Raw genomic sequence first — 140,016 nt, 5'->3', positions numbered from 1 at the left:
CGCTGCGCCACCACACCCCAGAACGTCGCTGCAGGATAGCTCCGTCCCCAGAGGAGACCCTGAGCCCAAGCCCTCCCTGCCCATGGCTCCCCCGGCCTGGCCCCTCGCAGCCCCTAAGCTGCTTTCTCTTTCTGCTCCTGCACGTGTTCTGGAGGTTTCTGGAAGTGGAATCCCTCAACAGGTGCCTTGGAGTCTGCCCACCTCTTTTCAATGGGCACTCGTTTGGTTTTTTTCTCTGTTGGACATAGAGTTGCCCTTATTTGATGTTGAAACGCCCAACGGATTACAGAGGAGATGTCATCCTAGGGACCCCTTTAGGAACTCTGGGCACAATCTTGGGGCCAAGGCCCCGATGTCCGTGGTGGGACACCCAAGTCGGTCCCCAGACAGGACACGGCTGTTTCCTCCCGTGGCCCACACAGAAACCAGGGAAATACAGAGAGCTGGAAGGCACGCTGCAGAGGGCAGACGCATCGCTCCCAACCCAAGGCCAGAGAAAGGTTTCCCATGGGTCTGCTCCAGTCCATGCTCCGAGTCACTGGGTCCCACAGGGACAGAGACAGGGACAGAGACTAAACACGTGCAAGCTCGAGGGGGAGGATGGGCACACGGGGAGTATGTGTCAGGAGATGCAGGAGCTCCCGGGAAAGGACTCGGGCAAAGGAAACCCTGGGGAGGCAGGGCTGGTCACCCTCAGACTGGCAGGTGTCTGGTCTGGGGACCAGCAGCCCTGGGGAGAACGTGAGGAAGCAGAGGTCCAATGCAGGTGTCCTGGAGAGAAGGGAGACAGGCACCCCCGTCTGGGACCACAGTGAGCGGCACCCGTCCCAGGCCACAGGTGCACCGTTCACCTAGCAGGGCTCAGCCTGGGACTCACCCCCAGAAACTCTGGCTCGGTCATTCACAGACGTGTTTTCAGGAGCAGCCGGCACAGCGGTGGTGGAGACAGCAGGGGCTGGAACCGTGTTCATGCCCAAGGAGATGGATGGGATCCTCCTCCCAGTCCTCATGACAGAATGTCCCGTGGCTACTTTCTCCGTGTCGTCTGGGGCACAGGATCGCGGCAGCCCCTCCTGAGACCCCACGCCTGCCATCCTGCTCCTGGGGACATTCAGAGTTGTTGGAGGAGGAGGTGGAGAGGATCCAGGACGACAGAGGGCCAAGGAGAAGGAAGGTCAGCACAGGGAGGACAGATGGGCCTGCCCCGAGCCACCACTCAGGGCCGAATCCTCACCTGAACCAAAACCCCAATACTAAACCTTACCCAAACCCGAACCCGAACCCGAACCCGAACGCTAACCCGAACCCGAACCCGAACCCGAACCCCTAACCAATAACACTAACACCGAATCTGAAGGCGAACCGGAAGCCCAACCCTAACCCTAATCCTAACCCTAACACTAACCCCTAACCCTGACCCTGACCGTTACCCAGAGCCGAACCCCAACCCGGACCCTAACACTGACCCTGACCCTAACCCTCACAACCCTGACCCTAAACCCTAAACCTGACCCTAACCCTAACCCCGACCCTGACCCTAGCCCTGACCCTGACCCTGACCCTAACGATAGCCCTGACGCTGACCCTGACCCTAATCCTAACCCTATCCCTCTAGCCCTAACCCTTACCTTCTAAACCTAACCCTAACCCTCACCCTAACCCTCTAACGCTCACCCTAACCTTCTAACCCTAACCCTAACCCTAACCCTAACTCTAACTGTGACCCTCACCCTAACCCAAACCCTAACCTTCCCTGTCCTCCTTCCCACCCAATGACTCAAGCCAGGGCTAAATCCAAGGACAGGCTGGACCTCTGTCCCCAGGAACAACCAGGAAGACCAAGCAGAGGGAGAGAGGAGAAGTGGAAGGGGCCCACTGACCTCCCTGCCACCGATGTCTCCAAGGCCTCTGGCTCAACCCCGCATTTCGCGGGACCCTGGGAGGGATTCTGAATTCCAGGCCAGCTGGGTGGGGAGTACTCGGTGACCTTTGCATCCCTAGATGTCCAACCCGCCTGGCCTTGCACCCTGAGCCTTGCTCCCCGGGATACGCATGGCTCTGGTGCCCAGCAGACTTCGGGGCCACAGAGCACTTGGCAGAGGTGAGGGAACAGGGGGGACCAGTCAGGGACAGCGCCATGGGTCGCGTACACATCCACCGCAAGGCTGGGTCACGGTCCAGGTGCAGTGTGCAGGTCTCCTGGGCACACCTGGCCCTCTCGGAATGGAGGTCTGTGTGCCTGGGGCACCTTTCCTCCACCTCCACCTCCCCCTGGAGGAACGGCCAGATTCAAGCATTTCCATGTCCAAGCCTCAGGAACAGTTGGGAACCTGGGGTCAAGAGAGGCAGGGACTGGCCCAGGACGAAAGACGGGTACAGAGTCCAAGGAGCAGCGCTTCCCTCCAGTCCTAGGCAAGCCCCGACCCTCCCATGAGGTCTGCTTTGAGGGTGAGAGCCTCTCAGATCCTTGGGGAGAGCTACCCACCCCGTCCCGTGTGGGGACATGACCTCGAGCATCCCCAGACAGGGAGAGGCGTATGTGCTTGGGCGTGCGCACGTACACACACACACACACACACACACACACACACACACACACCACTCTGCCCAAGTAGGGGTCAGAGGGGGAGACACCCTGGGAAAATGGTGGGTAACAAGGTGGAAAAGAAGAAAGAGGTTGGAGACAGCTGGGCCGTGGGGTCAGGGGCGTCAGGACTCCTGGCAAGGACCGAGATCCTTAGCATGGGGAGAGGAGACAGGAAGGGCTGATGGTCAAGGGGTCCTCAAGGGGCCCAGGGGCTTTGCCAGGGCACTGGGTGAGGACAGGGTCTGGGGCCTGGTGTCCTTCACCACCCCGGACTCCTGGAAGTAGGAAGAGGTAACCCCCCCCCCCCCACCCAGTGTGGACAGGGCTACACCGCCAAAGGCCTCCCCTTACTCTTCCATCAATGGGGCCATAGACACGGGCTGTCCCTGGGCTCCCACAGGCTTGTCGAAGAGCCTGTTGGCCTTGAATCTCTCTCCCTGATCCACTGTGCTCCCAGTCTTGGGAACATGCTTTGGACTCCCTCGAGGTCCTTCTGAGCAGAGGACAGCCTGCAGGCTTGGGGGGCTGACATCGTGGGCTTGCAGAATGTGGCAGAGCCCTAGAGCCCTGGTCTGGGGACCAAGGTCGGGACCCTCCTTGTTGCAGCCTCAGGGGCCCCATGTGCCAGAGGTTCCAGAGTCAGTGCTCTGCTCAGGGGGACAAGGCCTTAGCAAGGAACCAAGCACCGGCCCAGGGGAGGGAAACAGGGACAAGGGAGGTTTCTGAGGTTTCTCCCATCACCCCTGGAGCCCACAGATCCTGCTCCTGTGAGACACACAAAACCAGAGACAGAGACAGAGACAAAGACAGAGACAGACACCGAACACAGGGGAGAGGGAACCAGGAGAAGTCACAGACTTTCCTCCATCAGCTGGGAAATGACCGCCAAACACTTTGTCCCCTTCTCAGTCCCAGGGGCCGTCCACCCTGGGAGGACGGATTCGGGATTGCCCGGGAACCACGGTGGGGGCTGTCCGGCACATGGGCGCAGACGAGGCCCTTGGACCTCAACCTAATGGGAGCCCCTGGAAGTCTGTGTCACCACGGTCAGACTCCATGCACTGCCACCTTGCCACGGCTGATGGGACCCAGGCAGAGGAGGGTGGCCTTGCCTGGATCCCAGAGCAGATCCAGGCCCCTCTGGGCTGTGCTCCATGCCCCCGCCCAGCCCCTGGCTCGCCCGTGCATCGCCAAGGGTGTGCACGAGCCTCCCGGGAGAGCGGGTATGGAACGTATGGAGAGGTCCCACCCCTGATGGCATCCCCAGAAGTAGAAGCCAGAACACCCCCAGTGTGCACACGGGGAGACTGGGGAGGCCCTGGGAGCCACAGGGTGCGTCCGCGGTCCCAGTCCTGGGCAGGAGCCGGAGCAGGAACCCGGTCTGAACCCAGCTCTGGGCCCTCACAGCGGGGACCACAGCTGCACCCAGGCCTCCCAGGGGCCGTGGGTAGGCCATGTGGGGAGTCACTGTAGAGACAGGGCATGGGGTGGGGGTGAGCCTGGAGCAGCTGGGGGAGGGGCGCCCTCAGGGAGCTCGGGGGTGAGGAGGAAGTCGGGTAAGGAGCCCCCAGGCAGCGGTGACCTCACTTCCCTGACGACACAGCCCAACGGAATTGGAACCCACGTATCCAGGCACCCACGTTCCAGAGACGACCCCCTGCCCAGCTCATTTCTGCGGAGATCCCGACAGAAGACAGAAGCGACATGTTCCTCTGTTGCATACCCAAGTCCAGAGCAGGCGGGCAGAGGAGAGCTCGCCCGCCAAGCACTTCCCCTCACTGCGGAGGGCCTGGCAGGGCTCCCCGACGCCTCTGGCCCTTTGGCAAGAAGAATCGAAAGGTGACCCCGGGAGGCTCCGAGTCAGACAGCCCCACACCTTCCGATCGACCCGTGTCGCCCCAGGCCTCCTCCCCGTGTGTGTGTGTCCGTGTCTGTGTGTGTGTGTGTGTGTGTGTGTGTGTGTGTGTGTGTGTGTGAAGAGAGCTCATCGGGGGTGGAGACGCCCCGAGCAGGAGCAGGCTGATGAGGGGTCAGATGCCTGGTGGGCAGGTCATGTTCACACCCCAGGTTCAGGCTGGCTACGTGGGATGGGGTGTGGGGGCTGCGCCCTTCTGCCCGGGGTTTATCCTGACACCCTGCAGGGACGGGTCCCTGACCCAGGTGCGGGGCTGTGCACGTGCAGGTCTGCGTGTGATCCGGGAGAAGCCGGGGGACTGGGCAGGAGGACGGTGGGTATGGCCGGGCAGGGCTCTGAGGCCTCTTGCACACTCCCCGTCTCTGCCTTGGCAGGCCACGGATGAAATAGGAAGGAGGCGGGAAGGCACGCACTCCTCCCTGACCCTGGAGTCCCCGGTCCTGGGAAGGCCTCCGGTCCCTCCCAGACCACGGTGCCCGCTACTCCATTGGACTGCGGTCCTGGACACGGAGCCCACGGAGGCCAAGGCCGAGGGTGAGAAGGCTGGGATGGGGTGCCTGTGGCTGTGTGGGGAGGGGTCGGTGCTGGGCCCCACAGGGAGAAGCCCCCACAGGCTGGCGTGGGGCCGGGAGCCACGACCTGCCTCGGAGCACCCAGGGGGCGGCCTGCCGTCGGGGAGACGTCCCGGGGAGGGTTCCTTCGTGGCTGCGGCTTCTCCGGGAGACCCTGGGCTGCGCTCGGTCTCCGCCAAGCCGCAAGGAGAGGCAGGCCCGCGGGTGACCTTCTCTCCTCTCACAGCTACTCTGGCGGAGGAGCTAGACCCACTCCCAACTTCAGCAGCTCCGGAGGGGGCCATGGTGACGGGAGAGACTTGGGCGGGAGACCGGGAGCCGACAGGGGACCGGCCGCCTGCCCACGGAGGTGCTGATGCCGTGCAGGGAGAGCCGGCTCCTGCTCCTGCCCCCAGCCCCGCTCCTGCCGCTCCCCCTGCCCCTGCCCCTGCCAGAGCTACCCCCACGTCCCCTGCCCCTGCCTGTGCTCCTGTTCTGGCCCCTGACCCAGATCCTCCCTTGGTCCCACCGCTTCCCCGGGCCCTCAAGGGGCCCCTGTTCCTGCCCCAGACCCAGCTCCTGCCCTTGACCCTGCACCAGTCATCACCACTGCCCTTGTCCCAGCTCGTGCTCCTGCCCCTGCCCCTGCCCCTTCATCTGCCCCTGCCCCTGCCCCTGCCCCTGCCCATGCACCTGCCCCAGACCCAGCTCCTGCCCTTGACCCTGCACCAGTCATCACCACTGCCCTTGTCCCAGCCCATGCTCCTGCCCCTGCCCCTGTCCCTTCTCCTTTCCCTGCCAGGGCCACTGCCCCTGCACCTGCCCAAGACCCAGGTCCCACCCCTATTCCCGCCCCAGACCCAGCCCTTAGCCCTTCTTCCTGCTCCTTTCCCTGCCCTTGCCTGGGCTCCTGTTCCTGTCTCTGACCCAGCTCCTGCTCTGGATCCTGCGCTGGCCACGACTGCTGACCCTGCCCCCGCCCCGATCCCAGCCCCTGCCCCGACACCTGCTCCTGCGGGGCTCCCAGACCCGCATCCAGAGCCCACAACTCTGCGGGGAGATCTCCCCGTAAAATTACCCTCCGTTCCGTCCCCTGACCCCGACATCCCCGCAGAATGTTTCCTCCCCTCCCCCTGTGTTCTTCCTCTCCTGTATGGAGTCACCGTCCTAGTCGCCGTCCATCTCCTCTATGCTCTGTATTATTTATTTTAAATAAAAGTACCTGTTTTCCCTTGAACACGTCATGAGCATGAAGTGCATTCCCGACGCTGCGCCACCACACCCCAGAACGTCGCTGCAGGATAGCTCCGTCCCCACAGGAGACCCTGAGCCCAAGCCCTCCCTGCCCATGGCTCCCCCGGCCTGGCCCCTCGCAGCCCCTAAGCTGCTTTCTCTTTCTGCTCCTGCACGTGTTCTGGAGGTTTCTGGAAGTGGAATCCCTCAACAGGTGCCTTGGAGTCTGCCCACCTCTTTTCAATGGGCACTCGTTTGGTTTTTTTCTCTGTTGGACATAGAGTTGCCCTTATTTGATGTTGAAACGCCCAACGGATTACAGAGGAGATGTCATCCTAGGGACCCCTTTAGGAACTCTGGGCACAATCTTGGGGCCAAGGCCCCGATGTCCGTGGTGGGACACCCAAGTCGGTCCCCAGACAGGACACGGCTGTTTCCTCCCGTGGCCCACACAGAAACCAGGGAAATGCAGAAAGCTGGAAGGCACGCTGCAGAGGGCAGACGCATCGCTCCCAACCCAAGGCCAGAGAAAGGTTTCCCATGGGTCTGCTCCAGTCCATGCTCTGAGTCACTGGGTCCCACAGGGACAGAGACTAAACACGTGCAAGTTCGAGGGGGAGGCTGGGCACACGGGGAGTATGTGTCAGGAGATGCAGGAGCTCCCGGGGAAGGACTCGGGCAAAGGAAACCCTGGGGAGGCAGGGCTGGTCACCCTCAGACTGGCAGGTGTCTGGTCTGGGGACCAGCAGCCCTGGGGAGAACGTGAGGAAGCAGAGGTCCAATGCAGGTGTCCTGGAGAGAAGGGTGACAGGCACCCCCGTCTGGGACCACAGTGAGCGGCACCCGTCCCAGGCCACAGGTGCACCATTCACCTAGCAGGGCTCAGCCTGGGACTCACCCCCAGAAACTCTGGCTCGGTCATTCACAGACGTGTTTTCAGGAGCAGCCGGCACAGCGGTGGTGGAGACAGCAGGGGCTGGAACCGTGTTCATGCACAAGGAGATGGATGGGATCGTCCTCCCAGTCCTCATGACAGAATGTCCCGTGGCTACTTTCTCCGTGTCGTCTGGGGCACAGGATCGCGGCAGCCCCTCCTGAGACCCCACGCCTGCCATCCTGCTCCTGGGGACATTCAGAGTTGTTGGAGGAGGAGGTGGAGAGGATCCAGGACGACAGAGGGCCAAGGAGAAGGAAGGTCAGCACAGGGAGGACAGATGGGCCTGCCCCGAGCCACCACTCAGGGCCGAATCCTCACCTGAACCAAAACCCCAATACTAAACCTTACCCAAACCCGAACCCGAACCCGAACCCGAACGTTAACCCGAACCCGAACCCCTAACCAATAACACTAACACCGAATCTGAAGGCGAACCGGAAGCCCAACCCTAACCCTAATCCTAACCCTAACACTAACCCCTAACCCTGACCCTGACCGTTACCCAGAGCCGAACCCCAACCCGGACCCTAACACTGACCCTGACCCTAACCCTCACAACCCTGACCCTAAACCCTAAACCTGACCCTAACCCTAACCCCGACCCTGACCCTAGCCCTGACCCTGACCCTGACCCTAACGATAGCCCTGACGCTGACCCTGACCCTAATCCTAACCCTATCCCTCTAGCCCTAACCCTTACCTTCTAAACCTAACCCTAACCCTCACCCTAACCCTCTAACGCTCACCCTAACCTTCTAACCCTAACCCTAACCCTAACCCTAACTCTAACTGTGACCCTCACCCTAACCCAAACCCTAACCTTCCCTGTCCTCCTTCCCACCCAATGACTCAAGCCAGGGCTAAATCCAAGGACAGGCTGGACCTCTGTCCCCAGGAACAACCAGGAAGACCAAGCAGAGGGAGAGAGGAGAAGTGGAAGGGGCCCACTGACCTCCCTGCCACCGATGTCTCCAAGGCCTCTGGCTCAACCCCGCATTTCGCGGGACCCTGGGAGGGATTCTGAATTCCAGGCCAGCTGGGTGGGGAGTACTCGGTGACCTTTGCATCCCTAAATGTCCAACCCGCCTGGCCTTGCACCCTGAGCCTTGCTCCCCGGGATACGCATGGCTCTGGTGCCCAGCAGACTTCGGGGCCACAGAGCACTTGGCAGAGGTGAGGGAACAGGGGGGACCAGACAGGGACAGCGCCATGGGTCGCGTACACATCCACCGCAAGGCTGGGTCACGGTCCAGGTGCAGTGTGCAGGTCTCCTGGGCACACCTGGCCCTCTCGGAATGGAGGTCTGTGTGCCTGGGGCACCTTTCCTCCACCTCCACCTCCCCCTGGAGGAACGGCCAGATTCAAGCATTTCCATGTCCAAGCCTCAGGAACAGTTGGGAACCTGGGGTCAAGAGAGGCAGGGACTGGCCCAGGAAGAAAGACGGGTACAGAGTCCAAGGAGCAGCGCTTCCCTCCAATCCTAGGCAAGCCCCGACCCTCCCATGAGGTCTGCTTTGAGGGTGAGAGCCTCTCAGATCCTTGGGGAGAGCTACCCACCCCGTCCCATGTGGGGACGTGACCTCGGGCCTCCCCAGACAGGGAGAGGCGTATGTGCTTGGGCGTGCGCACGTACACACACACACACACACACACACACACACACACACCACTCTGCCCAGCGAGGGGTCAGAGGGGGAGACACCCTGGGAAAATGGTGGGTAACAAGGTGGAAAAGAAGAAAGAGGTTGGAGACAGCTGGGCCGTGGGGTCAGGGGCGTCAGGACTCCTGGCAAGGACCGAGATCCTTAGCATGGGGAGGGGAGACAGGAAGGGCTGATGGTCAAGGGGTCCTCAAGGGGCCCAGGGGCTTTGCCAGGGCACTGGGTGAGGACAGGGTCTGGGGCCTGGTGTCCTTCACCACCCCGGACTCCTGGAAGTAGGAAGAGGTAACCCCCCCCCCACCCAGTGTGGACAGGGCTACACCGCCAAAGGCCTCCCCTTACTCTTCCATCAATGGGGCCATAGACACGGGCTGTCCCTAGGCTCCCACAGGCTTGTCGAAGAGCCTGTTGGCCTTGAATCTCTCTCCCTGATCCACTGTGCTCCCAGTCTTGGGAACATGCTTTGGACTCCCTCGAGGTCCTTCTGAGCAGAGGACAGCCTGCAGGCTTGGGGGGCTGACATCGTGGGCTTGCAGAATGTGGCAGAGCCCTAGAGCCCTGGTCTGGGGACCAAGGTCGGGACCCTCCTTGTTGCAGCCTCAGGGGCCCCATGTGCCAGAGGTTCCAGAGTCAGTGCTCTGCTCAGGGGGACAAGGCCTTAGCAAGGAAGCAAGCACTGGCCCAGGGGAGGGAAACAGGGACAAGGGAGGTTTCTGAGGTTTCTCCCATCACCCCTGGAGCCCACAGATCCTGCTCCTGTGAGACACACAAAACCAGAGACAGAGACAGAGACAAAGACAGAGACAGACACCGAACACAGGGGAGAGGGAACCAGGAGAAGTCACAGACTTTCCTCCATCAGCTGGGAAATGACCGCCAAACACTTTGTCCCCTTCTCAGTCCCAGGGGCCGTCCACCCTGGGAGGACGGATTCGGGATTGCCCGGGAACCACGGTGGGGGCTGTCCGGCACATGGGCGCAGACGAGGCCCTTGGACCTCAACCTAATGGGAGCCCCTGGAAGACTGTGTCACCACGGTCAGACTCCATGCACTGCCACCTTGCCACGGCTGATGGGACCCAGGCAGAGGAGGGTGGCCTTGCCTGGATCCCAGAGCAGATCCAGGCCCCTCTGGGCTGTGCTCCATGCCCCCGCCCAGCCCCTGGCTCGCCCGTGCATCGCCAAGGGTGTGCACGAGCCTCCAGAGAGAGCGGGTACGGAACGTATGGAGAGGTCCCACCCCTGATGGCATCCCCAGAAGTGGAAGCCAGAACACCCCCAGTGTGCACACAGGGAGACTGGGGAGGCCCTGGGAGCCACAGGGTGCGTCCGCGGTCCCAGTCCTGGGCAGGAGCCGGAGCAGGAACCCGGTCTGAACCCAGCTCTGGGCCCTCACAGCGGGGACCACAGCTGCACCCAGGCCTCCCAGGGGCCGTGGGTAGGCCATGTGGGGAGTCACTGTAGAGACAGGGCATGGGGTGGGGGTGAGCCTGGAGCAGCTGGGGGAGGGGCGCCCTCAGGGAGCTCGGGGGTGAGGAGGAAGTCGGGTAAGGAGCCCCCAGGCAGCGGTGACCTCACTTCCCTGACGACACAGCCCAACGGAATTGGAACCCACGTATCCAGGCACCCACGTTCCAGAGACGACCCCCTGCCCAGCTCATTTCTGCGGAGATCCCGACAGAAGACAGAAGCGACATGTTCCTCTGTTGCATACCCAAGTCCAGAGCAGGCGGGCAGAGGAGAGCTCGCCCGCCAAGCACTTCCCCTCACTGCGGAGGGCCTGGCAGGGCTCCCCGACGCCTCTGGCCCTTTGGCAAGAAGAATCGAAAGGTGACCCCGGGAGGCTCCGAGTCAGACAGCCCCACACCTTCCGATCGACCCGTGTCGCCCCAGGCCTCCTCCCCGTGTGTGTGTGTCCGTGTCTGTGTGTGTGTGTGTGTGTGTGTGTGTGTGTGTGTGTGTGTGTGTGTGTGAAGAGAGCTCATCGGGGGTGGAGACGCCCCGAGCAGGAGCAGGCTGATGAGGGGTCAGATGCCTGGTGGGCAGGTCATGTTCACACCCCAGGTTCAGGCTGGCTACGTGGGATGGGGTGTGGGGGCTGCGCCCTTCTGCCCGGGGTTTATCCTGACACCCTGCAGGGACGGGTCCCTGACCCAGGTGCGGGGCTGTGCACGTGCAGGTCTGCGTGTGATCCGGGAGAAGCCGGGGGACTGGGCAGGAGGACGGTGGGTACGGCCGGGCAGGGCTCTGAGGCCTCTTGCACACTCCCCGTCTCTGCCTTGGCAGGCCACGGATGAAATAGGAAGGAGGCGGGAAGGCACGCACTCCTCCCTGACCCTGGAGTCCCCGGTCCTGGGAAGGCCTCCGGTCCCTCCCAGACCACGGTGCCCGCTACTCCATTGGACTGCGGTCCTGGACACGGAGCCCACGGAGGCCAAGGCCGAGGGTGAGAAGGCTGGGATGGGGTGCCTGTGGCTGTGTGGGGAGGGGTCGGTGCTGGGCCCCACAGGGAGAAGCCCCCACAGGCTGGCGTGGGGCCGGGAGCCACGACCTGCCTCGGAGCACCCAGGGGGCGGCCTGCCGTCGGGGAGACGTCCCGGGGAGGGTTCCTTCGTGGCTGCGGCTTCTCCGGGAGACCCTGGGCTGCGCTCGGTCTCCGCCAAGCCGCAAGGAGAGGCAGGCCCGCGGGTGACCTTCTCTCCTCTCACAGCTACTCTGGCGGAGGAGCTAGACCCACTCCCAACTTCAGCAGCTCCGGAGGGGGCCATGGTGACGGGAGAGACTTGGGCGGGAGACCGGGAGCCGACAGGGGACCGGCCGCCTGCCCACGGAGGTGCTGATGCCGTGCAGGGAGAGCCGGCTCCTGCTCCTGCCCCCAGCCCCGCTCCTGCCGCTCCCCCTGCCCCTGCCCCTGCCAGAGCTACCCCCACGTCCCCTGCCCCTGCCTGTGCTCCTGTTCTGGCCCCTGACCCAGATCCTCCCTTGGTCCCACCGCTTCCCCGGGCCCTCAAGGGGCCCCTGTTCCTGCCCCAGACCCAGCTCCTGCCCTTGACCCTGCACCAGTCATCACCACTGCCCTTGTCCCAGCTCGTGCTCCTGCCCCTGCCCCTGCCCCTTCATCTGCCCCTGCCCCTGCCCCTGCCCCTGCCCATGCACCTGCCCCAGACCCAGCTCCTGCCCTTGACCCTGCACCAGTCATCACCACTGCCCTTGTCCCAGCCCATGCTCCTGCCCCTGCCCCTGTCCCTTCTCCTTTCCCTGCCAGGGCCACTGCCCCTGCACCTGCCCAAGACCCAGGTCCCACCCCTATTCCCGCCCCAGACCCAGCCCTTAGCCCTTCTTCCTGCTCCTTTCCCTGCCCTTGCCTGGGCTCCTGTTCCTGTCTCTGACCCAGCTCCTGCTCTGGATCCTGCGCTGGCCACGACTGCTGACCCTGCCCCCGCCCCGATCCCAGCCCCTGCCCCGACACCTGCTCCTGCGGGGCTCCCAGACCCGCATCCAGAGCCCACAACTCTGCGGGGAGATCTCCCCGTAAAATTACCCTCCGTTCCGTCCCCTGACCCCGACATCCCCGCAGAATGTTTCCTCCCCTCCCCCTGTGTTCTTCCTCTCCTGTATGGAGTCACCGTCCTAGTCGCCGTCCATCTCCTCTATGCTCTGTATTATTTATTTTAAATAAAAGTACCTGTTTTCCCTTGAACACGTCATGAGCATGAAGTGCATTCCCGACGCTGCGCCACCACACCCCAGAACGTCGCTGCAGGATAGCTCCGTCCCCAGAGGAGACCCTGAGCCCAAGCCCTCCCTGCCCATGGCTCCCCCGGCCTGGCCCCTCGCAGCCCCTAAGCTGCTTTCTCTTTCTGCTCCTGCACGTGTTCTGGAGGTTTCTGGAAGTGGAATCCCTCAACAGGTGCCTTGGAGTCTGCCCACCTCTTTTCAATGGGCACTCGTTTGGTTTTTTTCTCTGTTGGACATAGAGTTGCCCTTATTTGATGTTGAAACGCCCAACGGATTACAGAGGAGATGTCATCCTAGGGACCCCTTTAGGAACTCTGGGCACAATCTTGGGGCCAAGGCCCCGATGTCCGTGGTGGGACACCCAAGTCGGTCCCCAGACAGGACACGGCTGTTTCCTCCCGTGGCCCACACAGAAACCAGGGAAATACAGAGAGCTGGAAGGCACGCTGCAGAGGGCAGACGCATCGCTCCCAACCCAAGGCCAGAGAAAGGTTTCCCATGGGTCTGCTCCAGTCCATGCTCCGAGTCACTGGGTCCCACAGGGACAGAGACAGGGACAGAGACTAAACACGTGCAAGCTCGAGGGGGAGGATGGGCACACGGGGAGTATGTGTCAGGAGATGCAGGAGCTCCCGGGAAAGGACTCGGGCAAAGGAAACCCTGGGGAGGCAGGGCTGGTCACCCTCAGACTGGCAGGTGTCTGGTCTGGGGACCAGCAGCCCTGGGGAGAACGTGAGGAAGCAGAGGTCCAATGCAGGTGTCCTGGAGAGAAGGGAGACAGGCACCCCCGTCTGGGACCACAGTGAGCGGCACCCGTCCCAGGCCACAGGTGCACCGTTCACCTAGCAGGGCTCAGCCTGGGACTCACCCCCAGAAACTCTGGCTCGGTCATTCACAGACGTGTTTTCAGGAGCAGCCGGCACAGCGGTGGTGGAGACAGCAGGGGCTGGAACCGTGTTCATGCCCAAGGAGATGGATGGGATCCTCCTCCCAGTCCTCATGACAGAATGTCCCGTGGCTACTTTCTCCGTGTCGTCTGGGGCACAGGATCGCGGCAGCCCCTCCTGAGACCCCACGCCTGCCATCCTGCTCCTGGGGACATTCAGAGTTGTTGGAGGAGGAGGTGGAGAGGATCCAGGACGACAGAGGGCCAAGGAGAAGGAAGGTCAGCACAGGGAGGACAGATGGGCCTGCCCCGAGCCACCACTCAGGGCCGAATCCTCACCTGAACCAAAACCCCAATACTAAACCTTACCCAAACCCGAACCCGAACCCGAACCCGAACGCTAACCCGAACCCGAACCCGAACCCGAACCCCTAACCAATAACACTAACACCGAATCTGAAGGCGAACCGGAAGCCCAACCCTAACCCTAATCCTAACCCTAACACTAACCCCTAACCCTGACCCTGACCGTTACCCAGAGCCGAACCCCAACCCGGACCCTAACACTGACCCTGACCCTAACCCTCACAACCCTGACCCTAAACCCTAAACCTGACCCTAACCCTAACCCCGACCCTGACTCTAGCCCTGACCCTGACCCTGACCCTAACGATAGCCCTGACGCTGACCCTGACCCTAATCCTAACCCTATCCCTCTAGCCCTAACCCTTACCTTCTAAACCTAACCCTAACCCTCACCCTAACCCTCTAACGCTCACCCTAACCTTCTAACCCTAACCCTAACCCTAACCCTAACTCTAACTGTGACCCTCACCCTAACCCAAACCCTAACCTTCCCTGTCCTCCTTCCCACCCAATGACTCAAGCCAGGGCTAAATCCAAGGACAGGCTGGACCTCTGTCCCCAGGAACAACCAGGAAGACCAAGCAGAGGGAGAGAGGAGAAGTGGAAGGGGCCCACTGACCTCCCTGCCACCGATGTCTCCAAGGCCTCTGGCTCAACCCCGCATTTCGCGGGACCCTGGGAGGGATTCTGAATTCCAGGCCAGCTGGGTGGGGAGTACTCGGTGACCTTTGCATCCCTAGATGTCCAACCCGCCTGGCCTTGCACCCTGAGCCTTGCTCCCCGGGATACGCATGGCTCTGGTGCCCAGCAGACTTCGGGGCCACAGAGCACTTGGCAGAGGTGAGGGAACAGGGGGGACCAGTCAGGGACAGCGCCATGGGTCGCGTACACATCCACCGCAAGGCTGGGTCACGGTCCAGGTGCAGTGTGCAGGTCTCCTGGGCACACCTGGCCCTCTCGGAATGGAGGTCTGTGTGCCTGGGGCACCTTTCCTCCACCTCCACCTCCCCCTGGAGGAACGGCCAGATTCAAGCATTTCCATGTCCAAGCCTCAGGAACAGTTGGGAACCTGGGGTCAAGAGAGGCAGGGACTGGCCCAGGACGAAAGACGGGTACAGAGTCCAAGGAGCAGCGCTTCCCTCCAGTCCTAGGCAAGCCCCGACCCTCCCATGAGGTCTGCTTTGAGGGTGAGAGCCTCTCAGATCCTTGGGGAGAGCTACCCACCCCGTCCCGTGTGGGGACATGACCTCGAGCATCCCCAGACAGGGAGAGGCGTATGTGCTTGGGCGTGCGCACGTACACACACACACACACACACACACACACACACACACACACCACTCTGCCCAAGTAGGGGTCAGAGGGGGAGACACCCTGGGAAAATGGTGGGTAACAAGGTGGAAAAGAAGAAAGAGGTTGGAGACAGCTGGGCCGTGGGGTCAGGGGCGTCAGGACTCCTGGCAAGGACCGAGATCCTTAGCATGGGGAGAGGAGACAGGAAGGGCTGATGGTCAAGGGGTCCTCAAGGGGCCCAGGGGCTTTGCCAGGGCACTGGGTGAGGACAGGGTCTGGGGCCTGGTGTCCTTCACCACCCCGGACTCCTGGAAGTAGGAAGAGGTAACCCCCCCCCCCCACCCAGTGTGGACAGGGCTACACCGCCAAAGGCCTCCCCTTACTCTTCCATCAATGGGGCCATAGACACGGGCTGTCCCTGGGCTCCCACAGGCTTGTCGAAGAGCCTGTTGGCCTTGAATCTCTCTCCCTGATCCACTGTGCTCCCAGTCTTGGGAACATGCTTTGGACTCCCTCGAGGTCCTTCTGAGCAGAGGACAGCCTGCAGGCTTGGGGGGCTGACATCGTGGGCTTGCAGAATGTGGCAGAGCCCTAGAGCCCTGGTCTGGGGACCAAGGTCGGGACCCTCCTTGTTGCAGCCTCAGGGGCCCCATGTGCCAGAGGTTCCAGAGTCAGTGCTCTGCTCAGGGGGACAAGGCCTTAGCAAGGAACCAAGCACCGGCCCAGGGGAGGGAAACAGGGACAAGGGAGGTTTCTGAGGTTTCTCCCATCACCCCTGGAGCCCACAGATCCTGCTCCTGTGAGACACACAAAACCAGAGACAGAGACAGAGACAAAGACAGAGACAGACACCGAACACAGGGGAGAGGGAACCAGGAGAAGTCACAGACTTTCCTCCATCAGCTGGGAAATGACCGCCAAACACTTTGTCCCCTTCTCAGTCCCAGGGGCCGTCCACCCTGGGAGGACGGATTCGGGATTGCCCGGGAACCACGGTGGGGGCTGTCCGGCACATGGGCGCAGACGAGGCCCTTGGACCTCAACCTAATGGGAGCCCCTGGAAGTCTGTGTCACCACGGTCAGACTCCATGCACTGCCACCTTGCCACGGCTGATGGGACCCAGGCAGAGGAGGGTGGCCTTGCCTGGATCCCAGAGCAGATCCAGGCCCCTCTGGGCTGTGCTCCATGCCCCCGCCCAGCCCCTGGCTCGCCCGTGCATCGCCAAGGGTGTGCACGAGCCTCCCGGGAGAGCGGGTATGGAACGTATGGAGAGGTCCCACCCCTGATGGCATCCCCAGAAGTAGAAGCCAGAACACCCCCAGTGTGCACACGGGGAGACTGGGGAGGCCCTGGGAGCCACAGGGTGCGTCCGCGGTCCCAGTCCTGGGCAGGAGCCGGAGCAGGAACCCGGTCTGAACCCAGCTCTGGGCCCTCACAGCGGGGACCACAGCTGCACCCAGGCCTCCCAGGGGCCGTGGGTAGGCCATGTGGGGAGTCACTGTAGAGACAGGGCATGGGGTGGGGGTGAGCCTGGAGCAGCTGGGGGAGGGGCGCCCTCAGGGAGCTCGGGGGTGAGGAGGAAGTCGGGTAAGGAGCCCCCAGGCAGCGGTGACCTCACTTCCCTGACGACACAGCCCAACGGAATTGGAACCCACGTATCCAGGCACCCACGTTCCAGAGACGACCCCCTGCCCAGCTCATTTCTGCGGAGATCCCGACAGAAGACAGAAGCGACATGTTCCTCTGTTGCATACCCAAGTCCAGAGCAGGCGGGCAGAGGAGAGCTCGCCCGCCAAGCACTTCCCCTCACTGCGGAGGGCCTGGCAGGGCTCCCCGACGCCTCTGGCCCTTTGGCAAGAAGAATCGAAAGGTGACCCCGGGAGGCTCCGAGTCAGACAGCCCCACACCTTCCGATCGACCCGTGTCGCCCCAGGCCTCCTCCCCGTGTGTGTGTGTCCGTGTCTGTGTGTGTGTGTGTGTGTGTGTGTGTGTGTGTGTGTGTGTGTGAAGAGAGCTCATCGGGGGTGGAGACGCCCCGAGCAGGAGCAGGCTGATGAGGGGTCAGATGCCTGGTGGGCAGGTCATGTTCACACCCCAGGTTCAGGCTGGCTACGTGGGATGGGGTGTGGGGGCTGCGCCCTTCTGCCCGGGGTTTATCCTGACACCCTGCAGGGACGGGTCCCTGACCCAGGTGCGGGGCTGTGCACGTGCAGGTCTGCGTGTGATCCGGGAGAAGCCGGGGGACTGGGCAGGAGGACGGTGGGTATGGCCGGGCAGGGCTCTGAGGCCTCTTGCACACTCCCCGTCTCTGCCTTGGCAGGCCACGGATGAAATAGGAAGGAGGCGGGAAGGCACGCACTCCTCCCTGACCCTGGAGTCCCCGGTCCTGGGAAGGCCTCCGGTCCCTCCCAGACCACGGTGCCCGCTACTCCATTGGACTGCGGTCCTGGACACGGAGCCCACGGAGGCCAAGGCCGAGGGTGAGAAGGCTGGGATGGGGTGCCTGTGGCTGTGTGGGGAGGGGTCGGTGCTGGGCCCCACAGGGAGAAGCCCCCACAGGCTGGCGTGGGGCCGGGAGCCACGACCTGCCTCGGAGCACCCAGGGGGCGGCCTGCCGTCGGGGAGACGTCCCGGGGAGGGTTCCTTCGTGGCTGCGGCTTCTCCGGGAGACCCTGGGCTGCGCTCGGTCTCCGCCAAGCCGCAAGGAGAGGCAGGCCCGCGGGTGACCTTCTCTCCTCTCACAGCTACTCTGGCGGAGGAGCTAGACCCACTCCCAACTTCAGCAGCTCCGGAGGGGGCCATGGTGACGGGAGAGACTTGGGCGGGAGACCGGGAGCCGACAGGGGACCGGCCGCCTGCCCACGGAGGTGCTGATGCCGTGCAGGGAGAGCCGGCTCCTGCTCCTGCCCCCAGCCCCGCTCCTGCCGCTCCCCCTGCCCCTGCCCCTGCCAGAGCTACCCCCACGTCCCCTGCCCCTGCCTGTGCTCCTGTTCTGGCCCCTGACCCAGATCCTCCCTTGGTCCCACCGCTTCCCCGGGCCCTCAAGGGGCCCCTGTTCCTGCCCCAGACCCAGCTCCTGCCCTTGACCCTGCACCAGTCATCACCACTGCCCTTGTCCCAGCTCGTGCTCCTGCCCCTGCCCCTGCCCCTTCATCTGCCCCTGCCCCTGCCCCTGCCCCTGCCCATGCACCTGCCCCAGACCCAGCTCCTGCCCTTGACCCTGCACCAGTCATCACCACTGCCCTTGTCCCAGCCCATGCTCCTGCCCCTGCCCCTGTCCCTTCTCCTTTCCCTGCCAGGGCCACTGCCCCTGCACCTGCCCAAGACCCAGGTCCCACCCCTATTCCCGCCCCAGACCCAGCCCTTAGCCCTTCTTCCTGCTCCTTTCCCTGCCCTTGCCTGGGCTCCTGTTCCTGTCTCTGACCCAGCTCCTGCTCTGGATCCTGCGCTGGCCACGACTGCTGACCCTGCCCCCGCCCCGATCCCAGCCCCTGCCCCGACACCTGCTCCTGCGGGGCTCCCAGACCCGCATCCAGAGCCCACAACTCTGCGGGGAGATCTCCCCGTAAAATTACCCTCCGTTCCGTCCCCTGACCCCGACATCCCCGCAGAATGTTTCCTCCCCTCCCCCTGTGTTCTTCCTCTCCTGTATGGAGTCACCGTCCTAGTCGCCGTCCATCTCCTCTATGCTCTGTATTATTTATTTTAAATAAAAGTACCTGTTTTCCCTTGAACACGTCATGAGCATGAAGTGCATTCCCGACGCTGCGCCACCACACCCCAGAACGTCGCTGCAGGATAGCTCCGTCCCCACAGGAGACCCTGAGCCCAAGCCCTCCCTGCCCATGGCTCCCCCGGCCTGGCCCCTCGCAGCCCCTAAGCTGCTTTCTCTTTCTGCTCCTGCACGTGTTCTGGAGGTTTCTGGAAGTGGAATCCCTCAACAGGTGCCTTGGAGTCTGCCCACCTCTTTTCAATGGGCACTCGTTTGGTTTTTTTCTCTGTTGGACATAGAGTTGCCCTTATTTGATGTTGAAACGCCCAACGGATTACAGAGGAGATGTCATCCTAGGGACCCCTTTAGGAACTCTGGGCACAATCTTGGGGCCAAGGCCCCGATGTCCGTGGTGGGACACCCAAGTCGGTCCCCAGACAGGACACGGCTGTTTCCTCCCGTGGCCCACACAGAAACCAGGGAAATGCAGAAAGCTGGAAGGCACGCTGCAGAGGGCAGACGCATCGCTCCCAACCCAAGGCCAGAGAAAGGTTTCCCATGGGTCTGCTCCAGTCCATGCTCTGAGTCACTGGGTCCCACAGGGACAGAGACTAAACACGTGCAAGTTCGAGGGGGAGGCTGGGCACACGGGGAGTATGTGTCAGGAGATGCAGGAGCTCCCGGGGAAGGACTCGGGCAAAGGAAACCCTGGGGAGGCAGGGCTGGTCACCCTCAGACTGGCAGGTGTCTGGTCTGGGGACCAGCAGCCCTGGGGAGAACGTGAGGAAGCAGAGGTCCAATGCAGGTGTCCTGGAGAGAAGGGTGACAGGCACCCCCGTCTGGGACCACAGTGAGCGGCACCCGTCCCAGGCCACAGGTGCACCATTCACCTAGCAGGGCTCAGCCTGGGACTCACCCCCAGAAACTCTGGCTCGGTCATTCACAGACGTGTTTTCAGGAGCAGCCGGCACAGCGGTGGTGGAGACAGCAGGGGCTGGAACCGTGTTCATGCACAAGGAGATGGATGGGATCGTCCTCCCAGTCCTCATGACAGAATGTCCCGTGGCTACTTTCTCCGTGTCGTCTGGGGCACAGGATCGCGGCAGCCCCTCCTGAGACCCCACGCCTGCCATCCTGCTCCTGGGGACATTCAGAGTTGTTGGAGGAGGAGGTGGAGAGGATCCAGGACGACAGAGGGCCAAGGAGAAGGAAGGTCAGCACAGGGAGGACAGATGGGCCTGCCCCGAGCCACCACTCAGGGCCGAATCCTCACCTGAACCAAAACCCCAATACTAAACCTTACCCAAACCCGAACCCGAACCCGAACCCGAACGTTAACCCGAACCCGAACCCCTAACCAATAACACTAACACCGAATCTGAAGGCGAACCGGAAGCCCAACCCTAACCCTAATCCTAACCCTAACACTAACCCCTAACCCTGACCCTGACCGTTACCCAGAGCCGAACCCCAACCCGGACCCTAACACTGACCCTGACCCTAACCCTCACAACCCTGACCCTAAACCCTAAACCTGACCCTAACCCTAACCCCGACCCTGACCCTAGCCCTGACCCTGACCCTGACCCTAACGATAGCCCTGACGCTGACCCTGACCCTAATCCTAACCCTATCCCTCTAGCCCTAACCCTTACCTTCTAAACCTAACCCTAACCCTCACCCTAACCCTCTAACGCTCACCCTAACCTTCTAACCCTAACCCTAACCCTAACCCTAACTCTAACTGTGACCCTCACCCTAACCCAAACCCTAACCTTCCCTGTCCTCCTTCCCACCCAATGACTCAAGCCAGGGCTAAATCCAAGGACAGGCTGGACCTCTGTCCCCAGGAACAACCAGGAAGACCAAGCAGAGGGAGAGAGGAGAAGTGGAAGGGGCCCACTGACCTCCCTGCCACCGATGTCTCCAAGGCCTCTGGCTCAACCCCGCATTTCGCGGGACCCTGGGAGGGATTCTGAATTCCAGGCCAGCTGGGTGGGGAGTACTCGGTGACCTTTGCATCCCTAAATGTCCAACCCGCCTGGCCTTGCACCCTGAGCCTTGCTCCCCGGGATACGCATGGCTCTGGTGCCCAGCAGACTTCGGGGCCACAGAGCACTTGGCAGAGGTGAGGGAACAGGGGGGACCAGACAGGGACAGCGCCATGGGTCGCGTACACATCCACCGCAAGGCTGGGTCACGGTCCAGGTGCAGTGTGCAGGTCTCCTGGGCACACCTGGCCCTCTCGGAATGGAGGTCTGTGTGCCTGGGGCACCTTTCCTCCACCTCCACCTCCCCCTGGAGGAACGGCCAGATTCAAGCATTTCCATGTCCAAGCCTCAGGAACAGTTGGGAACCTGGGGTCAAGAGAGGCAGGGACTGGCCCAGGAAGAAAGACGGGTACAGAGTCCAAGGAGCAGCGCTTCCCTCCAATCCTAGGCAAGCCCCGACCCTCCCATGAGGTCTGCTTTGAGGGTGAGAGCCTCTCAGATCCTTGGGGAGAGCTACCCACCCCGTCCCATGTGGGGACGTGACCTCGGGCCTCCCCAGACAGGGAGAGGCGTATGTGCTTGGGCGTGCGCACGTACACACACACACACACACACACACACACACACACACACCACTCTGCCCAGCGAGGGGTCAGAGGGGGAGACACCCTGGGAAAATGGTGGGTAACAAGGTGGAAAAGAAGAAAGAGGTTGGAGACAGCTGGGCCGTGGGGTCAGGGGCGTCAGGACTCCTGGCAAGGACCGAGATCCTTAGCATGGGGAGGGGAGACAGGAAGGGCTGATGGTCAAGGGGTCCTCAAGGGGCCCAGGGGCTTTGCCAGGGCACTGGGTGAGGACAGGGTCTGGGGCCTGGTGTCCTTCACCACCCCGGACTCCTGGAAGTAGGAAGAGGTAACCCCCCCCCCACCCAGTGTGGACAGGGCTACACCGCCAAAGGCCTCCCCTTACTCTTCCATCAATGGGGCCATAGACACGGGCTGTCCCTAGGCTCCCACAGGCTTGTCGAAGAGCCTGTTGGCCTTGAATCTCTCTCCCTGATCCACTGTGCTCCCAGTCTTGGGAACATGCTTTGGACTCCCTCGAGGTCCTTCTGAGCAGAGGACAGCCTGCAGGCTTGGGGGGCTGACATCGTGGGCTTGCAGAATGTGGCAGAGCCCTAGAGCCCTGGTCTGGGGACCAAGGTCGGGACCCTCCTTGTTGCAGCCTCAGGGGCCCCATGTGCCAGAGGTTCCAGAGTCAGTGCTCTGCTCAGGGGGACAAGGCCTTAGCAAGGAAGCAAGCACTGGCCCAGGGGAGGGAAACAGGGACAAGGGAGGTTTCTGAGGTTTCTCCCATCACCCCTGGAGCCCACAGATCCTGCTCCTGTGAGACACACAAAACCAGAGACAGAGACAGAGACAAAGACAGAGACAGACACCGAACACAGGGGAGAGGGAACCAGGAGAAGTCACAGACTTTCCTCCATCAGCTGGGAAATGACCGCCAAACACTTTGTCCCCTTCTCAGTCCCAGGGGCCGTCCACCCTGGGAGGACGGATTCGGGATTGCCCGGGAACCACGGTGGGGGCTGTCCGGCACATGGGCGCAGACGAGGCCCTTGGACCTCAACCTAATGGGAGCCCCTGGAAGACTGTGTCACCACGGTCAGACTCCATGCACTGCCACCTTGCCACGGCTGATGGGACCCAGGCAGAGGAGGGTGGCCTTGCCTGGATCCCAGAGCAGATCCAGGCCCCTCTGGGCTGTGCTCCATGCCCCCGCCCAGCCCCTGGCTCGCCCGTGCATCGCCAAGGGTGTGCACGAGCCTCCAGAGAGAGCGGGTACGGAACGTATGGAGAGGTCCCACCCCTGATGGCATCCCCAGAAGTGGAAGCCAGAACACCCCCAGTGTGCACACAGGGAGACTGGGGAGGCCCTGGGAGCCACAGGGTGCGTCCGCGGTCCCAGTCCTGGGCAGGAGCCGGAGCAGGAACCCGGTCTGAACCCAGCTCTGGGCCCTCACAGCGGGGACCACAGCTGCACCCAGGCCTCCCAGGGGCCGTGGGTAGGCCATGTGGGGAGTCACTGTAGAGACAGGGCATGGGGTGGGGGTGAGCCTGGAGCAGCTGGGGGAGGGGCGCCCTCAGGGAGCTCGGGGGTGAGGAGGAAGTCGGGTAAGGAGCCCCCAGGCAGCGGTGACCTCACTTCCCTGACGACACAGCCCAACGGAATTGGAACCCACGTATCCAGGCACCCACGTTCCAGAGACGACCCCCTGCCCAGCTCATTTCTGCGGAGATCCCGACAGAAGACAGAAGCGACATGTTCCTCTGTTGCATACCCAAGTCCAGAGCAGGCGGGCAGAGGAGAGCTCGCCCGCCAAGCACTTCCCCTCACTGCGGAGGGCCTGGCAGGGCTCCCCGACGCCTCTGGCCCTTTGGCAAGAAGAATCGAAAGGTGACCCCGGGAGGCTCCGAGTCAGACAGCCCCACACCTTCCGATCGACCCGTGTCGCCCCAGGCCTCCTCCCCGTGTGTGTGTGTGTCCGTGTGTGTGTGTGTGTGTGTGTGTGTGTGTGTGTGTGAAGAGAGCTCATCGGGGGTGGAGACGCCCCGAGCAGGAGCAGGCTGATGAGGGGTCAGATGCCTGGTGGGCAGGTCATGTTCACACCCCAGGTTCAGGCTGGCTACGTGGGATGGGGTGTGGGGGCTGCGCCCTTCTGCCCGGGGTTTATCCTGACACCCTGCAGGGACGGGTCCCTGACCCAGGTGCGGGGCTGTGCACGTGCAGGTCTGCGTGTGATCCGGGAGAAGCCGGGGGACTGGGCAGGAGGACGGTGGGTACGGCCGGGCAGGGCTCTGAGGCCTCTTGCACACTCCCCGTCTCTGCCTTGGCAGGCCACGGATGAAATAGGAAGGAGGCGGGAAGGCACGCACTCCTCCCTGACCCTGGAGTCCCCGGTCCTGGGAAGGCCTCCGGTCCCTCCCAGACCACGGTGCCCGCTACTCCATTGGACTGCGGTCCTGGACACGGAGCCCACGGAGGCCAAGGCCGAGGGTGAGAAGGCTGGGATGGGGTGCCTGTGGCTGTGTGGGGAGGGGTCGGTGCTGGGCCCCACAGGGAGAAGCCCCCACAGGCTGGCGTGGGGCCGGGAGCCACGACCTGCCTCGGAGCACCCAGGGGGCGGCCTGCCGTCGGGGAGACGTCCCGGGGAGGGTTCCTTCGTGGCTGCGGCTTCTCCGGGAGACCCTGGGCTGCGCTCGGTCTCCGCCAAGCCGCAAGGAGAGGCAGGCCCGCGGGTGACCTTCTCTCCTCTCACAGCTACTCTGGCGGAGGAGCTAGACCCACTCCCAACTTCAGCAGCTCCGGAGGGGGCCATGGTGACGGGAGAGACTTGGGCGGGAGACCGGGAGCCGACAGGGGACCGGCCGCCTGCCCACGGAGGTGCTGATGCCGTGCAGGGAGAGCCGGCTCCTGCTCCTGCCCCCAGCCCCGCTCCTGCCGCTCCCCCTGCCCCTGCCCCTGCCAGAGCTACCCCCACGTCCCCTGCCCCTGCCTGTGCTCCTGTTCTGGCCCCTGACCCAGATCCTCCCTTGGTCCCACCGCTTCCCCGGGCCCTCAAGGGGCCCCTGTTCCTGCCCCAGACCCAGCTCCTGCCCTTGACCCTGCACCAGTCATCACCACTGCCCTTGTCCCAGCTCATGCTCCTGCCCCTGCCCCTGCCCCTTCATCTGCCCCTGCCCCTGCCCCTGCCCCTGCCCATGCACCTGCCCCAGACCCAGCTCCTGCCCTTGACCCTGCACCAGTCATCACCACTGCCCTTGTCCCAGCCCATGCTCCTGCCCCTGCCCCTGTCCCTTCTCCTTTCCCTGCCAGGGCCACTGCCCCTGCACCTGCCCAAGACCCAGGTCCCACCCCTATTCCCGCCCCAGACCCAGCCCTTAGCCCTTCTTCCTGCTCCTTTCCCTGCCCTTGCCTGGGCTCCTGTTCCTGTCTCTGACCCAGCTCCTGCTCTGGATCCTGCGCTGGCCACGACTGCTGACCCTGCCCCCGCCCCGATCCCAGCCCCTGCCCCGACACCTGCTCCTGCGGGGCTCCCAGACCCGCATCCAGAGCCCACAACTCTGCGGGGAGATCTCCCCGTAAAATTACCCTCCGTTCCGTCCCCTGACCCCGACATCCCCGCAGAATGTTTCCTCCCCTCCCCCTGTGTTCTTCCTCTCCTGTATGGAGTCACCGTCCTAGTCGCCGTCCATCTCCTCTATGCTCTGTATTATTTATTTTAAATAAAAGTACCTGTTTTCCCTTGAACACGTCATGAGCATGAAGGACATTCCCGACGCTGCGCCACCACACCCCAGAACGTCGCTGCAGGAGAGCTCCGTCCCCAGAGGAGACCCTGAGCCCAAGCCCTCCCTGCCCATGGCTCCCCCGGCCTGGCCCCTCGCAGCCCCTAAGCTGCTTTCTCTTTCTGCTCCTGCACGTGTTCTGGAGGTTTCTGGAAGTGGAATCCCTCAACAGGTGCCTTGGAGTCTGCCCACCTCTTTTCAATGGGCACTCGTTTGGTTTTTTTCTCTGTTGGACATAGAGTTGCCCTTATTTGATGTTGAAACGCCCAACGGATTACAGAGGAGATGTCATCCTAGGGACCCCTTTAGGAACTCTGGGCACAATCTTGGGGCCAAGGCCCCGATGTCCGTGGTGGGACACCCAAGTCGGTCCCCAGACAGGACACGGCTGTTTCCTCCCGTGGCCCACACAGAAACCAGGGAAATGCAGAAAGCAGAGGGCAGACGCATCGCTCCCAACCCAAGGCCAGAGAAAGGTTTCCCATGGGTCTGCTCCAGTCCATGCTCCAAGTCACTGGGTCCCACAAGGACAGAGACTAAACACGTGCAAGCTCAAGGGGGAGGATGGGCACACGGGGAGTATGTGTCAGGAGATGCAGGAGTTCCCGGGGAAGGACTCGGGCAAAGGAAACCCTGGGGAGGCAGGGCTGGTCACCCTCAGACCGGCAGGGGTCAGGTCTGGGGACCAGCAGCCCTGGGGAGAACGTGAGGAAGCAGAGGTCCAAGGCAGGTCCCCTGGAGAGAAGGGTGACAGGCACCCCTGTCTGGGACCACCGTGAGCCGCACCCGTCCCAGGCCACAGGTGCACCGTTCACCTAGCAGGGCTCAGCCCGGACTCACCCCCAGAAACTCTGGCTCGGTCGTTCACAGACATGTTTTCAGGAGCAGCTGGCACAGCGGTGGTGGAGACAGCAGGGGCTGGAACCGTGTTCATGCCCAAGGAGATGGATGGGATCGTCCTCCCAGTCCTCATGACAGAATGTCCCGTGGCTACTTCCTCAGTGTCGTCTGGGGCGCAGGATCGCGGCAGCCCCTCCTGAGACCCCACGCCTGCCATCCTGCTCCTGGGGACATTCAGAGTTGTTGGAGGAGGAGGTGGAGAGGATCCAGGACGACAGAGGGCCAAGGAGAAGGAAGGTCAGCACTGGGAGGACAGATGGACATGTCCTGAGCCTCCATCCAGGGCCCATACTGTGATGCCCTCGGACTTCACTCCAAATAATGGTTCCTGATGTATCTACCACTCTGTGGTTTCACTCCCTCTCTCTCTACATGACTTACTCATCCCATCATTCATTCCCCCCTTCTCTCCTTCCCCTACACCCCTCCCTCCCTTCCCCTACTCCATTCTCCTCCCTCCCTTCCATCCTCCCTCCAACTCTCTCTCTCTGCCTCCCTCCAACCCCCTCCTTCCTTTCCCTCCCTACCTCCCTCCTATCCTCCCTCCTGCCCCTCTAGTCCTCCTTCCCATCGTCCTGCCTTCCCTCCCATCCCCCCTTCCTCACTCCCATCCTCCCTCCCTTCTATCCTCCCTTCCCTCCTCCCTCATTCAGCAGAGGATCTGGGCTCCCTGCTCTGTACTGAGCTCTGGAGCTTCATCACGCTCATGTGGTCACGTCCATTGTGGGAGGTGACAGGGGCCATCCTCAGGGCTAGCAGCGGTGATGAGCACCAGGAATCTGCTCCTGAGGATAGAGGCCAGTCGCACAAAGAAAAGGATGGAGAGACCCATGCTTAGCACATCCTCAAGAAAATCTAGTCCTGAAAAGTGACAAAAAGTATATCCTAGACTTCCTGCAGTGTGAGCGCTAATGGTCCATACACCCTGATTCCTAGAAGCAGCAAAGAGTAAATCATCCAGTGTTGACTGGGGCTTTGTGACACGACTTTTCTGACCAAACGACAGCATTTCGGCAACATCTCCAGAGCTTCTGGGTTTCCCAAGGGACTCTGTGATCCTCTGACTCTTCCATCAGCCTCCCAGGGAAGTCTGTCCTGTCACCTTCCACGTCTCCAGCTTTTTCTGGGCTCCTTCCTTGGCCTCCCTGCCCCCTACCCCCTCTGGGGACTCTCCTGCCCAGACCTCTCATGCCCCATGGCCTGGTGCCTGCATCCCATGCAGGTCCCATGAGCTCAGTGCTTTGTGCAAGGCCTGGGCGGTCCCTCTGAGGTCACTTGGCATCTCCCTTGCCGTGGTCTCCATCTTCCTGTGCTGGGTCTCCTCTGATGAGTCTGGGGAGCCACCCTGTGCCCATGTCATGGGCATGGAAGCACGAGTCCACAAGGTCCAGACAAACTGCTCGAAGTCCCAGCATGTGGAGCCTGGGCCAAGGGTGGTCCCCAGGCAGAGGAGGACTAGGGCCCAGGAGCCTGAGGGAGGGCATGGCACTGGGAGTCCACAGGAGAGTGAGAATCATGCAGGCCTGGCACTCAGGCCTGCTGGGAGACCCTGTCCCACCCACACTGGCTCTGTCCCCAGGACCGGAGGTTGTTGGGTATCCACCCTCCCAGGCTGCGAGCTGGCAGTGACTGGCAGGGGAGGAGGCACCGCTGGTACAGGAGAGAGCCCTCCGCAGAGAGGAGGGGCAGGGGCTCCCCAGCAGCAGGTGCACTGGGGCGGGCTGCGGGGGCATCAGCGGACAGCAGTGTCTGCAGCTGGGGTCTCCACAGGCCCCTCCTCGGGCTCAGCACAAGGTTGTCTGGACGGCCTTTGCCCCCCAGACACAAAGTCTGGCCCAGGACCTCTCCTGAAGCCCCCACTCCCAATCCTTTGTACTCGGCTCAAGTGACAAGAAAGGGCCAATAGTTTAGGTGGTGCTGGGTGCACAAAGCATGTGTTTTTCTGGCCCCGTTTTTCTGCTGGCATTTTAGGGATCTTAGGACTTTGATTCAAAATCAGGAGGATGGCAGGGACCCCAGACAGCTTTCTGGAAAACTGCCTCTGGGCCGTGCAACCCTCCCATTCCCCCGGCCCTGCTCAGAATCCCTCAGGCCTAGTCCCACAGTCTTGGGTCCTCAGACGGCCCAGGTGATGGCCCTCCTAAAAGAGAACCAGGTGTGGCAGCAGGACACGCTGCAGATTCCAGCTAATCCCCCTCCCAGAAAGGGAGGGTGCTGCTGGACGAGCTCTCCGAAGACAGCCAGGCCAGGTTCCAGGAAGACCCCAGAGGCACAGGAGGAACTGAGGAGCATCTGAAGCTCAGGCAGGGACAGCCAGAGCTTCCAGGCCCTTCTTCCCTAAAACTCCTCATCACTCGGCCTTTCTTCCAGTGATTCTGCTTGGTTTCTGTTTGCACCAACTGGTATCCATGGCCCTAGCAGAGACTCACATAGATCCTTAAATGCTTTGGTCACCTGACTACTGGGAGAGTTGGTGGCAAGCAAGAAGTCACAGAGGACTCCAAGGGTCTGGACTTGGTGTCTCCCTCTCCTGAGATGCGGACACCAGTGGCAGAAGCAGGTGGCCAGCTGGTGGCACCTGACATGGACAGATGGGGTAGGTGAGGCCCGAGGCCCCTGGGGTGTGTGTCCGACATCTGGACTGAACTGGTCTTCAAAGACGCAGATTGGCTGGGATCATCTTCAAGCTGAGGAGGAAGATGAAGGGAGCAGAGGGGCCTGAGGAGGCTCAGCTTAGGCAGGAGAGGGCTGAGCCACTCCTTTGGGGGAAAATGAGTCAGGTCCAGGCTGATGGAGACATAACTTGAGGACATTGTGCTATGTGAAATAAGCCAGTCCCTAAAGGGCTGATCCTGGAGGACCCCACTTGTGAGGGACGGAGAACACTCTGATTCATAGAGATGGAAGAGCTGCTGGGCGCCAGGGCTGAGGAGGAGAATGGGGGATTAGGGTCTAGTAAGTAGAGGTTCAGTTTGGGATGATGACAAAGTCGTGGCGTTGGACGGCGGTGGCAGGTGCAGAACAGTGAATGTACTTATTGCCACTGAATTGTAGCCTGAAATGTGCTTAATGATATCAGTTGTGTATCTGTTACACAATGGAAAAGATGTGAGTCAGGAGGTCGGGCCATGGAGCAAGGGATCCTGTATCTTAGTTCGCTCTCTCATGTTCTGCCTCTTGTTGGGTGGCTTGAGCTCACAGTAGGAATTCAGTGAATGCTTACTAAGACACAGCGCGGGCAGATGAGGGAACAAGTCCAGACTCTCCAGTGGGCACCGAGGAATCCCAACAGGACCTGCATCCAGACGGAGTGAGTGTCCACATTTCACAAACACCAGCACAGAAATAGCCATTTAAAACCAAAGCAGGTGACTCAAGCTGTATCACAAAGCTGTGATCATCAAGAGAGCATGGTACCGGCACAAAAACTGACACATAGGTAAATGGAACAGAATGGAGAACCCAGAAATGGACCCTCAACTCTATGGTCAACTAATCTTCAACAAAGCAAGAAAGAATATCTAATGGGAAAAGGACAGTCTCTTCAATAAATGTTGCTGGGAACATTGGACAGCCACATGCAGAAGAATGAAACTGGACCAGGTCCTTACACCACACACAAAGATAAACTCAAAATGGATATCCAAGACCTCAGTGTGAGACAGGAATCCCTCAAAATCCTAGAGGAGAACAAAGGCAGCAACCTCTTTGACCTTGGACACAGCAACTTCTTGCTAGACGTGTCTCCAAGGGCAAGGGAAACAAAGGCACAAATGAACTACTGGGACGGCCTCAAGATGAAATTTTCTGCACAACAATGGAAACAATCAACAAAACTAAATGGGAGAAGATATTTGCAAACGACATGTCAGATGAAGGGCTAGTATCAAAGATCTATAAAGAACTTCTCAAACTCAACACCCAAAAACAAATAATCCAACCAAGAAATGGGCAGAAGACATGAACAGACACTTCTCCAAAGAAGACATACAAAAGGCCAAAAGAAACGTGAAAAAATGCTCCACATAACTTGACATCAAGGAAATGCAAATCAAAACCACAATGAGATGCCACCTTCACCAGTTAGAGTGGCAAAAGTTAATAAGACAGGGAACAACAAATGTTGGCGAGGATGTGGAGAAGGGGGAAGCCTCTAACACTGTTGGTGGGAGTGCAAGCTGGTACAGCCACTTTGGAAAACAGTACGGAGGTACTTCGAGACATTAAAAATAGAGCTACCCTATAACTGAGCAATTGCACTACTGGGTATTCACCCAAAAGATACAGATGTACTGAAAAGAAGGGCCACATGCACCCCAACGTTCATAGCAGCAATGTCCACAATACCTAAACCGTGCAAGGAGCCGAGATGTCCTTCAACAGACAAATGAATAAAGATGTGGTCCATATATACAACAGAATGTGACTCAGCCTTCAGAAAGGATGAATACCATATGCATCAACATGGATGGAAGTGGAGGGGATTATGCTGAGTGAAATAACTCCATCAGAGAAACACAACTGTGTGGTTTCCCTCATATGTGGAACATAAGGAATAGCACAGAGGATCACAGAACAGGGAGGGAAACCTGAATGGGAAGAAATAACAGAGGGAGACAAACCATGAAAGACTCTGGACTCCGGGAACCAAACTGAGAGTAACAGAAGAGAGGGGGTGGGGGGATGGGGTAACCGAGTGATGGGCATTAAGGAGGGCACGTGAGGTGATGAGCACTGAGTGTTATATGCAACTAACGAATCATTGAACATTACATCAAAAACTAATGATGTACTATATGTTGGCTAATGAATTTTAATTTTAATTTTAATAAATAAATAAATCAATAAAACCAAGGCAGGAACCACATATAACCCAGAGGGCTCCATGGTCCTGGAGACCAAGCTAATGGCCATGGTCAAGTCCTCTCTCATGGTCCAGGGACTGGGGGTCTGAAAGGTGGCTCGGCGCACCCCTCACCCTGAAGCCCCATGGCCCCAGCCGAGTGCAGGGACTGGGAGGGAAGACCCGGCCAGGGCCCATTCTGGCTCCATGGCTGCTGCGGGGCTGCTCCCAGCCCCACCAAGCTGTGTCTGTCTAGAACCAGGGAGAAAACCTTTTCACTCATTGTTCTTTTTAAAGATGATGCTCAGCATTGACACAGAAAAACATCTGACATAAAACAGGAGCATTTCACAGCTACAAATGACCCAGAGGTTATCGAAATGTAGTGACCACAAAGAGGAACACGGGCAGGCCTCCCGTGTGTGGGTGCGGCTGGGGTCCCTGGACGTCTGGGCTTCACGGTCTTCCTCGAGGCGACAGAAGAAGGAACCCGCTCTGAGGGCTCCACTGGTCGCACCCCCGAGGGAAATGGGGCAGATCCTCATGCGATCCAGGTGTCATGGTGATCCTTGTGCACAGCCACAACTCAGCTTCTTCATGACCCAGGGCCAGCCCAGCACCCGCAGGTCCCACAGGTTCTCGAGGGGACAGCCAGCACCCACGGGTCCCAAGGGTCCTCCAGGGGACAGTCCAGCACCCACGGGTCCCACGGGTCCTCCAGGGGTAGCTTCTTGGTGAGCTTGTGGTCCAGCAGGCACCTGTTCAGGGGCTCTTGTTGTGCCACATGGCTTCCACCCCATTAGCCAGGTCAACCTCCATCGCATGGTGACAGGCCAAGGTCAGTCAGTGAACCTCCACCACCAATACCCAAAAAAGGCTCCCATGTAGTCAGTGTTGCCCAGATTCCTGAGGATGTGGGCCTGGGACTGCAGCTGGCATCCGCAGCTGAAGTCCCTGCAGGCTGCCTGGTAGAAACTAGGGTACAGGGTGCCAAAGAGGGGGGACAGGATCTCCACACCCCCGTGGTCATGGAATTTCAGGTCTACGCCTGTACACCGAGTCATCCATCTCGCGGAGGAAGTGCTGCTCACAGAAGCAGCTGACCATCACCACGTGCTACATGGACACATCCTGCCACTGCGGGGCACTGCGGACCTCGAGGACCACCACCCTCCAGCCCTCCTGGTGGGGACACACGGCCCTGGCAGCCAGCTGGTCAGTGAAGATGTAGCAGGTGACCCTGTGTCTCACCATGAAGACCACTATCTTTTGGCCCTCCTGGACAGGCACACGGGCCTGGCAGCCGGCTGGTCCATGAAGACGTAGTAGGTGACCCTGTGGCCACCATGAAGGGCTTCTCCGCCATCTGCAGGAATGGCTCCAGGAAGACCACAGAGCCACAGGGACAGGGGACAGGGTGTGAGGAGGGTCACTGCCAGAGGCCGGCAGCAGCTTCTTCACGGGGGCAGGCCCGGGGCTGCTTTAAGCAACAGCCACTCTCCCGGACTGTCCTGAGCAAGTCTGTTCATGGGGCCTCCCTACCTCCTGCTCCCAGAGATGGGGGTCATCAGCTCCCCATCTTACAAACGGGAGCCTCAGGCTTAGGAGGTTGGAAGCCCACGCGGCCCCACATGGGCTCCAGCACGCTTGCGCCAGGAACACTGCCCCTTGCTGAGCTCCAGGCAAACCCACAGGTCCTGTCCCCACCTGCCAGGAGTTGGCCACCTTGGGACACAGCCCTTGTTTCTATGCCCAACAGACTGGCAGAAGCAGCGGGGCCAGCTATCTGCCCCACTTTGCTTTGAGTGGCTGTCGCTGACCCCACAGAGCTGTCTCCACCACCCATGGGGTCCTCCCTTGAAGGCTACAGGGGGTCCTGCTGACAAGGTCCCCAGTAAACCACTGGTATTCATTTTTTTGTACACATTTAGCTTTATTGTAACAAAGCAACTTGTACACTTTTAACATTTAAAACTGAGCACCATCTTTCCTTTCCAGTGAAACAAAAAGAAAATTTAAAAATAAACAGGAACACAATTACAATAGAGAATGTCAATTCCAAATAAGATCTTACAGGTTCTGCTGATTCTCCCATTGAGGCAGAGCTCAAGTCATCATTAGGGGAGAGTTTACTTTTAAAAGTGTCATCTTAAGGGGCGCCTGGGTGGCTCAGTCATTAGGCATCTGCCTTCAGCTCGGGTCATGGCCCCAGGGTCCTGGGCTCGAGCCCTGGATTGGGCCCCCTGCTCAGCGGGAAGCCTGCTTCTCCCTCTCCCTCTGCTGCTCCCCCTGCTTGTGTTCCCTCTCTCACTGTGTCTCTCTCCGTTAAATAAATGAATAAAATATTTAAAAAAAAGAGTATCATCTTAAACTGCAAGGATGTCTATTAAACATCACAATTAAACGTGCCAAAGGAGAAGCCATGTTGTCAAAATGCCCACTAAACCCACCCAAACATCTCCAACCCACCCTTTGCTGACCTTCTATAACCCCATTTTTTAAGGTTTTTCTTTTTTTTTAAACAAGAGAAAGTAGACAGGTACATGTTGGTGAAGCTAACTCTCCATATTCACATAGAGACACAGTGTAATCTCTGAGCCCAACATACCGAGAAAAGAGGAAAGGAGGTTTCGCCCTCCAACTTCCCCGGATCAGGTCCAGCCCGGGGGCAGGGAAGGGGAAAGAGGCCTCTGGAAGGAGAGGGGCTTGTTGAGGCCCCAGCCGTGAATCCGAAGGGTAAGCTTCCGGGGCCAGGCCTACATCTCCCGGGCCCCAAGAAGTTTGGAGTCTTGTCCAACTGCCTCATGTGGCTGGTGTCCCTTTGAGGGGACTACCTTCTCCACACCGTGGGGACAGCAGCTCCCCGTCATCAGGCACGTGTGCTGAGCCCCGCTGAGACGGGTTCTTTGTGCGGACACTAAGGCTACCTCCCTATGCCTGCGCCATCCCCCGCAGGTTAGTAAACAGCTCACTAACGGAAGGCAGCACGACTGTCCGTAGGGGACGAGCACACACACCCCAGCAGGCAGGAGCCAGGTCATCAGGAGGCAAATCGAGGCCCAGTCAATGGGGGAACAAGCCGGACGTGAAGCAGGCGAGAGAACGGTGCTCCCGGCAGAGGCACAGCAAATGCAACAGGCCTGAGGCACACGGGGGACAATCGCACCCCTGGGTGTCCACAGAGGGGCAGGCCGAAGTGGGAGAGGTGAGGCTGGAGGGGGGGCAGGAGGGGAGCAGACCACAGAGAGGCCCAAAGCTTATGGTCCGAAAAGATCACTCTGGTCACTGGAGGAGAAGGGGCTCTGTGTGGGCGAGTGCAGGGAGACCCTAACCCTAACCCCTAACCTAATCCTAACCCTAACCTCCTCCTAACCACTAATACCAACCCCAATGAAATCATCACAAAATCAGCAAATACATTCCTGTACCTTTCTTAAAATAAGGGCAAGAAAACTGATCAGGAAAATTACAAAACCAAGAGCTCCTGGATACATCGTGGACCATAAGCAAGTGTCTCTTCACAAACGTCTCCAGGGTTGTTCAATAGAGTGAAACAATGTTGCGCTCCACAATGAATGTTTAAGTAAAACCATGTAGTCGTATTAAGTGAGCAGAAAATGTTAACCAAAATCCATGTCTGTTATGGATATAAACACTCAGGAAAGCAGGAATGGGGGCAATTTTTCCGTAAATCTACGCAAACACCACACACACGTCTGAAGGCTTCCGGCTCCACTCTGGAGTCCAGACCCAGGACCAGACGCCGGTGCTCACGGAAGGACGGACACCGGGAGTCCCTCGAAGGAGGTGTCTGGGACACACAGTCGGGCCGAGGGCAGGGGACGGGGAGTCGGTGTCTCGTGCACACGGTCCCCTCCGGCAGGAGGAGAACGTTCTGGACAATGACGTGCGGCGCGTGACCTCCGCCGAGGCTGCGGACCTGCCACCCGCCGCGTCCGAAGCGGTCCGTGTTGTCACGTTTGGTAACCGTGAAAACACGACGGAGGACGCATGTCGCCACGCGCACGGACCCAAAAACGGCCCCAGGGACGTGACCCTGCGGCAGCGCCGCTCAGACCGGAGCCCGCTGCGCCCTCAAACCCGTCGGGTCGGGCGCACAGGGGAGTCCGGCCGCGGCTCCGGGAGGAGAAAACCCGACGGGACCCGAGAAGACGCGGTCGGGGCGGCAGGCGTGGCCTGCGGTCTGGGGGCCCCCGCGGGCGCCGTCAGGGTTTCCTCACCCGGGGTTCCGTGGGGGTTCCACGGAGCAGCATCGCTGTTCGGGGTCAAACGCCCGAGGCAGCCCCTGCGACCCGCCGACGTGGTTCGGGAGCGACCGCGGGGTCTGCGTGCGGGGACGACGCGTCTCTGTGACACGGTCGCAGGAGCAGAGACGCCGTCGCACCCGGGAGGGAGGCCGAGCCCGCCGGGTCCGGGTCCCCGTGGACGGGCCACTCGCCCTCGCGGGAGCCGCGGCCGCCGGACACTCGCGGGAGGCCAGGGTCGGGCCGGGTCTCGGGCGCGGCGGACGAGGCGGGACTCGGGGTCCAGGTCCCCGCGGCGCCCCCGCAGCCGTTCGGAGCCGGGAAGAAGCGGGTCGGGCCTCGGGACGCGGGCGGCTCAGCGCGACAGACCCCGCTGCGGCGACACGCCCGCTCCGCCCGGGAAGCCTCGGCTCGTCTCCCGCAGGAGGTCGCCGCCTCCGCAGCCCCGCGGAGGGAACCCGCGTCCCCCCCGCCCCGCCTTTCCCCGCGGATACGCCCTCCCGGCAGCCCTCCCGGATTCGCCGCCTTGTGCGGGACCCGCCGCGCCGGGACAGGCCGGTGCTCCGACCCTGCGCGCCGCCGACGGACGCGGGAAGGACGCGCGGGGCCGAGCGGGCGGCGGGGGCAGCGCGAGCCGGAGGGGGCCCGGACCGTCCGCGGAGCCGCAGGAGTCGCGTGCGCCGCGCAGGGACACAGCCGCGACCCGGGCGCACCCGAGCCGGGACAGAGGGACCCGCAGCCCCGCGTGACCCCCGTGCAACCCCCGCGCCGCGCACAAACCCCCGGGGGCCGGCCCTGTGAGCCTCGCCCTCCGCCGCCCCTGCTCCGGCCGCTTCTGCTCACCTGCTCCAGCGGGCCTGAGGGGCCGGACTCCGCAGCGGACCCTGAAGAGGCAGAACCCCCGGCGGTGCAGGCCGGAGCCGCCTCCCTTGGGTCGGGAAACCCCTGCGGGCGGTGGAGCAAAGTGCAGAACTCACGCGGCTTCTCCAGTCAGACTGAATCCGTTCACTTTTGGAAATTCAAACCGAAACGGAGCCCAGTACCCCCGACTTCTCCAGAAATACTTCAGAACAGCTCGCGGGAAGCAGCATGCCACACAACGCAATGCAGTGAAATCGAAGCCCGAATGTTACAACTGACTCCAAAATTCACTAAAAATTGCAGATAAGTTTAAAGTGCAAAACTACTGAAATATCAAAAAGAAAACATAAAATCTACATGACCTTGGGTGTGGTGATGAGTTTTGACACACAACACCAAAACCGATTCCCAAAAGAAAAATTCTGGTAGCACGACCTTGATCAAATGTGAAGTGCTCTGTGAAGGACCAGAAGACGAGCCCGCAGCCTGAAGAAAACACGTGCAAGACACACATCTGGTAACGGATCCGGATTCAAAGTATACAAAGAACTCTCGGAAAACTCTCAGAACTCAACGATCTGAAAACATACAATCTCAATGAAAACGGGTAAAAATCTGGACGCACGCCTGGCCAGAGAAGATGCACAGAGAGTAAATGAGCACACAACAATGTGCTCTCCGCCATCTACCCTCAGGAAATAACTGTGAACTCCAGGAAAACAAACAAGGCAGCACCAGTGGTCAGGTGCAGGACGGCAACGGCTCTCCTTCGCTGGGGGACGCAGGGACAGGCACTTGGGAAGGGAGACCCGGTCGTGGGAAATCTCACGAAAATGGGGTCTGGGAGGGTTCCATCGGGGAGGTTCTCACATACCAAGTCTACCCCAATCGCAGGCCCAACAGGAAGACGTAGACCTCGCCCGGTCAGCGCCGTGTTCTTACCCCAGAAGGAAGAAGAACAGTTCCCTCCTCCCAGGCAACAGCTCAGCCAGTGAGATGCCACGACACCTGAGCCCCCGGTGACTCCAGTGGCCTTCCGGTTGGGACAGCCCCTCCTAACGTCTGTAAAAGAGCACGATCCTCTGCTTGGTCCGTGTACTTGTCTATAGTTTCACCTAAGCTTGCTTGTCCTGGATTGAAATTCTCAACTATTCTCAAATAAATCCATTCTTGTTGGTAAAATAACTGGCAATTCCATTTTGAAGGGTTAGTGAAGGCAGTTTGGCATTTTTTTTCCCAAAACTAAACAAGTCTCACTTGGGATCCAACCACCATCACACTTCAGCTATTTAGGTAACTGCTTTGGAAAACTGTTTCCAAACAAAAACTCACGTTCAGCTATGCACAGCAGCTCTATTCCTAATGGCTAAAATTTTAAAGAAATCAGGATGTCCTTCAGCAGATGAGTCTGTAATCAAACTGTGGCACGTCCGTGAGACAGAAGCAGAACACTCCCCCTCACAGTATGTCTCCTCAGCACAAGGGTCAGTTGGGTCTGGTTCATTTTAAGCAGCAGCAGACAGGGGCGCCCGAGGGACTGCCTTCTGCTCAGGTCATGATTCCGGGCATCTGGGATGGAGCCCCGCAACACATAGAGCTCCTTGCTCAGCGGGCAGCCTCTTCTCTCTCTGCCTGCCCTCCCTGCGCTTCTGCTCTTGCACTCTCCACTCTCTCTGACAAATAAGTAAATCACCTTCAAAAAAAGAAAAAAGAAGAGGGGCACCTGGGCGGCTCAGATGGTTAGGCATCTGCCTTCGGCTCAGGTCTTGATCTCCAGGTCCTGGGATCAAGCCCCACGTCAGGCTCCCAGCTCAGCAGGGAGCCTGCTTCTCCTTCTCCCTCTGCCTGCTGCTCCCCCTGCTTGTGCTCTGTCTCTCTCTCTCAAATGAATAAATAAAAAATCTTAAAAAAAAAAAAGAAAGAGAAAGAAATGGCAAAAGAGACTCTCAAAACCAAGGAGAAGCTTTCTATAGTGAGCAGAATTTAGTTATAAAGGAAATCTCCATCTGTAAGGATACCCCCTCTCTGCACCAGAAATGGAAGAGTGATCCAATCTCAAGAAACTCGTATCAGTGGAGAAGGCCTGAACTTAACCCTGCACAGCAACCTTACTCTTACGTGCTGTCCTTGGTCTGATAACCTCCCTTGACTGGCCTTCTCACCACCCAAAACCTTTGTCTTGAGCTGAAGATAGTATTTAAAGTGATTACTTGGGCCATTTCGGGGAGCTAGTCAGTTTTCCTGAGTATCTCCCATGTACACAGGATGTGTACACGTTATTAAACTTCTGTTTTCTCCTGTTCATCTTTTACTGCTAGAAGTGGTCTCAGCCAAGAACCTAGAAGAATAAAGGAAAAATTATTTTTAGTCACCTATACGTGCACTACTGTTCGGCAGCAGAAAGGAACAAACCATCGACCCCTACGAGACATGGGTGACCCTTGCACGCATTTTGCCAAGTGGAAGACTCCAGTCTGAACAGACTGCACACGGCACGGCCCCATCTATAGGACATTCTGGAAAAGGCGAAACTGCAGAGAAGACAGCTGGATCATGGCGGGGTTTGAGGGTCTCCACGCGATACTTCAGTGATGAACCCACCACCGTGCATTTGTCACAACTCATAGGTTCTTTATAGCCTACGAGCACATCATAATCCTTCAAATTGAATTATTTAGGGTGTGGGAATATCACAGGATAGAATACAGAATATGACTATAATCTAACCGTATTAGAAATGTGTGGAGAAACTCACTGTAGCTGGCGGGGCACAAGGTGCTGACCTAAGCAGCTCCGGAAACGGAACGTGTAGACTGAAGTCACATGAACAGCGGACCCTGCTTTATAAAGTCCCTTCCCGTGATGGCGGAAGCCGACGAGGCTGAAGCGCTTACATCTGTACTATGGAATGGAGCCAGTGACAAATGACAGGAGCCCACTCTCTCACTGCTAGAGTGCTCCGTCACCGACGAGCAAAGGGAGATGACAGTATTTGGGTCAGAGACACCTGTATAAACTCTGGAGCTTCATATGCGTACAGACAGTGCCACATAAAAACTCTCAATGTGGGCGCCTGGGTGGCTCAGTGGGTTAAGCCGCTGCCTTCGGCTCAGGTCATGATCTCAGGTTCCTGGGATCGAGTCCCGCATCGGGCTCTCTGCTCAGCAGGGAGCCTGCTTCCCTCTCTCTCTCTCTCTCTCTCTCTCTCTCTGCCTGCCTCTCTGCCTAGTTGTGATTTCTGTCAAATAAATAAATAAAATCTTAAAAAAAAAAAACTCTCAATGTGCAGGTAAAATACCAGCTATGTTAGCAGTAAAATGAGTTTATTTGCGAATAGCAGAATTGCGATCTGGGACGAGTGAGCTATGGTGAACCACAGGAACATTCGTAGAGACTAAGTGAAAGTCAGCTTTCACTAGGTTTTAGGAGGACACTGGGGAGGGCTGTTCTAAGCTCAAGTTCACTGGGGATATCCACAGAAGCCATCTCCCAGCTTTGTCCTCAGTGCCCCCAAGCTGCAGCCCAGAAGCTGCAGGTGTACCTTCAAGCCCTCACGTCCTCATCGAGGTGTGGGGCTGACTCCGAGGCCAGGGTACGCGTGCTCCCCCTTGGGTCAGAGGGCCAGGGTAGGGGCGCCCTGCTGCCCACCGGGCTGCAGCACAGAACACAGCCCACTCAGTTTAGCCCCTCCGGGAACATCCAGTGACTCCCTGAAATTCAGGGTTCTGATCATTCAGTGCCATAATTAGCAAGTTCCGACTGAAACAGAGCCCACCATTCCGGTACTTTGGGAAAACACAGGGACTTATTAAAAAGTGAAGGTTAATACAGAAAAGGCCCAGTGCTATGGTCTGAATGTTTGTCCCCCCCCCCCCCAAGTTCACATGTTCGAATCCCAATGCCAGATATGATGATGCTGGAACAGGGTGCCTTTGGGAGGTGATTAGGTGTAAGGGCGGAGTCCTCATGAAAGGGATTACTTCCCCTATAAAGACCCTAAGCTATTTCCTACCTATGAAAACATGAGGAGCGCGCGACCAAGAGGGCCCACGGCCGATCACGTCAGCTCCCTAAGCTCAGACTTCCAGCCGCAGCAACTACGAGAAAGGAATTTCTGCTCACAAGCCACCCAAAATGCAGTTTTGCCTTAGAGGTCCAGATGTGCTGAAACAGTCAGCAACCAGTCTGACCCCAAACACTATCCCTAACTTTGTCCCTCAATCCTGGGCCCTTACTTCTGATCTCTGGCCCTCACCCTGACCCTGGGCCTAGGCCCCCATCCTAAAGCATGGCCCTGGCTCCTGGTCCCTGACTGCCCAAACCCAACCTGAAACCTAACTCTCATCCCTTGCTGCCATGAAAGATGTTACCGTTACCCAATTATCTTTTAGCGTTTTCACAAAATGGAAAAATTGTGCCCAAAAACTTACAGACACGTATTCTTTCCTGGAGCCTGAGCTACCACTTTTCTGTTTTGCCAAACTAAGTGTGTTTAACTAAAAATAATGCCAAGTGGGTGACGTAGTCGGTTAAGCGCCCAACTCTGGGTGTGGGCTGGGGTTGTGATCTTGTGGTTGTGGAATCGAGCCCCGCATCAGGCTCCGTGCTGAGCACACAGTCTGAAGGACTCTCTCCCTCTCCGTCTGCCTTTCCCCCGACCTGTGCACATGCCCAAGCTCTAATACATAAATCTTTAAAAAATAACAATGTCTTCCCGAAGTGTATTAGCATGGTACAGAGTGAGGTAGTAACACAGCGAGAGAAAACACTTGCTTGTAATAGAGGAAAAGTTTATTTTTGAAGATTTTTGGAAAATATGTACTCAAGAATTTCAATCCCACGCAGGAACACAAGCCATGCCAAGAAGGCCCAAGTGCCATAACTATATTTATTGATATCCTCTGTGTTCACCCAACGTATATCCGCTCACTAAAATTTTTGTTAGAGGTTTCTGGCACTGATTCCCTGAAAGATCCAGACTTGCGGAAGCACCGTTACACACACAGTTGGTGTTTACATTACGTACTCGGTATTAGTATATCTGCTACTTCCTGTGCACATGTCTATGGCTTTCCTACTTTCAAGACAAGAATCACATACAGAAATACACATTCCTCAAAACATACAAGCCAGCAGTTGTCTAGAGTGTGGGTTACAGTACAGAGGCTACAGGTAGCACACGACCCACCCGTCGGGAAACAGACAGTAGGAGTGCGTCGTCGTGGGCTCTGGTGAGGAACACTTCAGCCCGGGAAAACCCATTTACAATTCTTCTCTAGGTGTGAAAGATAAACACCAAACTATCTCACATATATTATATCTACATACACTTTTAACCAAATTCTGGTTTAAACATCACAAACTGACAACATGTAAATACAAACACAAATGTTAAGAAAGGTCTGACATATGTAGGGAAAAACATGTCTTATGCATTACGAAGTTTTTACAGTCTAGCACAAAGGAAAATGCGGTTTAAAAAAAAATAAAATCACGTACGATTAAAAACCTTAGTCAAGCCACCTAGTGTAACAGATTTCACAAATACCGTGTATTTGACATTATGCTTCCAATGTCCGCGCTTGCAGAGACTGCTACGTGTCGGTTAGAATGATGTCAGCAGAGACGCGCACGCTAGGAAGTGATCGCAAGTGAACGTAAAGCACGCGCCTCTGAGACGAGGTGCTTGACCTTCAGTTAAACGCCAGGTTAAAAACTACTATGAAGTAACTGTCTTTACAAAGGGTTACATTTTCAAATCTAGGGCAACAACAGTATCCTGTGAAAAAAATGATACAGTTACTTAAAAAAGAAAAAAAGTTTAAAAAAAAAAAAAAAGAAGAAGAAGAAGAAATTAAAGAAACAAACTACCAGAACCCGGTTCAGCTGGTGAAACCACAAAGAGGTTTCCAACACCCAAAAAGCTCAGGGGTAAAACTAGTCATTGGCTCCAGACAACTCATCCAACATCAGCCCTCTGAGCTCGGGTTTCTTGCCAACATTTTATACCATTCTTTTCTTTCAGAGCAAAAATGAGTTTGAAAAGAACCGATGCTTTGGAATGACAATAACTTGAAAACACTCTACCATCTGACAGGATGGCCTTCTCTTCTAGACTCAGAACTTGGTAACGACAGAAAGCGCTCAACCCAAAGGGCCTGGAGAAGGTACATTTCACAAGTCACTGGTGCTCAGACCATTCCTTTAATGCAGTGGAGCTACTAAAATACACATATTTGTTATTAAGAAAAATTGGAAAACTAACACGTCTTTTCCCCCAGAGTTATAAAAGATAAAACCTGTATGATTACAGAAAAATAGCCAACCGATGTTAAAAAAGAAAAAAGGCAGAGGCTGTCGGTAACACCGCGCTTCCTGCAGCTCCCACACTTCCCTGTTTTGAGGACTGAGTGTGTCCGTGCCTTCGACACACACTGGCACAGTCAAGGTTGAGTCGACAGTCATCCCTACCCTTGGGGTAAAAGTAATGTAGCTCATCATACGCGACACCTGCTTCATTCTTGAGTACCCTCTACGGGATTATCTGACACTCATTCTTCTGAAGGTAAGAAAAGGTGTCAGGAAAACATTGCAAACCGCTTTGGGATTCCGGACAGACATCTAGCGGTTTGATACTTTTATTCTTCCTCCCCCATGTCAATTTCCCTCCTTTAAAATGACAATCGATAACTCACGTAAGATTTAATCACACTTATTTAAAACGAGGGAGTTTCTCAATAATGGTCCCCTTCCAGAAAACTGAAAGGGTTAGTGGAGATCAGCGCCAGTGCTCAAGAGGCTGGTACCATGAAGTTCTACCTTGGCCACAGGTGCCTCACATCTGGAAGGGGGGTACACACCTGCACACTGTGCTTTCCTTCACACATCTGAGGAGCAGCGCGGGCTAATTTCAACTTCCCTGCATCAGGGTAGCGCAGACATGTGCTCTTGGCTGGGTCTCTGCGTGCAGAGGTCAGAGTTTCACCAGAGCAGAAAGCAAACACCCTTCCCTAGGAGAGCCTCTCCCTTTTGGGAAAACATCCCCCACGCACTTTGCTTGTCCAAAGACTACGTTTACTGAAATGATACCAACGAACGGAAATCGAGAGGAAACCCAAGAACAAACTGAACGCGGAGACGTGGAGAGGACCGCAGTCTCCTTCCCCACGGCCTGTGCCTGGAGACCCCGCGTGGGCCCGGGGTGGGGGTGGGAGGTCAGCCTCGGGCTCCACCTCACGCGGCCCGGGGACTTACTTCTCTCGGTAATAGAGCAGGTAGTATTTCAGGGGATCCGGCAGAGGGAGGCTCAGGACCTTCTCGCGCAGGAAGTTCACCGGCGGCACCGGCTTTGCCTCCGGGGCTCTATCCTCCTCCCGCCGCGGCTCCTCCTCCAAGTCCTCACAGCTGTTGTCGTCGGAGGGGCTGGAGATCCGACTGGCAAATACCTCTTTGTCCAAAAAGACGATGGTCTCCATGCGCCGGCGGCGCACTCTCCTCCGCTTCGCCCTGGGAGCGCTCTTCAGTCCGTTTCCGCGGCCACTCGCGGCCTCCTGCCCGATGACCTTCTTGATGGCGCCGCGGATGGCGATTCGAGCCAGGTCCTGGAGGCTGCGCACGGCCAGCGGCGCTGCGAGCAAAGGAGGAGACGCGTCAGCCTCGTCTGCGAGGGACCCAGGCAGCACCGAGCCCTAACTCTGGACAACCGGCCCCTCACGGCCCTCCACGGTCACTGTCACTCGCCGCGTGTTTACGGCACGAGCACGGGAAGGGGGAACAGTCCCAGCCAACGTCAGGGACAGCTCTAACACGCACGCAGGTGGTCCTTCTCAAACGGTATTTTCAAACACACTAACGCGAGCTCCTGTAAGTAAGGGAAGCAAGGTCGTCTGTGTCATCCGTCAGAGGCCGAAGAAAACCCTGGGTTCATGACTCTGGGTTCTATCTCGTCCGGTGGAGCACAGTGAATGCGGGGCTCCAGAATTCTTTTATCTATCTTTACATTGTCACAGTACTTTACAAACTGAGTATTTGTTGTTTTTTAATAGAGAAAAGCAAATCCAAGTAAGTACAAAAACTCCAACGCACACCGAGGAGACCCGAAACCTGGTCGTCCGAGTCCAGCTCAGCAGGCAGCACACATAGGGCAACAGGAGAGCTTTTCTCTGAAAGGGGGAGGGATTAAGGGTTCTGCGTTTAAATACATCACCCTGAAAGCCACCACCACTTCTTTCCCTCCGGGACCTAACTCCTTTTTTTTTAAGATTTTATTTATTTACTTGACAGAGAACGAGATCACAGCAGGGGCAGCAGGAGAGGAAGATGCGGGGCTCCGGCACCTAAATACTTCCCCAAAAGGTGACAATCTACAATACAGGGAAAGGTTCTTGGGTTGTCGGTAATATTTACTACCCAAATCAGAGCAGCCTGCGCAGAATCCCGAGAATGCCCCTGTCCCACGGGACCCCAGGGAAGCCCCTAGCCCCAGGCTCTCAGCACCTCCTTCCCTGTGTCCACAACAGGCCTCCTCTCCTGCCGTCCAGGACGGGCTCCAGCATGGGTCCCGCTACGCAACACTGTAATCATGATTTTCTGCTCAATACGCCTTTCCTTGCCTCTGCCTTCAGTTCGCTGAACGGAATCCTTCTCTGGCTCTCCCCAAGGTCCCGCTTGAAGGGAACCAACTTAGCCCAAGTCTCTCCTGCCAGCCCCTTCTCCACCATGGCCAGTAGTGTTCCCTCAGGGGCTGATTTCTACCACTTCCCCCACTCTGTGTGCCTGTCAATCCCTGGTTTGCCATCCATGCTACGATTCAAGGAACGAAGACTGGGCAGTGGCTCCCAGGGCTCTGCTCCATTCCTGACCGGAGTCCCGAGCACCCCCAGACCCACATCCACAAGAGATGCTGGACACCTCAAGGCCCACGTCCTTCCTCAGAAACACCCTATGTGCCTGCCCCCAAATCCCTTCGGCAGCAGAGGCCACCGTCTCCATGGAAACACCTTCGCTACTTTAGAAAACTCTGGCCCAGGAAGACAAAGTTGCAAATAACTGTTCGATTCCGGAGCCCGAAACAACATCTCCGGGCTATCTGTCAGCGAGCATTCACGCCAAAGCTCTGGCCTCCAAGCCAACCTCTCAGGGCGCCCTCCCTGCTGTCGCAGTGCTCACCCAGACCCGGCCGAGCCCCCAAACCACGAGACTTGTCTTCACCCAAAGCCCCTAGAAGCCTCACAGACCATCGAGGATGCCTCACCTTCCGACACTCGGGCAGCTGAAGGCCGTGCCCCAGCTGCCTGTGAGCAACGCCGGCTTCTCCTGGGGGTTCCCAGGGCGCACGCACATGACAAACTCAGCCTTCACCGGGCCACCAGGGACGACAGAAGACAGAAGCACCCATCTTTTAGTTCACACACATGGTGGCTCCCACGGCCTCCAGGACAAGCCTAACTCGCACAGTGGACCAGTTTCTCCCACTCGGGCCATGCCGAGGGACATGCAGGTACAAAGTCCCCATCGGCCTCTGCTCATGCTTTTTCTCCCTTTCTCCTCTCCTCAGAGAATTCACTTTCATCCAAAATGTCCCTCTGTCAAACCCTCCCTGGCCCCTCCCAGCCCCCTTCTCTATCGTACTGCTGCGCATCACCGCATTTCAAGGACCATGTCTACGGCCGGTGACCTCCACTTAGCAGAGCCCGAGGCAGTGCATGACTATCTGATAAATGATTCCTCACAAATTTAAGAAAAAAATATTTCTGGAAGGAATTTGCTAACATGTATTATCTTTGGATTTGAGATTATGGTTATTTTTTTCCCTTTTTTTGTGCATTTCCCAATTTTCTAAATGCTCAGAATGCAGAATCCATGCTGAATGGTTTTATTTTAAATAAAATCACTAGGATTCTCATTGCTGTGTAAATCTCTGTTTAAATTATAAAACAGGACATGGATAATGCTGGCCCTGACGTCAGCGCTTTCCGAGTCCACATCCTGAAGGAGTTGAAGACAGAGAGCCAGCCAAATGAGTCTCCATGGCAAGCCTCCCGCCACAAGGCAGCAGACCACCGAAGCGTGTGCCGAGGCAGCCCCGAGGAGGGAGGGGTCCCGTGACTCTGCAAGAGCCCCTGGCCCAGCGGTGCCGGCAACACGCTGTCTCTGTGAGACTTCGCCACAGAGCAGAACTGACTCCTCCTCAAGAGAGCCTCCCGCCTTCAATGGTGTGGCCAGCAAGAATTCCCGGAGGTTTAAAAGGCAAAAACAACCTAAAATAGGCTGAAAACAGATGATTACTTTTTTCAGTGTCTAAAAATCATTTGTAACATTTTAAGGTTTCAGTGGTTAGAAAAATGCTCCTAAATATTAAAAGGCTCCTTACAATTTGTCTTTCTCTTCAAATTCGAATGAGATTTTTTTTAAAGATCTAAAAGATAAGTAAGGGTTTTTGTACTTACGTAACTGGACAAGTCTTGATTTTCCAGACTCCGAATGACAGGGCTGGACCAGAGGAGCAAAAGAAACTGCCAGAATCTTTTTGGTCTCCCAAGCAGAAGGGCCAGTTCGCGTTATCTTAGTCAACTGCCCCAAAGAGAAAACGAGAATATTCACAAGATGTGGCTACTGTCGGTTTCTATTTAATCATTGCTCCATACAAACTAAAAGAAAAAGCACAGAGATACTGATAATGAAGTAACCTGAGCACAGAGGCCCCTAACATGACGTGACATGAAGTACCCGGGAAGCATTAATACTGTCGCAAGGGTGTTTCACCTGAGTATGTTCAAAGCCTCTACACCTAATTCCTGTTTACAAGAAATATGTGCGTTAGAGAAAAGACGTCAAAGAATACCAAGAAGAGTCCATCAGACAAGACCACTTCCCGGGGCTCCCCACAAGAGCCAGGGCTGAGGGTGAGGCTCAGTAAGGGGCGGGCAGGAGGCACGGACATTCTCAAGTCTGAGTCATCAGACATTCACGACCACCTGCAGTGACGCTTCAGTCTAGACAGGACCCCAGGCTGTCTCTTCCAGAGGACAGAAACCATGAAGCACTTGCGACCGTGACCGTCTGCTGTGGCCGTGGCCACACACCCAAGAGCAGCTAGGCCACCGCTGTCCGGGCTTCTCCTCGCTCCAGCACCCAGCTTCTGAGTGACGTCACCGCCGCGACACACAGACCCGCAGAAGAGCCTAATTAGACAGCACAGCCCTCCTGTGGGTTCTGTGTGATGGTGCCCATTTCCGAAAGGCCTATTCAGGTCACAGTGCTATTTTCTGCTCAGCTCTGACAGGCTAAGATTATATACTCTCTTCCCTAAACATATCCAAGCCAGCAAATCCTCTTAAAAACTAAGATTCTGTATCGTGAATCTTGGAAGTGAAAGCATTAAGTAGCAACGTGCTAGGTAAACATCAACAAGTCACTCACACTCTTGCGTACGAGCAAAACCTTTTTAAAAACGTTTTTTTAAAGGAGAAGTTCTAGTTATAATGAACATCAAATACAATCGATAAATAATGTGTGAACCATTCAGGAAAACTATGAATCCATATTCCATGTTCCAGACAAGGAGATGGATACTGAAAATCTGCCTACAATCCTCAAATTAAACGCAATTCCAATAAAAGGACTGATGTGTTTTTTGATACAACAAAGATTACTAAAGTAATTTTAAATAAAGGGGAGCCTGGGGGGCTCAGCCGGTTAAGCAGCCGACTCTTGATTTCAGCTCAGGTTGTGGGATCAAGAGCCTGGGTCGGGTGTGCTCAGCAGGGGGTCTGCTCCAGCAGCCTCCCCCTCGCGTCCCTCCTCCCACGCCCCATGACCCCCACCTCCTCCTGCACAAGCACTCTCTCTCTCTCTCAAATCTTTTTAAAAAATAACAGCAATTTAAATAAAGATGTACTTTGGGGCACCTGGGGGGCTCAGTGGGTTAAGCCTCTGCCTTCGGCTCAGGTCATGATCTCAGGGTCCTGGGATTGAGTCCCGCATCGGGCTCTCTGCTCATTGGGGAGCCTGCTTCCTCCTCTCTCTGCCTGCTTCTCTACCTGCTTGTGATCTCTCTCTCTCTCTCTCTCTCTCTCTGTCAAATAAATAAGATCTTTAAAAATATATATATTAAAAGAATCATACGATGATTAAAATTTTAAGTACATCTATATCCATGAATTCACACCACCATTAGGAACCAAACAAAATCTTACTAGTCACCACTTTCAACAAATGCTGGAGAACCAGATTACCGAGGAAACTGATAGACAAAGCTTAAGAATCAGAATTTATCCAGCTTCTCCTTATAACGTGGACCCAGAGTAACCAAGTAACTGGTAGGGGTTTTTCTCTTCATATAAGTATTCCTGGTACTATAAAGCTGCAAGATACAAAACCAATGTGCAGAAATCCACTGCATTTCGATACACTAATGATGCCGCAGAAAGAGAAATTAAGAAAACAATCCCGTTTGTAACTGCTCCAAAATAATGAAATATCTAGACATAAACTTTAAAAAGAGGTGAAACATCTCTACTCTGAAATTTATAAAACACGACGATGGTAGAAAACTGAAGATGACACAAAGACACAAGACGGACTAAGGACCTGAATGTGACACCTAAATGCAGAAAAACCCTAGAGGAGTGCGTAGGCAGTAATGTCTCCGACATGGGTCGTAGTGACATTTTTCTAGATAGGTCCCTTCAGGCAAGGGAGACAAAAGCAAAACGAAACTGCTGGGATTACATCGCAACAGAAAGCTTCCGCACAGCAAAGGAGACAACCGGCAAACTAAAAGACAACCTACTGAATGGAGAAGGTATTTGCAATGACACAGGTCACGGAAGGTGAGTATCTGCATTACATGAAGAACTCACAACTCAACACCCAAACCCAAATGATCCAGTCTGAAGGGGGGCAGAAGACACGAACAGATACGTCTCCGAAGAAGACAGACACACGGCCCACAGACGCGAGGAGATGCTCCACATCACTCGTCATCGGGAGAGCAGATCCCAAGCGGGACGAGGGGCGCCTGGGTGGCTCAGCTGGTTGGGCACCCAACTCCAGGGGTCCGCTCAGGTCACGGTCTCAGTGTCCTGAGATCGAGCCCCGCATCAGGCTCCACACCCAGCACAGAGTGCGTGAGATTCTCTCTTCCTCTCCTCTGTCCTTCCCACTCATGCTCTCTCTCTTTCTAAAATAAATAATTAAATCTTAAAAAAAAAACATACCACAGTGAGATACCACCTCACCCCTGTCAGAATGGTGAGAAATCAACACAGGAAACAAGCGTTGGTGAGGACACAAGAAAAAAGAACCCTCCTTCTCCACTGGCGGGATGCACACTGGTGCAGCCGCTCTGGAGAACAGTATGGCGGCTCCTCAGAAAGTTCGAAACAGAGCAGCCCAACAACCCAGCACCACACTACTAAGTATTTCCCCAGAGAATACGAAAACCCTAGTTCAAAGGGACACTGCACGCTGACGTCCACGGCAGCATGATCTGCAACAGCCAAGGAGCGGAAGCAGCCCAGGTGTCCGTGGACAGGCGACCGGACAAAGATTCGGCATATGCATACACCAGGCGCTATGACTTGGCATCAAGAAGAATGAAATCTGACCATTTCCCGTGACGACTAGAGCCAGAGCACATTATGTTAAGCGGAATAAGCCAGAGAGAGACCAATACCACAGAACTTCATTCATGTGTGGGATTTAGGAAACACAGTAACTGACCAAAGGGGAAAAAAGAGACAAACCAAAAAGCACTCCTAAGGAACAAACGGAGGGTCACCAGAGAGGATGGGGGACCGAGGGGAAGGGGACAAAGAGTATGCGTGCGGTGCTGAGCACCGGTGGGGTACCGTACACCTGCCGCTAGCGGAACACGGCGCGCCAACTACACGGGAATCAAATTAACAAGGGTTAAAGGCACCAGGTGAAGAGACACGACGGAATCAGCACGCACTGTCCCGCAGCCCCGCTGAGATAATGGGTCCAGACCGCAGCCGCACTGCCCACGTCGGAGAACGAGACAGCAGGCATGCCGAGCCTGCCCACGGGCGTGCTCTCTAACACCGGTATTGGCTCTCGCACCCTCAACTGGAAACTAAGCAAGTCTCTGGGTACAACTAACAACTTATGATGAAATGAGGAGCAGAAAGAATATGTTAAACATCACCCAGAGAAAGGTAGTCTCCAAATCTAGGCTACAGGAAACTGTAAGACAAATCACTTGATTTCTTTTCTTCAATAAGTATATTACAAGGAAAAAGCAGGGGGGAGGGGAGAAAGAAAAGAAAAAAAGAGGGGCTACATCTTAGGAGATGCACCAGCCAGGGGACTGAGGGCTGACTCAGTCGTGAGTGGAGCACGCAATTCTTGCTCTTGGGTCATGAGTTTCAGCCCCACGCTGGGTGCAAAGATTACTCAAAAATAAAACCCTCCAAAAAAAAGAGAGAGAGAGAGAGAGAGAGAGAGATCAACCAAATATAAGATATAAATCTTCAATGGAGGGGCGCCCGGTGGCTCAGTTGGTGGAGCAACTGCCTTCAGCTCAGGTCATGATCCTGGAGTCCCAGGATCATGTCCTGGAATCGAGTCCTGCATCAGGCTCCCTGCTCAGCGGGGAGTCTACTCTCCCTCTGACCTCTCCACTCTCACTCTCTCTCTCTCTTTCTCTCTCAAATAAATAAATAAAACTTTTAAGAAAATCTTAAATGGAGATCCATTCAAATAAACTATTCAAACAAATTTTGAGATAATCAGAAAAATCTGAACACTAGCTGGCAATTTTAAAATACTAAGAAATTACTGATGATTTTTTAGGTTGATAACGGTTTTGTGATACCTTTAAAAACAGCCCTTATCTTTTATAAATACACTTTGAAATATTTATGGATAAAAATTTTGTTTTACTTAGTGATAGTCACTGCAATCTGTATATAATAGTAAATAACAGAATGTTATACACACAGCTCCATGGGCAATTCCAGGAGCCAGAGGACACACTGTGGTCAACAATGCCACAGGTTACAATACAAGCACGCAACATGATGACGCAGAATATTAAATGGCTAGGAATAAGCCTAACCAAAGAGGCTAAGAATCTACATGCAGAAAACTATAAAGTACTCATGAAAGAAATTGAGGAAGACACAAAGAAATGGAAAAATGTTCCATGCTCCTGGATTGGAAGAATAAATATTGTGAAAATATCTATGCTACCTAAAGCAATCTACACATTTAATGCAATCCCTATCAAAATACCATCCATTTTTTTTCAAAGAAATGGAGCAAATAATCCTAAAATTTATATGGAACCAGAAAAGACCTCGAATAGCCAAAGGAATATTGAAAAAGAAAGCCAAAGTTGGTGGCATCACAATTCTGGACTTCAAGCTCTATTACAAAGCTGTCATCATCAAGACAGCATGGTACTGGCACAAAAACAGACACATAGATCAGTGGAACAGAATAGAGAGCCCAGAAATCGACCCTCAACTCTATGGTCAACTAATCTTCGACAAAGCAGGAAAGAACCGCCTCTTCAATAAATGGTGCTGGGAAAATTGGACAGCCACATGCAGAAAAATGAAATTGGACCACTTCCTTACACCACACACGAAAATAGACTCAAAATGGATGAAGGACCTCAATGTGAGAAAAGAATCCATCAAAATCCTTGAGGAGAACACAGGCAGCAACCTCTTCGACCTCAGCCGCAGCAACATCTTCCTAGGAACATCGGCAAAGGCAAGGGAAGCAAGGGCAAAAATGAACTATTGGGATTTCATCAAAATCAAAAGCTTTTGCACAGCAAAGGAAACAGTTAACAAAACCAAAAGACAACTGACAGAATGGGAGAAGATATTTGCAAATGACATATCAGATAAAGGGCTAGTATCCAAAATCTGTAAGGAACTTAGCAAACTCAACAGCCAAAGAACAAACAATCCAATCAAGAAATGGGCAGAGGACATGAACAGACATTTCTGCAAAGAAGACACCCAGATGGCCAACAGACACATGAAAAAGTGCTCCACATCGCTTGGCATCAGGGAAATACAAATCAAAACCACAATGAGATATCACCTCACACCAGTCAGAATGGCTAAAATTAACAAGTCAGGAAATGACAGATACTGGCGAGGATGCGGAGAAAGGGGAACCCTCCTACACTGTTGGTGGGAATGCAAGCTGGTGCAACCACTCTGGAAAACAGCATGGAGGTTCCTCAAAATGTTGAAAATAGAACTACCCTATGACCCAGCAATTGCACTACTGGGTATTTACCCTAAAGATACAAACGTAGTGATCCGAAGGGGCATGTGCACCCAAATGTTTATAGCAGCAATGTCTACAATAGCCAAACTATGGAAAGAACTAGATGTCCATCAACAGACGAATGGACAAAGAAGATGTGGAATATATACACAATGGAATACTATGCAGCCATCAAAAGAAATGAAATCTTGCCATTTGCGATGACGTGGATGGAACAAGAGGGTATCATGCTTAGTGAAATAAGTCAATCGGAGAAAGACAACTATCATATGATCTCCCTGATATGAGGACGTGGAAACGCAACATGGGGGGTTAGGAGGATAGGAGAAGAATAAATGAAACAAGATGGGATTGGGAGGGAGACAAACCATAAGTGACTCTTAATCTCACAAAACAAACTGAGGGTTGCTGGGGGGAGGGGGGTTGGGAGAGTGTGGTGGGGTTATGGACATTGGGGAGGGTATGTGCTATGGTGAGTGCTATGAAGTGTGTAAACCTGGCGATTCACAGACCTGTACCCCTGGGGATAAAAATACATTATATGTTTATAAAAAAAAATAAGAAATAAATAAAAATTTTTTTTAAAAATGCAAAAAAAAAAAGAATATTAAATGGCTTAAAATTATCTCGTCAATTAAGGAAAACATCATAACTTCTAAACGGTACGCACAGTGACTTCCTTAGAAAAGGGTACGAACTACAAGTATCATACACTAACAGTGCTTAAGGTGAGGGTTGTGAGCAATTTTTCTTCATTTTCATATGTTCTGGATGTTCAGCAATGAATGATTCCTTTTTAAACAAAATAAATGCTAACATTTTTAAATTGCAGAAAATCCCACAAAAATGCATAATCTCCTAATTTTTTTCATTTCCATTTTTCCTTAGTTCTTTGTAACTGAGACATTCTCCCTGATGACCAATTCAGTTCTGATTAACCTGCTTGTTTATGACAACTTGTTGTTCTCGAAGCGCAACAGCTACGACAGACAGACACGTGCACGACCAAACAGCAGACGGAGACAAGATTCCTGCGAAGGAAGAGAGTCCTGTATAATACTCGCTGTCACAGAATTTAACAATTAGAATAGAATGACTCTAGCGACGTTTACACACAAGTCTAACACGAGAATAAGCATACTGGAACAGCTGTGGGCGGGGTGGGGGGGCAGTGGGAAGGGAGAGGGGAGGACAGACAAGGGAGGTGAGGCTCACAGTGCAGGCTCCAGGGTGCCTACCTGAGTCAGGCCCTGGCCCAAGCTAGGCTGTGGTTAGGACCTCTCCCTGCCTGTGCCCTCATTTGTGAAACGGAGGGAGTTGTCATGAGGGATACAAGGAAAAGCACATGGGAACTCATTGGAACAGACCGTGGCCAACAGTTAAGCATGTCGGTTATGAGAGGGATCTGACCTTCTCTTCCAGCGGCATGACAAGGATGCCCCCTACTTTGAGAAGACTCTTCATGTACTCTTCATGCTCTTTCTGCACGCCAGCCCCACAGTACACACGATCGTACTGAGAACAATCTGGAGAGATCTCCAGGCAATTGCCAGTAACAAAGGAAGGTTCACAGAAGTCAAATCTAAAAGCAAAAAACATTTTCCATAACTGAATGTATCACATTGGAGCAAGTCTCTACAGTAAATCTATACTACCTACAGGGTACGTTTTCCTTGAACAACCCTAGAACGACATAATACCACTGAGACATAAGACCCCCAAAATAATGGTATCATTAATAAACAGAACCCTAGAAATCCCAAACAAAATATTATGAAAGTGAATGCCACAAACGTAACACAGACTTCTATCATCTAACCTCCAATCATCACTGTCTTTGCTCTGTTTTTATAAATCATTACCTTATTTAAGATCTACGAAAAACAAGCAAAATGAGGGGCACCCGGTGGTTCAGTCGGTGAAGTGTCCGACTCTTGGTTTCAGCTCAAGTCACGATCTCAGGGTTGTGAGATGGAGCCCCATTCGCTTCGGGGTCCACTCTCAGCATGGGGGCCATGTGAGATCCCCTCCCCCCCCCGCACTTATGTGCATAAGTATGCATGCGCGCTCTCTCTCAGACAAATGAACCTTTAAAAAAATAAAACATAAAAACCAGTAAAATGAAAGAAAACTACATTTGGTGTTTCTAAAAATGTTAAATCCTAAAATAAAAACTTTAATGCCTTATTTAAAAATGGCAAGAGGTAGTTATATATACTGTTCAAACACAAATGCAATAATTCTGTTTAAGAATTAGGTGATAATTATCTGTGCTAGAAACGTGAAAATTGGGCAAAATGAACATTCTGTTTCCCTCTCCTATTACACCGGTGAAAAATTACCTTTCCCTGGTGTCACAGTTAAAAAACCTAAAGCCCTCAAAAGCACAAAATATTTAAGAAAATAATTAGAACAGCTTTGCACATACCCAATTCTCCTGTCAAAACTGAATCACGTCATAGGAACACTAATAAGCTTTTGTCTCCCACCGAATCAGGTTTAAATTACAATTCACGCAGCAGCCCGAGGGCAGTGTCTGGTCTTACTTGTCAAAGCTGTCGCTGGTTCTAATGAAGAAGTCCAGCTTCTGCTCTGCGTACTCTATCACGTCCGAATGGAGTTCAACCCCGTGGTTCACACCAAAGGGACCTGAAATGTTCCAGAATAAAAAAACTTTTAGAACTAGGGCAAGAACTCTTACCCTTTTCTGTTTTTCTGTTTTATCCTCTGCAACGCACCAGATTCAGCATGTATAATTACATGAAGAAATTCGCAAGGTTTCGAGGTCTTACCACATTACCAGGCCTAAATCACCAAGCTAACCCTTTCAATATGCAGACTATGCTCACCACACTGCAAATACTTGTTTCTCTGACATTACCAACGCCACAGCTTTCCAAAGCCTGGCTTGCTCTGCTCTCAAACCTTTGAAGAATTATTTGGAGATGTAAAAAAGCCAAGATCTGCAACCAAGAATTCAAGATCTTACTAATGAATTAAAGAAGAAAAACGTCATTTCCCAAAGACACTGGACTCCGAACTGTGTCCCACTAAAGGACGCCCCAACTACTCGGACATGGGCACAAATAGCTTTTGATCAGCATTAAAATAAAACTGATAACAGGGGCACCTGAGTGTCTCAGTCAGTTGAATGTCCAACTCCTGATTTCAGCTCAGGTTATGATCTCAGGGTCATGGACTGAGCCCCATGTCAGCTCTGTGCAGATTTTCTCTCTCCCACTCCCCCTGCCCCTTCTCCCCCTTGTGTACGTACACACTCTCACTCTCCCAAATAAATGAATAAAATCTTTTTTAAATAAATAAACTATAACCAAGCCACAATGAAACATTTTTTATATCAAAGGAAATTCATCAGTAACTGGAAATAAAGCTGTGAGAAAGGCTATGAGCCCACTCAACATAAAGGTATCATTCCCTCCGTATAAAACTGCCTCTGGTGGGAACTACCGACACAGACAGCTTGGGTGAGTCTCTTTGTTTTGGGAATTCATTTATCTGAAGGTCAAAAACAGGCAACACTTATTTATGATGACGGAGGACAAAAGGGTCCTCTCCTCTCTGGAGGGGGAGGGACGGCTTGAGAGCTTCTGGGGCGCTGGTTCTACTGCTTGTTCTGGGTAGTACCTGCATGAAGTTGACTACACAAAAATTCACCAAGCTCCACACCTCACCCTTGTTCATTTACTGTAGGTTAACTTACACAGCCATTTTTAAATATCTCCATGGGAAAATCAACACGGCATGCAGAACTTTATTTACTGGACGGACATACCGAAGTCACAGTGCAGCACTGAACTCGTCGGCCCAGCAGAAATACTAAAGAATAAGCAACCACCTGTGCCCCCGTATCTTGACATTTTGCCACCTGGCCTTTCCTGGTCCCCTGACGGCACAACACCCACCCAAGCCAAGGCCTCCTCCTCCTCCACCTGGACGGCTCACCTGGGACTCTCTTCCCCAACACCTGTCCGATGCTCAGCTGCGGCTAAAAGATTCTCATTGAAATACACCCTACCTGAGAAGCATTTTCAATAATTAAAACATCAAATTCAAATTGTCCAATTTCAAGCCCCTCTGCCAAATCACTGACTTCCATCCCCACTGTCCTCTGGCTAGGAGCACGCGCCAGAAACCAAGAAGGTTTCCTGAAGGTTACCTTCAGGTCCCCCGCACACAAGGGCAGCAGCAGAGGGATAAAGCTCAGGGCCAGGAAGGAAGGCAGCTGGATCCAGAGTAGATTCGGATGAAAGACTCTGGACCTCACGGCTGCAGGCACTGGGAGGCCACCATGGCCCCGGAGCGGCGTGCAACACTGAGCTGAGCAGACCGGACCCCGCGGGGTCCGGACAGAGGCATCAGCCGTGCCAACGCGAGGTGTCTACCCGGGAAAGCGAACGCTCCGGTCACCTCCTTCAAATGCTTCACAGCAGCACGGAGTACCCACTGCAGCCCCCACGAAGCTTCCCTCCCTTTAGAGCTCTCCCCACCCAACATCTGATCACATTCCCAGCAAACAGGGGGCTCAGAGAAGAGAAGCGGTTGAGAATTTCTAGGGCAGGTCAAGTGAAACAGGCCGTGTCAGAGTGACTACAAGAACGGAGCATCTCAGTTCCTTTCCAGAGCACCTCTACCCCGGTCAGTTTGATTCCCCATCCCACTCTCCACCACACACCATCTCACCCTCAGCTCCCCCAGTTTCTCAGCTGACCTGCATTACCTTTCACTAATTCCAGAATGATGCATCACCTGGGCTCTTCACAAAGCAGTCTTAATCCAAGACAAATTAAGTTCGAAAAGCATTTAGCTTTAAAAAACAAAACAAAAACAAACTTAAAAACTTGAGGATAGCAACCCGTGGCCTAAAGTCAAAGGGTCAGTCTCAAAACTTCATCAAATTCCAAAGTCTATGAACACATAAAGAACCCAAAATTTCACTCCATGCCCACAAAATCAACTGCACCGGCTGAGACACTCTGCAGCCGCTGTGGTACAGACGCCGTGCTCGCCAGGGCAGCAGCCCCGCTTCCTCCGCAGAGAAATCTTTCAAAGGGCAGGTCAGCCCCCATTACTCCTCTGGTAAAATCATCCTATCTCAGAGTAAAAACAGACACCTAAACCCTCAATTATTGGACACTGTCGTTTCAAGAACAAAAATGCCCATCGCGGGGCGCCTGAGTGGCTCAGTGGTTTAAGCCTCTGCCTTTGTCTCAGGGTCCTGGGATTGAGTCCTGCATCGGGCTCTCTGCTCAGCAGGGAGCCTGCTTCCCCCTCTCTCTCTGTCTGCCTACTTGTGATCTCTGTCAAATAAATAAATTAAATCTTTAAAAAAAATTTTTTAAAAATGCCCATCGCCATGTGCAGTCTCACAACTTACTTGGGGAAAGAGGCAAAACCTGTGGAATCCTTCCCATCCCCGGAATTTACTGACAAACAACAACTTACAGGTATTAACTTTTTGAGCATTAAAACAAAACAAACCAAAACTTCTTGGAAGAACTTTAACTTCCAGGGAACTTTAAACTTAGTCTCAGTTTACAGAGTGACAAAGCAGGCTGGGTGATTGTATCATAAACAAGAAATCACTGTAAGTCCTGATTTACACAACTCTCATGGGCCTCTGCTGTCCAGAAGGAGGGTGCGCTGAACAGACAGTGGCGGCACGGGGGGAAGGGGCAGGGACAGGAGGGGTCCCTCCAGAAAACTCAGAGCCCTCCTTTCACCAGCCCGCCCAATGACTGTGTATAAACCAAAGCAGACGACTGCTCAGACGCAACCAGACGACGACCTACAAAGGAGACAGCGGACTCTGCCCCGGCACCAGGAGACAGACGGTGCTCTGCGGCACTCTGCCCAGACTCACCGAGAATGAGCCCCACCATGGAGCTGAGGTAGCCAGTGCCGCTGCCCAGGTTCAAGAAGGAGAGCCCTGGCTGCAGGTCCAGGGCCTCCATCACTTCCGAATAGATGCAGGGAGCTGAGAGGTGGATGTTGCCATGCTTCCATGCCAAGTCTTTATAAGCGTTTTCTTTAAATTCTTCAAGATAATAATCTGCGCGATCGATAGCTCGGAAAGCCTGCTCGACCAGCTCAGTCCGGATGTACTGCGCCTCTTTCAAATTGTCTATCAGCTCGTCGTTGTCTTCGCCGGCACTCACCGCACCTCCCATCTTCAAGGTCACACTTAGGCAACACTGCAAACACAAACGTTTCCAAGAGCTATTTACATGACAGGTTAGAGCACACCAGTTAGGGTTCTAACAACAGGCCAGTTTCAAATTCTGAACTCGAAAGTATCACAGATGGAATATATTTCATCGGCAACTGCCTACCCCACCCCACCCCCTCCAAATTCAGAAGGAAAAAAAAGCCAAAGATGAAATTCCATTATAACCATCCAGAAGCTTGTAATTTACAATTTCAAAGGAATTCAAATGCACTTGAGGTACCTAACGCATATCTGACAGCTGAAAACAGCATTTAAGAAGGAACTCAATATTTTACAAGTCGTCAATCTACAAAGTCAGGTATTTAGGGTTAAAATTATCTTGAATATAGATCTGCCTTAAAAGGGATATATTCACATATGGCAAAGTCAATGGATATAAGCATAAAAAGAATATAGGTATGTCTACAAAAATCACACTACTACCAACTTCTCTTTGAATACTTCAAGAGCTACAGATCACTTTTGATAAATAAGTCTTTAAAAGCAAAAAAAGGAAATAAAGGTAAACAACAAATACTATAAAGTTATTCACTGTTTATTTGAAATTCCAATTGAACTGGTGTCCTAAATTTTACCTGACAACTCTACACCCCCACATACACCTCAAGTCAAGGAATCCACTCAATCTGTTCATTTGGATATGCGGATGTACAAATTTCAGGCAGAAATACTACAGGATGAATGGTGATATTTTATTGTAACAAATACAAAATCTGTTTTCAGGCTACAGCCGCTCTAAGAACTCCTCCACTCCCTTTGGAAGTGTACGTCATGCGACCTTTCTACCTCTTCAACAAAAGCTACATTGCTTACCTTCTTCCCAACTGCCTTCAAGAAGAAAGAGCAACAGTGTGATCCCTTCTCAGCCACCTGCTAACACACAACGTGCCTCCATCTAACTTACAGGGACTCTAACCATAAAATGTCTTCTCCGATTTGATAGGTACCCCATGTAACTCTTTCTGAAAGAATTATTTTACTTCACATAAAATGGTAACATTTTACAAAACATCTGATGTAAACTGTTGGGGAAAACAAAAAACACCAGACTTCACAAAGACTGACACATTTTCTAATTCACTTCCATAATAACATACGATAATTTATTATTACAAAATTTATCCTCGCTTTCCCCCTCACAATCCTCTGGATTCCTAACAGCAGAACAAGAAGCATAAACACTGGGGGAAGAGATTCCATACACATACCCCATGCACACTACTGGCAATTGTGGTGGGAGAGGTTTTCCCAGGAATAAAAATAAATGAACTCATGATAAATCTTCAGCTTCTCACCACAAATACACAAAATATGCGAAACCTAGGGCTTAGCACAAATGCTCTAACATTTCACGGTTGGAACAGTTCATCTTCATCATCAAGATTTTAGACCTGAACATTATACTTTCCAAGTCACCAGGATGGCCCAATTACTAGATTTTCACCCCATTTCAAGATGTTCCGGAGCCCTTGCTAGGTTATGGTCCATGGCCAGTTAACTTAGCCAACTGGATGAACTGCTAATGAGGTCGAGTTTAATCTTCGATAAGCTACTTACTTCTGAGGCTACAGTCTCCATCCCTAGTCTAGGACAGTCATCTGAAAATTTAGGTCACTGCTTAAAAGTGAAGTTGCAGGGGCGCCTGGGTGGCTCATGGGTTAAAGCCTCTGCCTTCGGCTCAGGTCATGATCTCAGGGTCCTGGGATTGAGCCCTGCATCAGCCTCTCTGCTCTGCAGGGAGCCTGCTTCCTCCTCTCTCTCTGCCTGCCTCTCTGCCTGCTTGTGATCTCTGTCTGTCAAATAAATAAATAAAATCTTTAAAAAAAAAAAAAAAGTGAAGTTACGCTTGCTGCCCAAATGTCTATGTGGGGAAAGGCCCGGAAACCACGCATCTTCCATGGTGGCCCTAACTCTCTACGTAACGTCCTGCCGTCCTATCTCAGTGCTACCATTCTACCTTCAGAAAGCAAACCCTAACTGTGCATCGGGTACACGTTACTTCCTACCATGCAATCTATCACTTACTTCCCACTTCACCTCACTTTGAAAGTTTACTCATATGCAAAAGCTAGCATTTTAGTAAAAAGAGCTACAATCTCACAGGCACCACCCACCAGTCCCAAGAGTCCGCTTAGCTTCACAACATACTGAGGCAATTTTACTCGTGATTACAGGCCAGTGCATGAAGAGACGAGAATTCAAACCCACGACTGTCTAGCCGAAGGCCCACAGTCTCAAATTCTCAAAGAAAAAGACATTCTTTAACACGTGACATGTTGGTAATCTTTGCCCCAAATGACAGCCTCTGGGACGAGCGGTAACCCTCGCGGCGGCCTCTGGCGGGAAGTGGGTGACGTCGGCAGGGTCTGAGAGAACTGACCTCGCCGGCTCCTCTACCGCTCGCTCGCGCTGCACACCGTCACCGCTCGCTCCTGACCACCCCCAACGCCAACAACAGATCCAAAGACCCCTTTGCCCAACCGAACGATGCTCTGCCGTCCAGTCTAACCCGCTGCTGGAAGTAGTGAGAGACCATTTCTGGGGCTGCACTTGATGACACTTTGCAATCCTCAATATAACTCACTCCTCCGGGGTAACCGGCCAACAGGACAACCTTACTCTCACACTGCTCCTTCCAAAACCAACTGCCAAAAGGGCAGTGAGGAAGACAGGTGAGCAGCAGTGGCCATGGGAAGGTCCCAGGACTGACAGCCAAGGAGGCTAAAGCGGGGTCAACCAGCCTGAAGCCACGATAATGGGGGTTTGTGGTTCCAGTCTACACTGGGTGGGTCAGACTACACACGGAGGGCCATGGCCCACCCCGCGTATCCCTCCTTCAGGGGAATATGGACAAGGTAATTTCATGTGGAAAATGAGCTGGGGGGGGGGGGGGCGGGGGGGAGGACCCTGTTCCGTAAGCCCTAGAAACTTTGCCTTTTTTGTAACACGAGGGCCTGACTTAAGTTTTGATTGCTGAGGAATAAACACTTTTCCTCTGCCGCTCCATGAAGAGCCAGGCCTCGGTCTGAGATCAGCTCTTAGTTGATTTCCGTGACACCTTTTGGGCCACTTGTCTTTTCTCTTCCCATGTCCCATTCCCTCTTTTGTCTTACCCTCCCCAGTAAGAAGGAAGCCTGAGAAGCCCTAGGCTCCACCCTCAAGGCCAGCAGAAACCAACCCAACTCTGCTTGCGGCCGACCTCGCTGGGGGACCCCAGCTGTCAACTTTCCAGGTTCTGCAGGTGACGACCCGCTACTCTTCCCGTTGCTGCTGAAAGCTGTCTGGGATTACAGCAACCGCGGGGGCCGGAGACTCACCACTGAGACCAGCAGAGAACAGAACCAAAGCCACAGAGACGGGCCTGAAAACTAGACTCAGACGGGTTTTTCCCAACACTTGAAAGGCTGCTCGTCCGCACCATTCCCGGAGCTGACCGAAGCTGGGTCCGTGGAACCCGTCAGAGGAAGGTTACTTCTACTGAACACAGAAAAGTTCCTCACAACCAGAATTCCGAGTACTGAACTGCCCTCAGAACCCCGGCAGCCTGTCTCCCCGGGGGTCGGCCCAGGTTAGGTCCAAGCTGAGGTGGGCCCGGAGGCCCAGGCCGGACCCAGCGCCCAGAGGTCCCCCTCCTCGCACCTCTGACGCGCTCCTCGGCCCGAGCACAGCCGAGCTCCGAGCTGTCTGCAGGACCCTGGCTTCAGCCATTCCTGACCGTGTACTCAACACCCCAAACGCAGCCGTTCACCTCGGCCACTGCCCTGCCACGACAGGCGGGCGGGGAACAAAGGGGCCGGGCAGAGATTTGGGTCACTTTTCCCAGGGCCCCGCGGGAGCGAAACCGAAGCCCGGCGCCGAGCCCAGCCAGGCCCTCCCCAACCACCCACCGCGTCCAGCGGCCTGGAGTCCCGGGCTCTGAGCCCACCGCCCGTCGGAAGGGCAGCCGTCCCCGCCGCCCTGCTCTGGAGACCGAAGGTTCCTCCCCACGCCCAAGACGGGCCCCGAACCCGCAACCCGAGACCCACCGGGCCGCGGCCACCGACCGCGCCCGCGCCGCACCGAGACTTCGCCCTCTCGCCCTCGGGGAAGCTCCGGGATCAGCTGCTCCGAACGCGGCCCCGCCTGCGCCCGCCGCGCCCACCCCGCGAACGTCTCCCGCCCCGCACGGGCCGCACCGGCCGCGCGTCTCTCGAGGACGCCCAGGGGCGACGGGCACCGGCAGAGGCCGCGGGGCCCCGGGGAGCCGCCCGACACCCCCCGGAGCGCGGCAGGGGACACGCGCCCTGGGAGGGCTGGGGGCGTGGGGACACGCAGGAGCGGACCCGGGGGCGGCGGGGGCAGGCGCGGGGGCAGGCGCGCCGGTGGGGGGAGGGGAGACGCCCGGGACCCGGGGAGGCGGGAGGGGCCGGCCCGGAGGAGGGGTCCCGGCGCCCGGGACCGGGGGTGGCGGAGGACAGAGAGGAGGGAGGGGGCGGGCGGGGCCGGCTCTACCTCCGGGCTCGGCCGGCCCGCGAGACCGGGCTGCCCAGGCCGCGACCTGCAGCTCCCCCGGCGCCCCTCGCCCGTCCGCGGCCCGGCCGCGCCTCCCGACCGCCGCCGTAAACATCCGCCGCCCCACTGCGCCTGCGCGCGCAACGGCCCGACTGCGCGTGCGCCCGAGCCTGGCCCTTAAAGGGGCGACGGCGCGGCGGGTGGGCCCCGGCGCGGACGGTCAGCGAGGCGCGTGGGAGGCCCTGCGCGCTCCCGGGGTCTCGGAGCCGGAGCGGTCCGAGAACAGCTGCGGGTTCGGGTTATGACTTCCACGCACCAGCAGAGCCGGGACCCAGGGAGGAAGGGCCAACAGCTGAGAAAGAAATGAAGAAACTCCGTGACGGACAGTAACTCGGCGGCGGCTCTCTGGCTTGGGTGACACGGAAGGGACGTTCGAGCCAAGGTGGTAGGACGAGAAGGAGCCAGCTGTGCCGAGAGAGGTCCCCTGGCTGCGGACCCGCGAGAGCCGGAGCCGCCCGTGCACACACCGGGGAGGAGGCCGCAGCCAGCAGCCCCCGCCGCTCCCACGCCCGCCTCTGGGCTGACCCTGCACCCTCTGGGGCTCGGCGGGGAAGCAGACGCCACCCAAGATGTGCCCCACGAAGTGAACTGTGACCTTGACACTGCCTCTCGGAGTCCTTCCGACCAGCCTCCCTTTGGTTGTCTGTGGCCGTTTCGGATTACAGAGGTCGTAGAGCCATCCTTGACCCTCTCCCCACTGTCTACACCCTCCATACTCTACTCTGTCTCGGCCCTGGATCCCTCACCTCTTGCCAGGATAATGTTCACTGACCTGCATACCCTCTCACCACCCCTCCCTCCCTGGGCTCTGCCACGTGGTCTTCCTAAAGCACAGTCTGATCACGTCAGTCCTCTAGACCTTCCCTTAGGGCCCATCGGCTCCACTCTCCACGGTTATTCCCCACCGCTCTGTGTCAGCTCCGCCGGCCCTAGACCATCAGGGTTATCTCTGTAGACGGTCGCAGTAAGCACTTTGTTGGGTTATGTCCGTGATGTGGATACTAATATGATCTCCGAGAATGAGAGGAGCGGTGTCTGATGCTGGGAGCTAGCCTGACCCTCACGGCAAGGCCACGGACTCTCCTGTTAGACGTGGACAGTCTTGCAGAGGCACTTCGTGGTGATACAGTGAGACAAGACGTCATAATCGTGCCCAAGCACAGACAAAAACAAGGTCCGCGAGTCACCCACAGACCCTCAGACATGCTGTCTCCCAGCCGACAGCAGTGAGCCCTGCTCCTTCTCCTTCGTTCGTTACAGAGGAGTCCCCAGGGACAGAGCTCGGGGCAGAGCATCTGACCGCAGAGGAGCCTCCCTCTGCCCTGCCCGCTTACAGAGACCACTCCGAGAGGTCCCTGCTTCCCGACAGCACCCAGTCCACTCAGAGGCTCCCTGTCTGTCCGATGGAAGTGTCAGTGCTCAGTCAAAGGCCAGCAGACACACCCAGCATGGGATGAGCTCATTTGTCTCGTCTGTGAGTAGCAAGCCCACCATGGAGGGCTGCAGCGCGTCTCTAACAGGAATCGGGAGACTTGCTGAGGGGTATGGGCTTGGGCTGGGAGATGTGTGGGCCGCTCGTGCTTGGCATATCCCGAGGAGGAGAGCCCAGGCACAGGGGAGGTTGTAGACGCCTGAGGTCAGGGTGTGCCTGGGTGCTTGTGGCGGAGCTACCTGCAGTGGGTTGGCTGTCTTCGTGTGCTGTGTGAAGACTTCCTTCGGTTAAGGTGGCCCTTTAAAAATGGCTTTATTGAGGTAGGAGAGAGATAACATAAAATTTACCATGTTAGCCATTTCTAAGTGTGCCAGGCAATGGCATGAAGTACGTTTCTCACTGTTGTGCAAACATCACCCCCATTCATCTCCAGAATTTTTTCATCATCTCTAACTGAAATGTGCCAAGAAATTCTGAAACTCTGACCCAGATGGACTGGATTTGCTCTCATGCCTGAGACAACCAAGAAGTGGGCTAATGCGTGAAGCAAGCATTCTCAGAACCCGGACGTTGTGCAACAACGCTCAGGGACTCCGGAGAGACGAGAAGCCAAGGGGCTGAGCCCTCCCAGTTCCCTCATCTCACCACCGTCGGTGTCTTCCTGCAGCTGAGATGGGGATCCCACAGAGCCTAGAGGACTCCCTGAGGGGAGGAGGTAAAACCCAGAGGACAGGGAGACCAAGGTGGTTGGAGGACGCAGGGCAGGGGTCAGGTGGGGAGAAAGGGACAGAGAGGACTTGGGCACCTGCAGCAGCTCTCCCTCGAGGGCTCGGGGAGAACTAGTGAGCTCGTGTGTGTGCAGAAACAACCCAGGGCCAGGGAAGGCACCGTCCAAAAGGGTTAGAGGGCACACTGCCTGTGGTTGTGTGAGGCAGAGAGGGCATCAGGTACCAGCAGCCACACTGGAAAGATTCTCGGTTTGTGGACCAGTGGGAACTGTGCACAGGAGGGCCTTGCCTCCGGAGTGAGTTACAGCTCGCCACAGGCTGACCCCTGCTCAGACCCCACCTAGCATATCAGAGAAAGATCTAAAAGGATCCAAATGTTTCCTGGCCACTGTGTCCAGACTCAGCAAGGTGAAATTCACAATGTCTAGCCTCCAGGCTGAGACTGTCGGAGTATAAAGGAGAAGCCTTGACAAGGACGTAAGTGCAGACACAGGCTACATCAAGAGACCCCAGATAAAACCTCCAGAAACAGAAATCACAGTGTCTGAGCTGGAAAATAACGTGGATGGTACCAGCAGCAGATTGGATGTTGCTGGAGAACGGGTTGCAGGCACGGCAGCAGAAACTGCCCTGGATGAAGTGTGAAAAGAGAATAAACCCACAGCATCAACGGCACCTGGGGGGACAGCCTCACGTGGCCTGACACCCAGTAAAGACTGTCCCAGGAGGAAGGGGCACAAGCTGGGACAGAAGGAGAGCGGAGGCAATGCTGGAACCTTACCCACTTTGATGAAAACTCTGACCCTCGATGAGTCCCAAGCACGGGAGCATGAAGGAAAGTACCAAGGCACAAAATTATCAAATTGCTCAGAACCAATGATAAAGAGAAGAAATTTGAAGCCCCCAGAGAACAAAGACATGTCCCCAACAAAGGAATCAAGAGGGGGAGGCCAGCAGCTTACAAGACACCGCATTGACCACCAGGCGTCGCCCCTGGGCCGCCGCTCAGGCGAGAGGCTACAGCCCGTCCCCCAGAAAGGGAAGGAAAAGTTCTTCCTCCTCACAAGTCCTTTGTAGCCCACAGGCGGATTAGCCCTTCTCGCCCCTCTGTGGGTTCAGCAGCGTGATGCTACCTGAAAGCACCGGTGAACTCCAGGGCAGACCACAAATGACCGAGAAGAACAATTTCTCGTCTTAGAGCACTTGAGTAAGTTAGGGAAGAGGCCTGCGAGGGTTCTGTGTCTGCGTGGCTAGGCTCCGTGCCCAGCCGCTCTGCCAGTCGCCGGTCTAGGTGCTACTGGGGGTGTTTCTTAGCTGTGATCGGTGTTGAAATGAGCGAGCGCGGAGAAGAGCAGATCGCCCTGCGTGACGTGAGTGGGTCTTCGCCCAAGCACTTGAGACCCTCAGAGTGAAGCCTGACATCCCTCGGCCGCAGCCCTTCCCGGCCTCCAGCAGCCCCCCTGCCCTGCGGATTTCAGATTTAGCCTCCCCAGGTGAGTGCGTCAATCCCACAAAACACATGCCCTCCCCACCCCACTCCGCGTGCGTGTGTGTGTGTTTTACAAACATGGGACACAAAGAAGTAGCGGCAGACCAGGGTCCGGAGCCCACACATTACCTGGGGAGGGAGAACCCCAGGAGCTGACCCCCCCTTCTTTAGAGATGGGGGGGGGGCGCAGAGGGAGAGTCTGAAGCAGGCTTGACGCGGGCACAGTGTCGCCGCCCCAGGTGACGGCCGGAGCCAGAACCAAGTCGGACGCGAACCCGACGGAGCCACCCCAGTGCTACCCGCACGTTCTGAAGCTGCGAGTCCTAGAGTTCAAGGTTCCCCTCACCCTTGGCCAGCCCTTCAGGCTCTCCCCCCCAGCTTGTGACTTGCGAGAGGAAAGGCTGGAGGGGAGAACATGAGTGCGCCGCAGCCTCGGAGGAGGGAGGCCGTCCAGGGGGACCAGCCTCCGGGACTCCGGACCGCAGCCGTTGGCCAGGCCGGTGGCTCACAGGTGGGAGCAGGGGAGGTGCTCACCCCCACTCCCCGGACGTGAGGCTGCAAACGGGAGGGCCCCGGATGGTGCCTATGGACCTCACCTGGCCACTGCGGTGGAACATCAGGGCGCTGGGCAGCTCACTGGAAGCAGACCCTAGGGACAGGAGTGGGGCGGTGAGTTCCAGGCTGTCCTCAGAGTGTCAGGGGAGGGTGCCTGCCCTGGGGCTTGGGCCAGCGCTTTCCACTGTGTGTCGTAGACCCCTTCACAGAGAGGGAAACCGAAGCACAGAGACTAGAAATGACCTGTCCCCAACTGTGAGACGGCCCCTGACAGAAGCCAGGGGGCCCCTTGAAGGGGACTTGCCCAACATCCCTAGCTCTCATTTCCTGCCCCCCCACCCCCGCAGAGAGCATGCACCCTGGGCTTGGCATTCTCCCCGCTGCTCTCTGAGGCTCTGTACGGGCTGGTGAAGGAGGCGGCTTGGCGCTCTGAGCGGGCATCTGTCTGGGGCCGCCCGGACGTGCTGGGCATCTCCCTTCGGCCACACCAGTTCTGACCCTCGGCCTTGGCCAGAAGAGCACAGCGGCTCCTTGGGACTCTCCACGTAAAGGCCGGAAGAGCTTCCACAGTGTGGGAAGGTCCCCAGCCCTGACTGAGGGCCTGAACGTGCGGGACAGCAGCCCCCCCCCACCCAGTGGCGCTGGCTGCTCAGGCATCAGGACGCTGCTGCCCCGGGACACCTCCCCGCGGCTGGGGGACGCGAATGGTGAGCGAGTCTTGGGGCCTGACGCAGACCACCAAGGTGACAGGATCCTCTCATGGATGCCCCTGTGGCAGCTTCCCAGGGACCCCGAGCTAGCGGGGAGTGGGGGCGTCCACACACTTCAGCTGTTCCAGAGTGACCCAGTCCCCACTGTGGGGACGCACAGGTCTCACTTCTCCTCATGCCCAGAGGGGATGAGAACAGATAGGAAACGGAGCAGAGACAGTCAACTTCTCACCGCCTAGCCCGTGGCCGTTAGGAATGTCATCTTCACAGGACACTTTGGGACTGTGAGTCAGGCGGTTCCCTCACTGCTCAAGAACATGGGAGGGCTTCGGATCAGGAAACAGATGCCCGCGCCCCGGCACAGACGCACATAATTTCTCAAACAATGTCAGGGGATTCCAAACCCCAGAAAGGCCCCCCTGGATTCAGCACTGCAAGAAGGAAACGTGCTTGGGGGTCTCTCCCCGTGATCCCAGAGCTGCTTTCAGGCCCCATCTCAGACCTGAGCTTGGCAGAAATCCCACAGAGCACCAGCGCCTGGGAAGGGGCCAGGGAGCTAGCTGGCATACGCTCTGGGACCAGCCGGAGGGTACAAGTGTGCTGGAGGCTAGAGAATGATCAGGAATGTTCTGGAGACCGTAGCCCATGCACAAGGAGCATGCCTTCGTCCTTTCTGTTACTGACAAAAATGTGTGCAGGAGAAGAGACTGCCTTGAGGGGACTAGAAAAGGGACCTTGCACAAGCCTAACTACCCCGTGGAAGAGCCCTGGCCAGCTCTAGGTTCAGTGAATCAGGCAGGCAGCCCAACCCAGCTCATGGGGGCAAAGAGAGCCCCCTGCAGGGACATGCTCCACCCCACTCAGCCCTGTAGGCAGGACGAGCCAGAGAACCTGGGGAGAACCTGCCTCTACCTGGAGGAGCCTTCAGAGTCTGGATCTGGTCCCAGCGACCTCAGGGAACGGTCAGAGCCTCCCAGAAGGCCATGGTGTCCACTAGGCCGACTGTTCCAAGACTAGGAGACCTGTCTGTCCACACTGCGCCTGGACAGATTCTTCCTGGGGGCTCCTGCCTTCTCCTCTGGCTCCTCCGCGCCCGCTGGGTCTGACTGCTCCATGGAGCTCAGCTGAGCTGACCCCGAGGAGGACAGACCCCAGGGCCCAGAGGCCTGATGTCAGTCCAGACTGCATAGCCAATCCTCTGTGTGACCCTGGGCAGCCTCCTGGGCTTCAGTCTCCCGGTATGTATGATGGGGGCAACCCTAACCCTCTGCCACAGTGTCAAGAAGGGGTTCGTCGTTACTTCCCTCCTGTACCTGCTCAGGGCTGAGCCAGGCGGGGTTTTGTGTGGGGTGACTTGGCTGAGATTGACAAGCCTTCCAGGTTTGGTGCCTGATGGGGTCTTGGACCATCCAGCCCCGCCTGGGTCCCAGGCAGTAGCCCAGGGGCCGTGGTGTAGGACTTCAGGTCACTCCTGCTTGGTCTTTGCGACACAGCAGGTGGGCTTTGGGTGGGTTCCTTACGGTCTTTCCGTAAACAGCACCACATTTCTCCTTTGCTGTTTTGACAAGTTCTACAGAGAGAACTGCGACAGAATTAAATACAAGCAAAACACTCTTGACAGCGTGTGAAAGACACGGGCAGAATGTGTCCAATTTGGCAGAGGTACCCTCTGAGCAGCGATGGGCAGGTCCGATGAGGGGTGTTCGCTGGCTGGGTGCCGGGAGGGAGCTGTACTTTCCTCCTCTACGTTCCCACATGGGGAGCAGCGCGGTTCTGTGGGCTTTCCTGCTCCCCCCATCCTGGAAGTGGCTGAGACCTCACCAGCTCCTGCAGTCCTGTGGGGCTCCTGGGGTGCCCCCAAAGACCTATACTGGCTCAAGGTGTTGCTGTGGGGAGTGGCCAGCCCTCAGGAGCCAGAACCAGCCCAAGCAGACATCTCAGTTAGTAGGAGGGGCTCCCCTGGCGCTCAGCAGTCATCATGTCCTCGCCGTCCCCTATGAGAGACAGAGCACCGCTGGGGCCATAATCTTGCGTCCCCACACAGCTAGACATGCAGCCCAAATCCCCACCTGTCCTCCCTCAGGTCACACGCTGCCCTCGTTAGGGTAGGCCCCACGGCAGCCGAGATCGGGGTTCCACGGTGACACTGAGAGCCATGTGACGGCCCCTCTTGGTAGCTTGCACGTGGTCATGAGCTCTGCGGCTGGAGGTGGTTCGTATCTTGCTGGGCCCGGGGAGGGTCAGGGTGGGAGCCATCAGTGGGCTAACGTGGTCACCTGGGTACATGTACTATGGCCCATGGGACATCCAGAGGGAGTCCCAGAAAGTGCTGCAAGTGGGGGAAGCAGTGTGGAATTGTCTGCGTGCGGCAGACACGGGCTGTGAAGATGTTGACTCGGGGAAGAAGGGAGGCCAGGATGCGGACTAGAGCAGCTTCTGAGGAAGACACAGGGGGCCAGCATCCACAGGGGCAGGTGCAGGTGTGGGCTGGGGCAGAAACCAGGAAGGGGCCACAGGCAGATGAGAAGGCGGTCCCGTGGAGGAAGGGAGAACGGAGCCATAGAAGCTTCCAGAAGAGGCCAGGCTTCAGAGGCCTGCACATTGTAGACCCAAGAGGCAAGAGAGAGAGGCAAAGACAGTAAGGAGTAGGGGTGGAGAGGTGGGTCTCAGGAGCAGGGAAGGCTCACAGGCATCTCTCCTGAGGATTAGCTGCCCTCCAAACACACCAGATGTCCCCAGGTATCCTGGACCCTGTCTGACTCAGACAGGGTTTGGAAATCAGACTCAGAATGTCTAAGAATTGTCCTTTGTCAGGTCAGATGGGAGCTCCAGGTGGGCCTTCAGGGCCAGATTCCCAGGGAGGTCAAAGGGGTTGACAGATCAGGTTGAATATCCAAACCTAAGTCAGGTCGGAAGCTCCAAACCTAAGGCTCGCCCTGTGAGAGCCGGAGCCCCACCCAACACTGAAGTGTGAAAACAGTGAGCTGCCAGCAAGGCCAAAAAACCAAACACAAGAGTTTAAGCAACAAGGGAAAGAAGAAGGGCGGGGGGGAGGATATGAGGAGGAGGGGAGGAGGGGAAGGGGAAGCTCATTGCTTCCCATAACTGCAGAGCACAAGGGTGGGCAACCTTCAGTTACGGCTGGATCCAGGAACTGTGAAAGGATAAGCGTTCTCTCATTCTCCTTGCACCTCCACGGGAGTCTCCGTCGTCTCTCCGCTCTGCTTCCCTCCAGAAGGTCCAGACTCTCTCCTATTGCAGGTGGCTTCCTCTTTGTGGCCAGAAGAGATGGCCTGTGGCGACCCTCTTCCACCCCACCGCCCACCCAGTCTGACAACCCCATGGGGAGAATTCGCTCTGAGCCCAAGAGAAAGTGGTGCGCTGCGTGTGTTCAGTCACATGGGAAGGGTCAGGGCACTGTGACTTAGACCTCCCGGAACCGTTCCACACGTCAGGGGAAAGATGTTGGTGCCACATGTGGGAGCAAAAAGAGAGCCAGACGGAAGAAGGAGACAGAGGCCGGCGTCACAGCACACACCGCTCCTGGGTACAGTCAGAGTGGACTTTTATTAGGAAATCACCCTGCAAACACGCCGAGAAGTGCTGTGCTGTGGGTTCCACGCATTTCCTGAGGAAGGGATCACAGTATCAGAGCTGCCAGAGGGACAGGGAGCCCGTGAGTGGGAACCGCTCGGTGCCGCGTGCGGCCAGCGCTCCTTCACAGCAGCACGACTCAGCCACGGAGAACCAGCACACGGACGCCACACGAGGAACGCGCCAGAGCACACACATCTACGCTGCACTGAAGTAAGTGAACGGCGCAGCCGCTGGCCGCGGTCGCGCCTGAAATCAAAGGAACCAGAGGAACAAAGAAAACCAGAAACTCTTTCTTTCCATTGGACCCAGGGAGAAATATCCCCAAATTATCAAAATTCCTCAGTTACAAAATACTTTTTTAAAAATTCCATTATTAAAAGAATAAATAACAAAATATATAAAAAATAAGTTGGTTGCATCAAAATTATAAGAAGACTCCTATATCTAGAAGTTAGAGCAAGACTTTTCTTGTGACCTTTCTTACAGTCTGATCATGGATTTTGCCTTGATTTCATTGATTTCCCTCTCATGGTGTCCTGGCGTGGGGTCTAGTTGTAATAGTACAAAATTAATAAATAAAAAGGTTAAATAAATAGCAAATGTTAACATAAGAGGTTGTGAATATAAATACTTACATCTTGACAAAATTAAATAATTTACAGAATAATTAAACTAACTACTTTTTTATTTCTTCCAGGAAGTGCAATTCTCTACGTTTAAATACTAACTTGAATTGTAGTCACAATCGATCTGGACTCTATTTACATGTTAGGGACATTGCGTTTAACACTTTCTAGTACGATTTTTTTCTCATCTTGAATGAATGGATCTTAAAAGAAAGGAATCTTGGTGGTCTCTAAATTAGGAATCTATCCCTGACCCTGCTGACTCCGTCCCCACCTCATTCCAGCTCAGCCGTGACCCAGGTAATGCGGCAGTGACAGGTCACGGGCACGGTGGACACACAGAGAGCCGGAGACCCTGGCCCTGACCTTGACCTGGATCCGAAGGCTGCAGCCCCGAGAGGGAGCGTGACCCCGAGCTGTACGTGTCTGTGCAGGTGCCAACCCCCCCCCCCCAGATACGTGAGGTGCTCTCCTGTGGAACATCCAGGTGCATCCCAGGTTAGGGCCCCCTCACGTTGACCAGGGGCTGTCGGTCTATTTCTAACCCACTGGAACGGTGCTTTATTCCGTCCTTAAGACAAAACTGAATTAAATGAAAACAGAAAACACACTTGCCACATGGACCTCACTGAGCAGACACGCACCCTTGGCCGCGTGCTCCAGGCTGACGTGTCACCCACACCACCCGCCCCGTGCCCACGGCTACCCTCCCAGCCTCGACAGACAAAGGAATACTGTGGTTGCAAAGTCTGAAACTTCCCTGAGAACCTTGTCCATGAGCTTCCACCGGAGACTTGGAGCTGCCCTTCAGATCGCTTTCAAAAAACAAAAATAAATCGCTTTGTGATAACGCCGTGCCTTGCCCTGCACACGTGTGGGGAGGTCGAGGCCTCCAGCGTGGCAAGCACGGTGAGAAAGACATGGATTTCCAGGCACCCCTTTGGATAAGCCCACCCTGGGCTGCCAACTGGTCGCTGCAAGTTGGGCACCTCCACCGCGGGGGCAGGGCAAGGGAGGTAATCGATGGAGCCAAGTTGGGGTGCCCCAGGTATCCTGATTGGTGGGGTGGCTTCTGGATGATGAGCTCTAGACCTGGATGCCCCTCACAGCCCGTTTGATGCTCTCCAGGAGGTCCTTGTTCTCGGGGTTCTGGTAGCACTCTTGGTTGGAGTACATGTCAGTGAGGGTGCTCACGTAGGCATCGAAATTCTGCTCACATATTGGCTCCTGGAGAACAGAACTGGGTCAGCAAGCCCCATCCATACGATGGGTCCGTGATTTTCAGAAGCCACAGCAATCTATGGGTGAACACAGCACGCCCCCTGAGACAAGCCCAGGCCTTCCAGGGGCACCACCGGTACCCTGGGGCTGAAACAAACGTGAGTGTTCGGCTGCAGATCCCACAGCCCTCAGGAGATGGAGAGCCTCCACGGCCGGCAGCCTGGGGGGCCGAGCGCCTGGATTGGGGCCCTTCAGACAGGACCCCAGATGCAGAGGGGTGCCCTGCCCTCCTCACCTCCCCCAGAGTCCTGGGGCTCAGCCACCAGCTTGGCAGTGTGCCCACAGGGCCACGTCCTGCTTACCATGTGCGGAAGGCGGATGTTGGCGAGACTTTGGATAAGGGCCTGGCTCAGGCCCGAGAGCTCCAGAAACAGGGCTTCATTCTGCTCCTCGATGAGCTTGTTCTCGTCTTCGATGTTCTTGAGGCTCTTCTCCATGGAGGAGATCTGCACCAGACCAAGATGGGAAATGCCTCCTGCCATGGGCGTCCCATGGGCCACGTCCCTCTCGTGCTCCCAGGACACACCCAACATGCTCTCTGTGTCACATCTCACGCCTCTCTGGGAGCAGGCAAAGAGGCGGGGACCCTGGTCCCTGGATGGAGGAAGGGATGCGGCGACGGAGCCAGGGGCTGTGTGGAGCCACCGCCTTCTGGGCCACATCTGTCCGCAGGGTCAGGGAGGAACACAGACCCCGAAGCACCCTGGGCTCACGTCCCAGCCCACCACCCGCCGTGCTATTAAAGTTCACCACGTTGCTTCCTCCTTGTCTGTAATGGGAACACTGCATCCACTCCGTGGGGGTCTGGCCACCTTTGGGTCTTCTTCCCACCAGAAAGACCCACAAAATGCCTTCACAAAAGCTGTGGAAGGCAAGCTTCTCTCTCTGCCAGTCCTAGCTGAGCAGAGCCCCTCAGTGACCCCTCCAGCACATCCTCGAAGGGACGGGACAGCAGGGCTAATGGTCATGGCCAGTCCTGCCTGCCCTGGGGCATCTCAGGGTCAGCGCAACCCTAGGCAGAGGTTCACAGCTGGTGTGGGGAAGGTGGGAAGCCAGTCTGGGGCCCTGTCTGGAGAAGACTTGCTTGGGAGGGCGGCTCCCAACCCGACTGCATCCCAAGGGAGCTTGGGCTGTGGCAAGCTCACACAATGTGTGTGATTCACTGCACCATGCCCTAGGTGCAGAAAGGTGAGCTGCCTTTTAAGGGACAATGCATGGAGTGGGGTGCTTTCTTCCAACCACAAGGCTGGGAAACATCGTGCTTCATTGCCTGGTGACAAGCCCTTGGCTTAAAACAGTTTGAGTAGGAGTTAGGAGTCTGCCGTCTCTTTGCCCAAGCCTTTCTGCAGAGGACGGGACTGAAAACTCCCTCCAGAGGAAAGAGGGCTCTGAGTCAGTCCAAAAAATGCTAGGGAATAAAAAGGTGGAAAGCAGCAAAAGAAAAAAGAAAAGGAAGGAAGGAAGGAGGGAGGGAGGGAAGAAGGGAAGGGAGGGGAAGGGACGGAAAGGAAAAAGAAAAAAGAAAAGAAGAGAAAAGGAAAGGAAAGAAAGACAAAAAAAAAAGAAAAGAAAGGAAAGGAAAAGAGATGAAATCAGAGGAGCTGCCCCCAAGGTTGCTTTGGGAAGAGAGAGCAGTGAGAGACAGAGGTCCACAGTGATGTGTCTCAGCACCCAGAGATGCCCCAGGAACTCCTGCTTCTACTGCCTGTGAGCCCGAGGGGAAATGATGCATGGCAGAACGAAAATCCTTCCTGATCTCTATGGGATGATGCTATTTTTATCTAGGCTTCCAAGTCCAGCATAAAAGCCTCTTGGCCAGTAGAAGAAGGAACAGCATAACAATACACGTGGGCCTCCAGTATGTCCCACTGCAGCCTCTGGGAAGGGACCTCCCCACCTTCCCATCTGTCCTTTCTGCCCTCAGATCCTGCAGGGTCGGGTCCCCTCCTTGTCCCTCTGTCACTGCCATAGGGGACAGAGCTATGTGGGGCCCCTCCTTCTGTGCCCCCAGGTCTTCTCTGCGCCCCTTTTCAACAGCTAAGGATGGGGCTTCTTTCCAAAATAAGAACCTCATTGCTTTTTTTTTTTTTTTTTCTGATGGCCAATGTTCATTTGGGGGAAATCACAGAGATACGCTGCACATACTCGAAGTAATTTGTAACCTTATCACACAGCAATAGTGACTCTTTTGGGGACAGACACATTCCAATAGAAACGCATTTCTCTTCCAACAACCTCACGGAGCTGATTTCTATTATGACCTCCATTCTACCAGTAAGGACGTCAAGGTACAGACTGATAACAGGTTTGCCAGGTCGCTAGGCTGCTATATGGCAGTCTTGGGGCAGATTCAGGCCCTGGCCCAGCCCTCGGAACCCAACCCATGACACTACTCCTATTGCCAGGGTCAGCAGCCAACTCTGATGGGACCACTAACCCTGACGGGACCCCCAGCATGGGCACCTCAGGACCCCTACTGCTGGAAGAGCTACTGAAGTGTGGCTTGTTCTGAGTGTCCCTGAGCCTAACAGTGACCTTGATGAGGAGCTCAGCTCTCCTACCTCATGGAAGAGGAGGCTGAGGACAAGGACCCCTTGGGTTGAGGGGGAGGCAGGTGGGCAACACCACCCACCTGGGACTGCACCTGGGATTGCAGCTGCGCCACCCACCTGGGATTGTACCTGGGACTGTACCTGGGATTGCAGCTGCACCACCTACCTGGGACTGCACCTGGGATTGCAGCTGCGCCACCCACCTGGGACTGCACCTGGGATTGCACCTGGGATTGCAGCTGCACCACCCACCTGGGACTGCACCTGGGATTGCACCTGGGATTGCAGCTGCACCACCCACCTGGGATTGCAGCTGCACCACCCACCTGGGACTGCACTTGGGATTGTACCTGGGATTGCAGCTGTGCCACCCACCTGGGACTACACCTGGGATTGCACCTGGGATTGCAGCTGCGCCACCCACCTGGGACTGCACCTGGGAATGCACCTGGGATTGCAGCTGCGCCACCCACCTGGGACTGCACCTGGGAATGCACCTGGGATTGCAGCTGCGCCACCCACCTGGGACTGCACCTGGGATTGCAGCTGCACCACCCACCTGGGACTGCACCTGGGAATGCACCTGGGATTGCAGCTGCGCCACCCACCTGGGACTGCACCTGGGATTGCAGCTGCGCCACCCACCTGGGACTGCACCTGGGACTGCACGTGGGCCTGCATTTGTGCCACCCACCTGGGACTGCAGCTGCACCATGGCGGCCTCCATCTCAGAGTTGGACTCGTTCAGATCACGAATCTCCTGATTCAGCTGCTTGATCTCCTCATCATTCTCCAGTACTGCTCCAGAGAGAAACCTTGGTTGTGGCTCTTGGCTTTTCACCCAGGCCAGCATGTGGGGGTGCAGTGGAGGCCTGTTTTCTAGGTGGAACCAAGGACCCTCTCCAAGCAGAGGCGACTGGCCTAGCATGCTGGGCACCTCATATCACACATGTCATGCTGGAAAAGTTGGTCTTGGAGACTAGTGCCCACGTGTCTACATTTGCCCCCTGACCCTAGGTGATGGGTAGGAGAGTATAAATCTGTCGGTATTAATCGCTAAGAGGAAGATGGAAGTTTCCCAGGTGGTGCTGAATTTCCTCAGCTTCCCTCTTCCTTGAAACCAAGTTCACAACTCCACAAACCCCAAGAACGTGGCTTCTGCTGTCAGGGTTCTCTGATGCCAACACTAACAATACCCAGGTGAGAGCAAGCATGCCACGTGAGGGTCAGGAGCCCAGACTCCAGGCAGCCAGGGGTTCGGAGCTGAAGCTGGAGTCTGTCTCCACTCCTTCCATGAGGGGCTCTGCCTCCCTAGCCTTCCCACCAGCACCACCCCTTCCCCAGGCCGCGGAGGTTCCTCAGAGGAGCTGCAGGGACTTACCGTCACTCGTCTTGAACTTCGTGCTGAGACCCTCATCCCCTGAGACCTTCCCCTTCTTTCCAGCAAAGGTCGCTCTGGGACAGCCAGATAAGCTAGAAGCAAAGGTCACACGCCAAAAACCAGTGCAAAGTCACACGCCAAGGTCCAGTCAAGAGGACACATCAACATGAAAGCCCAGTCCTTGCTGGCTGGCAGCCTGGTAGGCTCCTGGCTTGGAACTTTCTCAGTTACTTCCTTTGTTTCTCTGCTCCCTGGCTCCAGCCCCCAAGCTGCCTATTCAGCAGTCCAGGCCTTTCCCAGCTCTGGCCACAGCCCTAAAGGCTCGTCCCCAGATGGTGTGGGGCCAGCTCCTTATCCCCTTCTCAGCGGCCTTCCTCCGTCTTCCAGGCCACCACCCTCCCCACAGCACCTCCCCCTTCCGCCGTCCCCCGTCCTCGCTCAATCGTTCACTTAGAATCGTTGTCCCACCTGCCTGGCCCAAATCCACCCTTGTTCTCGGCTCTGTCTAAGGGCCTGGGCCTGGTATGGACCCCCAGTGAAGGCTTGTGGAACGAATGAGCTAATTAATCTTCTAGGTGAAGAGACAAGGGCAGAACGAAAGAAAGACAAAGAAGGTTTCTGTGTGGGAATCCCTTGCACCTCGGTCAACACCTCAGCTGCCTGGCACCCAGAGGAGGAGAATGGGGGCTCTGAGGCCCCCCAGCCCTGGAGCAGTATTGGGGGACAAGCGAGTGCCCAGCAGGGAGATCTCCTGTCACCATGTCCCTTCCACAGCAGGCAGAGGCCTCAACCCAAAGTTCCAAGAAGAGGCCCCAGCGGGAGGGGCATGACGAACGACAGAGCCTCTCATGAGAAGCCAGCGGCCTGTTTCCAGAACGTGCACACCAGACTCAGGGCTCCGCTTGCTCTTGCTGGAGGGACGCTACTGGGATGGGGCCAGGGGTCTCCTGACTGCAGCCTCATGGGGTGACACGTGTCACAAACACCACGGCCTGGCCCCAACACATCGTCCATGGCTTTCCCCAGTCGGCTACCAGGCTGGGCCTTGCTTTTCCCTGGAGAAACTGTAGGCCACAGCCGAGCCCTCGTCTGGCCTGTCCCGAGGAGCCTCCCCGACGAGACCCAGGATGTGTGGGGTCATTACCTCCTGTGGGTGAGGAAGCTACCGTTGGCGTGGCCGGAGCCGTCACAGCCCGGAGTGGGGCAAGTAGGCCCCTCGTTCTTCAGTGATCTCCAGGAAAAGGGGGAGCCATTAAGGGAACCCTCTTTCTGCCTCCGAGCAGCCAATGGGCAGCCAGATGCGCTTCTGTGGGATGCGTATTTGCCACTGATGTGACCAAGCCCCACACAGCCGGGAACAGGGCACCTGGCACGAAAGGGTCAGAGGTGAGCACAGGGGACCGGAAAAGGGGGGAAAGCCCAGAGACTCTCCCGAGCCGGACGCTGAGACTGCCGGGTCTCCTGGATAAACTCCCACTGTCCGAGCGATTCCCGAAGCCATCCCAACCAGACACGAAAGCAGCAGGGGCCATGTTCCCCCTCCAGCGGCAACCTCATGCCCCTGCACCCCTGGAAGGTGACCAGCGACCCTCTCTCCCCAGTGCCCGGGAGGCGCGATGCCCCTGGGCCCTGGGCTAGCTCTCTGGAGCCTCTGGGTCTACACCTGGACCTTGCTGCCACGTCAAGTCTACATCACACCACCAACGTGGAGGCCACTCCTGGGGGTTGCACCAGGCACAGCACCGGGGGGTCCTGGGGATCCCAGAAGGTCACAAGTGCACCTGCAGCCACGCAGTGTGGGGACAGCTGGGACCCCTCACACCACGGCATCCCAGAATGAGACTGTTGTGGCATGATGCCCACAGATGTCCCTGCTTTGCTTTGCCACATCTGAAATGTGTGTTCTGGAAGGAAGAAGCCAGGCCACCGGGCTCATGCAAGAAAGACTCAGTTCAGACATTCCGTCGTGACTCCTGCCCGAAGCCGGCTTGGAATGGCATTTTCTCTTGTTCAGGCTGTTCCGGGACAAGGAGAGAAGCCGTTGAGGAAATAACACAGGCCCCGGGAACCGGTAAGGTAACTGGAGAAGGTTCAGAGTGAACACCACCACCCACCCTCCCACCCCCCGCCATGCTGCCGTCGGGATCCGGGCACCACAGAAAACGGGCTAATGCGGGGGACTCCGGGCGTCCGACCTCTTGGCCTTCGGGAGGGACCGGAACCAGGAAGTCCCCGCCAAACCTTCGGAGCACCAGCATTTCAGGATTATGGGCTCTGAGCTTGGGACCCCCTAGGAACCCACGACTGGCTGAAGATGAGATCCTGCCCCTGCAAGTTCTCCGTTTTCTCCCTCCAGCAAACGAGGCCTGTGTGATTGGCCATTTGGTTTTACCCACTTCTTAGGGGCTGCAGGCCTGTCAAACACACAGGACCCTGAAAAGGGACATGTTGCCCCAGTTTAGATGGTGGTCCCTGGGGTGGGAAAGTGAAAGGCAGGAAGCCTTCTGGGGGGCATGGGCCATCCCAGAGCTCCTGCCACAGCAGGTGAGGGGACAGCGCCTTGCTGCCCAGAAGTGGCCCCTGCACTGTGGCCTCGCTCCCAAGGTGACCACTGTCGACATTTTCCCAGCCTCCTGGGCCTGTCCTTACTTGTTCCCTCCTTGGTGCCCGTCCCTCTCTCCTCTTCATCTCAGCCACGTGGGCCTCAGACAGGCAGGACGGCCACAGAGCCGGTCCGTGGTCGTCTCAGCAATCAGTCCAGAGTAGAGACACTGCCTTGGGCCCAGTAAGGTGCTTAGGGAGGCTGCGCTCCCTGTGTGCCCCTCACACCTGGACGCCGCCCAGCTGTGGGGGTCCAGGGGACCCTGACGCAGCTCGGAGCCCCCAGAGCACAGCATCAGGAGACCAGCTGAGAGGCTGCTCTTCGAGGCTACAACACACGGTTGAGTGAATTCTGTTTACTCATATTCTTTGCAAAACCCTAACCCTCCTCATCAGGAGAGATTCTGGGAATGCCTTCACAGTGAGTGCTTCAGACATGGCGACTGTAACTGCTTCGCTTTCCCTCCACATCCAGCGTCCAGACCTTCCGAGCTGCCAGGTGAGCTCACGTCGAGATGCGTGTGGGGCACCAGGTCAGGTAGCTTCTGTGCCTCCCAGCTGAGCCGGCGGTGGGACCACCAGGACCCCTCTTTGTCAGCTGCGGATGTGGCTGGGGACGGTGGCAGGGGCGGGGGCTCTCCCCCAGCCCCCGATGACAACCCCACTCTGGCACATCCACAGACTTGTACAGCCAGTGATGTCGTTTTGGCCGAAGGGATTTACCTCCATGTGCTGACAGGACGTAATCTCAAATGGTGCAGACACAAGCGTCCTGGAAGGGACCGCTTCCCCCACCAGCCCTCCACAGGGACAGAAGCAAGCCCCTGCCCAGGAGAGCGGTCGGGCTGCAGGACCGGATTAAAGGTGGCATTCAGTTGTGAATACCGTGAGGGTTTGCGGCTGGGGAGGGGGTCCTCTCCGCCTTGCCATGGAGCCATTCTCAACTTCCGGCCGTCCTGTAAATGCTGACCTGCTTCTAAGTCATATTCTCCACTTGGCTGCAGAAATCTTGTTATTTAAGACGCCGAGTTGACAGCACATTAGCAGGAGGAAAACCATTTTTCCGTTAACTTGAAAAATGCTGATCGTGACTTTCATCATCTGCAGACGTAGCACCACTCACTTATCGCGACCGCCGGCAGGCCCCGTCCACCCCCGGAGCGGCGTGCGCTCACACGGCTTCCCAGAAAGACAGATGCTCTTCCTTCGTGCCAGCAGTTTAGTGGCTGTGTTCATGACAACGTGTCCACATACTTGGCATTTTTGAGTTGGTGTCATTGTAGGTTCATTGTAGACACCAATTAAAGAAACAAGCCACAGCCTAACAGCTGGTGGGGCCAGCCCCCGGGAAGGGTGTGGTGTTGGCCACTCGGGTCTATCCTCTGTGGCCTAGCAGATGTTTGGGTGCAGCGGGGCTGAGCTCCAAGGAGGAGCCGCTGACTTGGTCCCGGTTGTTCCCTCCACAGGGGTGACCATCCAGCTACTCTTGGCCCAAAGGCAACACAACCGGGCAGCTGGGCTTTCTGTGCACCTGCCTGGCTATGGCCTGACCAAGCCAGCCCCAAGGTCTGCACCAGCCAGAACCCCTCCCTTCCACTCCTCAGCTGGCAAGGGGACCGACTGCTCTGTCCACTGTCAGCTCTGAAAGTCCTGGGAAATGTGAATGACGGGTCACTCTGTGTGCCCCTGTGGCCCAGCCTTGCCCCTACCGGAGAGTGGGAGGCTCAGAGGGCAAGTTCCCTTCTGCAAGCATAAGCCCCTGCCAAGTGGGGCTCTCATGGAGTCAGGGTTCACACACCAGCCCCTGATGACAAGTTAGGCGCCCCCAGGGAGACGGCCAGCAGTGGGTATCAAGGACTTTGAGCATGTAAGGCCCAGGATGTCCTTGGTCCTCCTCATAGGAGTGTCAAGGTCCCAGCTCAGGGTGACCCTCCTCGGACCCTTCTTTCCATACCGGCTCCCTGCCGTGGTGTGTGAGTGCGCAGACACATCCGGTCTGAAGACTGATCATCCTTCTAACCACCCTCTCCTCCCCCACCCCTGCACCTGTCGTTTCCCTGCACAGAGGACCACAGCGGGGCAGGTCTCAGTACCCATGAGCACCGTGTGCGGCTGCCCCATGCCCTGAGCCCGCGTCCAGGCGGCCCCCCAGGTCCACGGGCAGCAGGGCCCTATGCCTCTCCTGGCCCAGCAGACCCCCCAGAGGTGAGGCGCGCAGACAGGAGCAGTGCCTGTGTGTGTCCTCGATACAACACGCACGGCTCCAGCTTGCCAGGTGCCCACACACACCACAGGAGAGCTTCTGGAAAAACGGGCACGTCATTGGCCAGCCGTGTCCGTGAAACAGGAGCCCAGAAGGAGCTTCGCACAATTGGAACAGACAGGAACCTCCCAGTTCTGCAAACCCCACGGGAGTCAGGAGACCCCAACATACTTCATCAGCTCGGGGTCTTCCTTGTCGTCCTTCGTGGGCGTCACCCTGGCTCCACTTTTCTTGGCCCGAGGGCAGCCTGACAAGCTAGATTTGAAAAAGGAAGAAAAGCCACGGTGGTCCCAGAACAGCAACCTCTCAGCCCGTCTGCCCCGCCGCTCTCGCTCTGGGACTGGCGGGTGCCCCGGGAGCTTCTGTCCTGGAGCGCTCTCCAGGGCAGGGCCCGAGGCAGGCCGTGTCACCTAGGTCTGGCAGCACAGGGCTGCCTGAGCAGGCTTCAGGAGGTCAGTTCAGACGACAGAGATGAGCCAGGCTCCAGCTGCCGGCAATGTCACTGTCCCACTGGGAGCATGGCAGCTTCGTCCGCGGGAGACCCCCCCACACTCCATCCGTCCTGGCGCCCCGGGGCGCGGCTCACCTTCTGTGTGAGGCGTAGTTCCCTGTTATGTGGCCGGAGCCGTCACAGCCGGGGGTGGGGCACCTGTGGAGGACAGAGGAGCTGGAACCAGAGCCTGGGAGGGAGCCTGACCAGAAAAGGGCCCCCTCTGCCCCCGGTCCCCGAGCGGGCCCACCGCCTCCTGAGCACTGGTCTCGGAAATGGCGTGCGTGTCCCGGCCGGCCTGCTGCCATGACGCCCGGCCTTCAGAACGGTGCCACCCGGTCTCCCCAAGGGGTCCAAGGAGGCCAAGACAGGAGCTCATCTCCACTGCAGGAAAGATGGGCTCCCACTCTGGCCTTCTAGGGGTTCTAGGCTGGACTAGAAGGTTCCAGAACACATATGGGCCTTCAGACAGCATTCAGAATGGCAAACCTAACAGCGAAGGTGGGCTCCCTTCCTTGGTGTGACCAGGAGGAAGAGGGGTTGTTTTCATGGAGGATGGCCGCTGCCTGCGCCAATGAACTGCTGTCTGCTGGGCACCCAGGACACACCACCCACGGCACCATCACCTAGAGCCACACGTCTCCGTGAGTGCAAATCCGCAGGGCCGGAGGCTGATCCTCACCGGCCGAGGGTGAGGAAGGGGACACGCAACACGGAGGCCCAGCCTGGTGCAACCAGAGTATTTGACACGTGTATCTCGTGGAAAGTGAAAATGATACTTGAATACACAACTATGAGTTTTCTTAAATTGCTTTTCCCTGGGGCGCCTGGGTGGCTCAGTGGGTTAAAGCCTCTGCCTTCAGCTCAGGTCATGATCTCAGGGTCCTGGGATCAAACCCCACATCGGGCTCTCTGCTCAGCAGGGAGCCTGCTTCCTCTTCTCTCTCTCTGCCTGCCTCTCTGCCTGCTTGTGATCTCTGTCTGTCAAATAAATAAATAACATCTTTTAAAAATTGCTTTTCCCTGAAAGTCCACGGTAGAAGAATGAGTGGTTTTCTGCTGGTGCCACAGTGGGGAGGGCTGCCGGGCTCTGCGCGTGGCTCCACCAGAAACCCTGGGGCAGGTCCACCACTCCGTGCCTTGTTCGGTGGGAGGTGCGGCTCCTACCCTGCGGGACCGGGCAGGACCCTGGGGCTCACAACTGGAGTCTCGCCGATCAGTCCTCATCCTCACACAGAAAAGAAACCGTGGGAACTGAGGCCGTTTCTCAATATGAAAGTGGCCCCGAGAGGACGGGGACTTGCGTCCCCTGAAACAGTGCACAGGTGTGTGCCTCTCAGTCAGCAGAGCTCTCTGGCCCTAGGGCCCCTGTGCTATGCCCACACCCTTCCTCAAAGCCCCCACCCCTCACCGCCACGGCTCTCCAGCTGCCTCCTAGAACCCAGCAGGACCGCACTGCCCGTTCCCATCCAAGGACACACAGAGCTGGTGTAGCAACACAGAGGGGGGCCGTGTCCATCCCACCAGCTCCTTCCCCAACCCCACTGTCTGTCTCAAGCCCTCCTCTTCTTCCCTGTCCTGTGGGCCACACGTGGGAGGCCCCCTGGCCTGCCAGCAGGCCAGCCAGTCCGGTCGCCCTGCCGTTGGATTCAGGGGTGACTCAAACCCCATGAGGTTATGGCGGCTCCTGGTCTGCTCAAGGGTGCTCACCTCCCGACCCTCCCACATCACATCAAGGGGGTGTTTGCATGAGAGTAGACACCGCACAGCACCTCCGTGCAGGTGGGCTTCAGCCCTTTCGCACAAACCCCGACTGGTTCATGGTTCCTGCTGGGCCACTTTGTGTTTCTGCATCTTCCAAGGTCCCAGCGAGCTACTGGGCTTGGCTACTTGCTGCAGTCACAGAGTCCTTCAGGCGCATCGGGGTACGCCTCCCACAACTCTCCGCTGAGCCCAAGGCCCCGCCACTGCCCTGCTGCCCCTCCTCAGCCCAGAAGGCCCTGCCGACCACCCTCAGGGCCCACGCTGGCAAGAGCCCTGTTCTTGCTCTCCGGAGGGCTAAGCGCCAAGACTGAGGAGCGGGCTTCTCCGTCCTGGGCTCGCAGGGGCTCTGGTGGCCGCCTGGGGCTCCATTCCTTTCCGGCTTCCTGAAAACAAGGTGAACTCAGGTCCGTGCCGCAGGTGGTGGACCCTCAGCAGCCCCGGGCCTTGATGCCCTGTGTGCGGGGCCAGACTCCGGAGGAGCCCCCACGGCCCCGTGAGTAAGGCTGCCAGAGGAGAGCGTGCACACGGGGAGCGTCCCTGCCAGGCCCCAGCACAAGGGCGCCCATGGAGGCACAGCTTCTCCAGGCAGGGCGCACCAGCACTCCTTGCCAAGGCCCGATTCAGTGGCTTTTCCCGAAAGGCGTGACCACTAGAGGACGAGGTGCGGCTGGAGAAGCGGGGAATGCCGGGCGCTGGCTGCGTCAGCTGCTCTTGTGCCCCCGAGGGCACCCCGGGCCAGTTGCAGGAACCCTCCCGCCATCTGCTTCTGAATGCATCATCTGAGCAAGAGGACGGGTCCGGTGTCTAAGGGGCACTCTGCATCTTGGCGGCGTGCAGCAGGCCTCGTCTCGGAGCCCCACCCTCTCCCGTGGGGCGGAGGCCACCCACACCTGCCAGAGCCCCCATCACAGCCTTACGGGGGATGTGCACTGCACCTCACGTCCCCACATATAGACGGGGCTGAGCGGCCCACGGCAGCAACGTCCCCAGCCCCTGACCACCCTGGGCACTTGGTAGGGAAGAGCAAATGCCCTTGGGATTCGATTAAAGCACAGAAAACACACGATCTGAGACCGTCTCTGCACCCATTGTCAAGAGGGAGGCCACCAGGGAGCCGTTTGCAAGGCAGGGGCTTTTCCTCTCTGGGGACAGGTCATCTTCCCCCATCTTGGCCACAAGACGGGTCAGGAACAGCCTCTACGAGATGCCCACTGGACGGGAGGAAAGAGAGGGAAACACTAGCAGCCAGGACCACGTTGGAGGCCTGCCCGCATCCGCGCCAAGCCCTCGCTGTGTCCTGAGAGGACAGCACTGACTCCCGCAGAAAGACCTCTGGGTCCAGAGAGGAGCTTGGGGCCAGTCAGGGCACCTTCCCAGACCTTGCCGACGCTGATGAGGGACTGGCTTCCACACGAGGAAGACCTCTTGCTGCTACTTCTAAGCAAGTGTGGGTTAAGGTTCCTCACAGGCTCTTAGTCATAAACGAGCACTAACCCTGCTGGAAGGCCATGTTTCCAGACCCAGACCAGGCCCCGAGCACCTGTTCTGCAGGAAGAAAGTCCTAGAGCTCTGAAGTCATTCAGGCCCTCAACCTGGAAAACCATGAGCGCTAATTACTGTTCAGCTGAAAAGGAAACAGGAAAAAAGAGCGTGGGAAAGACGTTAAGAGAAGAGAGGAAGGAAAGGGAGGGGAGGTTCAGGAAGAGGGTCCTGAGCCTACAGGATGGATGGTTTCAACTAGACATCTGGGGCTGGACACGGCAAGGGGACGAGCGTCAATGTGCCATGAGCTGAGCCTTGGAAAAGGTTCACGTTACAGCTGGTGACTCTTCGAAGGGCGACGCTGGTGGTGAACCTTGTCCAGAACAGGAGGCCCCATTGGTAACAACAGCCAATGACACGCTTCCGGCTCCGGGGACCAGAACCGCCTCCCCAGAGTGACAAAGAGGAGGCTGGCAGAATGGGGACACTCCAGAGAGCTAAAGCTTTCTGCCCTGTTTCTAGATCAGCTTTGGCAGCAACGGCCCCTCGTCTTAGAGGCCCCAGGACCCCGGCTCCCCTCTGGCCTCAGACAGAATGAGCCTAGATTCAGAGCACTCCATATGGAGGCCTCGGGGAGGAACGCGCACCCCTGGAGAGGGAGTGAGCTGAGCGCACAAGCGCAGGACCCCCTCCTGAGCCTCTGCTCCGCCTGGGGGCCCAGGGTCAGCACTGCTTGGCTCAGGGTCACGGTGGCGGCAAGGCCACGGCTCACCCGAATGCACAAAAACCTAAGACAACAACAGCCCCCAAATCCAGCCCCAAGAAGATGCTGAAAACCTGGGAAACCTCTGGGTGCTTGCATTGCATTTGAGCAGGGTGGTCAAGCAGGCTAGTGGGTACCCACAGGGCCTGGCCGGCCTGTGTGTTACGGACGGGGAGGAGAAGCAGAAAGGGGGGGTGCTCAGCAAAGAGAAGGGATGAGCGTGGAGAGGCATCTCTGGGAGGATCACCAGGCGCCAAGACAGAAGCAGCTGCAGCGGTCACAGCAACAGGGAAGGGCCAAGAGTTTTCTCTCTCATCATCAGCACCCAGATCCCTTCACGGGAGCCACACAGCCTGAAGCTCGCGGAGCCACTGCAAGGCCTAGAAGCCGAGGCCAGCTCTGGGATTCTCCCACATCTCTAGGGCAGTGACAGGAGCAGGCCCGGACAACCCCATCCTGGGTCCTCAGGAGAGGGAGGATGGCTGGCCCGCTAGGGGCCAGAGGCAGGTCCTGCTCATCTCAAGGCCCTCTGGCCCTCCGTCCTCACGGCAGCCAGCAGGGCTGAGGGCGGCACAGGAGCCCGCAGCAAGGGACAGGCAGGCAGACAGCAGCACTCAGAGCAGAGAGACACAGGCAGCAGCAGCAGGAGCCCCAGGCAAGCGAGTCGGCCCCTCCATGGCCTGTCTCTCTGCCCCATGCTGCTGGGAGGGGCTTCCCGAGGGCTGGAGCCCTGGAGAAGGCCGACTTTGGCTGGAGCCTCATGGAAGGAGAGAGCAAAGCAAGGGAGCCACCCGAGAGATGGGAGGCCAGGAGGGCAGACATACTTGAGGTCAGCAGAATGGGCAGCCATGAGGTTTCTGAGGCTCTTGTCAGCAAGAGGGCAACCAGAGAGGCTGAAAGAGAAGAGATGGGATATTGGGGTGAGCCAGAGGGGGAGCAGAGGAGGAGAGGGGAAGACCCACCACACAGCACCCAGGCCAGCCTGGACCCGAGCAGGGACGAACCTGCGGTGAGAGGCATAGTTCCCGGTGATGTGGCCGCTGCCGTCACAGCCAGGGGTGGGGCAGCTGGACAAAGGAAAAAGAGTGTCAGAGCAGAGAGCGAGGCGCACCTGCCAGGCCTGCCCCCCGGGCAAGCCTCGTGGGGGAGAGAGGCTGACACTTGTCCTCGACTCGCCCACGAGCCAAGGGGAGACTCCCCCCCGCCCCGGGCAAGCTTCCCCCAACAACTAAACTCAGGGAGGAAAAAGGAACCAAATTCCAGCTCAGCGTGAAGCGGGGACATCTCGGTACGCACACGGGTGCGCCCGCGAACGTGCAGGCAGTCCCTTCCTACAGCGGCGTGACCCTCCCTGAGGACAACGTCCCAGGCCAGAGCCCGGGAAGAGCAGGCTGCAGGCCTGGTTCACAGACAGCTGAAGAGGACGCCCGGGGACAAACCAGGCACAGGGGAGGGCTGGGTCCCCGGCGGCCCAGCCACTAGCCACAGCCTCCCACCGTCCTGCAAGAGACGCGGGGCTCAAGGAGCGTTGACCAGAGGCTGTGCGGTGGCACCAGCTGAGGGGAGACCGCTGTCACCCGGCAGCTTCCCCCGTGTGCGGCAGCGTCTGCTGGAAACCTGTGAGGACCGGCTCCGAGGGGCCGGCTGGGCGGGCAGAGCCGAGGGCACCGAGTCCCGAAGCACAGGGCAGGCCAGTGGGCTCTGTAAGCCAGGCCAGATGGCTGTGGCTCGGGAGAGCGTCTGCTTCCCTCAGCCCCCACGCTGCTCTGTGGGCCCGAACAGGGGCTCTCCCTTGCTCTTTCTAGAAGGTTGTGTTAGATCCCAGTGCAGCGCAGAGATGACGGGAAACCTGTCGCCCACTGCCGGGTTCAAGAGGGTCGTCATGCAGGTCACCCAGCCTCTCTGGCCAAGAGGACGGTCGGCGCTAAGCTGGGGCAGGGACAAGGCCTGGGGCTGAGCATGTCTGGTCTAGGGACTCAGACCAGGGCACGCTTTCTTCCAGACTACAAAGGCTCTCGAGGAGCCCCCTTGGCCCAGGTGGGGACTTACGTGAGCAGCTCCTTCTTTATGTCCTTGGAGAGAAACTTCATCTTAAAGTTGGTCAGGGTAACTTCCCCGGGGTACTTCCGCTCCTCAAAACTCTCTTCTGACACTTCCTGGTCATCTGCTTCAGAAGAAGCAAAAGAATGGGCTGCTGGCTCTGACTGCAAAAGACCAGCAGGGAGACGTTTTAACCGGCTGGCGGGGGGCCGGGTGCCCGACCCGGGGCGGAGGCAGAGGGGCCCTTCCGAACAGGGCTGGCACAGACAGTTCCCCGAGGCTCCTGCCTTCTGGATGAGGGAGGAAGACCCACGTACTCCCCGGAAAACACAGACGACAGGGCCCTGAGGGGCTAGAGCGCTGCACGCTCCAGCCAGAGGGGCCCCGCCACCCCAGGAACGAGGCCCGGGTACCGCCCAGGGCAGCCAGCCCGCCGCCCTCCCACGGCCCCGGGCCTGTGTGTCCTTCCACCTGACCGCTACTGGGCCACCTTCCAGACACAAGAACCTACACGTGGCACAGCTCCTCGGGGCTCAACACACGCTACCACCGAACAATGCCCATCGAGATGCTAGGACGGTGAGAGCACGGTGCAAGCAATAACTTACAGGCCGTGGCCTTGAGACCCCCTGTGCCCGCCCTGGCCAGCACCAGGCCCCGGCCACAGCAAGACCCTCCCGAGCCCAAGGTCTAGGTCTAGAGGGGTTCGTAGCCAGCCGAGGGCAGGACACGACGGACCCAGGGCTGAGCAAGGACGGAGGACGAGAAGGCCAGCACCCTGCAGTGTGTCTGTGCTGGTTCACCGTCCAGATCCCGGGGCTGGCACGTGTGCGTCTCAAGCAAAGGTTCAGCCTCGTGGGGCCCGGGTGGTACACGCTCAAACCTGAGACAATAGCAGCCCCTTGCAGGATTTCTGGGGACTTGGAGCGCAGAGCCCAGAGCAGCGGAGGCTCTCTGGGACGGACCGTGAGGCTTGTCCATGCCGGGGCGGGGGCGGGGGCGGTTTGCGATTCCTGCTGCAGAGACTGTGACTGCACAAGGCACCGGGCAAGTGTTCCCTCCCCTGAGCAAGCCGGACGTAAGCCAGGCCTCCAGGATAAACGGCAGCTTCCCAGAAGCCCAGGGAGGGGGCCATTCCACAGCAAGGGAGGTGTCCCCGAGGCGCACGGACACTGTCCTGGCCGTGCCAGAGGCCAGGGTGGGAGGTGAGGCTGAGGGGGTGTGGATGAACCAAGGAGCCTCGCGCAGAGCTGGGGAGTCGGAGTCAGGGGTCCTGGGCTGTGGTGGAAGGGCCAGGAAGGCCTGGATGAGGGAGGCATTTCTGGGGGTGACCCACCGTGTCCAGAAGGGAGCTGGAGGGGGGACCGGGCATGAGCGGAGGCTCTGGGGGAGAACGACCGTGGGGACAGCCTCTGTGGGCAAGGACCTCAGGACCTCTGAGTCTTGGGGGGCTCAGAGGGTGTGGAAGGGAGATGGGGAGAGACCAGGCAGCCAGGGGTGTCAGCCTGAGCCGGGACTCATGGAACGGTGCGGGGAGGAGCAAAGCGAGGGGCTGCAGTCACCAGGAAGGGGGCTTAGACCTTGGAGCAGGACTGGAACAAGGTAAGGGCAGACCGTACTGGGGGTCCCCCCGTGGGGGCCGCATCTGGCCTCAGCCTGGGCTCCCACTGGCCAAGGAGAAAACCACACACAGTCCCAGAGATCGGCCCAGGCCAGCCCGTCCCACTCAGGGCTCAGTCTGAGAGGCGCCCCCCTCCTGGAGCCTAACACCAAGTTAGAGCTACGGGACTGTGCAAGTGACCTCAGCCGGGGGCCCAGTCTCTCCCTCGGGGACGCAGACACAGGGGAGGGGTGTAGAGGGCGCAGGGGGAGGGAGGACGGAACCGCAGCCAGTGGTGGTCTCCACAGGGACCGGCCCCCGCCCTTCTGGGGTTGGCGGGAGGCGGTGCTGGCAGGGACAGGGAGGGAGAAGGAGGGGACCCGCCGGCCCACCCACACGGTGCAGGCCCCTGGGAGTCTGCGCCACCCCTGCAGCTAGACTCTGCGACCAGGACGCATGCATCTGTGGGGAAGAGCTTTCAACCAGTCCCACTCTCAGGAGGGTTGAGTGGCTAGAAAGGGCGGTTCCCCTGTCCCCAGACGGCAGCTCTGACAAAGACACCTGTCTTGCTGCTCTTTAACAGGTGGTGCTGGTCTTGGGACTCAGGCCACTGCCCACCCTGCGGCCTCCTCTGTCCAAGGAGCCGGGTGGCTGGAATGTCCCGCAGATGGTCGGGAGGGCTGCGGCAGAATTCAGGGTTGGGGGAGACCACAAAACCCAGGAATTTGGAGCCGTTCCCGAACATGTCGCATGGATGTGAAAGAAGCCCTCCTTCTCCCCACGCTTTCTGGGGGCCCACGATGGTGCTGACCACCAAGTCCGTGGAAGCAGGACAATGACCTCTCTCTCGGGTGGGACAATGCCACAGCATGGTCCCAGGCTGAAAAGCCCTCCAGGATGACAGGCCGGGTCCTCGCTGGCCAGGGGTGGCCAGGCCCCCCGCGTGCAGGGACAGGTCCCCAGTAGCTCTCCCGGAGACGTGAGAGCCCGAGGCCCCACACCCACCTCCTCGGGCTCCTCCTCTCGCGGGCGGCTGGGCTTGGTGTAGTCCAGCGGCCGGTCCCACTGGTCCTGGCGGGAGGCCTGGCTGCACTGGGGCGAGGCCACGGAGCTGCTCGGGGCGGCACTGACGCTGCTCTGGCGCGGGGAGGCATCGGGAGCCTTCACGCCGGAGCCGCCTCCCGGGAAGGTGCCGTCGCGCTTGCGGTGTCTGTGCATGCTCAGGTCCAGGGTCCCGTTTTCATCCACCTCGATGTCCGCAGCCTGCAACCACAAAGGCAGAATCCGTGCTAGAGACTTCACCCCTCGGGTGACTTCTGGTCCACGAACCCGCGTCAGAGACAGCCCAGGACAGTGTTTCCCTCGGGAGGAAACAGGCCCAAACCAGAGCACAAGAGCCTCTGAGAAGCAGGATTCCTGACTCGCCAACTCCTGACACAGACGCGGAGGGGCCGTCACTCTCCCCCAGGTCCTGCGAGCATCACCAAACCCTGAGACGCGCTGACCGTGATCACACAAGGACCCGTGCTCAACCATCAGCTTCAGGAGACCATGAGGCCACACATATGTGCGTGACCCTCAGACTCAGGGGAACACGGAGGAACGTGCGTGTGCGCAGCCATTCAGTCCCACTTAGGCACAGCGCACAGAGCTCTCACAGCGGACTCAGCAGCCCCTCCGGTCACAGGAGCCACGAGCCAGAGGAGGAGAAGGTAAGAATGATGATTGTCCAGTGGACACTGAGTCCTAAACACATGTCACGTGGGGGCTTGTTGTCCCGACTGCAAAGTCCCCAGCCTGTGGCTGCCTCAGAGGGGTTCCTCGGGGGGTTCCTGGGAGGAGCCGCACCCACCTTGCTGGGCAGGTCCTGTGGCTTCGTGCTGAGGTTCTCGGGCATCTCCCAGCATCGCGTGGAGAGGTTCAGGATGGCCGTGGCAGCCATGTGCGCAGCCTCGGCCTCGTGCGTGTAGTCGAAGCCTGCGGAAGGGGGTGAAGGGCGGGGGCTGTGCCTGGGGGGAGAGGTCTTTGGGAAAGGTCGGGCTGCGAAAAGGGAACAACAGCAGCTGATATGCAACTGGGTCGGGAGGCGGCGGCGCAGACACAGCGGGGAGCTCTGGGCTGGCTGGGAGGGCCCGGCGCGGCTCTAAGGAGGCCCGCCCGGGGCAGGGTCGCTCCATCCCGGTCCCCGGGCCACGGCACACCCTGCTCATCCCCTCAGAAGGCGTTGGGGAGGCCATTTCCCGCTCGCTTAAAATTTGGGCAGAGAGAACGGACGCCTCCAAAGTCATCCCAGCCTCTCTGAAGCGTCCAGCAAACGTACGTGGTCAGCCAGGGACGCCAGCAGAGGCACAGACCTCTGTGAGCAGGAGTGGCCGGAAATGACCGAGTAGGAAAGTCCTTGTCCGGCATCTCAAAAGGCTACTTTCGGTGCCCCCATAACACCACTTCAATAAAGTCACGCTATCGTTCAAATAAGCGTGACCCATGAGGGCGTAAAATGGTGTCTTCTCTAGCGATTAAACTGCGGCGCTGAACTGCCGTCAGGCGCGACGCGTACGACGTCGCGGCAGCACCAGCACCCCCAGAGCTCCGGAGAGATCCCTGTGCACGGCAGTCCTCCCCGGCGCCAGGCACCCAGCAGATGGGATGAAGGGTCAGGGTTAGGGACGGGCCCCGGTGTTTCCGTTATTAACGTGGCAGGAAGTCCGCACAGCCGCATCGGAGGGCCGGACTCCCCTGGGAGAAGCCAGCTCCGGTCTCACGGGCTCAGTGGGCTGCTTTTCCATTTCATATGTGTTTCTCGGGCTAATGGGCTTGCAACCCACAGACTGCTATATTCAGTGACCCAAACAGGCAGAAAGGGCTGTTCTCCGAAGTTCACAGGAACACATTTTGCTAGTACAAGTACCCAGAAAACCTGCGGCTACCACCACAACACTCTGTCCAGTGAGACGGCCCTCGTGCAGGAAGGCAAACAGATTCTGTCTGCCCAGGCTCAGCGTGGCGGCTCTCTGAGCCCCCACAGGATGGATCACATCAGGGAACTTATTCTCAAGACTTCGGACACACACACGGTGAAGGACCTGGGTGTTGTTTCACAAACGGTGAAGAGATACATGGAGCTTGATGGGGAACATGGTGGCCGTAAACGTGAGGAAGACACGGACTCTGGGAAAGCCACCGTGGTAGACACGGGACACCCAGGCAGCCCCGGAGCAGAGAGTCCTACATGGTGCTGGTGAGGGGGTCCCTCCTCCCCCCTCTCAAACCCTACACCTCCCAGGAGTGGGTCTCCCCGACTTACATTTAAAGGCTTTAGGTGAGGTTTCGCTGGTCTGAATCTTTGGGGCAAGCATGCGTTTGCCAAAAACCTGAGCGTCGAAACTTGCGTAGTCAAAGGTGACCTTGGAGAACTTCTCCAGTTCCTTGGCCAGGTTAGCCCTGGGGGTGGCAGGGGCCACACTGGGCCGGTAGCTTCTATACGGAGGGACTTCAAGCTGCTTCACGAAGCACATAGGCCTGAGGTGTAGGACAGAGGTGTAGCACCGTGAGGACAGGATCAGGGACCCCAAGCCCCACCCTACAGCCCAGGCAGGAACCCCTCAGAGCCCCATGTACACAGAGACCCTCCCCCACGTCCCCCCACGAAAGGGTGCTCGGGGCCTGTTCTGGATGAGGAAGAGAGTTGGGAGTGGACGATGGGAGCCTTGAAGGGACGATGGCATGTGTCCCTGCAGACCAGAGGGCGAGGGCAGGCCTTAGACGTCCCCCCAGGGCTCAGGAGGGCTGCTTCCAAAGAGCTTGGCTACCGGTAGTGGGAGCCTTTGGCAGGCAAGTCCATAGGAGCGTCCTTCGGACAGTGGCCAGCCACCCCTAGACGGAATTCTCCTGCTGCAATAACAGAGCTGCCCAGTGAGAAGGGAGACGGGACACCCAGACGTAACGTGGGTGCCTCTGAGAACCGGGCTCAGGGAGGGCCCGAATCAGCTCTCGACTGGCCAGGGCCTCAGCCCTGCACTATTCCCTGCCTGATGTCCGTGGAGAAGAGCCGCAGAGGGGCTGACAGCGGGAAGGCCCTGCCTTCGCTCACGGTCACGAGACTGCCCAACGCTGCAAGTACAGGACAGGGGCGTGAAGCCAGGAGTGGAGACAGCACGTGGCCAGGGCAGGAAGACCAGCCAGGTGGGGAGTGCCCCCCACACAGTGTGTGGACAGGCTTCTGCGCTGGTCAGCTCAGAGAGAAGGGAGGGAGGAGGAGGGGCGCGGCCGCTCTCTCTGCTCCTGACTCTGAACCAAGCAACGACCGCAGCCTGGGCTCAAGAAGGGGGAGATGGGATGGTGGAACAGGGGCCCAGGGACAGACCCCACAACCCTGAGATCAGATCTGAGCCTGGACCTTGGAAAAGCAGCTGCCCCAAGCATAGGCCCATTCCCCTTCCCCAAGGAGGGCAGAGGGCCAGGCACCACCCAGTGGAGAAAAGAGCCCTGAGCTTAGAGCTGGCAGCATAGGTTGCTGGCTTCCTTGGCCGGGGCCCCATCCCGCAGCAGACGGAGTGTCCGGAACGCCAGCACACGTCTGCACCACCTTGCCCCACACCCCCCGGGGACGACCCGCAGAAACATAGCCACACCACAGGACCAGAACCTGAACACCGGCCTCCATCGCTACCGTCTGAAGCTCGGCACCAAGGGCCTGGGGAGGCGAAACGTCACGACCTTGTTCAGGCCTCACGAGGTATTTGCAAAGTCCGCAAGACAACACTGTGGTCCACTTTCACAGGCAAATAAAGGGGGGTCAGATTCCCAGGAACACAGCCCTTGGCCCCCGACCCACGCTCCCAGGGCCTCGCCTGCCTGCTGGTTTGACGTTTTACCCGTGACTTAGATCAAGGCAGGAGAAAACTGGATTAGTGGCACGGCAAGCTGGAAGAAACAGGTACAGGATGGAAGCAAGAAGCAGCGTCCGAGCATCTTCAGAGCCAGCCAGCAGGTGGAAAGAGCCCACTGGACACGCAGGGCTGAAGGCCCCATGGACATGTACATGGGAGTACAGGGGGGTGAGGCCCGGCTCTGGCCCCATCTGGAGACTCCTCACAGGGGACCCACAGAGCAAACCAAGGGGCGTGGCCAGGTTCTCTGGCTGAGACCTTGGCAGGCACACACGAGAGAAGGGACAGGGGGCTGTGTGGGCCCTGGAAGGAGGCGGGCCTCTCTCCAGACCAGGGTCTGTGCTATTGCCCAGGTTCGCGCCTGCTCCACTCTCCTCTGAAGGGCAGACACGGGATCTGCAGAACTGGGGAAGGGAAAGGCTTCTGAAGTCCCAGTCCCTCAGAGACACGGGGCACGGAGTATCCACAGTGAGGGCACTTGGTGGGGAGCCACCCCACTGGCCAAGAGCAAGAATCTGAGGCCAGGGGCCAGCGCCAGCTCCCTCCACTCCCCCCTCGCAATAACCACTGCCTTGGGCACGCTCCCGACGCTGTGGCCTTCCTGGGGCTCCTGCCTTCACAGAGTCACAGGGGTGGGGGGGCCAAGCACATGCATCCTTAATGGCCTTTGTGGAGCGCTGGTCGCTGACATCCATCTACACACACGCTTGCCTACGGCTGCCTCGGAACCTCTGGGACCACAAGCAGGCCGTGCTCTGAAGGGCACCACGTGCCTCCGTCCTCGCCCTCGGCTCAGGGTCCTTCCCTGAGGTGAGGGAGGTGCAGCAGGACGGCCAGGAAGGAGCAGCTCCTGGAGTGTTTGGACGCCGATGGCTGCCAGCTGGGGTAGTCTGGTCTCTAGAGACAGACCCAGCATCTCCACAAACAGCCCCTGAGCGCTTCCCAGCGGGGAGAGCCGATGTCTTTGGGGAGAGCCAGGCAGGGCGGCCTCGCAGGGTTTGTGCCACAGCGGAAACACGGGCAAGCGCACGGCCGTCGGACTCTGTCCCATGCGCCCCAGAATCTAGCCTCCAGCTCCCCCCAGGAGGCCCTCAGGGCAACTCAGGTCCTCAGCACACGCGCAGGTGCACGCATGCGGGCCGCTCAGAGATGCTGGGAAGACCCCTGGGGGACCCTGGGGGGCAGGCACGTTCGGCTCTGGGGCTTGTCTCACTCACCTGAGGATCCGATCGGAGCTGGAGCTACTCTTGGAAGGGTCTCCCGTTTGCGGCTGTTGCTTCTCATGAGATTTGGCCAATTTTTCAGCAGCAGCAATGGGACACCCAGACAAACTGGAGAAAAGGCAGAGGACAGCTAAGGACGGTCTTCCAGACCCGGCCTGTTCAAGCCAGGAGCTCGCAAACACCACCCAGAGCCCAGGGAAGGCTCCTGTCTCTCTTGCTCGATCCTCGAGCCCTCAGAGTATCTCTGCATGTCGCTTTCTGTTTGGGGAAACCCCAGCAATGACAGGGGAAGACAGAGCTGACCCTAAATGCCTTCATAGCTCGAGGCAGTTCTGGGCAGTGGGCCTGCCGCTCACCTCCCTGCCCTCCTCTCACTGCCGACCAGCGAGTAGCCCTCGGGACCTGTCTCTGGCTCATGCTCCATCAGCCAACCCCGGAAGGCCCAAGGCCCTGCAGCCACACACCCCAGGTGCTGACCCTGGAGGCCAGGCCCCTCCCTGGCAAGCACCCGATCTAAGACACCACGGGAGCCACCGCAGCATCGGGCCGACCGGCTGCTGGCCAAGGGACGGCCACAGCCCCACTCAGGAGTGTGGCCTCTTCTCAGGGAAGCTCAGCTGCCTTCGCGAGGACACAGCCCGTCACAGCCACACTACCCAAGGCCCTCCGGGTGGGGAGTACGGTCAACTCTCGCTGTGCAGGATGGCAGACAGCGAAAGCCCAAGGGCACCCCTGGAGTCACGGGTCTGCCTGGGCCGCGGCCCCCACCCTCTGGCAGGTGGAGGCCTCCCAGGAGAGCCTCATCTGGCTCTCCCCAAGGGTAGGAGGCCTCTCTGGGGGGCACACACCCATCCCTCCAGCACCCTCTGGTGTCTCAGGACCACTCCCATAGGGACCACACCTCGGGGCACAGTTCCGACCCCCCACCAAGAGGCCTGCCCTGACCTAGCACCCATCCCAGGCCGGGGCCCACACACGAGGCCGGGCCCGCCCCACCACCGCCACCCCCCCCATGCCCCGCTCAACCCAAGTACCTTCTGTGAGTGTTGCGGTTGCTGTTCACGTGGCCTTGGCCGGTGCAGCCGGGGGTGGGGCACTTGAGCACATTCTCATGCATGGCCAAGACTGCGAGAGAGCCAGAGGGAGGGACACGCTGAGCACGGCCAAGGAAGACGGAGGGGCCCCATGTGAGGTCTGCAACCTTGTGGGAGGATGGCAGCTGAGAGCAGCAGCCGGGAGGGCCCGCCAGCCTCAGCCCGGTCCAGCCGTGCTCCCTCCCACTGTGGCCCCGGCCTCCCTGGGGCGGAAGCCAACTTGCCCTCAAATCCCCCGGTGGTTCTGTGATCTGCCTTTGAGACTCCTGTTCGCAGTTACTGCCTCTAGGCTGGAAGTGAGGACAGGCCCTCTCCCATGCCCGCCGGAGCACAGGCGACTGGCTGTCCCCTCACAGGCCTCCTGGGGCCCTGGCACGGGGCTGCTGTCTCAAGGCAGATGACTGGGCATGCTGCACACCCCAGCCTCGTAGGGCTCAAGGTGGGGCATCTGGACAGAGCCAGTCCAAAGGGACAGGGCCCTGGGTGACCCCTCCTCCACAGGAACACCAACCAAGCAACAGAGATGGTCTGAGTTGTGCACAGCTACTCACTCTCTGGGGGGATCCTGTCCTTGTGGGGGCAGCCAGACAGGCTTCGGTGGTGAGGGTACAGCCCTGTGACGTGGCCGGTGCCGTCACAGCCTGGTGTCGGACACTTGATCTCACGCTTCTCGGCTCTTGAGGGATCTAAACACACAAGATGCATCAGTCCGTGCAGTGAGAAAACTGCGTGGTGGGTGGCGAGTTGGGAGGGGGATGGGACAGCCATGCTCCTTCATTCACGGCGTCCGGAGCAGAGTGGCCAGACCGCCCAGGTACCTGGGAGGGACCGGGGCTTGGTCATTCTGGGGACACTGGTCCACAGTGGCTGTCCTCATGGAAAACCCTCCCATGTGACAGGATGGGCAGCGAATTCAGGAGGAGGCTGCTGGCACCCTCTCCCCCACTCCTGCTGACATTGTGGGAGCCTGTTGGCTTCAGCATTGGGGCCATGCCTCCAGAGCCCCCCGAGCCTAGAGTTCCAGCCTCTGCACAGAGGTGAAAAATGGGACCAGCTCCTTGCCGGGACCCGTCCTTTGGATTTGACAAAACGAGGACAGAGACGTTAACTTGCCAAAAGCCGCATGACTAATATAGGCATGGGCAGAAATTTCAACTCAAATCTCAGTTGCTGAACTCAAGTCTAGGCTCTGTGGGCCAGGAGATGTCCCTATAGGATGTAAGGGCCAGAAGGGAACACCTGTCAGGACACGATGATCCCCAGAGCATAGCCGATGTCCCAGAGAAATTCCTGGGTGCAGCCGTCCCCTCCAGGAGAAGCGGAGGTCACACAGCCACACTCAGAATGCCTCCCCCAGGCACGGCAGAGACCTGGGGCCCCAGGCTCTGCATCTCCACGTTCAAATGGGCAGGAAGCTGGACATCCACCAACCCAGCAGGCAGGGTCATCCCCAACCCGTCCCCAATGCCTGCTTCCAGAACACGGGCTCTATCTAGGGCTCGGGCTGCATCTGACCCTCGGCATGAGCCCCGTCTCTCCCCTGCCCGGTGCGTCCAGCTGGGCCGTCTTCCTCACCCTGAGGCTCCGTCCCCTGGGTCCATGCCCTCAACTCTGTCCCTGAAGGCAGACCTCCCAGTGTCCATTCCCATAGGTCTGAGTCACCCTAACAGCCAGGCCTGTGGCTGTCACTCGGCTGGTGTCCCCCAGCCACACACGGTGTCCCCCAGCCATGCACACCTCTGCCCTGATCCTGAGCCCCAAGCCCACTGCCTGCAGACTGACAGTCTACACAGGCTCCAACGCCTGTCCCTAAATTCGGATCACCTTCATCTGGGTCTCCTTGTACCTGTGTCCCCTCAAGACCTTGCCAGTCTGAATCCGAGCTCTCGAGGAGCTCTCCCCACATCTGAGCCACCCTGAAAGGTGACAGTTCTCCTCCAGGTTGAAACAATGTCCTCATCTGTGTCCCCTCAGCATCTGCCCCAAGCTCATCTCATCGAGGTTCCCTAGGAAATCTGCGCCCTCTGTCCCCACTCACCTACCAACTAGGGTTCCCCAGAGCTCACTCAATGTCTCTACGACCCAGCTGTGTCCCCCCAGGGTCTGCCGGTGTCTCTCCATGACCACGGCCAGCCCCCAAGCTGCAACTGAGCTGCCGGAGCCGGCTGACTGTCCCTCCTAGCCTCCGCTCCCCCCCCCCCCCAGGAGCTCTGCTGCTCTCTGGATCGCCCCGCAAGGGCAGTGTGAGCCCATTCCCTGCATCCGTGGCCAGTCTGTAGCTACGTGTAAGTGTGCCCTTTGTCTGCACCGGTCAGCCCTGCCTCCAGCCGGTAAGGGCCTCCGCTCCGGACACACCTCTCCCTCAGCCTGCCTCTCCATGCCCAGTGGGGACGGTGGGGGGACGAGCTCTCCCCAGCCCCGGCGGGGGTGGGGGACGGGGCGGTGGGAGGGAGCAGGGGAGGGCCCAGCCCCCAGGCCTACCTTTGCTGCAGTAGTTCTTCCGGACGTCCAGGGGCCTCACTGCCTTCCCGGGCTCCCCGGGGCCCAGCTGGCCCTGCTCGGGGGGCGGGCCGCCGGGCTCACAGACGGCTTGTACCTGCTCAGCCTTTAGGGCAATAGCCTGCTCCAGGAGACCCAGGTTCCCACGCGTCATCACGTCGTACATCTCCGACTCGTCAGTGACCGCGGACTTCTGGGAGCGCGCGTCCTCGTCCCGGCCGTCGTCGGAGCGCTCCTCCCCCAGGATGGAGTACTCGGGCTTGGGACTGGGTGAGGCCGGCGGCCGGGCTTCAGGGGCCTTCTGGCCGGGGGCAAGGGGGGCATCCTCCTGGCAGATGACCTCAGGAGCGACCTCCTCCTCCTCCTCCTCCTCCTCCTCTTCCTCATCCTCCTCCTCCTCCTCCTCCTCTTCCTCTTCCTCCTCCTCCTCCTCTTCCTCCTCCTCCTCGTCCTCCTCCTCCTCTTCGTCCTCCTCCTCGTCCTCCTCCTCGTTACCCAGAGCAACTTCCCTCTTGCTGGACTCCTCACTGGCCACACCCTCCACGGCCTGGGGACGGAGCTCCTGGGGGCGCTCCCTGGTGACTCCCGCCACCTGCTCTGGATCCTCTGGCCGGAGGAACACGTCCTTGTCCCCCTCGTCACTGGTGGCCCCTTCCTCAGCCTCCTCCTGAACCAGGTGCACAACACCAGGGCCCGGCTCGGCCGCCTGGCCCAAGTCCTCCCCCACTAGGGTCTCTACGGCGATTTGGCCCAGGTTGAGGAGAGAAGTGGCAATGATCTCCTGGTAGCTGCTGTAGCCGCCCTTGGCGGGGCCTGCAGAGCCGCCGACAGGCTTGGATCCGAAGTGGGACTTGACGGGGCTCCTTCCTGCGCAGAATCAGAAACGCGTGTAAGAGCCCAAGGAGCGTCTGCCCCAGCCTGGGGGCACGGCGGGGCGGGGCGGGGCAGGTCAGGCCGGCTGGGCCCTCCGCCGGGCTGCAGACAGACCCGCTGTGAACTTATCTGAGGAGGAGAGGGGTCGCGCTTCTTCTGAAGCTGGGAGGCTCCCTGACCCCGGTTACTAACAGCCCCTCCCTTTAGGGCTACTTCCTCTAATCGGGCAAACCTGCATTTCATAAAATGTCACTTAATACAACAGATTCTAAAACGTGCTTCACAAACACAAAGCAGAAAAGGAATTTATGTTTTTAAAAGACACACGTGTACACGTCTGAGCTGCCACGACCTCACTGTGGTGAAGGCTCCCCACACACCGGCCTGTGGGGCGGTCGCAAAGACCCCCCGGGTGTGGGCACCTATTCCAGGGGGCCCGGCCGGGGCTGCTGCCCAAACCCCGAACTCCCTCCTCTGTAAGAAAGCGGGCGGGCCCGAGCTTCCTCCCTAGAACCCCTTGGGCCACACCCCACCGCAAAGACGACCAGAGACGCCTCAGGAGGGAGGCGAGCGTGAGGGCTGTCGCTGAGAATTGGCTCCAAAAGAAAGTAGGAACCTGTCTCGGACCGTGCGAGGCCAGAGGACACAAGCACCTTGCTGCTCTGGGGGTTCGGGACCTCAGGTCTCAGTCCCACTCCCAGGACTGAAGTCTGCCAGACTGGGGGGGCACATGGACACTTCCCTCCGGGACCCAGGGCCACTTTCCCACCAGCATTTGCCAAAGTCTGGGCCCCCCCGGGAAGAAGGCTCAGCGCGGAATCCCTCCGGGTCCCTTCCCACCCCGGGCTTCCCTGAACGCCCCCACAGTCCCACCTGACGCTGAGCAGACCCCCGTCCCACCCCAGCTGCCCTTCCCTGGGGCCAGGCAGAGGGGGTCTGTCTGAGCCCCCTTCCCCCACGACCCGAGGCACAGCCCACGCCCATCTGTCCGTCCATCTCTCCTGTACACACACGCATGCACACACACGCACACACAGCGTCCCCAGAGATGTGCCCACAGGCCCCTCCAATGCCCTGCTCCAGCCCCTCTCCAGGAAACCCCAACGAATGTCAGGACAAGACTTCGCTTGTTCTCGGGAAGGGCTTCCTCGGCAGCCCTTTCACTGCCTTGGAGCGGGGCCCCCTCCCCACTCGCAGGCTGTGATTCTCCAGGGCCACACTAAGCGCCCTTTATTTCGGGGGAGAAAGAGCCACAAAGCACCTTCAGCTGGCTCAGGACGATGAATCTCCTCGTCCTCCTCCAGAGCTCCTTCCGATTCATCCGAGACAGAGGCGTCCTTCACCTCGGCGTCCTCACTGCTGTCGCTGTCCGCGCCACAGCCCTCGTCCAGCGCCAGCTTCAGGGGCCGGGACTTCCGTGTGGGTGCCAGGTGCTCAGCCGGGGCGCCCTCCAGCTTCCTCTTCTTGGCCAGCGGGCAGCTCTGCGAACTGGGGGACGGGGACCAGGGCCGCCCTGTCGAGGCTCTCTGGGACCCTCCCGCCCGCACGCCACCCTCAGCAGCCGTGTTCCCCGCTGTGGAAGCTCATCTCTGCGTCTCAGCTAAAAGCCCCACATTCATGACGGGCAGGTCGATGCACTAACCCTTCTGTGAATTAAAAACTCGTGTGCTTCAAACTACACGTCGTTCTTCTCTCGCAAGACCTAACCTCCGGGGCCCCGTCCGCGGCACGCCCCCTGCGCGGCTGAGGCGGGCACCGGCCCTCTGTCGGTCCCAGCCCACTTCCTCCCACCTGGCAGGCCATCGGGTGCCCTGGGCCTTTCCTCTCCGCCCCCAGACCCTGCACACCCTCCCCCACTACAGTCGAGCAGACACAGCGACGACAAGGCGGCGGGACCAGGCGGCGGCTCACAGAGGCCACCCTCGTGGTTGGCCAGTCCGCTCTGCGCTCCCTCCCAACGCCCTCCTCTGGCCTTGTGCCCCCAGCAGAGAGGCCACGGCATGACACGCCACGGCCGTGTTGGCCTCAGCAGCTACAGGCACAGATGGAAGGTTCTAGATCTACAAAAGGGCACAGAGAGGGCGAGGGGCTCCAGCAGCCCGCAGTCCCACTGCTCTCCAGGAGCCCCTTACCTGCGGTGTCTGGAGTACTTGCCCCGGATGTGTCCTGAGCCGGTGCAGCCTGGGGTGGGGCAGCTGCGGGAGAGAAGCAGGGGTGGTCACGCGGGGAAGGACCCGCCGGCCCAGACCCTTCCCCGGGAGCAGGAGGCCGTCTCCAAACAGTGCATCTCAGAACGGCTGCTCGCAGTTCACTAAAAATTAATGAAATAACTCACCCCATTTAAGTAAACGAAAGACTCATTACAATTTCATGAGTGTGTTTAGTTAAAGGTCTGCATGTATGAGATCAAGACCTCCTAGACGGCTTCTTTTTCTGTGCACGAGTCTCCCCACTGCCGGCAAACTGGTGCCGGCTTCCCGGCAGCCAAGAAACAGGACGCGCCGTGGAGCCCCAGAACCAGCACCTGAGGCCGCCCAAGGGCGAAGCCGGCCGTCGCTGCGCTCTGAGGCCCGCAGCCTGGTGCAGGGAGGTGAGGCCCGGAGGGCCTATGACCCGGGGGCGACCCACAGACGTGCGGGGGAGTTGGGGGGGAGGTGGCTGCTGGGCCTCGTGCACCCTGGGGGCCAGCCAGTGCACGGGGAGGAAGGCGAAGCACCCAGGAGTCCCTCCCCCGCCACTGTCATCCAGGGAACCAAACCACGGAAAGCTCTGGAAACGTCAGATCATGGCCATGGGGACTACCACCCAGCCCGGTCTGCCTGGAGTCAGCCCTGTGCAAGGCCGGGATCCCACGGGCTGCCGGGCACATCCACAGACCACAGACAGTAAGAAGCCAACATTCCCTCCTGATCGGGAGTGGCAAGCCAGCGTTCCGAGAAATGGGAGAAGGCATGGGAGGTCACCCTGGGGAGGCTGAGCCCGAGCTCCTCCGGGGAGGGGCCGTCCCAAGATGGGAAGCCCTTGTTTTTTAACAGGCTTGACATCAGGGGGTCTGATCAGGCTCTCCCAGATCCTGGGAGGGAAGAACAGGGTTAGGGTTAGGGGGCACGGCCCCCGACCTCAGTCTAGACACGCCTGATGGTTTCTAATTTGACTGATCACAGCCTAACGGCAGTGCACTGTGGGGCTCCCCAGGCCACACAGGTCACCCTCGTGGGCAGGTCAGGGAGAACAAGACAGTGGACGGAGACAAGCCCCACCCCACCTAGGAGCTCAACAGCACCGTCTCCCTGCTGCCTTCCAGGCTGAGGCCTCCTCGGCTGATTCTCAGTTTGAAAGGAGGAAGGGGAGAGAAGGGAAGAAAGGGAGGGAGGAAGGGGGGGAGAGGACAGGGGAGAAGGAGGGAAGACGTGCCACGTTTTATTGTGGATTTCCTTTCCAGACAGACAGGACTTGCTGCCCCCGGCCGTCTATTCTAAAAATCTATGCCCCACGCTTGCTTTCTCTCTCTCAAGAGCTAGCTTTGAGACTTTTCACAAAAGGTCCTTGTTACTAGGGATTTGAAGCTGAGGTCCCAATTAGCCGATTAATCACTGAGTTAATCAGGCAATTATGTAGCAGCTGCTGTGGAGTCCTGAAGGCCGCTGGCCCTGCCCCCGGATGCATCACCAGCTCTGAGCCACACCTCCAGCCACCAGCTCGCCAGCGTCCTGGCCTCTAGCCCAGGGGGCAGCAGGGCGGGCCGGGAGCCCACATGTCCAGGGCAGGTGAGGACCGCTGTGGGATTAGAAGCCAGAGCCCCTGCACTCTGGCTCCCCATGCAGTGGCCACGGGAGACCCGGTCAAAGCCCAGCGGCGGCCTGCCCACCGCCTGGGCTGCCCGGTTCGCGCCATTTCCCTTACAAGCACCCCCAGGGTGCGTGGGGCCCCGGGGAGGAGGCCAATGCAGCCAGGGCTTCTCCCTGAGCTCCCCGCTGTGGCTCCTGGAGGGTGGCAGGGACAGGAAGATAGGCAAGAGGCTTGCAGACAGCCTGCTCATGGTCCCCACAGAGCACGGTCCTGGTGACAACTTTGCACGTCCAATCATAAGCTACAGGTGTCAAGGGAAGTCAAGGCTAAGGCCAGGAAGATCCAAACCTCAGCCGGAGCCCTGCTCTCAGCTACCAGCCCTCGACAGGACTGACTTCCCTCCAGCCCCCTACAGGCAGGTGGGGCACCCTTCCATTCTAATCTGTCCCCTGGGCAGGAGCTGGCCACTGGCTCCGAGGAGGCCCTCCGATGAGGTCACACGGCTGGGAGGGAACCCAGATGCAGGTGTGACAGATGGGCGGCTCTCCTCTAACGTGCTCTGGAGGGAGCCCAGCAGGCGTCTGCAGAGGGAAGCAGGTGTCCGAGCTTCCCACCAGCCAACCCCTCCAACAGCCTCCAGGCCGTGCGACTGCAGGTGGACCCAGACCAGGACCCAGACACAAGGGTCCCGCCGTCCTTCCCATTCTTCCCAGATGCAAAGGAAAAGTCACCAGGTCCATTTGCTTTCTCTTGGGTGCTCAGCGTGAAACCCAGGGCACAGAGAAGCAACGTGGGCTCCAGAGGCAGGAGAAGGCACTCAGAGCCCTGGCGGCTCCCAGTCAGCCTCCTGTTCAGCTCAGCTCCTAACAACGGCCGTGCCACTCCCGAGAGCAAGCAGCCTCCTGGGAGCCTGCTCGAGCTGGGAAAAACAAACTGGATGGGGATGCCGGACTCTGGGACAGGGAGGCCTCCGTCCCTCACCCGTGGAGCGAGTCCCACCGTAGAGCTCCCCTAACTCGGTTCTCCCTTCCAGTGGCTTGTGCGTGAGTTTATCTAACACAGTGGCATCCTTTGCAGGTCACGGTCTCCCTGCGCTGGCACCCTGAGCATAAGCCTCACCAGGACGGGGCACAGCCACGGGTGGGCCGGGCAGAGGTCCGGCTTGCGGCGTCTGCCATTCTCACGGCATAAAGTGGCCGTGGGGTTGGTGTGCACGGATAAGGAGCAACAGCCGCGACCCACCATAGACCACAGCCCCAGGTGGAGCTCACGGCCAGCGAGCGCCCAGGAACGCAGGAGTGACCCGCACCTTCCAGGCAGGACACAAGCATCTCTTCAGCACGGAGGACCCCACTCAGCTCCAAGCAGCCCCGAACCTTGAGGACTGTTGCTCAAACATTAGACATCAACGCATTCGTCCCTAGTTTCTCCACTAACACCGGCAACATTCTCCCTACTGCCGAGAACGGAGGCTGAGACCTCACGGCGAGAGAAGGTTCTTGCAGGACCCTCCCAGGGCTGGGTCCTCTGAGAGAGCTTCAGAACAACACCGTCTCGAAAGTCGTTTTTGTTCTACTTCAAAATTAGGAGAGAAAGGTCTTTGGATCTGCCTTCGCAAGTCACTCCATAACTTTATCTGTTGCCAAAATTAGCTGCTATTTCCGAAACCCAGAGTGTCCTTGAGTCCCGTGGCCAGCCTCCTCCCCTTCGCGGTCCTGAAGAGGTTGTCCGCTGAGCATCACGCACCAAAAGACGTGACACCTCCTCCTGGAAGCCTTCTGTCCCCTGGTGCCTCTGGCCACCCGCCCAGGGAGCACGTTCTGTGGACCTTCCCCCAGCCTGGTTTGGCGGCCTTCCCACTCTCTCCCCGTGAGCTGCCCGGGGCCTGGGGTGGTACACGTATGACCCAGCTCTTCCGGTCAAATTTCAGTCCTCCAAGCCTCGGTTTCCCCACTTCCCCCACGGGGTAGAAATAGCAGCAGCCGTGTGTCCCGAGAGCGAGACGAGGCCGGGCAGCCAGCGCAGGTCTGTCACAAGCGCTTGACATTCTGGAACCATCCATGAGCACCACTTCCCTTCCCCCTTTCCTGTCAGAGCCGGGACACCTGTTCCTCCTCAGGAAACAGGGGGTCTGAGGGCTGGTTTTCCTCCTCGGTTACTGAGCATCGCCAGCCCTGTCTACGTAAAACAGCACTGAGGACCCAGGCCCACCGAGTCTGAAGTTCCAAGGTCGTGTGGGTGGTTCTGGGACAACCCTGACGCACGGGACTTGGGGGCTTCCTCTCTGGCCATCCAGGGGCCAATCCCAGGACAGAAGCCAGCAGGTGGGGGCAAGTCGACCTGGCCCCTCCTACTTGGACCTGGCAAATCCCTGCTGTGGGCTGTCCTCCCTTCCTCCTCAGGATGCCCCTCCCGGTGAGACCTGACCTAGAATCTGGAAATTCACAGAACTCAGCCAGCACAAGATCACCAGCTCACCAACCACGGTCAGCACCTGGGGTCTGTGGACCACTGGGGACCTCGGCAGCCCTTTCCCTCATCTCTGCCCAGATGGGGCCTCTGGCCAGCAGATGCAAAACCCTTTTTGATAGCCCCCTAATGAGCACCTTGCTGCTGGCTGGGGGCCACAGGGACAGGCAGGGCTGGTAGTGACCACGGGTCAGCACATCTGTGCCCCTGTCCCAAGGCTGACTGCGTGGTGGGGCCAGGACAGAGGTGGGAGAGAGCAGAGGCGAGGTGAAGGTAGCGGGACTCGTGGCAAGGAGGAAAGGGGTCCCAGGGGGCAGTTGAGCCTCCAAAGTGCCCCGTGTGGGACAGTGGGGTGTTTGGGGTCACGGGCATGCGAAATGCTGGGTGCTGGCAGAAAGCCTTTCTTACCTGAGGTCGGCACCTGTGGGCTCTGGGGGCACTGGGTGAGAGAAAGAGAGAAACGGAAACACATGTAGCAATCCGAACTGGAAAGGCACGAACAGAAAAGAAGTGGAGACAATCCCAGTGAGAAGGGAACCCCACCCCTCCCTGACCTCCTGGAATGTGCCGCGGAGCAGGGGGGCGAGCTGCCGCCCCCCATGCTCTCCCCAGATCCCCCCGCGAGAGGTTGCTGGCCTTACAGAGGGGTCAGGCGTCCCAACCAGTCCCCGCTCTCCAAGCCTTCAGGACCAGCAGGAAACTTGACCCAGCAGAGAAGCCTGGGCGGGGAGCACCAAGCGGCTGGTCCCTGGTGATGGGGCCACGCTGGGCAAAAGCGCACCGGGGTCCCGCTGAGCAGCCCACGTGGGAAGCTCGGCACTCGGACCCCTCCCCACACCGGACGTGCAGCTCTGGCCCGGTGTGTACTTAGGGAGTCGGGGAGGTGAGCCGGCCAAAGACCCCCACCCCCTGCCAGCTCAATCTGACAAGCCTCCCCCCCCCGTGTCCTTCTGCACTAGGACTGACCTCCCAGGAGGGCAGGAGGCTGTCACAGAAGCCTGGCAGCATTCCAGCTCCAAACGGAAAGGTCTCCTGAGGGACCTTTGCCTTCCCCACTCTGTGGGGCCGTCTACCTGCTCACCCGCACCCCAGGCAGGTTGGTCTGGACCCCACCGCAGGCCTCACAGGCTCCAGACACCATGGATGGACCCCAAGTGCTCAGCATCGGGGGGAGCCTCCCAGGGCCTGGTCACCGATGTGGGCTTCTGCTTTCCTGAGCAACATGGCGTCTGTTGCTTCCGGACCTGGAGTTCACAGCCACACTGGGCTGGGAGGGGGCGGCACTCACCTCGGAGGGCCTTGGAGCGCGTGCGAGCCCGTTTATCCTCATTTTCTAAGCTCATCTGCAAGCAAAGACAACTGGGATGTTAATGGAGGCCAAGCCCAGGACCGCCCGGAGGCTGCGCAGGAAGAGAAGACGCAGGCCGGCCAGTGCGGGGCAGGGGTTTCGGTGGGGAGATCCCGCCTCCCGGCCCAGCACTCGGACCTCCCCCTGCCCCCACCTCCCCACTCCCACAGGAACCTCCTGCAGGAGCCCTTGCCCCGTTTGCCGGATCCGGACGGGCGGTAGGGCCCCCAGCGCACGGGCTCCTGGCCAGCCTGGGGAGCGCCACCCCCGCTCGCTTGGGCACCACAACTGGTCCCTCACTGGGCCCCAGAGCGCAGCTTCCCACGGGCGTGAGGGCCCCAACACACGGGGGTCACCCTCCTAGAAGCAGACGGAGGGACTGGAACGGGTCTCCTCCACAAAGCGTCCAGAAAATGAATTACTTCGATGTCTACCGCGTGCCGTCCTGGAGGGAGCCCAGGGACCAGCGGCCTGAGCCCAGGGACAGGACGTGCTCACTAAGGGTGTGTCCCCAGAAGCGGGGCACCAGCACCCAGTGAGGACAGAGAGCACGTCCGGCACATGACATGATAGCCGCCACACAGCAAATGTAAAAGGACACTTGACACGGGTCTTAATACACGAACCTCACCGGATGCGGCCTACCAGACCGCTGTCACCTCAACAGTGACCTGCAGAAAAGTCTCTGAGTGGGAGGCCGTTTTCTGCTAACACGCAGCGACCCTGCATGTCTGCCGGACCCACGGCACATCTGAGTCGGGCCGGCTGCGTGCCGGGCCCGTGGCCCCCATGCTGGAGACCGTGGCTCTAGACGTGGGAAGCAGTCTCGGGTGGGAGCCAGCTTCAGGCAAGAACACGGGCCGAGGGGCACGTGGACAGGACCCACAGGCCACCCTCCTAGGGATGTCCCTTCTCCCAGGAGTGGGTGAGTGGGTCCTCCTGAGGGGGCAGGGCAGCCCGCACAGCGCAGACCCGTCACACAGTCTGACGGCCCTGTCAGAGCCCGTCAGTGCACCCCCACCCTCCCCGACCCTGCCCAATCCCCATGGGGAACACGGTCCACATAGTCCAGTGGGGGAGTCAAGGAAGAGCCCTCAGGAGGGTGAAGCCCACGATGGACAAGCATCATGGAGAAGCCCAAGGAGGGGACCCTCCCGGGGCCACAGGTCCTCAGGTAGAATCCCAGACCGATGTCACCCATGACACATCCGGCCAGACATAGGGACAAGGTAGGAGGTGGGTGGGACAGCGGAAGCCCCTTGTCTCCGAGGTCGGGGGGAGGGGCCTCTATTTGGCAGGAGGTGTCCCATGCAGCCCCTGAGCCCCACCGGGCTCACCACCTGTCCCTGTGGTCGGGAAGGGGATGGAGCGATACCACCTGTGCCAGGCCACAGCCAAGGCTTGACAAAGGCCAGGCCAGACAGCAGAAGGAAGAGAGGAAGGGCGGCAGACTCAGGCGTCAGAGCCTGGAGGCCCGCGAGAGAAAAGCCCGAGCTCGGAGGTACGGAGGCCCCTGGCAGGAGGGAAGGAATCCCCCCCGTTAGGAAGACGAAATCTGCACAGTGAGCCTCCCCACAGGCAGTGGTCACGCACAACAACATATATGACGTGTTAAGGGCCAGAACTCACACCCGGGGGTTATCCACGCAGCCTGCGGGCCCCGGCAGCAGGCCTACGACCGCACTCTGGCGGCACGGAACAGAATCACTCTAATCTCGGTTTTTAAAGCAGAGGTTCCCCGCGGACTAGTGACTCACATTTAAAGTGAAGAGAGGAGCAGGTGTCAAAGGGACTTCATTACGTTTATGAGCCTTCAAATATCATCTGCGCGGAGCCCGAGCGCGTGCCTCCCGACACGGCCGCACAATGGAGCTGATGTGTCTGATTGCTGGGCGCCGGCTTTCAGCTGAAATGCAGTCGGCAGCCTTTTTTTTTTTTTTTTTTTTGGTCAGTTTTCCCAAGGAAATTGGCAATCATTCTGCTAGGTTAAAGCATGCCTTGGCAATTTGGATTTCCTGCAGATAAATTATTCAAAGAGCAGAGAAGAGAAAGGGCTGCGGGGATGCGCACTGGGTGCTGCTTGCGAACTGCGAGCTCCCCTGGATGAAGCTCGCAGCTGGGACCTGCACGCTGCCCAGCACCTTTCCATTTGCAATGTATCTGCGCCAGATGGCCAAAGAGTGAGAAGTTCTCTTCCGTGCATGCAGCTTTGGTTCTAAAAGGGGGAAAGAAGGAGCCCAGCACAGGAAGAAACACGGGATCGCTCTTTAACACGAGATGAGTCTGCGCGAGGGGGACATGGGACCTCAGTGACGGAGCAGGGAGACTCTGATTTCTGAGCTGTTGGGAAGGAGCGGTGGTGGCTGCCTCAGAGCGTCTGGGCAAACACACCATAGCACCAGCGCCACTCCACGTCCCTCGTTCTCCTTCCCCGCGAGCGGAGCACCCTGCCGGGGTGCGCTCTCCGCTGGCCTCCCTCCCCGTGTTGTAGACAGAGGACCAAGGCCCCTGAGGAGCACCACAGGGGCTCGGGCCCCCACCTGGCTTCCTGGCAGCCCCCCAGGGCCTTCTGTCCCTCACCACACCAAGATGGGCCCCTCATCGGCGCAAAGACGAGACACGTTCCAACGTTTCACGGATTTACTTTTATGAACCCTTCACTTTTTCCAAACACAACGCAATCACGTCTCTATTTTTGCACGACCCAGAGAGGACAGAATGACCTTTCCCCTGGAGGGTAAAAAGGCCCCTTGTCACAGCCAGGCTGGCCTTGGTGCCCATGCTCTCTGTGGGGCAGTGACCTCTCCGGAAGGTGCTCCACGCCCTGCCCCTGAGAGCTGCCTCCACTCTGCCACCAGGAGCCTGTCTCACAGCTTCCCTGCGCTCCTCGCGCCGTCACTCCGCCCTAATCATGGTCTCACCAGCTCCGTCTTCAGTAGGAAAACCACGGGGAGGGGAGTCGTGGACAAGCGCGAACGCTTCCTGCTTTGCCACAGCCCTGAACCAGAGAATTCTCTTCCCCTCCTTTTAACTGGCTTTGTTAGCACCATGTGACGGGCCTCACTCAAGGAGCTGTTACTATTTTGTTCTGTTTTGTGGTTTTTTATAAAGTCAAGATTCATCACAGAAGCTCTTTTTAATACAAACGTTCCCACAACATCCAAGACCGGCTCCTTTTCAAACCCATCTGCGGAGCACCCTTGCCAAAATTGGGTTCCCTAAGTTGGACATTTACAAACTTGGGGACCAAAAAAGAAAATGCCCGGGAGGTTGGGGGAACAGGTGGTGGGTAATGGAGAGGGCACGTTTTGCATGGAGCACTGGGTGTTGTGCAAAAAGAATGAATACTGTTACGCTGAAAAAATAAATAAAATGAGAAAAAAAAAAAGATAAAAAAAAAAAAAGAAAATGCCCTAATTATGCAGCCTTGAAACCCATAGCTTTGTCTGAATTCTCAGAAACTCACTCAGAAGCCGGACACACAGCCAGGAAGAAAGCAGAGAGGACAGATTCTCAATGTCTGACAACGGCCAGTCTGAGATTTTTCACGAAGTGTCCAATGAGGCCCAACAGACTTTATGCCAATCTTTGCCTTTACCCTCAAAGGCCGGGTCTGCCCCAACCCCCCACCCTCCCCAAGTGCAGGAACATCCGTGGTGGCGTCTGGAGGGCTCCCCCTGCCCCTTCTCTCATGCACTCCCCTCTCTCCCTCTCTCACGTCTTCTGGGCTCTTCCCAGGCCCTCACAGCTCCTCTCCACCCTCTGCCATGTCCCTGCTCTTCTGCTTGGACAGCTAAGGGTGGGACAAAGAACAGAATTCATGCTGAGGTTGTCCTGGCCTCAGCAGCCAGACAGCAGGGTCCACAGCCCAGGGGAGAGCTCAGGAGGGAGGGAACAGTTCTGACTCACGAGCCTGGGTGGGAGTGAGGAGGCTCAGGGGGTCAGTGAGGGCCTGAGGGTCTTAGGGCTGATGCCCTCCAAGTGGGAGCAGGAAGCATCCGTGGGTGGCCTGGGCCTCCCTCTTCCCACCCTCTCCCCCTCAGTCTCCATTCTGTGCCTGTTCGCTTCCTGCATGGCCCTCCTCTCAGTGTGAAACCAGCTCATCCAGTCATGTTTTCAAGGTCACCGCCTCTCCTGCAGTTTCACTCACTGCTCCGTATGTGTTACGTAAGGACGGACAGACAGATGATGATGTTGGAAATGTTTCTGAGGTCCTGGAAGTGGGGAACACGGCCAGGAGCAGTCAGAAGGGGCTGAACCAGTACCAGAGCCTGAAGCGGGCCAGGGTTCCAGACTCCTGGCCATAGGGGACATTCATCCCAGCCCTGGGCTGGAGGAGGAAACAGGTTAGGGTTCCATTTTATTTAGAATGTGTCCCGGGGTGCCTGGTGGCTCAGCGGTTAAGCCTCTGCCTTCCGCTCAGGTCATGATCCAGGGGTCTTGGGATCGAGCCCCGCATCGAACTCTCTGCTCAGCGGGGAGCCTGCTTCTCCCTCTCCCATCCCCCTGCCTGTGTTCCCTCTCTCGCTGTGTGTATGTGTCAAATAAATAAAGAAAAGGGAAAAAAGAAAAATCTTAAAAAAGAAAAAAGAATGTGTTCCAACAGCTAGCATAGCTGGAAAATTAGAAGGAACCTAGGACATTTTCTTAAATCCACAGGATTCTATGGATTGTAGAGTTCCTGTGGGCAAGTTTCAGTGTTTTCCCTCCTGGAAGACCTAGACAAAGAGAGAGGGGCATCCACTCACTCTCAGAAGACCGCACGCAAACCTGCCTAGAAGGAACGGGTGACATGGCAGGAGGAGGGCAGAGGAACATACCAGGAGTGGCAGGGAACTGGCTGTGACCCACCCTGTTGGCCACAACAGCATCGGCCAGCGTCCGTTTTCTCCGAGGGAGGGAAGGGGTGAGGGAGAAGCAGCAATCTGGGTTTCTTTGAGTCTCTGAAGTGTGAGCAGCCAGAGGCAATGCTCACTTGCACGGCACCACTAGGAAGCCCTTCCCCAGACCCATGTTCCCGCCACTGAAGGGTTTAGGCCCGGCCTTCAAGGGTGCCCCTTGCTGCCTCTTCCCACCGACATTCCAGTGGAACCCTTCAGAGCGCCATCTCCAGTCCCATATACTGTCTACTTACACAACCTCCCTGGTTCCCGTGTTTTGAACACGCACCTGCAAGCCTGGTCAAGGTCAGCCTGAAGGGCAGCCTTCTTCTTCAAAGACGTACAAGTTCTACCACCTCAGGAACCCTCCGCACATGTTCCACTTTCTGTTCCCTGCTCCGTGAGGCTAAACCACGTGCCCACACACCTGACCCCCCATCACGGCCGCCACGGCACCCCTGGCTCCCCACAATGATAGTTCTGTCCCCCTTCGGGGGGAGTTCCACTGTGTCTCCGAAATTCTGCTGACATTGCACACACTGTTCGGCCCACTGGCAACTGAACAGAGCTTCTCCCTGGTTTGTAGAAAGGACACCCCAGGGGGTATTATTTAACACGTGTCTTGGGAGAGGTTATCCTAACATCTCTGAGCAGGAGATTAGGGCTCACTCCAACCCCCAAATTGAAAATGATAGTTCTTTTTTTTTTTAGATTTTATTTATTTGACAGACAGAGATCACAAGCAGGCAGAGAGGCAGGCAGAAAGAGGGGGAAGCAGGCTCCCTGCCGAGCAGAGAGCCTGACGTGGGGCTCGATCCCAGAACCCTGAGATCACGACCCGAGCCAAAGACAGAGGTTCGACCCACTGAGCCACCCAGGCATCCCTAATTAATGAATTTTTTTTAAATTATAGCTGTAGGGGCACCTGGGTGGCTCAGTCGGTTGAGCATCCGACTCTTGGCTTTGGCTCAAGTCATGGTCTCAGGGTCCTGAGTTAGAGCCCTGAGTCGAGCCCCATGCTCAGCAAGGGGTCTGCTTAAGGTGCTCGCTCGCTCTCTCTCTCTCTCTCTCTCTGCCTCTGCCCCTCCCCCCCTCGCATGCACTCTCTCCTTTGGTCCCTCAAATAAATAAATTAATCTTTCTTTTGAAATTGCAGCTATGTGGTAGACACCCTGATACAACATCTCTATGTCGGGTCCCTCTGTTTGAAACTCCAACATGCATGGGATTTCTACCCGAGGATAGGAGTGTGGTCACACCCAGTGAAGCGGGCCAGAAAAGTCATGCACCGTGGCACTCTTCCCTTGTCAAGAAGGACGGCTAGACCTCCACACAGTCAGCCTTCTCCTGGATTCGTGTCTGGACTTCTCCATTGAATATTACCTGATTGGAGCCCAAATGTTTCATTCTTAAGGTCAAGAAGTGATTTAAGGACCTACCATCAATGCCTACTTCTTTTCTCCTTAAGTTAAAAAATAAGAATAAACAGCCCAATGCCCAGCACTTTCCCCAAACCCACAACCATCTCGGCACAGCCCTTCTCAGCCATCTCTGCGCTGTCCACATGCCTGGTGCTGAACCACCAGCCGTGCGTACCAGACTCCTCCGCCCTCCAGAGGTCCACACCGACCACCCCCATAGAAAGTCAGCCGACCCGGCTGTGTGACATTCTGCTCTCCCGTGGCCACCACTATCTCCTGCTTCAGACTCCCCTAGCCTGCTCGGGGAGCTCATGCCACCGGGGCCAGCCCTGCAGTCCTTCTGGAAACCCACCCCAAGGCACATCATAACCTCCTTCTTCGGCCTCTTAGTGGCTCTGCTCAGAACAGTAACTCAGGCCCTATCTGCCCAAACTAGAAGGAAGACTGTAACAGAGTAGTTGTTGCCGGGAAAGCCTGATCATGGACCACCAGGCTGCTCACAGCCGGTGCTGTACATCACACACCTCCAGCAATGGTCAAGACATGTCATCCAGAGACCCTAACCTCTGTCTGAATGCTCAACACTGGGAGAAGATGAGTGAGGCATTTGCACCCAGGTGCAAATTTAAGGTGGGAGACAAAAACTCAGTCATCAAGATAAACAGTTTAATGACTATTTCAAAATATCAAAATTAATGCCAAAAATCAATGATGAATAAAATACCCAAAGTTTAAATAAAGATGGGATAGGAACTACCGACTTTTCCTTCGCCTCAGGCTCCAACATGGCAGAACGCCGACAAGCCTACAGGAATAAAAGTGGGAGTAGACGGGCCCCTGGGTGGCTCAGTGGGTTAAAGCCTCTGCCTTCGGCTCAGGTCATGATCTCAGGGTCCTGGGATTGAGTCCTGCATCGGGCTCTCTGCTCCGCGGGGAGCCTGCTTCCTCCTCTCTCTCTGCCTGCCTCTCTGCCTACTTGTGATCTCTATCAAATAAATAAATAAATCTTAAAAAAAAAAAAAAGTGGGAGTGGAGGTGCTTAACAAGGTGCCAGGAGACGCCCATTAGAAAGTATATTCTAGTCACCAGGTTCAAAGAGAATGACAAACATCCTCAAATAATCTTGCTGCTTCAACCTTTCTAGCCCTTCCCGTCCACACCCAGGGCCATCGCATCTGGATGGCCATGCCCTGCTTCAGGGCTAGGATCCTTGAAGAGGACCATCTCCATGTGAAGAAAATGGAGACAGGAATCTGAGGTCTGGAAAGGAATGTCTAAAAGCCTGTTGTCACCACCTCTGAGGGTCACCAGACCCTGGGAAGCCAGCCTCACCAGAGTGCATCCTGGGAGGTTCTAGAATTGGAGGCTTGGTGTGGCTGTAAGCACACGGCATGCCCTGGGTTTAGAACCTCTCTGGCGAGGCAAGGAGCCTGAGTAATCTCCATCAGTGAGACCCAGGCAGGTATGAGCAGGCATGTGTCATTTGCCTCCACTTGGGAAGATGGAAATAAACAAGGCCGACAGACCTCAGGAGCTCCTGCAACAAAGTCTCCCAACGATCCTCAATCTGTCCGGCGGGGAACAGCTCTGCAGGCAACCCAGGTGTCACCAGACCCAGAGCAGGGACTTGGCCTGAGGTCTTCTTTGAAGTTTGCCGTGACCAGATCACTGATGGTCTACCCCCCAAATAACCTTCTATCTGCTCAAGAGTAATGGTGGCCGGACCGAAAGTCACCTCCGTGCCCCATGCCTGGAAGAGAGAAGGACCACGACCCAGACCCTGGTGGGGGTGCCGGTGGCAGGAAAGCGGCTTCCAAGCGCCTCACCTTGCCGTGTCTGCCCAGGAGGAGCCTCGAGGTCCTGCAGTTGCTGGCTTTGTCTCCTTGTGTCCACCTCTGACTCAGCAGCTCACCCCGGAACTCATTTTCTGAGGGGTCAGAAAAAGAAAACCTAATGAGGGCAGCTCGAGGGGGTGGAAGGGAGATGAGACGCTTGGACCGCTCTTTTCCACAGCATTTATGCAATCCCCCTTTCTGGAATCACCGGAAGGATGGGCAAGGTCGTGGTCCCGTGGCTGTTCCAGGGACAAGGGCCAGGAGCTCTCTGACTGGGATGCTCCTCAGAGGCCCCTAGCACCCCGTGCCCCTGCTCTGTCTTCCCAGAACCTGCCTCAGAGTGGGTGTGGTTTGCACTACCGGCTGTGGCAGCAGGGGCTGGTGCAAGTCAAGGGAGTGGGACTTGGCCTCCCCGCTGCCCTGGTCCCCACCATCTTTCCTTTCCCTGTTTCCGTCTCTCCGGGGCAATGTTTCCAGTTAATATTTAATTCCGCACATAAATTCACGTGTCTGAGCAGAGGCTGAAGGCATCAGCTGGACACGACAAAGAAATGCCTATTCCCCGCATGGCACTCCCTGTTTCCATGACAACCAGCTTTCTACACCGGCAGCGTTTCAAGGAAGGTCATTAAGCACCAACAATGAAAACAGGAAACGAGTGTCCTGCACCGTGCTCTGCCTCTCCTTAGAAGCGGGTTTGGGTCCTGCTGCAGGTAGGGCAGCACTGGGCTGTCATACCCATTATCTTTCTTTCCCTCACGCTTCTGACATGCACTCCAAATGCAGTTTTTCTAAAATTCCACCACTCCTGCCCCAGACAGCCCTGTGGCTCCGGCCAGCGCATCCTCTCGTCTGAAAATGTCTCCATCCCATTAAAGGGCCTCCTGTGACCTCAAGGAGCACAAACACAGAGGGAAACAGATGGGTTGTCAAGGAGATGGCCTAATGCAAGGTCTTCAAACGCATGTCTAAAAACACCAGGATTTGACACCTACTGTGTGCACCTACGGTGTGCCTCCCTCTCACTGAGCTTTGGGTCCCCTACAGGGGAACCTGTGAGGACTGGCCTCCACCAGGGAAGTGTGAGCAGCGTGGGTCATCCTGGGTGGGTGCCCAGCGGCCAACAGCTCCAAATGGGACCAGACCACCCACTGGGTGTTCGCATTCCCAAGCCTCTGCTGGAAACGTGGGGTGTCGCCCTGAACTCCCCAGGAAGATGCCGCGGGCATGAGGATGGAAGAGGGGGTGCCCCACGGGGCAGGGGGAGGGAGGAAATTCAGTAGGCGAGACACAAGAATCACCCATCACACTTGACAAGGACGAGAGTGTCCCTTGTCAACTCTGGTGAAGGTGGAAGCTGGGAGGCCCCAGGCCGCAGAGCACACGGGGCCGACCTTCCACACGGGCCTCCCAGGAAGAACCCGCCCCTGGGGCTGAGCTGCAGGCGGAGTTTTCTGTCGCCGTCACGCGTGTAAATGCATGACGTAGCCGCAGCTCGTCTCCCCAGCAGCTACAGGGGAGGAAGTCGACCCTGAGATCTTGGCAGGAGCAGGAAGGTCCCTCCTCCTCGCACCCCAGCAGGGCACCCTAGAAGCTCAAGGGGGACAAGCTCTTTCTGCCCCCGGTCTCTCCTGCTTCCCAGGGGAGCCCAGCCAAGGTGAGCTGCAAGTGCCTGTGAAGGGACGTCTGGTTGTCTGTGTGCCCCTCTCGCCGACCCCGGGGGGTCAGCAGGTAGAGCCTGGTGCTCTGGAGCCTCGCAGCAGCTCGGGCAACCTGCTCACATCTGCTCCAGCATGACCACCTCCAAACAGAGCTCCTGCCTCCTAACAGAGGGTCTAACGGCCTCAGACGCCCTCGTGAGGCACTTAGTGCCCTGCCCCGGGATGGAGACGGAAAACAAGACACACACCCCCACGGCCAGAACCTCCCTTATGAGCTCCCAGATTTACCTTGATGCAATTTCCTTCTTTTCCTGGGAAATGTTTAGCAACAAACTCTAGTCATTATGAGAAGCCCAGTAAAGGGCAGCTGTGCTTCTTGCTGCTGGGAACCACCCCCACGGCCCTCTTTGTCCCCACTGGGAAGTGCGGTGGCCAGGCTCCACCACAGGCAACACCCCTCCTGCCAGCATGTCCTGAGCAACTAGCACCCCAGCTTGCACAGAGGAAACCCCCACGCCCCCCAGACAACTACAGAGCCCCCAGGCCAGAGACACGGTGGTCCCATCAAGATGCCAGCTGAAGTCCTACAGCCAGCTGACACAACGAGGGCGGCGGAGAGGCAGGGGTGATGCAGACCCGGCTCCTGGCCCCACATCTGTCCGGCAAGTCACCTTCCTCGTCCACACACAAGGTGGGAGGAAAGAACCATCTGGGGATTCAGAGCATGCGTGCAAACTGACCGCTCCGTGTCCGGCGCACAGGGAATGCATGAGAATATCACTTCCTTTATCATCAGGAGTTGCAAGCGAAAAGCACGTTTCCCTCAAGACAGGTTCCCTTTTTAGGCCTCCAGTGGGCTCTTCTGAAACCCTGCCTGTAGACACAAACGGCAAACAAGCCGCTTGGAGAAAGCGGCAAGGACAGGGACACTGGCCATGACCTGTCCCTGCGCACCCTGCCTGCTCCATGCTGCCCAGCCGCTGTCCACACAGAGGCCCCAAACTCACTTTGACAGGACTCTAGTGGACAGATGAGCTCCAGAAAGCACCCAGGACCTCTTAGCAGACACACATGGGTCCTCGGCGAGGGGACCCTCCTGAGAGATCTCTCGGCACCTCCCTCCACTGGGTCAGAGCCATGACAGAGGTTGGAGCCATGACCCTGGCTAGACCCAGGTCTGTCTGCTCATGACAGCCCCAACTCAGAACACTGCAGGCCTGCAAGCAGCCCAGCCAGACCCCTGAAAAGGTAGCATGAAGCCCTCCTTCCCATATCTGGGGAGACCCCCAGGCAGCCCATCTGGGAAACTTCGAGCACCCATTTCTCCTTCCAGACATGGTGTTTTGTGCCCACTCCCAAGCCCACAGACTCTTGGAGGGCCCCACACAGCATGATGAGTCCTCCTAGTGGGCTCCTGGACCACTCTCCATCTAACCCTGCCTTAGCCCTGACAGCCCAGTACCCTCCTCAGTGCAAAACCTCCCCAACCCTCCCCAAGAGAAGAACAGAAGACAAGAAACCTGAGCAAGGGTTCAGGGGGTTTTTGCAAAAAGTCAAAATGTTTTTAGAGTCTTTACTAGGTTTTGTGTCTCTGGTGACTGTGGGCTGCCTTTGGAACCAGAGGGAGTCCTCACCCACCCCTCACCAAGCATGCAAAGGGGGAATGGTTTTCACGCAGAGAGAGGCCACGTCTGGGCTCTCCCACGCTCCCCCAGCACCAACACACACTTATCAGAAGTTCTCACCACTTAGTAGGAAATGCCAGCCCCTCGGCCCCAGCCCTTCTCTGTCCCTGCTCTGTCCCCAGCACAGGAGGGAGGTCTTGCACGCTAGTTGAGCCAACCTCTCCATCTGGGCTTGATATCCCCTCCTTCCCACTACTGATTAGAGGGTACCTAGAGTATCAGCCATATTCTCCTCGAATATTTGATCGCTGCCTCTAAGCCGAACCCTTCCTGGGGCTTTTCAACTCTTCAACGGGCTTGAGGCATCCACGTTTAAGGAACACTATCTGTCTGGACTCCACACGCCAGCCTGCTACCATGCCATCTCCACCCCTGCACAGCCATGTTTCTTAAGGGACTGAAGTCCGCTGACTTCATTCGTCACCCCCACTCCAGCTGGCCTCCGCCTACTGCCCTCCGCCACAACGGTGGGTGGACGATCACCACCAGCGTCTACGCCACAGCCCCACTGTGCAGCAACTACACCCCTCCTTGTCTGGTGGGGGCCCCCCACTTCGCCCTGCACCCCAAGCCTCTCCTCCATCACTGTGCTCGCTGTCTCTGCCCCACTCACTCTCCCACGGCCACCCCACAGACGCCTCTTCCAGCTGCCTCCCTGCTCATAGCGCCAGCGTCTCACAAGACTGCTGCTTCTCCTTCCCCAAGCTCAGCCGTCAGCTTCCCCAGCACAAACACTGGGATTGTCCCAGGTCCCAAATCCTGCCTTTGCTTTGGCTGCATCTCTCCAGAACCTGACCACTTCTGACCCCTCCAGCTGTTGTCTTGTTTCCGGAGCCTGACACACTGATTCTACAATTCATATGGCAACTCAAGGAACATAGGATAACCAAGACGATGAAGTCAGACCCCTCTCACACCATACACAAAAATGAACACACAATGAACCACAGATACAAATGTAAGTTAGAACTCTTATGTAACATTGGAGCAACTCTTTCTGACGCTGGGTTAGGCGGTGGTTTCTTACATGCGACACCAAAAGCATAAGCAATAAAAGAAAAAAATAGATAAATTGGATTTCACCAAAGTTTAAAACTTTTGCATGACAAAAAACACCGTCAATAGGGTGAAAATACAACCCATAGTCTGGGAGAAAATATTTACAAACCATGTATCTAATCATATATCTAATTTGTTTACAAATGAATAGCTAATTCATTCAGAATACATTAAACAATCTTGAAACTTCATAATAAGACAAATAACCCACTTTAAAAACAGGCAAAATATTTGAAAAGACATTTCTCCAAAGACAACACATAAACGACCAACATGAAAAGATGCTCAGGACGCCTGGATGGCTCAGTTGGTTGAGCTTCTGTCTTCTGGCTCAGGTCATGATCCCGGCGTCCTGGGATCGACCCTGCGTCAGGCTCCCTGTTGGGTGGGGAACCTGTTTCGCCATCTCCCACTCCCCCTGCTTGTGTTCCTGCTCTCTCTCTCGCTCTCTCTGGCAAACAAATAAAAGAAAAGAAAGAAAGAAGGAAAGGAAGGGACAAAAGAAAGAAGGAAAGAGAGGAAGGAGGGAGGGAGGGAAGGAAGGAAGAAAGAAAAGATGCTCAATGTCTAGTCATTAGGGAAATGCTAAGCAAAACCACAGTGAGACACCACTTCACACCCACTGAAATGGCTATAATTTCAAAAACAAACAGACAACAACAAGTGCCGGAGAGAATACGGAGAAGCCGAAACCCTCATGCATTCCCAATGGGAACACAAACGGCACAACTACTTCGGGAAACAGCCGGCAACTCTCCGCCGTCTGAAACAGACGTGACCCAGCAGGTCCTCTCCTAGACGCAGACCCGAGAGAAAAGGAAATAATCGTCCGCTCCGAGTCTTGTGCATAACAACTTACTTCAGTTTATTCCAACTAGTCGGAAAATGAGAAAGCCCAAGCGTGTGCTTTGCTGCTGAATGAGAGATACAAAACGCCGCCGGCTGCTGTCAGGCAACGAGAGTGTGCACGTGCTCACACGCGTACGAGGTGGCGAACCTCAAGGTCAGACACGAGGACCACAGATTGTACAACTCCATATTTATGGAACGGAATTTACAGAATTCCTAGAAATGGGAAATCCACAGACACCGAGAGTAGGTTAGGGGATCAGCTGCCAGGAGGGCCGTGGCTCGTGGGCCCAGGGTTTCGTTCTGGGGTAACAAGAATGTTCAGACCTGAGAGTGGTGGCGGATGCACAGCCCTCGATATGCTGAGGCCCCTGAGCTGTGCTTCTAATGGGTGAATTATATGATTATACGATATGATGTGTAGATTCTATTCCCATAACGCTGTCCTCTAGCAGCCCGTGGCACACACAGAGGGGCCCCGGAGTGTCCCCAGACCCGCTGGAGCGCTCACCCACCAGGGCTCCCCACCGGGGCTACAACGGCCAGCTCGATGGAGGAGAGAGGCCTGCACAGGTCAGATGCCCTCTGCGGCGTCCGGCTCAGCCCAGGGCCGTGAACCTTGAGGGTGGCAAGGGGAGCAGGTGCCCCCGCCGAACACCGGGTCCCAGAGGAAAGCGGAGCTAGGGGTGGGTGAGGACAACATGTCAGGGGCCCTGCGCGGAGGATTTCGTGCGTTCTGGGTAACTTTAGGGGGGCCATCGTGCCCAGATCGAAAGCACTTTTCTGACCACAAGGGCTGCCCTGCCTCCCACCGTGATGTGTGAGCCCCTGGCCAGGAGGCACGTGGCTCTCAGCAAAACCAGCTCAGCGAAATCACGTGGCTCTCAGCTCTGGAGGCTGGAGTGCGTTGCCTTTGGTTCTCCCAGCCTGGGCCTGGGTTTTGAGCCCATGTCTTGGTAGGGCCCGGGCTACCCAGCCCCCCTCTCCTGGAGGCTATGAAGGGCAGGGCAAGGATGGGAGATGCAGCCCCCAGCCACCGGGCGAGCAGGACCGGAGCTTCTGTGCGGCACACTGGGGCGGATGCGGCACAGATACCCTTGGCCCTCGGGGTGCTCCGCTGCTGGCCGCCCCCGACCTGGGCCCGTCCCGCCTCTGCCTCCGTGCCCCAGGTCAGTGAGCTCCAGCCACCCCAGCCCAGGGCCCTGCTGCCCCCCGTGGCTTCCTGGCCCTCAGGCAGATCGAAACCCTGGCAGTGCCCAAACCCTCCCCCATCTCTCCCACATCCCCTCAAAGCCGTGAACAGAATCTACCCACTGAAAAGCTGGGCCATGGAATTGTAAGAACACGTTTTGCCATTTAAAAGGAAAAACATGGGGCGCCTGGGTGGCTCAGTGGGTTAAGCCTCTGCCTTCGGCTCAGGTCACGATCCCACAGTCCTGGGATCGAGCCCCGTGTCCGGCTCTCTGCTCCGAGGGGAGCCTGCTTCCTCCTCTTTCTCTGCCTGCCTCTCTGCCTGCTTGTGATCTCTCTCTGTCAAATAAATAAATAACATCTTTAAAAAAAGAAGAAGAAGAAGAAGAAAATCAACCAATCAAATCTCTGCTCAGACAAAACTCCAGGCAAGGCAGATAGTAGAACAAAATACTTCAGGAGACACATAGGCACCAAAGCGTGCCAGCCACTGGACACGGAGCAAGCCGGGGGGCAGTGTTGTGTGTGATTATGTACAAGAAAAACAAAAACTTGGATAGGAACTAATCCTGGCACATCGGACTTGGCCCAGCGGTGAAAATAGAAGAGCAAAGACGCTGTTCGACGTAAGAACTCAAGGAATCCAGTCGTGAGGCAACCTAGGCAGACTAGGCCTGCGTCTGCCTGGGCCCTCACGTCAGATCCCAAGCAGGAGGAGAAGGCAACCCCGGAAAGGCCTGGCCTGAAGCAGAGGGTGGGGGAGGAGGGAAGCGGATTGATGAAGTCGGTGCTTGTTTTAAGGGTGGTGGACACCAGGTTCCTCACTGTTGGGGGAAAAAGTCACACACAGAGAAAGGCAGAAACCTCAAACGTACCCTGTGGGGGAACAGTGTTGGAGAATCTGCGCGGACCTGCGGTCTTTGATGTTGAGAGAAAATGGAGACTTCGGTTCAGACGCGTGCAACGATGCGTGTAACTGTGAGCATGCGCGTGTGTGTCTGCACACGGGTCCACTCAGAGGCTGGGGGCTTGCCCAGCACCAGGTCCTCCCACGGAAACGTGCCGTTGGGGGAGGACTCGAGGCTCTGGCCAGGAAGGCAGCCCAGGAGCCTGGGCCGAGCACGAGTCCAGGCAAAGCCTTAGGGAGGCAGGGGACGCGCGGCCAGCTGGGGTGACCTCACTGGCCCGCAGAGACAGCTCGAAATAAGTTACAACCCTTTGGATGAAATAAATCATGAGTCAATACAGGTTTCAATAAAAACAAGTAACTTGGTAGTTGGATGAGGAATGAGGTATTTCCACGGCTTCAAATTCCCAAACACTTCCTAACTGCAAAGGAACAGCAGTGTCCTTGCCGCAAGAGAGTGGACAGCGCCGTCTGACCCAGCGAGCAGAGTCACCGCGCAGCGCAGGGGGGGCAGCCTGACTCCTGCGGGCCCCGCCTACGCCAAGTCCAGTCACGGGGCGCAGCCAACAAGCCCAAACTGAGGGCTACAAAACAGACAAGCATTCTTCCAGAAGGAGAAGGTCGTGATCACGACCAAACAGAGCAGGGTTCTGAGCCCATCCTTCCAGAGAGACAGGTGGCGGCGTCCGGACACCATCCGAGGACGAGGCTTTCACGCCGTGACGGTGACCCTGGAGGAGAAGCCCTTCTTCGTCGGAAACACCCAAACGAGCGCTCTGGGCAGCGGACACGGACGTGGCGAACGTACTCTCAAGCAGCTGGAAAATGGGTTTTGTCCTGTATCTGAAACACGTCCATCAGCTGGAGCTTCTTTCAAAGTGTATTTTCAGAATAACAGGGTGTGGGGTGCGGTCTCAGTAGCGGGTGGTCAGTGCAGGCCCCTGTGGGGGGGGTCAGAGCCAGAACCCAGCAGGGGGTCCTCGGGCCCCCCAGCTGCACGCCTCCACCTTCCACAGTCCCGTGTGCGGCTCCTGGAAGCCCACAAGGGCGAAAACGGTTCTGGGCCAAGGCCAGCCCCAACTCGGCCCTGCCCCGGCCGGGCCTGGCGTCCCCTCGAAGAGCCCAGGGACAGTGGGGCAGGGCGGGCCCTTGGGGAGTCTAGCAACCTTGAAAATCCAAAAGGAAGAGGCAGCTGTGCCCTGAACATTTCGGGGAGGGGCTGCAGGGACAGCGGGGCACCCTGGAGACCCTCATGTCCCCTCCAGCAGCTCCCAGGCCCAAGTGACCTCTCCTCAGCGCCCACCTCTCAGGGGCGAGACCTGCGGGCCCGTCTCGGCGCAGGGCTGGGGAAGACAGCACGACCGTCCTGGGGCCTCTGCCCTGGTTTGGGGCGTCCGGAAGCCGCGTCAGCACTGCACTCACGGAACCACCGTCTGGCAGGAAACAATCGGGGCCCAGGGGAAACGAGGGCAAGTTTTCCTCTCTCTCTCTTTCCTTTTTTTTTTTTTTCCTTTTTTTTAGCTGGAATTCAGAGGGAAGTAAAATGGAGACTTGCTGAGTGGAGCAAAGCAGACCCACTTTTGCTGAGTTTCGGTGAAAACGAGCGGGGGGTGGGGGGGCAACCGCACAGTCTGCCTCTACACCAGCCTCGCCAGCCAAGCCGCGTCCCTTACTCTCTCCAACAGCAGCTCACTGCTGAGAAAATAATACAGATGTAACTTTCAGCTTCATACACTTTCTCTTCCATTTATATGCAAATAGTGACCTTTCACCCGGGCTGTCTCAAAGAAGCGTTTCCTTAAAAATGCAAATAGCATGTTGCAGGCAGCGACTGGGGCTGAGTCTTTCTTATATTATTATTATTATTATTTCTTTTAACCTTACGAACACTGTAAAAACAACAGCGCACTGCCTGGCGGTAATAATGACTTTGCAAACCAAATCACAGGACAGCTCTCCGGGAGGCCTGTCAGAGAGAAGCAGGGAGGGGAGGGAGCTGCTCCCGTCGCAGTGGTGGGGGGAGCTCTGCCCCAGGACGCCCGTGTCCGTGTCCGGGAGAGGCAGTGGGTGGTGGCAGGGTTTCCACGAGAAATCCTGGGTTTCTCCCACCCGAGTCGGGTTCAGCAGTGACCCCAATCCCCATCTCCACCCAGGCCGGCAAGACAGGCAACAAATTCGGAGCCAGAACCTCAGCACACCTGCTCTGTCCCCACGAGGAGCCAGGCGGCTTCCAGGAGACCCGTGTTTCCCTCTCCCCGCACCAGGAGGACAGGCCAAAGGAAAAACAGAAAACCAGAACAGGAGACTAGCCAGAGGGAAATGGGTGCAGCTACAGTGTCCACAAAGGCATTGAGGTGAGGGGCTCCTTCCTACTCACCCCACTGACCAAGCCAGGCTACAGGCCAGAGGAGATGCTGGGGAAAGGGTCCCCTTACCTACCTGCACCCACTCACAGCTCCCAGGCCCCCCAGAATCCCCCCACAGGACCCAGCCACTCATCAGGTGTCCATGTGACTGCTCTCCAAGGCCCAGAGCCTGCGTTCAGGAAAGGAGAGTTTGGATGGGGAGGCTGACCCATGGGACTGGCTCCCTGAGCGGAAATCACAGACACCTTTCAGACCACATACAGCTAAAGTGTCCTGTCTCAGGCCTGGGACGCCCAAGGGGGTCCCAGTACAGCTAGAGTGTGCTGTCTCAGTCCTGGGACGCCCAAGGGGGTCCCGGTACAGCTAGGGTGGCCTGTCTCAGCCCTAGGGAGCACAAAGAGGTCCACAGAGGGAACCAAAGGCAGTGGGAAGGGACGGGGACAGCTCTGGCCTTATCCAACAGGCTGGGAACCAGGAGGGCTAGTTTCTGCGCGCCTTCCTCGGAGGTCTCCAGGGTCTTCAGAGTACACACTGGCCTCCCAGGGTCAGGAGGGCCCTTCTCTGGAATCTGCTCCTGTGCCTCTCGTCCTGAGTCCCAGAAACCCCTTCCTTAGTCAGAACTGTCCAGCCCTGGGGGAGGAGAAAGGGCCACTTCCATCTTCCTGGAAACCACGCTTTATGTAGGCCCTTGAAAGTGACCCAACTAGTAGGGGTGCTCCCTCGCACGAACAGAATGAAATCTGCTCAGCCCTCCCTTTAGGGTCTATCCGTACCCTGGCTCACGTCCAGCTCAGTGGGAAGGCTCTCAGGCAGCCAACCCGGGAATCCAGGCACGGTCCAGCCAGGGGCCAGCAGCCCTGCGGCGGGAGAGACGGCTTGACAGCGGCGCCCTTCCTTCTCCCACCCCAGGGCCTCTGCAGGAAACGCTCCTGTGGGGGGGGGGGGTGAGGGCGAGCCGCAGGCGGCTGGCAGGAGGCAGCTGCTCCCCAGCGAGTTTAATTGCAGCCCCTGCTCCAGGGCTCAGAGGCCCCCACCCCAGTTTTCGGGTGGGGGAGGGGGAACCCACCCGTCATCCTCCTAGCACTGCCCAGCAACAGCCCACCCTCCTGCCTTTAAGGCTTGGGAACACTGGGGAGACGCCTGTGCTCATTTCCCAGGGACAGTGCCCAGCACGCCGAGAACCAGCAAGCAACAGAATTTGGAGAAAACAGGACACTTCACACAGACCACAGATGACTGGCGTCCGAGGGGCTTGGGGCAGGAAGGGGGGACCCTCACTGGGAGGGCGCAGAGCCGAACAGGCCTGCAAAACCGGACCCCCGTGCACACATGTGCTCGGGAGTGTGCCTTCCAAGAGTGCACCCCGATCACAGGAATGACTCTGGAGTCCATGCGGGTCCTCAGAGGCCGGCGGGTCGGGCCGCACGCTGAGAGCGTGAGGGGACTCCACACCTAGCAGCAGGCTCTCAGCTTGGGGGCTGACCGCGGGCTTTGCAGCCAGGAGAGCCGAGCCGCCCTCGTGACCGGCCCCAGCGGCCTTCCAGGGAGGCAGATGCAGTTCCGGTAACGGGTCCAGCTCTCTCTTCCCTTGGGGACGGGGGATGTGCCCAGCACTTAGACTCCCGACGACTTCAGCACTTGAGGGCCTCTGTGAGCTATTCCGATGGCCCCAGTGGCCTTCCCTAGGGAGCATCAGAACAGTGGGAGGAAAGAAGGCCACAGGCACACGGCCCTTCCCGGTCGGCAGAAACTGCTGGTTTCTGTGTGTCCCCCGTTAGCCTGCTTCGGGGCCAAGGGGGCATCAAGAAGCCCCTCCCATTGGGAACCCGTCGGCACCCAGAGCTTGACTGCAGAAGCCGTCTGAAGTCAGAACCCATGGGCCTATGGATGGAGAGACTGAAGTGCTTTGGACTGAGGGTATCCCTCGGGCCCTCAGAGCTGTGGGTCTGCTGTCCTGTGACCCGGGGCCCCACACCCGACATCTGAGCTCTCCTAAAGCAGGCACCAGAGGCCTAAGGAGGCTCTAAGCTCTGGCCCAGCAGAGAGAACCTCAGATCCTCCCCCTCCCAGGCAGAGGCCACGCAACCCTGGAGCTCCAGGACCCTCTTCCTCCTGCTACACTTCTGATGTGTAGTTTTTAGGCAACAAAATGGGAAACAACGAGAGGACCCAGATGGCTTCCGCCTCAGACTGATGTCGGACACGATCAAGGTGTGAAGCCAGGCGTGAGGGTGAGGTGGGAGCCCGGCGGGCTAATCTGTCAGCAGCTCAGACCATATGGTGCGTCCGCTCCTCCTCCCAACGTCGACATCACATGCAGGCACACAGGCACGCACGGACACACACACGTGCGAGCACACACGCGAGCACACGAGCACACTCATGTGAGCACACCAGCACGCACACATGCACACAGGCGTGCGCACACACGCATACGTATGCACTTGCGAGGACACACACAGGCATGCGCGCCAGCACACACGCGTGAGCTCGCACACGTTCACACCTTGCCCACCACCATGAGCGGCGCGCGGTCCTTCAAGGGCCTGTCCAATGCGCAGCCCCCAGCAGCCCCCTGCTTCCGGGTCACAGCGCCCTGGCATACAGCCCCTTCCAGCTTCCGGGCTCATCTGAAGGCAACCACAGGTCTGGGACACTCGTCCACCCTCCAGCCGCTGGACTAACCCCGCAGACGCAGGGTACTCCGTCAGGCTGGGGCCGATTGGAGCAGTCCTCTGAGTTATTTTCACTCTGCTTGATTGACGTAACACTGCATGAAACAGGGCAAAGCCCCCGTTCTCACAAGAAAAGTGCCTTTGCTCCTGACTGCGTGGGCCCACGAGGGGAAAGGTGAGCGAGGGGCACAAGACCAGCCTCGGCAATGTGGACAATGAAAAGGACACCGATGGCAAGCGTTATTCTCTCCTCCGTGAAGCTTGATACAAGCCTGAGAGCAAAAACATTTTAAGTCGGGGGAAAAGTCTCCCTGATTTCGTTTTGAGGGTTTTCTTAAGTGACACTCGGGAAAGACAGAAAGTGCCCTGAGAACCTGAGACCGAAGCCTCCAACAGGAGCTGTGGGCCGGACAGTGGGCGGCCCCTGGTCAGGGGCCCCCAGGGAGGACAGGCCCTGGGGTCTTCGGGAGCCCAGAGCCCAGCTGGGGGAACAGGACCTGCGGCAGCCGTGCTCCATCCTTCTGGGAAACACAGCGTCTTTCGGGCTGACTAAGCTCCAAATGTTGCTCCAAAGACCATTTTCCTGTAAACTCACACCACAAAATTCCTGTGAAAATTACATCGATAGACAACCCAATTCTGGTTTATTCATGAGTGAGTCCACAAGGCCAGAGCAGAGGATTGGCTCTAGAAGTCGGGGGTGGGGGGTGGAGGAAGGGGCCCCAACCCTCTGAAGCCAACAAAAAACAAGGTCTGGGATGGGTCAGCACAGGAGCTGGGTTTACTTTTCCCGTATGCCTGAGGAACGTGCCAGTCTGCCTGGTGCCTGGTGCCTGGTGCCCTGCCTGCCCCAGGGTGACCACTGACAGTCCCCACTGGCCTGACAGATGTGGCTCGGCCCAGCCGGCCAGGCCGGCTTCCTGCCTCCCGGTCCGCTCCCGGCCCAGGCTGACCGCGGTGTTCTGGTCACTCCGGGTCCCACCGTCCCCAGGCAGGCGGGGGTTGGGCAGCCCTAACCCTTGCTCACTCTTCACCCAGCAGACACGCCTCTTCGCGGAGTCCATCCAGGAGCCGCTCAGCCCCCACCAGCCTGCCCGCTGCCATCCGGGCCGTGGAGGGAGGCCCAGGGGGCACTTCTCGGCTACAGTGCTGGTCCATGCAAACCATCGCCCAGGTGTAGGCACCACCACGAGCGTGGTCGGCCCAGCTCTGTGTTGCACACTCTCGCCTCCCCAGCCAGAGTTAGTGCAGATCCTCCCTGCCCCCCCACACTCTCACAGAGGCCCCCCCGGGAGTCCTCATGGACCCATTCAGCAACCGCAGCCCAGAGGAGGACAGTGGGGCCCAGAGGGGAGGGTCTGGGTTCCGGGCAGCACCAGGGAGAGTGCCGTCCACAGCCAGGGCCAGGCGGCCAAACGCCAGCCAAACCTGCACTGCCATAGGCCCGGGGAGGGTCTGTGCCCAGAGAGGCCCCGCGGCAGCACACACCCAGCACACACCCTGCCGGCCTCGCCCTGACGCCCCCAGGCACTGGCAGGTCCTCTCCAGTCAGTGGGGAAAACCCACCTTGGGAACCCAGCAGCTCGCAGTCCTGAAGTCTCTGCCCACAAGCTCCCCGCCTTGGGCTCCAGCAGCACTCAGGGCGATGGGCGACAACTGCCTTTCCCAGAATCCTCCAAGAGCACCCAGAGCATTGGCTCTGAATATTTGGGGCTGCCTCCAGACCTGCGGCCAATGCCTGAGGGTCCCCCAGGCTCCTTGGGTTAGAGGCAGAAGCAGCTCGCCTGACCTGCTAAGTTCGCAGGCCCACACCGGGGCCTCCGATCCAAGGAAGTCAGAACTCAGGTGCTTCCAGGACGGACAGGCCCCCAGGTCAGCCACAGCCCCCACTGAGCCCCTCCATCCTTCAACATCCTGTGAGATCAGGGGCCACCCAGGTGCGGGGCCTCGTCGCCAGCTCCAGGGCACAGACGGGTCACAGGGCTGCCACCTCCTCTGCAAACAAAGTGCCCTCTGACCCTGACCCACCGCGTCTGCACAGTGAGCAGCTCTGGGGAGACAGGCAGAGTCCTGCCCTACGGGTGACCCCTCCCCACCAGCACCACGAAACTCCAATCTCGGCTCCCCCACTCTTTTGTTTACCATTAATTAATGGGGCCATATGGAAGGACGTGATAACCACGGCCAAGGACCAATGGGAAGGGAGCCCTGGTGGCCAGGAACCTGGGCCTCTCCCCAGCGCCTGCCCAGCCCCAGGCAAGGACACCCACCCCCGGGCACACACCAGGCTGGAGGGAGGGCCGGGCAAGCTCCCTCAGCATCACTAGGGGCAGGGTCCAAGCCTCTCAGCCAGACTGAGGCTCACCACCTCCAGGTTTGTCCCAACACTCCTCCTGCCTTTTGTTCACTCAGCACTAGCCTCAGAGATGTCCTCAGCTGTCTCTGATCTCTGGCTGCTGTAGTTGTTGTAGTTTACACGCCTGGGGCAAAATCCCTCACTTCCCTCTCCCAAAAGGGTAATAGTAATCATCACTGTCTTTAGCACCATCGAGTGACGCAGTGTGATGGCCACGACCAGACACACCTCTCAGAGGTTTCGTTTCAGAAATTACACACCCCACTGGGCCAGGGTGAGGTCCTGCGGACACAAAGGTAGCAGGGGGGCCAGAACAGCCCTCCCTGACTCGACACAGTGAACAGGATCCTCGTGGTGGGGACCCCCACACACTAGAGCCACCGGAGGCATATGTACTTCCTGATTCACAAAGAAGGAAGTGACTCCAGAGGACAGAACAAAATCCCCAGCCCCAGAACACATCATCCCACAGGCAACGACATTATGTCCTCCGAAGCTCCTGCCATCGTCCTGGCCAAGCCTGATCTCTAGCTTTAAATGCACAAATCCAGTCACACTAAGATTGTAAACAGCCACACCAGTGACCCCCAACACCGCAGGAAAACCAGCGGAGACGAGCAGCGGCACTTAGCTCTGCGTGCCTGTCCCACAGACACATGCACCCTAAACGCCGTTCCTTAAGTCTGGAAATACGTGACACGCAAAGACAAATGCTCACATGACCACCTCTCCTCCGCGTCTCGGATGGGGGCTCACGCGAGGTAGCAGCTCTGAGTCCCCACTCCACAGAGGTCTTCTGCTTAAGGAGGCAACGTTTTCCCCCACCACATAGCGTCTGGGTCCCACAGCCGCCGATATATCTGTGTTCCTCGTCCAGAAATGCACATAAAGTTTCCTGTCTCGGCACACGGTCCCCCCAGTGTCTTTTCTGTCAGACGCACTACGTGTCCACAAGACTCTCGGAGAGGCCGAGCCCGTGAGCCAGCCAGGGAGGGACGGAAAAAGAGAAGGAAAACAGCCACGGGCAGACCCGGCAGAAGAAGAAAGCCTCAGTCCAACAGAGCAGCTTTAAAAAGCCATCCCCAGACCTGCTTTTCCTGCAAAGAACGCCTTCATCTTAGAAATTAACTCTGCTCGCGCGCCCTCTCCCTGTCTCGGTCCAAGGGGAAAAGCCAAGCACTTGGATGTCTGCCTTTGTCAGCGAAAGAGCATAACACGGACTTACCTTTCCCCACAGCTATTGTCTGTCCTCCTTCAAAATGACATCACGGAAAGCAATCATGAAATTTACATGGGGGGTGCAGGGTGGACGGGGGAGGAGAGGGGAGGCAGCTGCCTCCCTTACAGCGGTCACATGTGGGGAAGCCTGTGTGCGGGTTTCAATTAAATATCTTCTCCCCTTAGTGTGCGACTCCTAAGCCAGCTAAAGGCGACGTCTCATTTACTTAATGACCGCTCTCATTAGCAGCGGTGGCACGGGCTGGCGGAGAGGCTCCTTTGTAAATACGCTACCCATGAACCCTTGGGGCTCCAATATATCTGTTTACTCTCCGAGGTGAAATAAATTTACAGTATAGCATCAGAAAGATGGGTCTGCTGACTCGGAAAGCGAGAGGTGCCCCGGCCAGCAGAGCCCCCGTCTCCTGCTCCGAGCTTCAGCCCACAGGAGGTGGCTGTGTTTGCCCACACCGAATCATAATTAATATGCGGCATGATTGGGGTTTTTTTATGCCAAACACACAGAAGGGCAGAGAGCGTCACCACCGCCATCCATATCCCCCCCCGTGCTGTCTCCACCAGTGGTTCAGTCCAATAATTCCTAATAGCAGCAACCGGAATGACAGATGCCCTGGGTTAGCACGGCTGCAGCGAAAGTACTTTACAATATTTATTGGTGGTTAGGAATATGACCCACCATCATAAAGAACGGACTGCAGAATTTATTACTCAGACAAATGGGAGGGGTGCTCCGTGGCTCATCTGCGTGTTCAAGAATCACTGACTTCAAAGGACAGCATATATTTTTTACAATTCGTAAAAGATGCCGAGGGCCACAGACCCAAAGCTGAAGTCACACACACGGAGAAGAGATCAGGAAAAAGATCGTCTTTCACCACACACTCCCTCTTTGGCTTAAGAGTTAAAATAATAAAATCCTCTCAATGAGGCCCTGGGCACAAGTCCTCTCTGCCCCAAAACCTCTACGTTAGTGCATCTCAGCCAGAGGGAAACACAGGGCTCAAAATCTCGGCTCTGGCTCTTCAGTCTTTCTAAACTGCCTGCGAGGGGCCACCCAATGAAAATCGAGAGAAGGAGAAGGCATCACGCACACAATGGAACTGCCCACCTACACTTCAAGCAGCCTGATTGTTTTCCACTTTCAGGAATAAATGTAGGACCGTCCTACCTAGGAGCCAGGGAATTCTTACTCGCTCTCCAAACTTCCTTTTCTTCCTGATAGGTCAGGCAAACGAGTGTCTATGATCATCTTCAGGTTGTCAGAAACTGTACCGTGAGACAGGCTGGGTTTTGGACGCCCGTGACGAGCGGCTGTCTAGGACCAGAGCAGAAGAAGGCCAGCACCGCGAAGTTCAGAGCAGAGATTTCAACTCAGTAAATATCACTTCCTGCCATGTTATCCAGGCACACGAGCCCCCCAACTGAATCAGCCAAATGGCTCAAGCCACCAGAAGCATGAATTAGGCTTAAAATATATAGCTTCCTCTAAGAAAGCATGTTTTGAAAAATCAGCTGAAGCTCTTCCACAAGCAACGATTTCCAACATGCAGTGCTGCAGCCCACATTTGATGTAAACCCACGAGCTGCGTTCCAGGGGCAAGTGTGCTCAGTTCTTACATACGCACACGTTCTTCTCAACACGCGACATGCACAATGTGCTCGGGGCAACACTGTAGATTGCGTAAGAGGAAATAAACACAGGCGTTCACTGGTCAAACTGAGGATGAAATATTAATTAGCCAGATGAGAACTGTTTGAGGCTCCTACAATGACTGCCTACCGTTGTTTTTATTCTTTTGTGAGCTCATATCCATTAGCATAGAAGGACATATTCAGTTGAGAGCTCTCCTGAAAAGCCCTTTTCTGTCTCCTCTGGACACACTGTGAGTGCTGGGATATTTTACATCCCAAACCTTTGGCATTCAGAAATCTATTAAACTCTTATCGGCAGGCTGCAGGCTGAGGCAGCCTCGCACGCCATTGTTCCGCGAGGAAGATAGAATCAAAGGGAGGGCCCGTGCTGAATCAGCCGTATTCCCCAACAATGCCCAGTGTTTCATGAAAGTATTTAATTCAGCTACGTGACAGTCAAACTTAGGGGACAACAACTAGCAGGAGCGACAGCAGGGAGAGATCAGTATGTGGACAACACACAGCTCTGCTCCACATAATTCGTTTTCCAGGTAACATAAATCCTATTTGTGCAAACCTCTGCCTCTCAGCCTTGCACACCTCCCCCACGGAGCAAGCAGAGCGTCCTGGGGAGTGTTGCTCCAGTGGTCGGGGTCGGGCACCTGAGGCTCCCCGGTTGAGCATTTCTAAATGTGCTTGGAAATTTCAAATCGGTCCCTGTTCCAAGAACCTGGAAAGAAGCCCCGGGAACTCCCACTGGGAGGTTACAGTTGAATGAGCCGTTTCAGAAGATGGGTTTTGATGAGTAAAGGTTCAAGATCTTTAGCCGACTCCATCTAGAGAACAAAGAGGGGTCCTAGGTGCGGAGCTCCCTGGGGTCTGGCGGCTGGCTCCAGCCGGAGCGGTGGGTGGGGACGCGCTCGGTCTGATCAGCACTTTGGACAGCGCTCCCGCCCCCGGAGCCCGGCCCTTTGTTCCCGCACACTGACGTCTCCTCCGGACTCCGGGCTGGGAGAAGCGGTTTCAGACCCGGCTCCCACCCACGCCGGCGAGCAACAACTGCAAGGTGTGACCGAAAACTTTCTGATACAGGGTGAGAAGCTGTCAGGATTTTCTCAGCCACAAAATGTTTTCCTTTCCATAACTGAGGACTACACTGTTCCTTTAAGCTTTATTTCATAAAAATCTGTGGGCAAGTTGCATGTGACTTTTATGTTTGGGAGACACACAGGGAAGCAACCTCAGTCTGACCGGAGGGTCCCCCGAGCCCTGTACAGGGAGAGAAGGGGGAGATTCGCAAAGCCAGACTTGCGGCTGCCACACTTGCTGAGGAAGGGCTTTGGGTGAAGCAGGCTCAATGACTGCTTTGCTGCTCAGGTCATTCCGAGCAAAATGTAATTACTTGTGCAAATCTGCACATTCCAAGTGTCAGTTCATTTGCTTCATAAAAACTCTCTCAAGTAATTTTGGTCTAAACTTTCTGCATCTGTAATTGGCGCCTTCTCCGGTGACCAGCTGGGGGTGAGCGTTTTCTTGTTTCCTTCTGAAAGCTTCCCTGCAGATGGGCGCCCGCCTTAAAGCTGCAGACGACAATTAGGGCCGTTGTGTGTGGAGCCGAGATGGTCAGCATTAATATTGTATAGGAACAGCTGAGGGCGGGGGCCGCCGCCCCAGGCAGGCTCTGGCAGATGGAGCAAACAAAACCGCGAGCCCCTCTTACCAGTACCCTGGGCTGACTCTGTGTGCCTGTCTCACACTTGCTGGGCTGGGAGGCTTTCTCACACACACACACACACACACACACACGCACACGCACACGCTCTGGGCCATACTGAGGGGTGGTTTTATGCTGGGAAATCAAACATACCGACCCTCTGACATGGTGTGAACACGCAGACTCGGACGCGCAAGTTTGGGAGTGTGCTGTGGGCTCGCACACTGACTGCTGCCCTTAGCGTTGCAAACACAGACACTCACGCCTGGCAACTCTGCGTGTGCGGGGAACACAAACAGCGGTAGTCCCTGTCACAGCCTCTTTGTGACAGTCTCAGGTGGACCTGGTCCCACACAAGCCTCCTCCCCGCCCCACCTTCCCCGGGGAACTCATGGCCTGGGGACACATACAGCCCCACCCACTGTCCTCACCTCCGACCTGTGAAGACAAGCCCACAAACAGGGCAGCCCTGAGGCTCTGCCCACGCTCTGCCGTCAGCTGGAGGAGAGGCGCCGGGCCAGAGACCCTGGCCTCGCTCAGGAGGGAGCGCTGTCTACCACCTCCTCGGCTGCCAGGAAAGAACACTGAGCGCTGACGGCCACCCAGCTAATTAGTCCCCTCGGTGTCCTGGCAGAAATGTGTGAGCAGGCCCAGGGAGGGGTGTGCAGGGCTGGGGGAAAGTACGCACCCAGGAAGGTCCCGCAGAGCGTCATCCTGGCTGGGTGGGCACACCTTCGCTGCGAAGCCCGGACACACAGTCACACCATGCTGGGAAAAGTTGCTCCACAAACTTCTGTGTCCCCGGACCCTGGGGAGCCTCCTTCGCATCCAGCCAATGAGGGCCGGGGAGCAGATAATCACAAACGCATGCCCTGCCAATGAGGCTCCCTTCCACACACAATGGCCTGGAGACCCCCGGACAATGAGCCCCTCCTGCAGGTGGGGGAAGGCGTAGCCTCCTCTCGCTGGGGCCCAAACAAATGAGGGGGGAGGGGCCCTCCCCAAAGATGCTTCCTCCTCCCCCTCCCGCTTTCCCCTGCCCCTGGATTCTTTCTCCTCTCCCCCCACCCCCCTCCCTCCTCCCACTTTCCCTTCTTCTTGCTGCTCTCCAGACAAAGTCAGGCCAGTCTGACCTGGGCAATGAGCCTGGATGGGGCGGGGTGGGTGGGATCAGCTCTGGGGAGTCCTTGCCTCTCCCTAGCTGCCGAGGGGACGGACAACCCACCACCCGGGCCGGGAGGCTTGGGGCAGGGGTGGGGAAGGTGAAGGGAGGTGCAGGGACTAACTGCCTCCAAAGTGGAAGGTGAAGAGGTGGGGGGCTTGCAGGGGCAGGGGAAGAATTTGGCTTCAGACCTCCAGCTGCTTCCCAGGAGGACAGGGGTGCAGGGTCGGGGGGCCGTTAGTGGAGGAGGCTTCTCTCCTCATTCCATGTCCATGACTCTTCACTGCCCACAGGTGCCCTTTGGAAAGATGAGCGGACCTGGCTGGACACTCCCAGCTTCGAGCCTGGTCATCCCCTGCACCAAGCTTCCCCGATGCTAAAGGGAAGCTCCCCTCACCCCCAGAAGAGGCCCCCATCCCACCCTCTGGGTGCTGGCCGCCTCCCGGCCGGTGTTCACCCCCCACAGGGAGAGGCGGGGGTACTGAGTGTGGCAGCAGAGGCCCATCCCAGGAGTCCCACGTTCACGGACTCTAGGGCAGGCCTGGAAGCTAGGGCCAAGTGGGGCTCTCCACGCCCCAGGCACGGACCCCTGCAAGGAGAAAGGGTCTGGCCCCTCCCCCCGGGCCTGCCAGAGCATTCCTCTAGAGCAGAAGGCCTCAAAGCTGGCATCTCAGGTGATGGGGTTGAGTCTCAGTCCTCCCAGACTCACACTTCAGCAAAGCTGTTGGTGGTGAAGACCATCTGGCTCAGGCCAGCAGGGGACCCGAGCCCTCGGGCGCTGCCCTCCAGGTTGGAGGAAGAGGTGTCCCGGTTGGGCTTCGCTGTCCTGGAACCAGGTAGGTCCCCCAACCCCTCACAGTCCCGTGACTGGTTGGATGTCGGCACCCCTCCAGGGAAGCCCCCAGTCAGCGCAGCCGGTGAGCAAGGGACAGCCCGACGGTCCAAGGGGAAGAGTGCCTAGGTTGGGCTGCTGAGGGTCTGGGCGTGGGCAGGACTCCAGGGAGCGATGCTTCCTCACCAAGAGGGGCAGTCGCTGGGAGGTGGGTTAGGCTGCTTGGCCATCCCAGGAGCTGGGCTCCGACCTGGGGCTCAGGGCCGAGGTCAAGCTGGAAATGAAAGGTGAGTTGTCTGGGGCAAGGGTGCGCAGGCGGGGGGAGCAGGGCCGAGCCGGGAGCTGGGCGGGCTGGGGGCAGAGCGGAGACACGTAGGGAGGCGGCTACGGGTGCTTCTGGGCAGGGTGAGGGGTCCTGGAGGCCCTCGCCGTCCTGTTGTGCTTGCGGAGAAGTGACCTCGGGGGACTCATCTGACCCCTCTGGGACTCTCACCTCCAAAGGGAGAGCAACAGGGACACCTTCCCTGGGGTCCTCCTATGGGGCCCACGCACACACGGGCTGGGGTCACGGCTAATGACCTCTGACCTCTCAACCTTGGAGACCCCCAGAAGCCCGAAAGGCCTCTTCCAGCCCCGCAGGAGCTACCTGATGAGGAGCCCCTAGCATTGGGGAAGCTCGTCCGCTGCATACAGGTCCTGGAGACTGGCTCTGGCCGTGACATAAAGTGGCAGCAAGAGGACAGAGGAACAGTGGTGCTCTTCCCTTTGCTCAACCGAGCAGGGGCGTGGGGGGACTGAGCAGAGGAGCGGCCGCCTCCGGCTCAGGGGTCTTGACCGAAGAGGCCCACAGCGGGGAGTCTCTTCTCCCTCTACCTCTGCGGCTCCCTCTGCTTGCGCTCACATCTCTCTGTCAAATAAAGAAATAAGATTCTATTCATTCATTGACTAAATAAATACAACCGAACAGCCTGGTCATCCGTCACATGAAAAATACGTGGACGAGTTCCACACCAGGTGAGACAAAGTGTCTTCTCTGAAGGCCCGAGGGGCCGCGGGGGTGGTCCTCAAGGTTCCCCCATCACCCACCCGCCCCCCGCCACCCACCGCCCCCAGCCCACCACTCACTGTGCGCTCAGGACCTCAGAGAGAAAGTGCCGGCCGTGACCCACAGGCCCCCTAGGAGAGCGGGACACGTCTCTGGCTGTCGCTGAAGCCCTCACCCCACACCCCAGCCCTCAGCCCTCCCCTCACCCCAGCTCTATGTGGAGCCACGGTGGCTCCTTCCCGAGTGCAGCACGGCCCCCCAGGGCCCTGCCGAGGAAAGACCTGCCACGGGGGGCTTCCCGGCTGGGGCTTGAGCAGCCCGTGTGCAGCATTGCAGGCCTGAAGAGCCATGACCGTGGGGTCTGCCCAGCGGGGCCTGCTGGGGGTTCCAGGGGCCACAGGGTGCCCAGGCAAGGGAGGCATTTCGGATCACGGCCTCCAGAAGTCCAGGCCTGCACCCATTTCCAGGATCACTTTGGGAGAGCCCCGGCCCATGTGTGTGTCCCAGCAGCCCCCCAGGTCAGCCCCACGGGGTCCCCTGCCAGCCCAGACAGCTGTGGGCAGGCTTCCCCAGGCCCCTCCAAACCCTGGGGGAGCCAGGAAGCTGGGAGCAGTGTCTCTGGGCCAGAGTAGGGGAGGACGGGGAGCATGGAGAGCAAGGGTGTCCAGCCCAGAGCTGGGAGCAAGCCGCTGCTCCTGCTGAACCGTTCTGGGACAAACCAGGACCAAGGTCAGGGCCGGAAGCCTCCAGAGAACAGAGAAGGCAAAAAGAATAAAGCAGCTGAACTGCTGGGGGAGAGACAGAGCA

At 57.6% G+C, this 140,016-nt stretch overlaps 2 protein-coding genes and 1 long non-coding RNA gene across 15 annotated transcripts; 1 reads left to right on the top strand and 2 right to left on the bottom strand.

Moving 5' to 3' along the window:
* Window positions 1-36,023: 36,023 nt before the first annotated feature.
* Window positions 36,024-63,254, bottom strand: PCMTD2 (protein-L-isoaspartate (D-aspartate) O-methyltransferase domain containing 2). 4 transcript variants are annotated; one of them, XR_006815249.1, is made up of 8 exons: window positions 63,103-63,254; window positions 58,246-58,576; window positions 54,911-55,013; window positions 53,775-53,946; window positions 46,538-46,661; window positions 43,344-43,716; window positions 38,300-38,427; window positions 36,024-37,151 (listed from the first exon to the last, which is right to left on the bottom strand). XR_006815249.1 is itself a non-coding variant. In XM_045980239.1 (7 exons), the coding sequence occupies exons 2-7, from the start codon at window positions 58,550-58,552 to the stop codon at window positions 38,391-38,393; spliced, it is 1,116 nt and encodes a 371-aa protein (XP_045836195.1). In that variant the 5' UTR covers window positions 58,553-58,576; window positions 63,103-63,254; the 3' UTR covers window positions 38,014-38,390. The 4 variants fall into 4 exon arrangements, 1 of the variants encoding a protein (XP_045836195.1); XR_006815250.1 differs by lacking the exon at window positions 63,103-63,254 and adding an exon at window positions 62,637-62,759; XR_006815251.1 differs by lacking the exon at window positions 63,103-63,254 and adding an exon at window positions 61,790-62,626.
* Window positions 63,255-63,291: 37 nt separating this feature from the next.
* On the top strand, window positions 63,292-72,145 carry LOC123926426. The gene is made up of 2 exons (XR_006815263.1): window positions 63,292-66,815; window positions 70,160-72,145. It is a non-coding gene; the product is annotated as an uncharacterized LOC123926426 (long non-coding RNA).
* Window positions 72,146-73,365: 1,220 nt separating this feature from the next.
* MYT1 (myelin transcription factor 1) lies at window positions 73,366-133,038 on the bottom strand. Of its 10 annotated transcripts, none has more exons than XM_045980210.1 (23): window positions 132,811-133,038; window positions 116,828-116,928; window positions 108,641-108,695; window positions 107,761-107,791; window positions 103,227-103,289; window positions 102,356-102,582; window positions 100,204-101,088; window positions 98,274-98,408; window positions 97,663-97,753; window positions 96,623-96,736; window positions 93,821-94,035; window positions 92,369-92,556; window positions 91,522-91,779; window positions 88,926-89,080; window positions 87,881-87,943; window positions 87,701-87,769; window positions 82,964-83,026; window positions 82,549-82,632; window positions 78,658-78,879; window positions 77,514-77,605; window positions 76,827-76,930; window positions 73,883-74,026; window positions 73,366-73,526 (listed from the first exon to the last, which is right to left on the bottom strand). In XM_045980210.1, exons 3-23 carry the CDS (start codon window positions 108,693-108,695, stop codon window positions 73,386-73,388), a joined length of 3,399 nt encoding a protein of 1,132 aa, XP_045836166.1. In that variant the 5' UTR covers window positions 116,828-116,928; window positions 132,811-133,038; the 3' UTR covers window positions 73,366-73,385. The 10 variants fall into 10 exon arrangements, with proteins under 10 accessions (XP_045836166.1, XP_045836171.1, XP_045836167.1 ...); XM_045980215.1 differs by having other exon boundaries at window positions 92,369-92,493; XM_045980211.1 differs by lacking the exon at window positions 132,811-133,038 and adding an exon at window positions 132,304-132,480.
* Window positions 133,039-140,016: the final 6,978 nt, after the last annotated feature.

This window comes from Meles meles, chromosome 16 (genome assembly GCF_922984935.1).
Source record: "Meles meles chromosome 16, mMelMel3.1 paternal haplotype, whole genome shotgun sequence".
In the NCBI taxonomy this organism is placed as follows: Eukaryota; Metazoa; Chordata; class Mammalia; order Carnivora; family Mustelidae; genus Meles; species Meles meles.
This window is presented reverse-complemented; position numbering and strand designations above follow the sequence as displayed.

Excerpts from the sequence above, each read along its gene's own strand:
- MYT1 (XM_045980210.1), bottom strand. The coding sequence starts at position 108,695 with ATGAGCTTAGAAAATGAGGATAAACGGGCTCGCACGCGCTCCAAGGCC. Across the intron at positions 87,770-87,880 it reads AACTATGCCTCTCACCGCAG|CCTCTCTGGTTGCCCTCTTG; the intron begins GTTCGTCCCTGC and ends CTTCTCTTTCAG. Across the intron at positions 73,527-73,882 it reads ACATCCGCCTTCCGCACATG|GAGCCAATATGTGAGCAGAA; the intron begins GTAAGCAGGACG and ends TCTGTTCTCCAG.
- PCMTD2 (XM_045980239.1), bottom strand. The coding sequence starts at position 58,552 with ATGGGAGGTGCGGTGAGTGCCGGCGAAGACAACGACGAGCTGATAGAC. Across the intron at positions 53,947-54,910 it reads ACCAGCGACAGCTTTGACAA|ATTTGACTTCTGTGAACCTT; the intron begins GTAAGACCAGAC and ends TTTTGCTTTTAG. Across the intron at positions 46,662-53,774 it reads TCATGCCGCTGGAAGAGAAG|TTGACTAAGATAACGCGAAC; the intron begins GTCAGATCCCTC and ends TCTTTGGGGCAG.